This window comes from Hylobates moloch, unplaced genomic scaffold (genome assembly GCF_009828535.3).
Source record: "Hylobates moloch isolate HMO894 unplaced genomic scaffold, HMol_V3 SCAFFOLD_10, whole genome shotgun sequence".
In the NCBI taxonomy this organism is placed as follows: Eukaryota; Metazoa; Chordata; class Mammalia; order Primates; family Hylobatidae; genus Hylobates; species Hylobates moloch.
This window is the reverse complement of record NW_026652285.1, coordinates 32285771-32403173: the sequence shown is the minus strand read 5'-3', so window position 1 is coordinate 32403173 and position 117403 is coordinate 32285771. Positions and strand designations below refer to the sequence as shown.

The 117403-nt window shown below is 47.0% G+C and overlaps 7 protein-coding genes and 1 pseudogene across 27 annotated transcripts; 6 read left to right on the top strand and 2 right to left on the bottom strand.

The window, feature by feature from the left end:
* The first annotated feature begins 21093 nt into the window (after positions 1-21093).
* Positions 21094-21478, top strand: LOC116474167 (NADH dehydrogenase [ubiquinone] 1 alpha subcomplex subunit 5-like; annotated as a pseudogene).
* Positions 21479-29221: 7743 nt separating this feature from the next.
* On the top strand, positions 29222-30218 carry LOC116474166 (olfactory receptor 13J1-like). The gene is given in 3 exon segments (XM_032162634.2): positions 29222-29815; positions 29817-29899; positions 29902-30218. Coding segments are annotated over 3 exon segments (927 nt in total). The 5' UTR covers positions 29222-29288.
* Positions 30219-37081: 6863 nt separating this feature from the next.
* LOC116475384 (olfactory receptor 13C7-like) lies at positions 37082-40791 on the top strand. Its single transcript, XM_058445905.1, is given in 3 exon segments — positions 37082-37181; positions 37463-37559; positions 39803-40791. Coding segments are annotated over 3 exon segments (1179 nt in total). The 3' UTR covers positions 40785-40791.
* Positions 40792-45145: 4354 nt separating this feature from the next.
* Positions 45146-70891, bottom strand: TMEM8B (transmembrane protein 8B). 5 transcript variants are annotated; one of them, XM_058445145.1, is made up of 14 exons: positions 70724-70751; positions 70160-70238; positions 65511-65700; positions 64843-65050; positions 58875-59008; positions 58348-58616; positions 57419-57744; positions 54049-54142; positions 53735-53858; positions 53505-53647; positions 53121-53299; positions 46855-47001; positions 46566-46682; positions 45146-46314 (listed from the first exon to the last, which is right to left on the bottom strand). In XM_058445145.1, the coding sequence occupies exons 7-14, from the start codon at positions 57695-57697 to the stop codon at positions 45949-45951; spliced, it is 1449 nt and encodes a 482-aa protein (XP_058301128.1). In that variant the 5' UTR covers positions 57698-57744; positions 58348-58616; positions 58875-59008; positions 64843-65050; positions 65511-65700; positions 70160-70238; positions 70724-70751; the 3' UTR covers positions 45146-45948. The 5 variants fall into 5 exon arrangements, with proteins under 5 accessions (XP_058301128.1, XP_032020018.1, XP_032020019.1 ...); XM_032164127.2 differs by having other exon boundaries at positions 70160-70891; XM_032164128.2 differs by having other exon boundaries at positions 45146-46318; positions 70160-70890.
* A 116-nt stretch (positions 70892-71007) lies between these two features.
* FAM221B (family with sequence similarity 221 member B) lies at positions 71008-81263 on the top strand. 11 transcript variants are annotated; one of them, XR_009215168.1, is made up of 8 exons: positions 71008-71647; positions 73125-73270; positions 73903-74527; positions 74688-74831; positions 77846-78036; positions 79062-79330; positions 79486-79596; positions 80101-80126. XR_009215168.1 is itself a non-coding variant. In XM_058445149.1 (8 exons), the coding sequence occupies exons 3-8, from the start codon at positions 73903-73905 to the stop codon at positions 81024-81026; spliced, it is 1209 nt and encodes a 402-aa protein (XP_058301132.1). In that variant the 5' UTR covers positions 71008-71647; positions 73125-73270; the 3' UTR covers positions 81027-81263. The 11 variants fall into 11 exon arrangements, 8 of the variants coding, with proteins under 8 accessions (XP_058301132.1, XP_032020013.1, XP_058301133.1 ...); XM_058445149.1 differs by lacking the exons at positions 77846-78036; positions 79062-79330 and adding exons at positions 80486-80605; positions 80989-81263 and having other exon boundaries at positions 73903-74500; positions 80101-80298; XM_032164122.2 differs by lacking the exons at positions 77846-78036; positions 79062-79330 and adding exons at positions 80486-80605; positions 80989-81263 and having other exon boundaries at positions 80101-80120.
* A 2304-nt stretch (positions 81264-83567) lies between these two features.
* HINT2 (histidine triad nucleotide binding protein 2) lies at positions 83568-86542 on the top strand. 3 transcript variants are annotated; one of them, XM_032164126.2, is made up of 5 exons: positions 83568-84510; positions 85701-85841; positions 85936-86040; positions 86147-86219; positions 86340-86542. In XM_032164126.2, exons 1-5 carry the CDS (start codon positions 84262-84264, stop codon positions 86429-86431), a joined length of 660 nt encoding a protein of 219 aa, XP_032020017.1. In that variant the 5' UTR covers positions 83568-84261; the 3' UTR covers positions 86432-86542. The 3 variants fall into 3 exon arrangements, with proteins under 3 accessions (XP_032020017.1, XP_032020015.1, XP_032020014.1); XM_032164124.2 differs by having other exon boundaries at positions 83568-84618; positions 86329-86450; XM_032164123.2 differs by having other exon boundaries at positions 84110-84618; positions 86340-86540.
* Positions 86543-86760: 218 nt separating this feature from the next.
* Positions 86761-89650, top strand: SPAG8 (sperm associated antigen 8). The gene is made up of 7 exons (XM_058445631.1): positions 86761-87375; positions 87478-88285; positions 88411-88585; positions 88787-88832; positions 88916-89030; positions 89159-89221; positions 89336-89650. The coding sequence occupies exons 1-7, from the start codon at positions 87290-87292 to the stop codon at positions 89528-89530; spliced, it is 1488 nt and encodes a 495-aa protein (XP_058301614.1). The 5' UTR covers positions 86761-87289; the 3' UTR covers positions 89531-89650.
* Positions 89651-89736: 86 nt separating this feature from the next.
* On the bottom strand, positions 89737-107230 carry NPR2 (natriuretic peptide receptor 2). Of its 5 annotated transcripts, XM_032164106.2 has the most exons (22): positions 105740-107230; positions 104712-104917; positions 99113-99226; positions 98684-98819; positions 98357-98451; positions 97999-98131; positions 97694-97778; positions 97098-97218; positions 96861-96935; positions 96578-96655; positions 96242-96346; positions 96046-96117; positions 93796-93955; positions 93481-93636; positions 93233-93401; positions 92929-93075; positions 92321-92444; positions 92069-92137; positions 90785-90959; positions 90615-90713; positions 90221-90312; positions 89737-90088 (listed from the first exon to the last, which is right to left on the bottom strand). In XM_032164106.2, the coding sequence occupies exons 1-22, from the start codon at positions 106404-106406 to the stop codon at positions 90023-90025; spliced, it is 3144 nt and encodes a 1047-aa protein (XP_032019997.1). In that variant the 5' UTR covers positions 106407-107230; the 3' UTR covers positions 89737-90022. The 5 variants fall into 5 exon arrangements, with proteins under 5 accessions (XP_032019997.1, XP_032019995.1, XP_032019998.1 ...); XM_032164104.2 differs by having other exon boundaries at positions 89755-90088; positions 97999-98451; positions 105740-107202; XM_032164107.2 differs by lacking the exon at positions 96861-96935 and having other exon boundaries at positions 89755-90088; positions 105740-107161.
* Between the last annotated feature and the right edge of the window lie 10173 nt (positions 107231-117403).

Below are 117403 nucleotides of genomic sequence, written 5' to 3'. Positions count from 1 at the left end.
TCGCGCCACTGCGCTCCAGCCTGGGTGACAGAGCGAGACTCTGCCTCAAAAAAAAAAAAAAAAAAAGATGCCAACAAGTGGGAGAGGTGTCCTAGATTCACTGTCCCTGGGGATGTGTGGGAGCTGATTAATCCAAGGGGACTGCTTCTCCTGCCTTCCCTGGGCAGCATGCCCATGGGCTTTGATACATGCATATGCAATAAACATAGTGAACTTTCTTGAGCCTAAGTTTGCCCTCATGCACAACGAGGGAAGAACTGGAGACGGATTGAATCTGTGCAGTCTAAGATTTATTGCTCTCTGGATTTTCAAGTCTCTGTAATTCTCTGAAATCATTATCTAAAGATAATTGTGACACTTAGAATTATATTCATTGATATAACTAACATCTATTGAACTAGACTCTGTGCCTGGTGCTGAGGCTGGGTAGAAAAAAGACAATCCATGCCTTCCAAGAGCTTTTTACCTAAGACAGGAGATAGAAAGATAAATTATTACAACACACTGGGTAAATTCTGGGACCTAAGTGTTCACAAGGAAAGCACAAAAGGAGTCATTCATAAGCAATAATCTCCTTTCCTTTTCCTCCCCACCTATTTTAATAATTGCTAGAATAATTACACTTTGGCCAGGCGCGGTGGCTCACACGCTTGTAATCCCAGCACTTTGGGAGGCCGAGGCGGGCGGATCACGAGGTCAGGAGATAGAGACCACGGTGAAACCGTGTCTCTACTAAAAATACAAAAAAATTAGCCGGGCCCGGTGGCGGGCGCCTGTAGTCCCAGCTACTTGGAGAGGCTGAGGCGGGAGAATGGCGTGAACCCGGGAGGTGGAGCTTGCAGTGAGCCGAGATTGCGCCACTGCACTCCAGCCTGGGCGACAGAGCGAGACTCCGTCTCAAAAAAAAAAAAAAGAATAATTACACTTTACAAATGTATCTCATTTAAATCTCACAACAAACCTATTGTCCTCACATTACACAGGAGGCTTAGAGAGTTAAAGCTCTCACTGTTGCCGGGCACGGTGGCTCACCCCTGTAATCCCAGCACTTTGGGAGGCCAAGGTGGGTGGATTACCTAAGATCAGGAATTCGAGACCAGCCTCGTCAACATGGTGAAACCCCGTTATCTACTAAAAATACAAAAAATAGCCGGGTGTGTAATCCCAACTACTCAGGAGGCTGAGGCAGGAGAATCGCTTGAACCTGGGAGCGGAGGTTGCAGTGAGCCGAGATCGTGACACTGCACTCCAGCCTGGAGGATACAGTGAGACTCTGTCTCCAAAAATAAACAAATAAATAAATAAAGCACCCACTCTGGGTCACGCAGTAGTAAATGACAGAGCCAGAATCAAGTGCAGACCTGTCTGACCCCAAAGCCTACCTCTAACCCAGAACAATATTGTGCTAGGCTGAGAGATGTAACCGAACATGATGCTTCACTCAGAAAGCTTGCTCTCTGATGGGAAAGAGAAGTCATGCCACTGAGAATCTACAGGAGAGGAAAATCAGGACACAGGCATAAGAGGATAATAAAGAGGAAAAGGAGAGAAGCTTTCAAGTTCTTTTGCCCTGAAATTTGAAAAATCTCCTGATTAAGCTTTTGTAGAACAATGTTCAAAGAGATAATAATTTCCTGCATAAATGTCTTCTTTTTTATTTATTTATTTATTATTATTATTTTTTTTATTGTTATACTTTAGGTTTTAGGGTACATGTGCACAATGTGCAGGTTTGTTACATATGTATCCATGTGCCATGTTGCTTTGCTGCACCCATTAACTCGTCATTTAGCATTAGGTGTATCTCCTAATGCTGTCCCTCCCCCTCCCCCCACCCCACAACAGTCCCCGGAGTGTGATGTTCCCCTTCCTGTGTCCATGAGTTCTCATTGTTCAATTCCCACCTATGAGTGAGAACATGTGGTGTTTGGTTTTTTGTCCTTGCGATAGTTTACTAAGAATGATGTTTTCCAGTTTCATCCATGTCTCTACAAAGGATATGAACTCATCATTTTTTATGGCTGCATAGTATTCCATGGTGTATATGTGGCACATTTTCTTAATCCAGTCTATCGTTGTTGGATGTCTTCTTTTGAGAAGTGTCTGTTCATGTCCTTTGCCTGCTTTTCGATGGGGTTGTTTGTTTTTTTCTTGTAAATTTGTTTGAGTTCATTCAACATGGCATATGGATACATATGTAACAAACCTGCACATTGTGCACATGTACCCTAAAAACCTAAAGTATAATTAAAAAATAAATAAATAAATAAATAAAATAATTTCCTGAGTGGGTTTTCAACCTATCCTACACACACATAAAAAGAAACACTTCTAAAAAGCAGACAATAATAAAAAAATGTTATGGAGAGATGGTTGGATAGACAAATTGATATCTGATAACTGTAGCAAGTAGTTAACAATTATAGAGACTAGTGTTAAGTATATGGCTATTCAACTGTACAATTATTTTGACCTTTCTGTGTGTTTGAAATATGTTTGAACTTTTCTCTATGTTTCAACCTTTCTATATGTTTGAAATATGAAGAAAACATGCAAAAAATGTTGGGAGAAAAAGGTAGGCAATAGTTGTGGGAGAAAGTAAGTGAATAGAGCTTTCCTAGTGCTGTCCAATATGGTACCCACTAGCCACATGGCTATTGGGCATTTGAAATATGGCTAGTCTGAGTTAAGATTTCTGTAAGTATAATATACACTCCAGGTTTCAAAGACTTAGTACACAAAAGAATGTAAAATATGTCATCAGTAACTTTTAAATCTTGTCTACATGTTAAAATAATCGTATTTTTTATATAGTGAGTGAAATAAAATGTTATTGAAATTCATTTCACCTGTTTCGTTTTACTTTTCTAGTGTGGCTACTAGAAAACTTTAAGTTCTGTTGCTTGCATTGTATTTCTATTGAACAGTGGCACACCTCACCCCTAGATGAATCAAACATAGTCACTGATCTCAGAGAGCAGAAGGTCTAGGTCCTGTGGACAAAACAAGCCTAAAAATCATCAGATGATTTTAGCACACTGTAATCTCAGTGACTTTCTTGCTTGTGCATGTCCACTAGGTGCATTTGGATTAGGCTTAGGGCATAACTACCTTCCTAGAGACTATTTGGAAATATGTGGGGGTATTTGGCATTATCAGGATGACTGGGTAAGTATTTAGTGTTCAGGATCCAAGCATGACAAATATCCTGCAATGAGTGTGATGGTCCCATCGGAGGAAGACTTGTCCTGCCCAAAACATCAGTAGTGCATCTGCTGAGAAACCCAAAAGTAGAGGAAAAGTAACACTCCCCCTTCTTTCCTCTGGTTGAGGACTCTGAGGTCTGTTCTCCACCCCACATTAGGGCAATATTATTATTTCTTTTTTGGGGGACGGGGGTGGAGTCTCACTCTGTCCTCCAGGCTGGAGTGCAGTGGCACGATCTCGGCTCACTGCAACCTCCTCCTCCCGGGTTCAAGTGATTCTCGTGCCTCAGCCTCCCAAGTAGCTGGGATTACAGGCACCCGCCACCACACCCGGCTGATTTTTTGTATTTTTAGTAGAGATGGGGTTTCACTATGGTCGGCCCGGCTGGTCTCGGTCTCCTGACCTCAGGTGATCCACCCACCACTCCCAAAGTGCTAGTATCACAGGCGTGAGCCACCGCACCTGGCCAGCAATATCATTATTTCTGTGGAGTCAAGAACAAGGAACTTCTTGGGATACTGAGTCACATAATCTAATTCCATGCCTCCTTAAGGGTAGGAAAAACACCTGGGACAGTCAGGGACACCCAAGGGATTGACTCCCAGCAGGAAACCTGTCTGATTATGGAGACTGCCAATAGCAAGTTTCAATTAACCAGACTAATTGGGCTTCTGGGAGGCTGTCCCCACAGCTCAGCATACCAGCCCCCAGCATCAGACCCTAAAGTGCCATGGTGGCAGAGCATTTCTAGGGACGGTACCCAGGGAAAATGAATCACTTCTCTGGCCCAATCTCAGGAGCTGGAGCTATGGGAGTTGGAGTGTGTGTGGGTGTCTCGTGTAACTCAAGTTGAAGGACTTGGAGTTCCCAAACCTCAGCAAATCCCAGAAAGCTTTGGTTGGGGAACAGGTAAGGGTGGGAGGACTCCAAGAGGAGAAGAGGATCACTGTCAGCTTGTGAAAGGATCAGAAATCCATTCCCAGGAGGAAGTTCAGAGGTCTGGGCAAGAGATGATGGGTACCCATGTCACAGCAGTGGCAGAGACAGCAGCAGGTGGAACAGATTTCAAATCCATATCTATTTTCGAGATGGAATTAAAAAGACTTTCTGAGTCATTTGATGAGGAGAACTGAGGGGAAGCAGGAGCCAAGCATAATTCCTATGTATCTGGATTGGGCAACTGAGTGGTAAAACAGGCTGGAGTAACTTTTTGAGAAACTTGCCAGTGCAGGCGAAGAGAGAGATGAGGCAGCAGCTGAAGGAGAGAATTATGCCAAAGATTTTTACTTTAAAGGTGCAAGAAGATTGAGCTTTATATTCTCAGTAGAGTCAGCAGAGGAGAGGGTCAGGACTCACAGAATGAGGTCCCTACAGAAGGGAGAGGGATTAGAGTCAGGGAGAGGTGGAGTAGGATGTTTTGAGGTTGATGTTTTCTCTCAGTACCCAATGTCATGAGTCTCCCAGTCTCTAGAACCTTGACATGACCCTCCTTGGGCCTCACTTCTCTCTCTCTTTATACCCATAGTAAAAAAAAAATTTTTTTTCTTGAGACAGGGTCTTGCTGTGTCGCCCAAGCTAAGTGCAGGGGCATGATCACGGCTCACTGCAGCCTCGACCTCCCAGGCTCGAGCAATCCTCCCACCTCAGTCCCCCAAATAGCTGGGACTGCAGGTGTGTGCCACCATGCCTGGATGTGTGTGTGTGTGTGTGTGTGTGTGTTTGTGTAGATAGGGTTTCACCATGTTGTCCAGGCTGGTCTCAAACTCCTGGGCTCAATTGATCTGCCTGCCTCGACCTCCCAAGGTGCTGGGATTACAGGCGTGAGCCACTGCACCTGGCCAAAAAAAAAATTTTAAGCCTATGTGCTATGTACTAGAAAAATCTAAAACACGGCCGGGCGCGATGGCTCACGCCTGTAATCCCAGCACTTTGGGAGGCCAAGGTGGGCGGATCACCTGAGGTCGGGAGTTTGAGACCAGCCTGACCAAAATGGAGAAACCCTGTCTCTACTAAAAATACAAAATTAGCAGGGCATGGTGGTGCATGCCTGTAATCCCAGCTACTCAGGAGGCTGAGGCAGGAGAAGTGCTTGAACCCGGGAGGTGGAGGTTGCAGTGAGCCGAGATCGCACCACTGCACTCCAGCCTGGGCAACAAGAGTGAACTCCGTCTCAAAAAAAAAAAATAGAAAAGAAAAAAGAAAAGTCTAAAACACAAGACTAGTTACAGAAAAGTGGAAAGCAAAAGGATACAAAAGATATATAATGTAGGCTGAGTGCAGTGGCTCATGCCTGTAATCCCAGCACTTTGGGAATCTGAGACAGGAAGATCACTTGAGGCCAGGAGTTTGAGACCAGCCTGGGCAACATGCCAAGACCCTGTCTCTACAAAAAAAAAAAATTTTTTTAATTAGCCAGGCATAATGGCATATGCCTGTAGTCCCAGCTACTCAGGGGGCTGAGGTGGGAAGGTTGCTTGAACCCAGGAGGTCAAGGCTGCATGCCACTATACTCCAGTCTGGGTGACAGAGCAAGACTCTGTCTCAAAAGGAAAAAAAAAGAAAAGAAAAGAAAGAAAGAAAAAGAAAAAAGAAATATAAGGCAAATACTAATGAAAAGAAAACTGGTATAATTATATTAATAATAAACAAAGTAAATTTTAAGGCCAAATGAGATAAAGAGAGTCTGTATGTAAATATAAAAGATAATTTTCACCAGGAAGATATACCAGTTCTAGTCTCATATGCACCTGCAACATAGTCTTAAAATATGTAAAGCAAACACTTATAGAACTATCAGGAGAATTTGACAAATTCACAATGAATAAAAAAATTATAGCACATATCTTTAAGTAATTCAGAGCCAAAAAGTCAGTAGATATTTAGATTTAAGCAAATTAATTATAAAGTTTGACAAAATGAACATATACAGGAATATTACTCTCAACGAACAAGACACATGATTTTGAAGCACACAGAATATGTTTATGAAAAATGACCAGACAGCAAGTCATAAAGCAAGAATAAAAATGTTTTTTCCTATTGCTGCTGTAACCAATAACAAAAAGAAAAAAAACTTTTTAAGCATGGATGTCATACAAACCACATTCTCTGACCACAAGGAAATTACATTAGAAATTCAGCTAAAATAAATTTTAAAAATTAAAAGGTTTACACAAAAATATTATTCGTTGAGAAGTTAAGAAATATACTTCTGAAATAATTAAAAGAAGTAATAATGGAAATTACAAATTACTTGGAACCTGACAGAAACAAAATACTATATATCAAAGCTCATAAAATTAAAATTAAATGAAAAGACATTTATATTGGGAAAAAAGAAAGCCTGGGATTTAACGAGTTTAAAAATTGAAAAAAGACCAACAGAATAAATACAGGAAAATAAAAGAAAGGAAATAATTAAAATAAGAGCAGTTAACAAAACCAAAAATTGATTCTTTGAAAAGACTAATAGAATTAAGAAAGTTTGGGAAATATTTATTAAGAAACAAAAAGAAACCAAGCACAGTGGTTCACACTGATAATACCAGCATCTTGGGAGATAGAGGTGGGAGAATCACCTGAGCCCAAGAGTTCAAGACCAGCCTAGGCAACATAGTGAGACCCCATCTTCACAAAAAATTAAAAAAAAATTTTTTTTTAATTAGTCAGGCATTGTGGCACCTGCCTGCTGTCTCAACTACTAGGGAGGCGGGGGCAGGAGGATCATTTAAGCCCAGGAGTTTGAGTTTGCAGTGAACTGTGATCATGCCACTGCACTACAGCCTGGGTGAGAGAGCAAGACCCTGTCTCACAAGGAAGAAAATAAAATAAAATAAAGAAGGAAAGAAAAGAAACAAAAAGAGTGAAAGCACAAATAAAATTTTTTAAAAAGGATATCACAGATACTTCATATATTTTAAAACAAATGAAAAGATATAGCAAGAGGAAGGAAGGAAATAACAAATATTGGAGTAGAAACTAATGAAATAGAGAACAGAAAAACAATAGAGAAAATTAACAAAACCACAAGTTGGATTTTTTTTCTTTTCTTTCTTTCTTTTTTTTTTTTTTTTTTTTTGAGACAGGGTCTCACTCTGTCACCCAGGCTGGAGCGCAGTGGCACAATCTCAGTTTACTGTAACCTCCACCTCCCAGGCTCAAGTAATCCTCCCACCTCAGCCTCCCAAGGAGCTGGGACTATAGGCCTACACCACCATGCCCAGCTAATTTTTGTATTTTTAGTAGAGATGGGGTTTCACCATATTGGCCAGGCTGCTCTCGAACTCCTGACCTCAGGTGATCCAGCCACCTCAGCCTCCCAAAGTGCTGGGGTTACAGGCGTGAGTCACCGTGCCCGGCCAAGTTGGATATTTTTAAAAGTCAACTAAATTTCAAATCTTTAGCTAGATTAACCAAGAAAAAAAAGAGAAGAGACTCAAACTACTAGAACCAGAAATGAGAGACATCACTACCAATCTTACAGATATAAAAAAAAATTATAAAAAACACTATAACAATTGTGTGCCAAAAAAATATAGATAACTTAGATGAAATGGACAACTTTCTAGGAAGGCAGAAATTACCAAAACCCACTCAAGAATAAATTAAAAATCTGAATAGACCTATAAAGAGATTAGATTAGTAATTTTTAAAACTACCCTACAAAGAAAAGCACAGGCCTACATAGCTTCACTGGTGAATTTTACGAAACATTTAAAGCATTAATACGAATGTTTTACAAACTCTGCAAAAAATTAGAAGCAGATACCAAGAACATTTAACGCAAAAAGAATAGTGTTTTCAACAAATGGTGCTTGGACACCTGGATATCCAAATGCAAAGAATAAAGTTGGACACTTACCATATGCCAAATACAAAAATAGATTGAAGATCTAAATGCAATAGCTAAAACTATAAAATTCTGGGAATAAAACATAAGCATAAGTCTTTATGATCTTGACTTTGGCAATGGAATCTTAAATATGATACCAAATACACAAGCAATAAAAGAAAAACTAGATAAATTGGACTTCATTAAAAATAAAGTTTTGGCAGGGCGGGGTGGCTCACGCCTGTAATCCCAGCACTTTGGGAGGCCAGGGCGGACGGATCACGAGGTCAGGAGATCGAGACCATCCTGGCTAACACGATGAAACCCCGTCTCTACTTAAAATACAAAAAATTAGCCAGGCGTGGTGGCGGGCGCCTGTAGTCCCAGCTACTCGGGAGGCTGAGGCAGGAGAATGGCGTGAGCCCAGGAGGCGGAGCTTGCAGTGAGCCGAGATCGTGCCACTGCACTCCGGCCTGGGCGAAAGAGCGAGACGCCGTCTCAAAAAATAAATAAGTAAATAAAAATAAAAATAAATAAAGTTCTATGCTCCAAATACACCAGTAACAAGTGAGAAGAGGCCGAGCCTGGTGGCTCACGTCTGTAATCCCAGGAAGAGATATTTTGGGAGGCCGAGGCAGGTGCATCAACTGAGGTCAGGAGTTCAAGACCAGTCTGGGCAACATGGCGAAACCCCATCTCTACTAAAAATACAAAAATTAGACAGGCGAGGTGGCATGTGCCTGTAATCCCAGCTACTCGGGAGGCTGAGGCACAAGAATCGCTTGAACCCGGGAGGTGGAGATTGCAGTAAGCCAAGATCGTGCCACTGCACTCCAGCCTGGGCAACAGAGCAAGACTCTGTCTAAAAAAAAAAAAAAAGTGAGAAGAGAATCCAAAGAATGGAAGAAAATATTTGCAAATAATATATCTGATAAAGGACTTATATGTAGAATATATAACTCTTACAACTCATTAATAAGAATACAAACAACCCAACTTAAAAATAGGCAAAGGATTTGAATAGATATTTCTTCAAAGAAGATATAAAAATGACCAATAAGCACATGATAAGATGTTCAATGTCATTAAGCATCAGGATGCAAATCAAAACCACAATGAGATACCACTTCACACCCATTAGGGTGACTGAAATCAAAAAGTCAGGTAATAGTTAAGTATTGACAAGGATGTGGACAAGTCAGAAACCTCATACTCTCCTGGTGGGAATGTAAAATTGTGCAGCTGCTTTGGAAAACAGCCTGGCAGTTTCTCAAAAGCTTAAACATAGAGTTACCACACAGCCCAACAATTCCACTCCTAGATGTACACCCAAGAGAAATGAGAAATGAAAATCTATGTTCACACAAAAACTTGTACACAAATATTTATAGCAGCACTCTTGTAATCGCTAAAAGGTGGAGACAACCCAAATATCTATCAACTGATAAATACATAAAATGTAGTATAGCCAGACAATGAAATATTATTCAGCCATAAAAGGAATGAAGTATTGATACATGCTAGAACATAGATGAACCTTAAAAACAGCATGCTAAGTAGAAAATCAGTTACAAAAAATCATATGATTACATTTATATGAAAAGTGAAGAATAGGCAAATTTGTAGGGTCAGAAAGTAGGTTAGTGGTTGCTTGGAGGACGAGGGCACAGGAGGATAGCTACAGGGTACCAGATTTCTTTTTGAGGTGATGAAAATGTTCTAAAATTGCTTGTGGTGATGGCAGTTCGACTCTGTGAATATGCTAAAAGCCTTTGAATTATACTCTTTATTTATTTATTTATTTATTTATTTGTTTGTTTGTTTGTTTGTTTGTTTTTGAGAAGGGGTCTTACTCTGTTGCCCAGGCTGGAGTGCAATGGCACAATCTTGGCTCACTGCAACCTCCGCCTCCCGGATTCGAGCGATTTTCCCACCTCAGCCTTCTGAGCTGGGATTACAGACCACCATGCCTGGCCAATTTTTGTGTTTTTCATAGAGACAGGGTTTCACCATGTTGGCCAGGCTGGTCTCGAACTCGTGATCTCAGGTGATCTGCCCACCTCAGCCGCCCAAAGTGCTGGGATTACAGGTATGACCCACTGCGACCAGCCCTGAATTGTACACTTAAATGGCTGAATTATATGGTATATCTAATAAAGCTGTTCCCAAAAAAAAACAAAAAAGAAAATATAACAAATTAACTTGAAAACCTAGATGAAGTAGAAAAAGTCCTAAAAATACGTAATTTGCCTAAACTGATTTGTGATATGATAGAAAACTTATAACCATTTAAAAAATTGTCAGTAGTTAAAATCCTCCCACAAGGTGAACACTAGTTGCAAATAGGTCCAACTTGCACAAACTATCCCAGTATAGAAAAATATTATAAGCTACCATAACCTTGAAACCAAAACCTGACCAGACCCTACAGGAAAGGAAAATTATGACACAACAACCTTTATGAATATATATGTAAATCCTGAAAACATATTAACAAATTAAATCCAGGAGTGTATGGAAAACCTTATAAATCATGACAAAGCCAGATTTCTTCCGGTAATACAAGGGTGACTTAACCATTAGAAAATCAATTGACATAATTCATCATATTAAAAAAATTAAGAAGAAAGATTATATTATCATCCCAATAGATGTGAAAACTATTGGACAAAATTTAACATTCATTTTTGATTTTAAAACTCTTAGAGAAAAAATATCAAATAAAGAACAGTAATATATTATGTCTTCATTTGGGTGAAAAATAAAGGGGGAATGTGTGTGTGTGTGTGTGTGTGTGTGTGTGTGCGCGATGACTGTCGTTACAGTATCCAGAGCAGAGAACTAGGTTATGAGGTGACATGAGTGGAAGGGAGAGTTTGTCTACATATCCTTTTCTGCCTTTTGAATATTATGCCGCAAAAATGAACAGACTATTAAAAATAAATTTTAACTTAACAATTAAATTACATTTGTAAAAAATGCTTAGCAAATTAGGAATAGAAAGAAACTTTCTTAATCTGATAAAGAATATCTAAAATCAAACATCATTCTTAATATTAATATTTGCAGCTGGGCATGCTGGCTCATGCCTGCCATCCCAGCACTTTGGGAGGCTGAGATGGAAGGATCCCTCAAGCCCAGGAGTTCAAGACCAGCCTGGACAACATCATGAGACCCTGTCTCTACCAAAAACAATTTTTTTTTAATTATTGGGGCTTGATAGTGTGTGTCTGTAGTCCCTGCTGCTACTCAGGAAGCTGAGACAGGAGGATCACTTGAGCCAGGGAAATCAAAGCTGCAATGAACCATGATCATGCCACTGTACTCCAGCCGGGGTGACAGAGCAAGACCCTGTGTCAAATAAATAAATAAATAAATAAATAAATAAATAAAAGATACTTGAAAGCATTAAAGATCAAGAGCAAGACAAACCTGTAATCCCAGCACTTTGGGAGGCCGAGGCAGGTGGATCACCTGAGGTCAAGAGTTTGAGACCACCCTGGCCAACATGGTGAAACCTGGCTCCACTAAAAATACAAAAATTAGCCATGTATGATGGCACATGCCTGTAGTCCCAGCCACTCAGGAGGCTGAGGCAGGAGAATCACTTGAACATGGGAGGTGGAGGTTGCATTGAGCCGAGATCACACCATTGCACTCCAGCCTGGGTGACAGAGACTCCCGTCACAAAAAAAGGCAAGACAAAGGTGGCTGCTCTTACTACTTCTTTTCAACATTATTCTCAAAGATCTTAGCCAGCACAGAAGCATAATAAAATACGTAAAAAGGAATAAGGATTGAAAAAGAAGAAACAAAACTGTCATTATTTGCAGATGATGTTTGTCTACAAGAATATCCAAAATAAACTATAGATAAATTACTACAATTAATGAGATAGTGGAGCAATATTCCAGGCCTTAAAATCAATAAACAAAAATAACAAAAATTAATTGCATTCCAGTATAACAACAATAAACACTGAAAATGTTATTTCTAAAATTGATTCCATTTATAATAACATTAAAATATATAAAACAGCTGTTCCAAAAATAACAAATGTGAGCTAGACTGGAAGACTCAATATAATAAAGATACAAGTTATCTCAAAATTGCTTTATAGATTCAATGAAATTCCAATCAAATTTCTGAAAAGTTTTTTTAGAATTTGTCAAGCTAATTTAAAAATTTGTATGAAATCATCAAAGCGTTCATGTAAAGAGAATACCAAAGTGGGGATACTTGCCTTACCAGATAACAAGAATTATTCTAAAGCTCTTGTAATCAAGATAGTACAACATTGCTGCAATGACAGACAAATCTCCCACAAATAAGAACTCAAGGGCCAGGCCCTATTCTTTTCATTCTATCCACCTGGAATTTCTATTATCTGGATTGGAAATGATGAATATATCTTTCACATTATCTAATATTTCTTTCCATATATTTGCCCTTTTGTATAACATTTGGGAGTATTCTTCAACTTGACCTTCTGGCTTGATAATCTGCTCCTCAAATGAACACATTTGTCATATACACATATATGAATATATATATATATAAATGAACACATTTGAGGAGCATATTATCATTAGAGGAACTAATTCACTGACGTTTTTTGTTTGTTTGTTTTTTCTTTATTTCAACAATCAACAGAATCTCTAATTGGTTTTTGTTTTCACATGAACTTGTTATTGTTCCATGGATGAAAAATCCTTTCTTGTCCTTCCAATGGTATAAATCACACTTCTTTCAAAGTCTCATTTACTTTATTCATGGTTTTCTTCAATGTTAGTTTCTCTTCGTTGGGTTTGGTTTCTCACTTTTATGATGTTAGTTTTCCTTCAGCGTGTGCTTATTCTTATTGTCAGGCTTATCTTTTTATTTAAGATTCCATATTGGCCTGTCTGTGGATGTGGTTTTCATTGACTATTTCCAGAAATTATAATGGGAGGATATTGTCTGTGCTCCTCATTCCTTCAGAGATTTCTCTGAGTTTCAAGTTCAAGCATTGGCAATGACTGACTCCACTTAAAGGTCAATATCTCTGATGCTCACTGCTTCAACCTGCCCACTTGCTGCCAGTTACAGCCCCTAACCAGTCATCATGATGGTTGCCTCAGTTCCCTCCTTCTTTTCCTTGTAACTGTTGCCTCTGAACTAAGAACGCCTCCAGAACCACTCCCCTTATTGCAGTAATCCCTTCCTTACTTTGTTTGGCTGTGGTTTCTTCCAACAATTCAACCTCATCTGTTACCATTTTTCAGGAATTCCTGAACATTTCTTGTTGGCTGGTAGCACTTTTTCTTGCTTTTCAGTACCGTTAAGAATTTATTTTCTAAAACACCTAGGAATAAATTTAGCCAAGAAGATAAAAAGATCTCTGCAAGGAAAACTATTAAACATTGATGAAATAAATTGAAGAGGACACACAAAAAATAGAAAAAAAACTCATGTTCATGGAAGGAAAGAATATTGTGAAAATGACCATAGTACCAAAGCGACTTATATATTAAATGCAATCCCTATCAAAATACCAGAGATGCAAGATTTTACTTTCTGGACCATATTTGGGACATAGTTTCTGATTTATAAGTTCACTGATATGAAAAGACATCCACATTCATAAAAGTGAAACTATATTTGAGGGTTTCCCTTCATTGAAAATGACATAAAGGTAATTACAAAGCTTAGAGAAAGGGACAGGTCAGTGAATGGACTGTTGGATTCTGAGAGAGCAGATTCTTTTAACACAGATATGGTCTCTTTCCTCAGGGTCTCCTAGCAAAGAGAAACTAACAGAACCCAAGGAGGCAAAACAGATGGTTACATAACTCGGGCACACAGATTTCATGTCTACCAGATTCCTAGATCTGTGATCCTGCTGCCTGAGTCCTGGAGTCCAGGATTTCACAGCCATTCCAAACCCCATCCCCAAAGGTCACAGAGAAGGGCCTGATGGCCACCAGGGGGAGCCCAGGAGCCGAAGCAGATCAGCTCACCTGAAATCAATCCAGCATCCATGCGTGGCAAGGATAAAACGTAAGGAAGAAGGGTTTATCTCGGAAATACAAAGATAATTCAACATTAGGAAAAAAACACATTAATATAAATCACTTTATTAACATATTAAAAGCAGAGGAGCCATATAGTCATGACAAAGTAAAAGACCTGAATTGATGGAAAGACAAAAAGCAATGTTCTTGGATGAGAAAACTTGATTTTGTAGTGATGTCAATTCTATCCCAAACTAGGCAATAAATTAAAAGCAAAATCCCAGGAGAATTTTTGTGAAATGTGACAAGCTGATTGCAAAATTTTTCTGGAAAAGAAAATGTGCAAGAATAGCCAAGAAATGATTGAAAAAGGCTGGTAAGAGAGGATTTGGCCTAGCAGATACCATAAAGCTACAAATCACTATAAAGCTATAGTAATTAAAACGGTGTGACATGAGGACAGAAAAAGACAATAAAATTTCTTTAGAACGTAACACTGGGTCCAGAAAGAGACTAATAAATTTGTGAGAAATTCGTTTATGAAAAAGGTGGCATTTTTAAATCAATGAGAAAAGAATGACCTTCATAATAAATTTTATTGTGGCAAGTAAATAAGCTTACTTATCCTGCCTCACTCACTCAATAAGTAAATTCCAGATAAAATAAAAGTTAAATCGAAAAGTAAAACTTTTAAATCATTAGAAGAAAATACAGAAAGGAGAATGTACTTAAAACCTTGGGGATGTTACACAAGAGACAAAAACGAAAAAGAAATTTGCTACCCCAAATAATTAAACTTCTATATAACAAAAGATATCGTACACAAATAAAAAAGGCAACTGACATAAAATGTTTGCCACATATATAATACACAAAGAAATACTGTAGAGAATATATAAAGAACTTCTAGAAATCATTATTTTCAAAATTAGAAAATGAGCATAAAATATGAAGAGATAATCAACAGAAAAAAATTTTAATGGCAAAAAATGACAAATAGAATTATTCTTAACATTTTTAGTGATCAGGGAAATGTAAAATAAAACAGCAAGATATCCTTTTCACCCACTGTAATGCAAAATTTAAAAGACTGAGGCCAGGTGAGGTGGCTCAAGCCTGTAATCCCAGCACTTTGGGAGGCTGAGGGGGGAGGATCACTTGAGACCAGGCATTCAAGACCAGCCTAGGCAAATAACAAGACTCTGTCTCTACAAAAAAAATTAAAATAACCATCAGGGTGCGCTGGCATGCTCCTGTAGTCCTACTTACTCGGGAAGCTGAGACAAGAGGATCACTTGCACCCAAGGGTTCAAGGTTACAGTGAGCTGTGATTGCACCACTGTGCTACAGCCTGGGCAACAAAGCAAAATTCCGCCTCTTTAAGAGTTTAATTTAATTTAATTTAATTTAAATTTAAAAAATAAAAGACTGACAACACCCAGTATCAGTCAGGATATGGAAAAATGGGTACTGTTATATTCTTGGTGGAGATTTAAATTAAGACAACATTTCTGAGGGCGATTTAGGGCATCGTTCAACAATTTAAATAAACATACCTTTGATCCAATAACTTCCTGTCAAAATATTTATCCTAGAGAAGTATTTGTACATGTGCCAAAGAGTCAGGTAAAATGATATGAGTTGCAGCATTGTTTGCATGGCCAAAGAAAAACATTAGATATAACCTAAATGTCTAACAACAGGAAATACTCAAATAAGCTATAATATATTCACACAATAGAATATTACATATAACTTTCAAAGAAACAATTACATAAAAATATCTACAGTCGGGCGCGGTGACCCACACCTGTAATCCCAGCACTTTGGGAGGCCAAGGCAGGTGGATCACCTGAGGTCAGGAGTTTGAGACCAGCCTGACCAGCATGGTGAAACCCCGTCTCTACTAAAAATACAAAAATTAGCCGGGTGTGGTGGTGCATGCCTGTGGTTCCAGCTACTTGGGAGGCTGAGGAGAATCGCTTGAACCTGGGAGCCAGAGGTTGCAGAGAGCCGAGATCACGCCACTGCCCTCCAGCCTGGGCAACAAGAGCAAAACTCCATTTCTCTCTCTCTCTCTCTCTATATATATATATATATATGTGTGTATATATATATGTATATGTATGTATGTATATATGTGTGTATATATGTGTGTGTATATATAGAGAGTGATATATATGTATATGTGTGTATATTATATATATATATATACACAAGACTTGGTATATTGTTAAAAGCAAGCTCACATATTAAAGAAAGACACAGAAGATTTTTAAAGACCCAAATAAAACTTTTAAAAATAAAAAAATACAATTTTCAGATTAAAAAATCAAATGGATGAATGCAACATGATATCCTGGATTGGATCCAGGAACAGAAAATGATATTTGTGGGAAAACTGGGAAAATTTGAATAAAGCCTGTAGTTTAATTAATAGTGCCAATTATGTTTAGTTGTGTCACTGCTAATTTCTGAGTTTTGATGAACATTTCATGGCCATATAAGATGTTCACATTAGGAGAAGCTGGTTGAAAGTTATACAGGAAATCTATATCCTATCTTTAGAACTCTTCTGCCAATCTAAAATTATTTCAAAATTTAAAACAAATTTCAGATACATTAGATGGAATTAATAGCAGACTAGAACCTGCAGCAGAAAATATTAGTAAACTTGATATCATAGCAATATACATTAACCAAAATAAAATAGAAAAAAAAATAAATAAATGAACAAAGTATCAGTGAGCTTTGGGACTTCAAGTAGCCTAATATGTGTACAACTAGAATCTCAGGAAAAGAAGCAATGGACAGAAAAAAAAATGGAAAAAAAAAGATTGAAATTTTTCTACACTTAAAAAAAACCTACAAAATCATAGATCCAAGAATCTCAACAAAGCCCAAGCAGAAGAACATGAAGACAGCTACACCAAGGCATATTATAACACGATTGCTTTAATCAGTGGTAAAGAGAACATCTTAAAAGCAATCATAGAGAAAGACACGTCATATACAGAGGAACAAACAAGAACGACAGCAGTCATTCTCAGAAACAATGCAAGCCAGAAGACAGTAGCGCAATATCTTCAAAATGGTAAAAGGAAAATTAAACTGTCAGAATTCTATACTAAGCAAAAGACCTCTCAAAACCGAAGTTAAATAAAAATATTTTCAGACATACAAAATTTGAGAGACTTTATTACCAACAGACCAGATCTATAAGAATGTTAAAAGAAGTCCTTCAGGTGGAAGAAAAATGTTATCAGAAGAAAATACCTAGCTATACCAGGCAATAAAGAGCCCTAGAAATGGTAAATATGTGAATAAGTATAAAATACTTTTACTCTAATTTTTAAACCTTTTAAAACATAGCTTGGATGTGGCCAATAGGAAGCTAATTTTTTTTTTAAAAGGAAGGAATATATAACATAGTTGACTATTGGAAGCAAAAGTAATAGAATTTTAACAGATGTGGAATTACAATATATAACAACAATAGCTCAAAACCCAGAAGAGGGGAAGTGAAAGTGCATTGTTGCAACACTTATATACTATAGGTGAGGTGGTATTATATTAATTAAAGGTAGATTAAAAGAGGAACAACAGATGGAACAATAGAAAACAAACAGCCAGATGAAATATTTAAATCCAACTATGTCCCTGGTCATTTTTAATGTAATTGGTCTAAGCATCTAAATTAAAGAGCAGAGATTGTCTGATTAAATTTTTAAAGATCCGGCAGGGCACGGTGGCTCACGCCTGTAATCCCAGCACTTTGGGAGGCTGAGGCAGGCAGATCACAAGGTCAGGAGATCGAGACCATCCTGGCAAACATGGTGAAACCCTGTCTCTACTAAAAATACAAAAACTAGCTGGGCCTGGTGGCGCGTGCCTGTAATCCCAGCTACTCGGGAGGCTGAGGCGGGAGAATGGCGTGAACCCCGGGGGCAGAGCTTGCAGTGAGCCGAGATCACACCACTGCACTCCAGCCTGGCGACATAGCAAGACTCCATCTCAAAAAAAAAAAAAAAAAATTAAAGCTCCAACTCTATATTAATAGCAGACAAAGTAGATATTAGAGCAAAAATATTAACAGGGATAAAGAGGGTCGTTTGAAAATGACAAAGATGTCAATTCATCAAGATAACATAACAGTCCTGAAAGCTTATATATCTAATGACAGAGCCTCAAAATACATAAAGTAAGACCTGACAGAACTGAAGGGAGGAATAGACAAATCTGTAATTGCAGCCAAAGATTTCAACATCCCTGTCTCTGTGGTTGAAAAATAAGTAGACAGAAAATTAGTAAGAATATAGGAGATGTGAATAATACTTTCATCCAACTTAATTGATATTTATAAAACCCTTCACCCAATAACAGCAGAATACCATGGAAAAAGACAGCTAAGAAGAATCCTCCTGGGGTCAAAACAAACCTCAAAGACTGGCCTCAAAAATACTCCTCCCCAAATTTAATTGGATCAGACTGTGGCGCAGTGTATTCCCCAGGACATGATCAAAAACAGTAAAGCAATCAGATTACAATTTGTGGAGTCTAACACTGGCTGTGATACCAGCAGAAGTAGATACTTTTATAAATAGATCAGGAAAAGCAACAGTCAAATGGCTCTGCTAAAACCACTGTTATCCCAGGGTGAATGTGCACATATCCAAGGCTACATACAGCCTCTGAGGAAAGACAGAGGCTTCATGCTGTGGGATAATAAACTAAATAAAATAGTCTAGCCAAGTCAGTAATAAAGAAGTAAAAAATAACAAAAGCAAGCTACAAAGTGGCTACCATATATTACCAAAAATATACAGTTTCAACAAAATATTATGAGTCACGCAAAGGAACAGGAAAGTATGCATACATGAAGGGGGAACAGAACGCAGGCAAGAGAAACTGCCTGCAAAAGGCCTCAAGTCATATTTAGCCAATGAAGATTTCAAGCATCCACCGTAACTATGTTCAAAGAATTAAAGGAATTCATGCTTAAAGAATTAAAGGACCTACATATTTAGTGCAATCCCTATCAAAATCCCAATGATGTTTTTGTAGAAATAGAAACATCCATCCTAAGATTCATATGGAATCTAAAGGGACCTTGAGCAGTCAAAACAACTTTAAAAAATAACAAAGCTGAAGGACTCACACTTCCAGATTTCAAAACTTACTACAAAGCTACAGCAATCAAAACAGTGTGGTACTGGCATAAAGACAGACACATAGACCAATGGAATAGAATGAAAAGCCCAGAAATAAACCCTCATATCAAGTGATTTTTGTCAAGAGCAATGAGACTATCTATTTAGGAAGGGACAGTTTTTTTCAATAAATCGTGCTGGGAAAATTAGATATCCACATGCAAAAGAGACTCTTATGCAGTGCCAAATACCAAAAAAAAAAAAAAATTCAAAATGGACCAAAGACCTCTCAAAAACTATCGAACTTTTAGAAGAAATCACAGGGCAAAAGCTTCATGAATTTGAATTTGGCAATAATTTCTTGGATATGACTCCAAAGGCAGAGTCAAAAAAAGAAAACAATCAACAAATTAGACTTCATGAAAATATTAAAATTTTGTGCATCACAAGACTATGTCAACAGAGTAAGAAGGCAACACACAGAATGGGAGAAAATATTTATAAATTATATATCTGATAAGGGATTAACATCCATAATATAGAGAGAACTCTAAAGACCCAAAACAAAAAAAAAAAAAACGGTGCCATTAATAAAAGGGCAAATAACTTAAACAGACATTTCTCCAAAAATCTATACAAATGGACAATAGGCACATGAACTAATGTTTACCACTAAATCATTAAGGCAATGCAATCAAAACTACAATGAGATAGTCCATCTCACCCGTTAGAATGGCTGCTATTAAAAAAAAAAAAAAAAAACAGAAAAAAATAACAAGTGTTGGTGAGACTATGGAGTAATTGGAACCTTTGTGCACTGTTGGTGGAAATATAAAATGGAAAACAGTATGGTAGTTTCTCAAAAAAGTTAAAAATAAATTACCATATGATCCAGCAATTCTACCTCTGGTGAGGGGTGGGGGAGTAAAGGAAGCTATGATGACAATTTTTCATCAAATAGAGAATATTAATAAAGAGAAACTATTTTGAATGGAAATTCCAAAATTAAATGTACAATAACCAAAATGAAAAATTCACTTAGAGGTGTTCAACAGTAGATTTGAATTGGCAAAAGAATCATCAAACTTGAAGATAGATTGATAGAGATTATAAAATCTGAAGAACAGAAAGAAAAAGGGATAAAGAAAAATGAACATAGCCTCAGGGAAATGTGAAACACCCTTAAGTGTACTAACATATGAGTGAGATAGGATTACCAGGAGAGGAGAGAAAGAAATGAACAGAAAAAGTATTAGAAGATATAATGATTGAAAACTTCCCAAATTTGTTGAAAAACATTACACATCCAAGAAGCCCAACAAACTCAAAGAAACTCACCCCAGACATATAATAGCAAAAGTGCTTGAAAGACAAAGAGAAAACATTGACAGCAGTGAGAGACAAATAACTCACCACACACAAGGGAATGATAATAAGATTAGCAGCTAATTTCCTGTCAGAAACAGTGGAAGTCAAAAGGCAGCAGGCCGACATATTCAAAGTGCTGAAAGAAAAGCCTGCCAACCTAAAATATTAAAAACAGAAAAACTATCTTTCAAAAACCAAGGCAAAATAAAGACACACCTACTACATAAACAAAAACTAAGAGAATTCACTGCTAGCAGATCCACTTTACAAGAAATACTAAAAGAAATCCTCTAGGCTGAAAGCAAGCAAATACAGATGGAAATTCAAATCCACATGATAGAACAAAAAGCACTGATAAAGGTAATTATATAATTATAAAAGGCAGTTTTAAGTGCATATTTCTTATTTCTTCTCCTATTTTTCAAAGAAATCATATAAAACAATATGTGTATAATTATATTCTTGGAAAAAATGCATACTCTAAAAATTACAAAATATTGTGGAAAGAAATTAAAGAAGATCAGATTAGCTCATTGGTGCTGTCATGGCAGGTGTGCTGAAGAAGACCACTGGCTTCATGGGATTGGCTGTATGCAAGAGTCCGCACAAGACAAGCAACTAAAATCAGTCTGCTAAAATGTAAAAGGCTAAGAATATTGTACACAAAGATCCTTGATGTTCTTAAGCAAACCCCTTAAAAAGCAGCATATAGAAAGTATACAGAACAGATTGCCAATGAGAAGCTGGCTATGGTTAAAGCAGAACCAGATGTTAAAAAATTAGAAGACCAACTTTAAGGTGTTCAAATAAAAGAGGTGATTCTTCAGGCTGAAAATGAACTAAGTCTGGCAAGAAAAATGATGCAGTGGAAACGATAGGAGGTGTTCATGGAAGAGCCTCCTGCCAATCAATGGAAACGGCCAATGTAATTAATAAATGACTGGTGGGTTGATGGGAAACTGATATAATTAAATATGCTGTTATATTAAGAGCATGCCCATATTATTGACATTTTATAATCAAGAAAAGTAATATAGAAAATATTTAAGAGACTGTTAAAATTGGTGATTATGGTAATACAGTCTTGTGAATCAATTTTTGATTTGTAAAGTATTCACACAAATTATTACAAAGATGATATTTCTTAGAACAGAGAGGTCATGGAAAGATTTGAAAATTAATTTTAAAAAATCCTACAGATCTTCAATGCAGAGGCCATAATCCAAAAGTAAAATTTCTTTAGTAGTATCTTCAATACATCATTAATTTTTTTTATCATCCTGAAGAAGAAAAGGTCCTTAATTATTATTGTCTAAACAAATTTATAGATCACTGTTTAAAGTAAATAGTAAGAGTGAATATTTTCAAATGTGATAAAATAGCACAAGTGGCTGGTAATACAATTTGAAATTATAGTTAACCTCCTTGGCTGTGATCTTACGTATGTAAGGTAAACTTTAAATATATAATTAGGTCAGGTGCAGTGGCTCACACCTGTAATCCTAGCACTTTGGGAGGCCAAGGCAGTTGGAACATTTGAGATCAGAAGTTTGAGACCAGCCTGGCCAACATGGTGAAACCTCATCTCTACCAAAAATACACAAAAATTACCTGGGTATGATGGCGTGTGCTTGTGATCCCAGCAACTCGGGAGGCTGAGGTGGGAGGATCACTTGAGCCCAAAAGGCAGAGGTTGCAGTGAGCCCAGGTCACACTACTGCACCCCAGCCTGGGTATCAGAGCGAAACCCCATCTCAAAGAAAAAAAATTAAAATTAAAATAGGCTAAAGAGCCTATTTTTTTCTCCAAAGAAGATATACAAATAGCCAATGAGCACTTGAAAATATGTTCAATGTCATTAGCCATTAGAGAAATGCAAATCAAAATCACAATTAGATACCACTTCACTCTTACTATGATGGTTATATATACACACATTTTTTTTTTTTTTGAGACAGGGTCTCACTCTGTCACCCAGGCTGGAGTAGGGTGGTGTGAACATGGCTCACTGCAGCCCTCAACCTTCTGGGCTCAAGCTATTCTCCTGCCTCAGTCTCCCAAGTAGCAGGGACTACAGGCACATGCCACCATGCCTGGCTAATTTTTGTATTTTTTGTAGAGATGAGGTTTCACCGTGTTGCCCAGGCTGGTCTCAAACTCCTGGTCTAAAGTGATCTGCCCACCTCGGCCTCCCAAAGTGCTGAGATTACAGGCGTGAGCCACCACACCCGGCCAAGATGGCTATAATTTAAAAAGCGGATAATAACAATTGTTGGTGAGGATGTGGAGAAATTGGAACCCTCATATACTGGGGAAATGTAAAATGGGAAAGTAAAATGATACTTTCCATTTTGGAAAATGGCAGTTCCCCAAAAATATACACATAGAGTTTCTATATGACCCAGAAATTCCACTCTGAAGAAAATATCCAAGAAAAACGAAAATATACATCCACACAAAAACTTGTACACAAATGTTCATAGCAGCACTATTCATAATAGTCAAAAAGTGGAATCAACTCAAATGTCTATCAACTGATGAATGGGCAAATAAAATGTGGTATATCCATACAATTAAATATTACTTAGCAATAAAAAGAAATTAAGTCCTGATACATGCTACAATATAGATGAACCTTGAAAACATTAAGCTAAGAGAAACCAGTCACAAAGAGAAACATATTTTATAATTTCATTTATGTAAAATGTCCAGAATAGGCAGCTCAATAGAGACAAAAAGTAGATTAATGGTTTCCTAAGGCTGGAGGAGGCTGAAGAGAAAAGAGGAGTGACTGCTAAAGGGTATGGGCTTTCTTTTGGAAGTGATAAACACGTTGTAAAATCAACTGTGGTGATACTCAAAACTATTGCATCGTACACTTTAAATTCACCCATTGTACACTTTAAACTCGCCCATTTAAAGTGTACAATGCAATAGTTTTGTATTTGAATTGTACATTTTAAATGGGTGAATTTAAATGGGCGGCTGCATGGTGTTTGAATTATAGCTCAATAAAGATGCTATTTTTAAAAAGAACTAACCATTGATTCGCACAACATGGATGACTCTCAAAATAATCACGCTGAGTGAAAGAAGCCAGATTTTGAAAAGAGTACATTCTGCATAATTCCCTTTATGTAAAATGCTAGAAAATGAAAGTAATCCACAGTTACAGAGAGCAAATCAGTGACTGCCTGGTTGGGGAAGAAAGGAATGGATTACCAAGGGGCATGAGAAAAATTGTGGGTATATTAGATAAGTTCATTATCTTGATGGTGGTCATGGTTTCATGACTGTATATGTTAAAACTAATCAAATTATATGATTTAAATATAGTTGTACATCAATCATCCTTCAATAAAGCTGCAACAAAAAAGCATACTAAAAAGTCACAAGACCTATTTCTATGTATAGATATACATATGCAAATGGCCAGAAAAGTATCTGGATAGATATACACAAAACTAATAACAATAGTTACTTTTGGAAAAGTAAAAGCATAAATTTATTTTGTGTAAATAAGTAAAATTCTAATAAGGTTACTTTTAATTTTAAAACAGTGAAATAAAAATCTAACAATGCCTAGTTCCAAAATAAAATGACCCTAATCTTTAAAGAGACCCTTGGCTGGGCGCAGTGGCTGATGCCTGTAATCCCAACACTTTAGGAGACCGAGGTGGGAAGATCACTCGAGGTCAGGAGTTTGAGACCAGCCTGGCCAACATGGTGAAACTCTGTCTCCACTAAAAATACAAAACTTAGCCAGGCGTGGTGGCGCATGCCCACATGCCTGTGATCCCAGCTACTTGAGAGGTTGAGGCAGGAGAATCACTTGAACCCGGGAGGCAGAGGTTGCAGTGAGCCGAGAATGTGCCACTGCACTCCAGCCTAGGCAACAGAGCAAGGCTCTGTCTCAAAAAAAAAATAAAAAAATAAATATAAATAATTAAATAAAGAGACTGTTAAGCCTGCAGAGACATGGACTCTGAAAATTGTCGAGAACCTCACGGAAGAACCATCAAGATGGATGCTCTGAGCACAGGGAAGAAGGACCAAGTGGAGACAAGAGAAACCCAGTCACTGGCTACCTGGGCAGACAGGCTTTGCATTGACTGAGGGAGACAGGATTCAAGGGTGGACAAATCAGTGTCAGAGTCAACCCAGGGCCATGCTCCTGCCTCATTAAGTGGGGCTGAGCTAGCTCCTTCACTTCTCTAGGGCGGTTCTCCCACCTGGACAGTGAGCATGGGTTAAGATGGCCTTTAAGCACTTTCCTGCTCCGATAGTCTGTAATTCTGCTGCGCTTCTTCATCCAGTTCAGTTCACACCCCTATTCACTTTCCTAGATTTTGCACTTTTGTAAGATCCCTGTGAGAGTTGAGCCAAGACCTCTAGCTCCTCACCTGGAAAGCAAGTCTGCCTATCATTTGTTCACTCATTCATTCATTTATTTTTACATTTATTTATTCATTGAAAATTGCTTATGTGTTCATTTAATTGCTCATCATCCATTCACTTATTCATTCTGTAAACATTCCTGGATCAGCACTGGCTGGGGCCTGGCCTAAGAGGATGGTTCCTGCCCCTTAGCCACTTTCTCCAACTTTTCCACACTAATTAAGATTTCTAAATAGATTCTGTGTAATTGGGTCTTTGGGACATTATCCCTGAAGCACCCCAAAGTTTCTAAGCTGGGCACATTTCCTCTCTTCCCTCTAAATTTCCTCAGGGATCGCACAGTCCCTCGCTGCACGGAGCACTTTGAAAGGTGCTACCTCCATATGACCTACCTTCTCCCCCGGAGACTGTCGGCTGAGATGGAGCTGGGTGCTGCCAGGTCAGGGGGGTCCCTGGCTGCTCACAGTAAACTACTGGCCTCTCCGTTTCCTAATTTTACCAAACCTGACACGTTGCCAAGAAACCCACTGAATTCTAAGCAGTTTGTATAATTCTGCCAAAGTCCAAAAGCTCCATTTAATTCTATCAAGTTGCAAACCCTTTGCTGAATTCTATGAAAGTTCAGGCATGTTTTCAGAGTTTGGAAAGCTGGGCTGGTGTGAAACCCCGTGTCCCGTCCACCAGGATTCTCTATGTTTAGGAGGCTCGGGCCTGCTTCTTTCAACTGTGTCCCCCTGGCTCCAGACAGAAAAGGTCCCCGGTCTCAAACCCTCTAAAACATCCTCCAGTGAGCCAAGGAAATGGATCCAGAGAGCCTGAAGGTGAGTGAGAAATGGGGATATGAAGGCAGAGGAGGGAGCGAAGAGCCTGAGAAGAACGGAGGCCTTGGCTTCCCCCTCCGATCGACTATGCAAAACTGGGCAAGTCTCTTCTCCTCGCTGGGCCTCAGTTTCCCTGTGTATAATAGGGGGGCAGTCCAGCTGATCTGTGAGACCCCTCCCAGCTCTGCCAAGGTGCAACCTAGGCGGGGACCAGCCCGTGGTTGGCATCCAGCGGCTCACTCCCAGTTTGCCTTAGCCACAGGACGTCACAGCAAGACAGGAGGAAGTCAGCAGTGGCCAGGCTGGCGGTCTCAGCTTGGCCTTCAGAACCTGGGAGAGGAGAGGAAGGGTGACATCCCTGCAGGCTGGCTGGGATAGGAAGCAGATAAGAAGTGAGAGAGAGAGGTGGGCATTACCCAAGAGGTCCAAACACAGGGCCATGGAGTGAAAAGGAAAGAGGGCTCAGCGCAGCCTTGGGGTGGATACAGGAAGGCCCCCTGTGGAGGTACCATTTGAACTGATTTTTCCGTAGCATTCTGCCAGGAGGGAGGTGGGAGCAGAAAGAACATCATGGGCTCTGCAGACAAAGCTTTCTGGCCCTGCTTTGGGAACCAGAGTCCACAGCATGGGTCACGTTCCTCCTCCTCTCGCAGGTCCCATCCCCCAGCTGAAGGGCAGAAGGAAGAGCCAGGGGCCCCAGGTCCTTTTGCAGCTTGCCCCTGCTCCGGGGCTGCCGTGTCCTTCTGGGTCATTGTAGGCAGAGTTTGCTGCCTTCCCTCAGAGCTGCTCCTTCCTAGCGATGCCCCTGCTGCCCCTCCTTGCCGTGGTTTCCACACGCCTCCTCCCAGGGAATAAGGCATCTGCCCAGCCCTCTGAAGCACCCTGGCCCCAGGTTCAAGGGGATGCACTGCCAGAGCTGAGCATATATGTGCACACGTATGTGTAAGAGAGACTGAGTGGTACCTAATGTGTGTACGCTCATGTGAATGACAGCACAGGTACACACATGAGCCTATGTGTGGCTTATGCTCACAGGCACACATTTTTGCACCTGTATGTCACATGGGTATTCGTGCATTCTCCTGTAGGTGAGTGCACATGTGGTGGCCTGTATGTATATTCCAACAGGTAGCCAACGCTGCAGATGCTTCCTTGTGACTTTTGGGAATAAGCTGTAGTACGTGGAACCACGCAAAGAGGAGACGGTGCCTGGGCCAGTCACTGGAGCCGCATGATGCCATCTCTGTGTCTCACCCTAGCCGTGGCACAGTCCTTGTTTCTGTTCGTGCTCTGTTAAGTGGTGGTCCCTCTCCAGGAACCCAGCCTCAGAGTTTCCCGGCTGGGAACTCCACAGTCTTGAAAGAAACTTCCTGCTCACATGCACCTGGGCCCATGGTGAGTCTGGACACAGTCAAGTGAAACAAGACTTTTTCTCTCAGGCCCTAGCACTGGATCAGAGATCTTGCTGCAAGGCGCCCCCGAACTCCCTGAAGGAGGGCCTCCGTGTGTGGGGCTAGGCTCTGAACCCTGCACTTACACTCTGGGAGAAGAAGGAGTCATAGGGGCCACCCACCTGGAAACCTCATGAGTGGTGAAGGCCCCGTGAGACCTAGAGAGACTCCACTTGTGACCCTTCAAGTAGCCTGACAGCAGGAAGAAAGGAAGAAAAATATGTACAGGAGCAATGAGCTTCCTGTCACTAAAGGCAAGCACACAGAAGCAGGATGCGACTGGGTATGGAAAAATGGGAGGAGGGTGAGGCTGGGTACGGGAGAGTGGGAGGAGGACAAGGCTGGGTATGGGAGAGTCGGGGGAGGGGGAGGCTGGGTATGGGAGAGTGGGAAGGGTGGGTGAGGCTGGGTATGGAAGAGTCGGGGGAGGGGGAGGCTGGGTATGGGAGAGTGGGAGGGGTGGGTGAGGCTGGGTACGGAAGCAGGGGGGACAGTGAGGCTGGGTATGGAAGAGTTGGGGGTCCTCTCTGCCTAGGAAGGGTTTGCACTCAGCAGCCTGGGAGCACACCTGTCATCGGTGCTCCCTTGCATCTGGCACCACCTGGCATGTAGCAGGTCCTCAGTTACTTCTAGGTTCTGGAAGGAGTAAGTGAAGGTGGAATGAAAGACGGAAATGGTCTCCTGCAAGGAAGGCACTGAGAGGAACTGTGCTCCGCCCAGGCCCAGGATTTGGCATCGTGTCCCATGGGATTAATGACACCGTGCCAGATACTCTGGAACACTAAAGAGAGGTGACTCATGTTCTTTTGCTGGTGAGAGGATTGTGGCAGCCCCCAGGGCACAGATATCCATCTAGAATGGTAAAAGAACAAGCATTGTTTGAAACCTAAAAGAAGCATACACCTGCTCTGAGCACGGTGTAAGTGTCACACTGTTGGGAGGGCTGGATTCTAGCTTCACCTCACCAGAGACCTGTTGTGTGACCTCAGCATCCCCATCTATACAATGGGAGATCCAACAAGTTGGCCTCTGGTCATGTTCCATGCTAATACCCTAGGAGTTCATGAAGTCAAAGCAGCCCTCGCTCTGGCCCACAGAACATAGGGGTTTGGATCTGGGCCAAGAGCTCCATCAGATTTTAGCTGGGAAACCCACAGGAAGGCAGATTGTGAAGGTCCAATCCACACAGGGTAGCTAACGAAACAGGCCCTGGGCAGGGGACAGGGGAACATGCCCAGCGATAGGCTTCAAGGTCAGCAGCCCTCCAACACACAGCACCGTGTATGCTTTGTTCATGGATACTAGAATAGGCCTGAAGAGACAGGTGAGACCACTGCAGGCCGAGGACATTCCAGACAGAGGGAATAGCAAATGTGATGGCTCAGAGGCTTCCTTAAAGCCAGGAGAATCTCCACCTGCTCAGAGACCATCTAGCCCAATAGTTCCTCAAAGTGTGGTGTGGTACCTGCATCAGCAGCAGAAGCATCACCCAGACCCACCGACTCAGAAACTGGGTTTGGGGCCCAACAATCTGTTTTAACAAACTTTCTGGGTGATTCTGGTGCATGTTAAAGTTTGAGAACTGTTGATCTAGCCCACTGTTTCCCAGACTATGTTCATAGAACACTTACCTGCAGTAGGTTAATGGGTGTTCTGTAAAAGGGGATCCATGATCAAATAAGTTTGGGGTACACATGTTCTACATTGATTTGCAGGAGTCATAGATCACATTAGCATATTAAAGGCTCTGAGAAGTCCTGCAGTAAAGAGCTTTATTTTTGATTAATCCAATGTTGTCTCAAATTGATTTTTCAGATTGCTTACTAATGTTCTCTTTAACATTTTCTCAGGGAATGCTGATCTAAATCAATCCTCATTTTTCACATGGATAAACTGAGGCCTAGAGAGGATGAAGGGATTGCCTGACGTCACAGAGCGTGAGTGTGGCAGTGCTGGAAAAGATCCTGACAGTCCACCTCATCCCAGAAAGGGCTCTGTGAGCTTCCCCATGCCCTGTACCCTCTCTCCTTCCATCCCAACTGTGGATCATCCCTTCAGAACTCTACAGCATGGAGCCGCTCAACAGAACAGAGGTGTCCGAGTTCTTTCTGAAAGGATTTTCTGGCTACCCAGCCCTAGAGCACCTGCTCTTCCCTCTGTGCTCAGCCATGTACCTGGTGACCCTGCTGGGGAACACAGCCATCGTGGCGGTGAGCGTTCTAGATGTCCACCTACACACGCCCATGTACTTCTTCCTGGGCAACCTCTCCACCCTGGACATCTGCTACATGTCCACCTTTGTGCCCCTGATGCTGGTCCACCTTCTGTCATCCCGGAAGACCATCTCCTTTACTGGCTGTGCCATCCAGATGTGTCTGAGCCTGCCCACAGGCTCTACGGAGTGCCTGCTGCTGGCCAACATGGCCTATGACCGCTACCTGGCCATCTGCCAGCCACTCAGTTACCGCGTGCTCATGAGCTACCGGCTCTGCGTGCTGCTGGTGGGAGCTGCCTGGGTCCTCTGCCTCCTCAAGTCGGTGAATGAGACAGTCATCTCCATAAGGCTGCCCTTCTGTGGCCACCACGTGGTCAGTCACCTGCGAGATCCTGGCGGTGCTGAAGCTGGCGTGCGGCAACACGTCCGTCAGCGAAGGCTTCCTGCTGGTGGGCTCCATCCTGCTGCTGTATCCCTGGCATTCATCTGCCTGTCCTACCTGCTCATCCTGGCCACCATCCTGAGGGTGCCCTCGGCCACCAGGTGCCGCAAAGCCTTCTCCACCTGCTCGGCATACCTGGCTGTGGTGCTGCTTTGCTATGGCACCATCATCTTCATGTACATGAAGCCCAAGAGCAAGGAAGCCCACATCTCTGATGAGGTCTTCGCGGTCCTCTACGCCATGGTCACGCCCATGCTGAACCCCATCATCTACAGCCTGAGGAACAAGGAGGTGAAGGAGGCTGCCAGGAAGGTGTGGGGCAGGAGTCGGGCCTCCAGGTGAGGGAGGGTGGGGCTCTGTACAGACACAGGTCTCAGATTAGTAGCTGAGGCCATCGTATGCCAATGCCAGTGAGGACATGGCAGGGCTAGGGCTACAGGTCTGGTATCTTCATCCCAGCAAGGCAGCACCAAGTCCCGCTGATCCTGCCAGAGAACAGCCCCCAAATCACCCTCTGCTCTCAGCATCACCTTGGCCTTCATGCCAGCCTCCTGGCTGGTCCCAAGACTTCAGTCCTGTTCCTCCCTCCAATCTCTCCTTCACGGGGCATCTTTTTGAAATGCACATGTGATCACATCACTTTTCTCACTGAAATCCCTAGGTGGCTCCCCAGTGTTCTCAGAACAAAGTGGAAGCTCTTCGGTGGGGCATTTGAGGCCCTCACAAGCTGGCCCTGCCTGACTGGCTCCCCAGCCTTCCTCCCCTCCCACCCCATCTCCCTCCTCACAGCCACACACACCAGCCAGATGTGACCCCCACATGCCCTGCACTGCCCAGCTCTGTGCTCTCCTTGTTTCTCCCCACGAGGCAGCACCCCTCACCCATCCCCAGCACACTTCTCCATATGTAAAAGGACTGACTGCCTGACCCTTCAGGCCCAGCTCAAACACCACCTCCACCAGGAAGCCACCCCGCCTTGCTCCTCTTGCTGTGCCCCTCTGTGTTTTCAGCATACTCCAAGAGCAGGGAGTGTCAGATTCTATTCTCTCCCAAGGTCCAGCCTTGCCCAACCCTAGGCCCCGCACAAGTTTCTTAAATAGAGATATTAACATGTCAATGTAGGGGTGACAATGGCAGAGCCTAGAGTTCTTCCCAAATCTGAGCAGAGCTGAGACGGAGTCCACAGATGACGGGAATGGCCCAGCTTCCCTGGTAGGTGACAGTAGAGGCAGTGATGAGACCTGTATTAGTCAGGGTTCTCTTAGAGGGACAGAACTGATAGGATATAGATATATATAGATAGATATAGATATAGATATAGATATAGATATAGATATAGATATAGATATCCAGGGGAGTTTATTAAGTATTAACTTACACGATCACAAGGTTCCACAATAGGCCGTCTGCAAGCTGAGGAGCAAGGAAAGCCAGTCCGAGTCCCCAGACTGAAGAACTTGGAGTCCAATGCTCAAGGGAAGGAAACATCCAGCACGGGAGAAAGATGTAGGCTTGGAGGCTAGGCCCGTCTCTCCTTTTCACGTTTTTCTGCCTGCTTTATATTCACTGGAAACTGATTAGATCATGCCCACCAGATTGGGGTGGATCTGCCTTCTCCAGCCCACTGACTCAAATGTGAATCTCTTTTGGCAACACCCACACAGAACACACCCAGGATTCATACTTTGTGTCTCATGATCCAATTAAGTTGACACTCAGTATTAACCATCACAAGGCCCAAAAGTTCAAGATTCCCAGACCTGTCAGGCCCTGGGACACCAATCACCCAGCCCAAAGCCTGAAGCCTCCCCATTCCTCCCACCTCACCCCGCCCAGCAGCAACAGCAGCAGCAGCAGCTTCCAGTGCCCCCTTTCCTGGGATCCAGGCCTCACCTGGCTTGAGGAGGCTTGTTTTACCCATCCTCACCTCATGCCCTGGGACCCCGCCATACCTGCCCCTGCCTGATGCTCAGCCTCTTCCAGCTTTTCTTTCTGATAACTCAGTGCACAGGCAGTGGACACTGACCTAGATTCACGGAGCATTTCCATTCCCTGCCTTGCCCTGGCCTCCATGGTACCATCTGTACGATGGGAGCACTGGGCTTGCCCTGCAAGCAGCAGTCCACCTTTCCTGCCCCCGGCCACAGGTAAGCACAGCCCCTGCATGAGGCCTGAATTCCCCTCCCAGGGCTTTCTCCCTGCTTCCTCTGCTGGCCAGAACAGAGGCACAGAGAAGCATGGCTGGAGGAGTGAGAGACACCCAAGCCTCTCTGACCACACCTGAGAGAAGGCTGTCAGTAGCCATGCCAGTGGCCATGCCATTCTGCTGGGCCTTGGATACATGACAGGAGTTTGGGTTTTATTCTGTGGGCTCTGGGGGTTTACAATCAGATTGACTTTTAGCAAGGTCACTGATTAGATACCATTCTCTCTTGTTTAACACAATGTCCACTGTTAGGTACCGTGCGGTGAAGTAGGCAGTGTCATACACTGCTGGTGGAGATGGGGATAATTTAATATGAACTTCCTAGAAAGTAAGTTGGAAATATGAATCAAGGGCCTTCAAAACTTCCAGACCCCTTAACCCAACACCTCTACTTCTAGGAATCTAGTCTAAGTAAATAATAAAAGGCACAAAGATTTGGACATAAGGATATTAATAACAGCATCATTTGTAGTAACAAAAAAACCGTAATAAGCTAAAAGTTCAACCATAGAAGAATATTTAAACAAATCCTGGTGGAGTCCAATGAGAGTATGTGATACAGCCGTTAAGAATTTTTTTTTTTTTCAAGACAGGGTCTCACTCTGTTACCCAGGCTGGAATGTAGTGGTACAATCTTGGCTCACTGCAGCCTCAACTTCCCGGGCCCAAGCAATTCTCCCACCTCAGCGGTCTGAGGAGCTGGGACGACATGCATGTGCCACCACGCCCAGCTAATTTATTTTTAATAGAGACGAGGTCTCGCTATGTTGCCCAGGCCGGTCTTGAACTCCTGGACTCAACTGATCCTCCCGACTCGGTCTTCCAAAGTGCTGGTATTACAGGCGTAAGCCACCATGCCTGGCCAGGAATCTTATTTTTTGAAGGGTATATGATAATGGGCAATGCTCATAATGTAACTAGAAAAAAAAGCAGAACACATAACACTGTATTTCAGTATGATCTCAATTTTAACTTTTTAAGTATTTTTCTTACATATCTATAAATAAGTGGGTATCTAGGAAGTACTGGAAAACGATGACCAAATATTAACTAACAGTTGTTTCCTCTGGGTGACAGGGTTGTAGATAAGTACTGTTTTTTAAATTATTATTTTCAATATTATCCAGTATTTCTATGATAACCATGACTTTGAACTTAAAAAATAGTGGCATGTGGAAGACCACCTTGCCCACAGTAGAGGACAGATGAGAAAGGCTTCCTCCTGAGGGCAGGGAAGGGAGTAAGCTGCTGCAGTCACCCAGGCCCTCAGTGAGGCATGAGCCAGCTGGGTAGCAAAGGACAGGGTGTCCCCAAGAAATATTGGGGAGATAGAGATGCGAAACAACATTTGGGAGCTAGAGATACAATATTTGGGATTACAGTTAACCCCTGAACAACACAGGGGTGAGGGGTGCCAACTCTCCTCACAGTAAAAAAATCCATGTATAACTTTCAACTCCCCCAAATCTTAACTACTAATAGCTTACTGTTGACTGGAAGCCTTATCAATAACATAGAAAGTCGATTAACACATAATTTGTATGTTATATGGTTTATATACTGTATTCTTACAATAAAGCTAGAGAAAAGAGAATGTTATTAAGAAAATCATAAGGAAGAGAAATAGACTTCCTATCTATTAAATGGAAGTGGATCATCATAAAAGTCTTCATCATTGTCAACATCATGTTGAGTAAGCGGAGGAGGAGGAAGAGGAGGTGCTAGTCTTGCTCTCTCAGGGGTGGCGGTTCACCTGCAAGTTTTTTCAAACTGTAGCAAATCTCAAAAAAAATTCCCAACATTTTATTTGAAAAATACAAGTATAAGTGAACTCGTGTAGTTCAAATCCATGTTATTCAAGGGTCAACTGTATATATATGTAAAATAATATTTGGGAGAGATATTTGGGATTATAGAGGTGGAGGAGGGAGAGTGAGGACCGTGGGTTGGTCCCAGGTTTCTGGTTTATTTGGGGTGGACTGAGACACTGAGTGAGGAGGATGAGCACAGTAGATGGGGGAAGTGGGGAGATGGTGAGTTTGACTTCGACCTGCTGAGTTCAGGGTATCTGTGGGGCAGCAAGAGGACAATACGCTATGAGCAGATAGAAAATAAACAGTAACTTCCTTTCCATTTTATACTTCAACCTATGTTCTTGATAAAAAACTCCAGAAGACAAACCATAGCATCATAAGAAACTTTGCAACTTCTGCTGCTTTATTGAAGGATGATTTTTAGTCTCTAAGCTGTGTCAAGTTGTTATTCTTTATTGTGAAAGGACAGGAAAGGGAGGGGAGGGAACAGGAATAAAGAAATCTGTAAAAACTCAGATGCCTGATTAAATCCCTGACCTAATAAAGTCCCTCGCCTGTACTTGGTGTCTCCCACCTTACAAAGCAATTTACTTTAAGCTTTGATGAATCCAGGTCCTTATAGCAATCCTGGAAGGAGATACCCCATTTCACAACCCAGGCACCCAGGCCTAGTGAAGCCGGGCTCATGGGCCTGCAGCCTATGGCATCCAAGGAGCAGAACTGCAACGTGACCCAGTCTTCAGATTCTCTGTCCACTCTCTCTCCTATGCCCACTTCATCTCAGCAGGGCCCTCCTGGGGGAGGCCGAGGAACCTGGAGTCTCTGAAGCCCAGGTCCCACAGCTGCCAAGCCTGCAACTTTGTGTAGTTCAAAGTTTGAACTTTAAATTGGGCAGGGACCATGAGGTCCCTGACAGCAGGGAGCAAGCAGACTGTCTACGTGGCAGGGGAGCAAGAGGCAGGTCCTGGGAGGCAGTGGCGGGGCGAGGTGGGGGGACCTAGCCCACCCCAGCACCATGCACTTGCTCGTAATGAACTCGGCACTTCCCAAACCTCAGCTCCCCTTACCTGGCTCCAGCTCCCTGCAGACATTTAGACCATGGCCAGTAGGTGGGAGGTAAGGAGAATTAATCTGACCCATTGCTTATTGTCATGAAATCATTTAAAACATTTAAAAGCCAAAATATTTGCTGGGGGACAGGGACAGGCTGGTAATAATATCATCTACCGCTCACTGACTATTTACCAGTGCCAGGCTCTGTTCTAAGAGCTTCGCATCCTTCCTCTCACTGGATCCTTAAAACAAGCCCACAAGGAAATACTGCCGTCTCCATGGTACAGGTAAGGAAGCTGAGGCTGAGAACATTGTTAACAAGTGGAAGAGCTGGGGCTTGGACTCTGGTCCCGTCTGACTCCAGGGCCATCCTCATCTTCTCTGCCACACAGCCAGGAAGCGGTGAAGCAGGAATCCCAGATCCAGGCATTTCGAGGAAATTGTAACTGAAGCTTTCTTCTTGTTATGCCCCTTTCTTTTCTTTTAAAATAATTTGTGAAGCCTAAAATAAGTATTAAGTGGTTAAAATTAGATGTACCAGACAATGAGACTGATATGTCAGTTAGCTTGCCAAGTAACCCTGGGTCTATCAGACCTCAGGTTGGAAGTTGCTAGAAACATGTGAGGAAATGTTTCAGAGATGACAGCATACCGGAGATCGCTTAATTGGCTCCACTTCTCAGGAGGAGAAATCTGACCAAAGTCATACAGCAGAAGAGGAACAAAGGCCCCGATTCAAACCTGGGACAGGCCCTCCCAGTCCAGGGCTCATTCTAGGCATCACTCTGCCTCTCAAGAGATGTAAAACCGGGGAGTGAAAGCAGGCAGTTATTTTCAGAGACACTCCAGGTCCTATCCCTCTGTGACTCTGATCTTCCAGGCCATGACTGAGCATGACACTGCATGACACTGGTAGATGGCCGCTAGAGTAGCTTTCTGAGAGTCATAAGACGCCATTGCATCCACATGCAGAGGGGCTGCTCAGCAGTCATTCTGGTTCTCTTCCTTCTGGGCAGGTGGTAGGATGCCGCAGGGCCAGTGGGCTGTGGGCAGATAGGACAAATGTCCCCTGTGGCTCAGAGCAGCAAGAGGCTCCAGTGTGTCCTTCCCCAGCCGTAACAACTGGTGATGTCCCACAGGGTGAAGCCTCCATCTGCCAGGGGCTCTGAGAACTCTGAGCCAGCTGGAAAGCCACAGTAGACATGTAGCATGAGAAATAAAACTTTGTCATGCTAGCCACTAAAATGACGAGGTTGTATGTTACTGCAACATAACTTAGCCCATCCCAACCCCACCACCATGGGAACCAGCTCCTCTCTGATGTCCCAGCCTGTGCCCATGTTACAGGCAAAGCTGTTGGCAACCTGGTAACATGGCATTTTCTGGACACAGAGTTATTTCTTTAGGGCCATAAGCCAATGGTTTCGTGTGCTGGTTCTAGTTTCCATGAATGTGTTACGATCAGACTTTTAAGTTGTGAGGAAAACCCACCACGTTACTGATGTAGCTCTTCAGAAAGAGCAGGTGTTACTGCAAATAGGAGACTGGCACACCCCAAAGCCCTTCTCCTAGCAATCACAATAGCTGCATCATTCTGTTGCGGTGTATGTGTTGGAGGGGGAAGGGGGGATTGATTTTGAGGCAAGACCTTGGGTTCAGCGTTCTTCGTTTGCTTTTTTAGAGAAAGGGTCTCACTCTGTTGCCCAGGCTGGAGTGCAGTGGCACAATCATAGTTCACTGCAACCTCAAACTCCTGGGCTCAAGTGCTCCTCCCACCTCAGCCTTCTGAGTAGCTGGGACCACAGGTGCAAACCACCGTGCCTAGGATCAGGATTTTTGGCAGAACAACACTGGATGTCAATAAACAGTTCAACTCAAATGGCAATCACTGACAGCTCCTGGCTGCGGGTCACTAGAGGGTGACAGTGATGAAGGACACAGCCCTTTCACTGCAATAGCTCATAGTCTAGTCAGAGAGAGATATACAAGAAAAAGGAACTATAATGAAGGCAGAATGAACTTAACCTCCGCTAATGGCTGTGTGACCATCCTGTTGTCCGGGTGGTCAGTTTTATGAAGCCATCTGAGAGAAGGCTGCACGAGACAGTGGTGTGTGAACTGAGCCTTGAAGGATGAGTAGAAAAGAAAGGCACTCCAGCCTGAAGAAACTGCCCAAGAAGAGGGACGGGACTGGAGCACACAGGCTTTGTCCAAAAGACAGGGAGTGGTCTGGTGAGGCTGCAGCAGGTGTGCGTGAGGGATGCGGCGGAGGCGAGGCAGGAGGACAGGCCAGAGCCTGTCCACACAAAAGCCCTCCAACGCCTCCGCCATGCCCACTTGGTCTTACTGTTAGAGGTGTGAGTGATGAAGAAAAATGCAGTCAGGTGGTTTCCCACCCTTCACCTGCTTGAAACCCCCACACCTGTGTCCAGTGTCAGAATTTGAGATGAACATAGTTCTTTCTGCAACAACACCCCCATCGAAAACAAAGCTCTTATAGTTCTGCTTTCCAGATTTCAGGTTTTACTTCGTCTTTACATCCCAGACTCAGAGAGAATCTCAGAGATCTAAAGCCAGGAGAGAGGAGGGGGAGGTGTCCAAAGTCACCGAGTGAGTGAATGAACGACCGCAAATTCCATGAGGGCAGGAGCCAGGTCTGCCTCTGCTGTATTCCCAGCACCTGGCCCAGGGCCTAACACATAGTAGGTGCTCAATAACTATTTGCTGAATAAGTGAATGAATGAGGCTTCACACTTGGGGAATTCTTTACTTTTTGCCAAACCTCGCCAAGAAAAACCCTAACTGTAGATGTTCACATGGATGATAGTTAAAGGTCAGTTACTGACCAAGATTGCCCGAGTGCCCCTATATGTTCCTGAAACTGTCCTTTAAGAATCACCCTGATTCAGGGTAGGGGAAGGAAACCCTGCACAGGCTCTGGAGAAAGCTGGTGTCATGGAGGACACTGGAGCCCTTGTCCAGGAGGTGGCTAGTATAGATGGATCAGGCAACTGTAGATAGAGCAGGCACCTGTAGCTGATGATGGATGCCGTCCTCCATCCAGCCTCAGTAACAGGTCATTGCACCCCCCAGGGCAGCACCTTCAGGTGTATGTTTCCTCTGAGCTACACAGCATCCCAGTCTTCAAGGAGGAAGCTGAGTCTGAGAGAGGTCAAGTGTCTTGGTCAGTATCACACAACTAGTCTGAACTACAGCCAGGAGGCAAAGCTGCGTTTTGGAGTCGTGCATTCGCTATCTGCTGGGTGCCTGCCATTGGCAGCACTTGCTGTATGAGGTGCTGGTAGGAAGGAGGCAGAGTCCTGCTCTTAAGGTGTAGTAGGGAAGACAGGTGCACCACACAGCGCACAATGACACAGAGGGATGGCCAAGGGCGGTGGGAGCACAAGAAGGGAGGAGGTAACAGCAAGGGGAAGGAGAGGGAGGAAAAGAGACGGAGCAGTGCTGGGCTCTGGAGAATGGGCAGAACACCCCCCACTGGGGATGGGAGGGAGGACACGCCTCTATCTCAGACAAAGGTGCAGAGCTGGGAAAAGAGATGGTTTCTTCAGGAAAGGGTGAGCCCTGCAACTCGACAAATGGTGGATACAACAAAACAGGAGGAATAAGAGAAGAAGAAATCTAGCCCGGAAGGACAGACAGGGCTCCATCGCTGTCACAAAGCACTGTCCTCACAACCAATCCAGGAGCAAAGGGTGGGAGGGGAGAGGTGCATTATATCTTCTGAGTGATAAAAGTTCACACTCAGCTCCTATTTTTCCTTCAGACCAGGGGCCACCTGGCCATAAGACAGTTTTCCAGTCCTAACAAGACTACTGTTCTCTGGGCACACCTGGGCTTCCTCCTATGAATACCTGACGCTGGCCTTTCCCGAGGAGAAGTGAGAGCAGCTCTGCATGGCAATGGAGGTCACCTGGGAGAGACCACAGCCTCGCCCACTGCCCCCTTTGCAAAGCTGGTCACAACTGACCGCACCTCCACCAGATTCGTGCCTGGCTTCCCTCCTCATGTGACATGATTGTCAGTATCATTTCTCCTACAAAGCAATATGGAGGCCAGAAAGTAAGTCACTGGCTTTCATGACCACAGTTCAATCCTGTGACCAGTAACTCTATTGAGACATGTATGTTCTTCTGTGTCCTTTTAAAAAAAAAAAATGAATGGTCCATGATTCCTTAAGGAGAGATGACCAGAAATCAAGCTTACACATCCTGTGGGGCTGAAATATTTGATCTTCATGGCCCAAAGGAACACTAGGTGAGCATCATCCATTACCCACCTGCCTTCCGGAGCTCATCTCACCTGACTCAGGGAGTGGGGCAGCACCTGTGACAGGTGTGGAATCCTTTTGTCCACTGATTTTCCTTACTGCTGTAGCCCCAGCACCTGCATAGAATAGGTACTTAATAAATACTTAGTGGATGAATAAATCTGAAATACTATGGCCATAATTTGGTCACATGAAGTCGTAATGTAGAAAAGATGCTTCCTGTTAATGACCAAAAACACTTTGGATTCCAAAGGATCATTTTAAACATGAATTCTTCTCTGTTGTCTCCTCTGATCCCATCCTGGGGAGAGCAGAGAGGAGCCTAGGGGACTAGAATGTGCCCCATCCTCCCCTCAGTGACGTCCACAGAACTGCAGCGCTGAGAAGGCCAGCTTGCAGATCTGAAGTCCAACTCCCTCGTTATACAGATGGTGAAACTAAATTCCAGAGAGGGAGGCTGACCTGCTGCAGCTCAGACATCAGGTCACTGGGCTCCCAGGCCAGTTGGAGCTTTTTCCAAAAAGCTGGGGGGTCCAGATGGAAAAGGAGAGAGAATGAAATGAAGGGGGGCAAACCAGACAGCTGTGACGGAATACGTCCTGATCGGGCTACATGAGCACTGTAACCTGGAGGTGGTCCTGTTTGTGTTCTACCTGGACATCTACTCCGTGAATGTGCTGGGGAACGCCCTCCTCATAGGGCTGAACGTGCTGCACCCTCGCCTGCACAACCCCACGTACTTCTTTCTCAGCAACCTCTCCCTCATGGACATCTGTGGCACCTCCTCCTTTGTGCCTCTCATGCTAGTCAATTTCCTGGAAGCCCAGAGGACCATCTCCTTCCCTGGCTGTGCCCTGCAGATGTACCTGACCCTGGCGCTGGGATCAACGGAGTGCCTGCTGCTGGCTGTGATGGCATATGACCGTTATGTGGCTATCTGCCAGCCACTTAGGTATCCAGAGCTCATGAGTGGGCAGACCTGTATGCAGATGGCAGCACTGAGCTGGGGGACAGGCTTTGCCAACTCACTGCTACAGTCCATCCTTGTCTGGCGCCTCCCTTTCTGTGGCCACAACGTCATCAACCACTTTTTCTGTGAGATCTTGGCAGTGCTAAAACTGGCCTGTGGGGACATCTCCCTCAATGCGCTGGCATTAATGGTGGCCACAGCTGTCCTGACACTGGCCCCCCTCTTGCTCATCTGCCTGTCTTACCTTTTCATCTTGTCTGCCATCCTTAGGGTACCCTCTGCTGCAGGCCGGCGCAAAGCCTTCTCCACCTGCTCAGCCCACCTCACAGTGGTGGTGGTTTTTTAAGGGACAATCTCCTTCATGTACTTCAAACCCAAGGCCAAGGACCCCAACGTGGATAAGATTGTTGCATTGTTCTATGGGGTTGTGACACCCTCGCTGAACCCCATCATTTACAGCCTGAGGAATGCAGAGGTGAAAGCTGCTGTCCTAGCTCTGCTGAGAGGAGGTTTGCTCTCCAGGAAAGCATCCCACTGCTACTGCTGCCCTCTGCCCCTGTCAGCCGGCATAGGCTAGGTTGTGCTGTGGTCACGACCTCAAACCTTCAGAGGCTTAAAGCCATTAAGGTTTGTTTCTTGCTCCTGATGCAGGTCCACCAGAGGCTGGTGGGGCTTCTGCTCCGCATCATGGTCTTCACCCCTCTGGGACTCAGGATGACAAAGCAGCTACCATTGGGAACATTGCTGGTCACCATGACAAAAAGAAAAGGGAAAGTAACAAAGCCTACACTGACTCTTAAAGCTTCTACTCAGAAGTGGCTGTGTTGCCTCCACCTACATTTCAGTGGCCAACACAATGGTAACAGGAAGGCACAGGACCACACCTATCGTTAAGGGGGAAAAGCACGCTGTTGTGTATCTGGATGGCAAACGAGAGGGACAGAGAGATTTGTGAATGGCCTAATGACTACCACACCAGCTGACAGTGTCAACCCAAGAGCTATTGGAGGTTTGGCTTTCTTCATCCTGACCATCTATTCTTCACAGGCTGCTGCCAGGTTAATCGTCCCAAGAAAGCTCTGGTTAGCTCACTTGTGGTAGCTTTATACTGAGTCAACCAAACTAGGTTAGAGGGTCTGGGTTAGTGTTGGCCACAGAGAATTTTGCATGTGATTTGCAAGGCAAAAGTGGGCCAGGTGTGGTGGCTCATACCTGTAATTCCAGCACTTTGGGAGACCGAGGTGGGCAGATCACCTGAGACCAGGAGTTCAAGACCAGCCTGGGCAACATGATGAAACCCTGCCTCTACTAAAAACACAAAAAATTAGCCGGGTGTGGTGGTGCACCTGTAGTCCCAGCTACTAGGGAGGATTGCTTGAACTTGGGAGGTGGAGGCTGCAGTGAACTGAGATGGCGCCACTGCACTCCAGCCTGGGTGACAGAGTGAGACTCTGTCTCAAAAAAAAAAAAAAAAAAAGGAAGAAAAAAATGGAACAGCACCAGACACAGTGACGGCACTCACATTTTGCTAATCTGATGACTCCTCATTAGCACAGCCTGTCCAGTCCCCACCAGGTCACCTCCTTCCACTGTGCTGAGTGCTGGGCCAAGTGCAAGCTCCATGGCAAAGGTCACAGCTTCCCCTGCAGGTCACCAGACACTGAGATTGAAGGCACAAGAGCCAGGCGCAAGTTCCAGTTTGTCCTTCTGGATTCTAGTGTGCCCTTACTGCCCCTCACTTCACACTCAGCCTTCTTTCCTAACTGCTGGCCCAGCTGAGCTGTGACAGCTTCAGGCCCAACACCAAATGCAGAGGTAACAGTTTTGCACAGATTTCTCCAACTGCTCCCATGACTGGAAAGGTCTAATCTTTTTATCACTCATAGTGGTTCTGTTACTTTGGCGAAACCTGGATTGATTCATCACTCTTTTGATCAAGGACTTTTGACAGCTCCCATTACCATTAAGTCCAAATTCTTCAGTTGAGTCCTCAAGGCCCTCCACAATATGCCCCCATCTGCTTCTTCAGCCTGATTTTCCACTACACCCTTCACACGGCTGTCCCCTCGCTACATTGTCTGGACTGCTGCACCCCCATGTCTTTGCACCCTTGTATGTATTGTGCTGTTCTCTGATAATACCTGGGACTAGTTTTCAAAGCTAGGTTAGACACCATCTCTTTCATGCACCCTTTCCCATTGCACTTTGAGATCACTCTCTTTACATCCTACAGCACTTTGTCAGGATCTTCCACTTCACACTTGTCCCATCTAAGTCGCATTCATGACACTTCACCACCGTGTGAGCTCCTTCAGGGCAGGATTCAGTCAGGTCTGGCTCATCTCTGTAGCTCCCACAGCATGTTCCCTATGGAAGGTTTGCAGGACTGAATTGTCACTCAGAGGCCTTCAGAACATCACCCTGTGGGGATTGAGCCCTGTGCTGCTGAACACGCCCCAGGCAGCTGCAAGTGCTCAGGGGTCTCAGTCCAGTCATATGTACAGATACGTGCAAGGGTGCAGCAATATCTGCCAGCCACAGCCCTGTATTCAAGGCAAGGAAGGGCTGTTTGAATCTTGGGATCTCCCCAGCTGAGACAAGTCAGGAGACAACCAAGGATCCCCATTTTGGGAGCCTGGAGACAGGCCTGGTTCAGCGGCTATGTCCAGCACTGTCATATTGCTGGCTCCCTTCCCTCCAGGAATCCCACATGCACCTCAAACTGTCCAAAGTGGAGCTCATGTTCCCCCCACCCAAAGTGGTGTCACCATCTCAGGGAATGACACCACCACCCCCAAATCAGAATATCACCATCATCCTAGGCTCTCTCATACCTCACCACCCCACACACCCAATCAGTCACCAAGTCCTAAAGAGTTCACTCCTAACAGCTCTTAAATTGGTCCCCTCCTTTCCACCGACATTGCATTAAGAAGGCTTCACCATTTCTCTCTCAAATGTTCCAACAGCTGTGGTCACTGCACTTTGTCCTCCAAGGTCCCCCAAAGTCCATCCTCTACCCCAGCCATCAAAACCCCAATCTGATGTCCCTCTCCTGCTTAAATCTCTCCAACGGCTCCTCATTTCCCATAGAATAAAGACCCAACCTCCACTTATCTATCCAATCATATCATTGGCTGCTTACCTCCACCACCCCACTCCACACACAAAAGCATGCGCACATGCCCTGGCCCAGGTACACTGAACTATTCAGTGCCCGGAGTAAATATCAGTCTTTCCTGCCTCTGCATTCCCCCTTGCTGTTCCCTCTCCATGTCCAAACACTTGGTGACCTTAAGCTAACATATATTGGACCACATCACACACCAGACTAGGCACTATACAAGTGTTCTAAGAACTTTACTGACTGAAGACCACATGGAATGATGAAAATCTCAGGGGAGGGATGCCATATGGACACTGGTGACCACAAAGAACACTCTCCCATTATCCTGGCATCATGGCAACTCAGCTAATCCTAGTTCAAATGTCCTTCTTCCCGGACACCCCTTATGACCCCTCCTCACTGGGTGGGATGCACCCCAGCTCCGTCTCCCACTTCAGAGCCTTCTGTACTCTGCTGACTCTGTCCAGAATCCCAGTGACCTGGCTCTATACATCTTAATGTGGTATTTCTGATGTAGGAACAGTATTTTCTAAAATAGGAACAGACACCTAGTTCACACCCCCTCACTGCTTCTTACTACTCACTTGGCCATACCATTCTCTGCTCAGTGCCCCATGGAAGAGACGTGATTGCAGAAAGCAGATAACAAAGGCATGTTTTCCTGGCTTTTGGGCTTCAAAAGTCTAGGTCCTGAAGGGAACAGAAAAGGCTTAAGGCATGGATAAAAGATTCAGGAGAGGTCGGGCGCGGTGGCTCACGACTGTAATCCCAGCACTTTGGGAGGCCGAGGCGGGTGGATCACCTGAGGTCAGGAGTTCAAGAGCAGCCTGACCAACATGGAGAAACCCCATCTCTACTAAAAATACAAAAATTAGCTGGGCATGGTGGTGCACGCCTCTAATCCCAGCTACTCGGGAGGCTGAGGCAGGAGAATCGCTTGAACCTGGGAGGCAGAGGTTGCGGTGAGCTGAGATCGCACCATTGCATTCCAGCCTGGGCAACAAGAGCAAAACTCCATCTCAAAAAAAAAAAAAAAAAAAAAGATTCAGGAGAAAACATTAAGTAAGGCTTCCTCACCTCCAATATTAACAAAAAGGGGAAAGAAGAGAGAGGAGGAGAGAATGTATTGAGAATACTGACACAGAAGGTCCCAAAAGGAAGAGTCCCTGAGCCCCACACCCCAGGCCAAGATAGATCTGCAGGTTTTAAAAGATGCAGCAACTCATGCCTTGTCTGTCAAAACCCACAGCAGAAACAACTTCAAGGTGTGTCTGCATAGCCAAGGCCTTAGACAACTTCACAGGTCTCCACATAGCCCAGAAGTGGCAGAGAGAACCTTAGGACTGACAGAGTTATGCAAATGGGAACAAGAAATCTCTCTGCATCCCAGATGAACTGTCTGGACCTCTGACTGGGGACCAGATGGAATGATGGAAATCCCGGGGATGGATGAAGTATGGACACTGGTGATCAGTGAGAATGCTCTCCCAACTTCTTGGCATTATGTAAGACCTCAGAACTCAGCTATGACCCTCATGGAAAGAGAAGGAATCCCGAATGGACAAACGATCTTTTCTGGCACTCAGAAAAAATGAGGGCTCAAAACAGAAGTTACATTCTTGATTCTTGTGATATTTCTTGCACATCTGAGATGTGTACCTGCTATTCCAATTTCCTGGGACCTCGGCTTCCTTCTGTGTTGGGTGTGGGCATCATAAGGAAAGTCTGTCTCACTGATTTAAATCATCTCAGCGTACATACACACACACACACACACACACACACACACACACACACACACACACCACACACACACACACACACCACACACACACACACCTTTCAGCTACTGCAAACTGGGCTGAATAGCAATTGGGGAATAGGCATTAGAAAGTGTTTAGAAATGAACGCAGGGCCCAGATGAGCGGGATCAGACGGTGTATATGGCGTGACAAAAGCCTCCGGCAGTAGCTCCCATCAGCCCTGCTGATTCCCTGAGGGGCCCTCTTTCCCCCCTTTCCCACACCCCTGACCCCAGGGGGAAAAAAGGCAGCACAGAACCATTCTGAACCAATCATTGGAGACACACAGACTCCACCTGTATCAGACGAGGATACCAGCCAACCAGACAGCCCCAGTCCCAGCTCCATCCATCCTGCAATCCCTCCTCTGCAGCACAGCACAGCCCAGACGCTGCTTCTGGGAAGGAAGCCTGAGGCCACAGTTGCTAAGCCTCTGGGAAAATCTGGAAATTTGGTTTCCCCAAGATAGACTCCACCTCCTCTGGAATGATGCTGTGCTCCTGACAGGGCTTTGTCTCCCTGGAAAGGAATCCATATCTTGGGAAGGCTCTGCATCCCAGGAAAGGCTCCACACCTGCAGGAGGGACTCCTTGGTCCTGAGGGTCTCTGTGCCTGCATAGGCTCCAGTCCTTAAGAAGGACTCCATGATGCAGGGGGACTCCAGGCCCTCGGGAAGTTCTCCATGTCCTGGGAAGGGCTCCAGGTCCCTGGAAGAGTTCTGTGTCCTTGAGAAAGACTCCATGTCCTCAAGAAATACAGCCTGTCTCCTTCTAAGAGGGCTCCACGCCCCCAGAAAGAACTCTATGAAGCGTTCATATCCCCCCAGGGCCAGGCCCAAAGCCCCTCTCAGCTGGCACAGATGCTGCTGACAGTGGCCCCTCCTGGGCCCACGAGGCCCAGCTCCTCCTGCTCGTTGATGCATAGCTGGTAACCACAGCCCCGGGCCCGGGCTCCAGATGGGACCCGGTGGTCAGTCTTGGCACGAGGGGGCAGCAGGAAGCCCACACTGCCCGCAATGAGCATATGCCAAATGCTGTGAATGTAGAAGTAGTTGTCCCGGGTCTCCACAAAAGCATAAAGCAGGACGGCACTGCCTGCAATAAGGCTGCCAGGACACAAGTAGAAAAGCCAGCGGCGCCACGTGGGTGGGTAGCAGTGCCGGCGGCGGACGCTGCGTACTGTCTGGGGGAGACAGAGAAGTGGGGCTCAGGAATGCCAAGCCCTGGAACCCAAGCCAGAGCTGGTCACTCTCAGGCTTCCTCTGAGCCCTGGTTGTGACCTAAAGACATCTGCCAAGACTGGAGCGGACACTGCCAGCAGCAGGTGATGACGACAGAGCCAAGCCCACCTTAAACTGGGGACCAGATACCTGGGGCCCAGCAACCAAGTCCTGCTGGGACCCTCCCCCCACATCCCTCCCCACCCTTACCCAGGCTGTGGCCAAGATCCCCAGGGCGAAGAGACTGGGTCCAAGCAGGTTCCAGAGTCCATGTCGGTCAAGCTGCAGAGCCATGGACAGCAGCATAGCTCCCAGCAAATACAGCACCTAGAGAAAGAGACTCCAGGGCTGGGCTAGGGCTAGGGCCAGATGACAGACAGCACTCCAGGGGCTGGGTCAGAATCATGAGAGGTACTTGGAAATGCCCCCAGGGAAAGGTCAGGAGTGGATTTCAAGGAGACTTGGCATGGTTGTTCCCCAGGGCCCACTCCGGACTGACCTGCTTGACCACGGGCTGTAAACGAGCCATGGCAATGACAGTGACCCACACGGACATTAAGGAGCCCAGGAAATCACAGAACTGCAGCACATCGTAGTCCATGATGCAGAAAACCACGATGCCTGGCTGGTCACAGGCATGATAGAACTGAAGGAAGACATGACAGGCATTGAGAGAACTTGAGGCAGAGGTCCAAGTCTATGGAGGGGGTGGGCCCAGGGGTGGTGTGCTGCTGTCAGAGCAGCAGAGGTGAGAGGTCACAGATGAGAAGATCTGGGAAATGCCTGACTCCCCAAATCCTGAGAAGAATGTGGTAAGGAGGTCCAGTCTGCTACATAACTAATATGTATCTGGCAGCCCTGACCCTGGTCCTGAGCTTCCTAATCTTCCTGCTTCTGGAAGGTGCTGTGGAAAGTGCCCTGCCAGGGGGTTCTGATATCCTCAAGCTGAGGCCAATCCTGTCCCTGTCTCCTCATGCTCACCATGGATCCCACCTATAATCCCCATCCCTGGCCCAAGCTCTGGGCTACTCAGAACCCAAATCTCCCCGCTATGTCCCAGTTTCCCCTGCTAGCTCAGACTCTGAACTGGGCTTCACTCTCAGGGCTTCCACCAACTGACCCTCTTCATCTCTTCCCAACAAATGCGGGGAGTGTGTGGCAGGTAAGAAAAAAGGCAGTCCCTAAGGCCATGGAGAGAGGCATGGCACTTCACACCATGGGGAAGAACATGGAGAGGGGACAGCGTCCACCCATCCTATACTCTGGAGAACATAGTGAAGAGTGGACTATTGAGGAGGTTCAAAGGGGATGCAGGGAACAGAAGTGGAATCGGATCAGGCTCAACTGGACATCCTGATTAAGGAACGAAGCAAAGTCTGCCATTAGCTCCCTTGTCTGTAGTTCCAACCCATGTCCAGATTGTCTCTCTGGACAATGCCATGGCTTCCAGCATCCTGTGTTCCCTTATTTGTGAAAAAAGTTTTCTAGGGATAACTCTTTAGTGGCAGAGATGCCACCAAAAGAACTGGAAAACATACTCTAAAGTCAGTCTCTAGAGACAAAAGATGAAAAAGAAATCGCTAATGTTTCCTTTGACCCTACTGAAGATGTCATCCAGTCATTTAAATTGCAAAAATTACAACTTCAACAGACAAATTTGGAAAGGAAGAAGCTAGGATCTTAGAAAAAGAAAACAAAATGAAGACGAAAACCTGGGATGTGAATTGGCATCAGGAAACTTTGGGTTTGATTCCTTTAAATTTTAAGCTGCAAGACTCAAGCTTGTATATCTATCTTCTTTCTTTTCCTTCACTTTGGAGGTAAAGAATTTTGCTCCTGCAAGAAGAGACTGCCTAAGGATGAACATGTTTTAAGTGGGTGTTCCAGGCTTTCGAAAGGGCTTGTTATTTTGGGGACATGGTTCCCTCTTACTATACTGTTAAATTGAAAAAGTGAGTTCTTACTGGGAAATTTTCAGACTTTTCATGTAGGTCCATATCAACATTAGAATGAATTTTTTTAGGTTGGGTGCAGTGGCTCACACCTGTTAATCCCAGCACTTTGGGAGGATGAAGTGGGCGGATCACTTGAGCCCAGGAGTTCAAGACCAGCCTGGGCGACAGGGTGAAACCCCCATCTCTACAAAACATACAAAAATTAGCTGGGTGTGGTGGTGTGTGCCTATAGTCCCAGCTACTTGGTGGGGAACAGGGAATTGGTGGGGGCGGGGGGGCAGAAGGGGCTGAGGTGGGAGGATTGCTTGAACCCAGAAGGTCAAGACTGCACTGAGCTGTGATCATGCCACTGCACTCCACCCTGGGTGACAGAACGAGACCCTCAAAAATAAATAAATAAAAATGGTTAAGTAATTAATGTTTGAATATGTCTAAGAGACTGGTTTATTTTTCAACTATTTATATATGCTGATTCATTGGCAGTTAATTTAAACAAATCAATATATTGGTCTTTTTCTATTTTAGCTATGGGACATTGATTATTCTCTGCCTCCAAGACCAGACATAAGTACTACAGGCCACTAAATTACCCAATACTGTTTTATGACTTGGATTTTATCTTAAAGCACTAATTTTACATTCAGCCTTAACCAAGCACTGGCTCCACATGCTTCACTTTCAAGTATATAGAAAGAAATGCACAGAAGTTTCTGGAAAAGGGATTTGTACTATATTTCAGACAACGGAAGATATATATCAGCAGAAAAAAGGCAAAGCTGAATCACTAAACATTGAAGACACATCTGGGGGAATAATTGAGGGCTGACTTTCTCCTAGAAATTTGCACTAAAAGAAGAATAAAGAAAAATGGAGATATTATCTCGAGTGGAGAGGATTTGAAGAAATCATTTCACTAATATTTTACCACTGATTATTTCCAGGTATACTAAAAGGTCAAAGAGATTGTTTAAGGTTGTGAAAAATCCACAGGGGTAGAGTTAAATTAAAATTCTAGTGTGAGGGAATTAGTCCACTAAAAATTGTGGACTAATTTTTAGATTGGCATTCCTTTTGTCAACAACAATAAAAAGAAGTGACATCGAAAAATCAGGGAATTTAAGAAAAAAATTAGACTACAAACTGACTTCTATTAATATAATTCTAATCTAAGTTGATAACTTTCTCAGCTTTGGACATTATTTATGAAGCAATGCAGGGAAATTATCCTGAAAGTTTTTTCTGTGGAATTTTACATTTTTATAACAGTGCATCTAATGCTCCAAAATGGGCTATCCAGGCACTGAAGAATGTGGACTATAAATGCAAACATAGTTAATCCATGCCCAGATTGGAATATAATGGAACTTGCTGTTACTCCCTTATTTCCTGTTTTCTGCTTTCATTTTCTCTTGGAAACAGTTACAGGATTTTGCCAAGGGACACTGAGAATAACCTGGGATGGTCTGAGGGATATAAGGGGTAACGAGAAGGTGGGCTTGTAGCCAGGATGCCGGCAATCAGCAAGGACACCTGCACAGCCCCAGAATGCCAGCTCTGTCTGGGTCTTCTGAGATCTAATTATAAGGATTCAAGGAGCACTATAACGGATACACAGTTTGAACAGTATGGGTTCAAGTTGCACAATTAAAATGTTTGATCTCTTTGCCCTGATGGTTTCTTATCTTTATTTGGCTTAGTTGTATTTTCAGATCTCTTGATCGGCTCTTAAGAATTTGGTGAGAACAACTAAACTGAGGCCATGCCTTTTTCTACATACTCCAGGACTTAGGAGAAACTGAAGTCACGTTAAAAGCATATCAATGCATGCTCACTGCCCTGGTGCAAAGGGAGCAATACAGCTCATCTGTTACATGTGAGGGATCTGGAGTGAGGCTCACCCAGATTCTAAAGTAGATACTCACCTTCTACCTCAGGCAAAATATTTAACTTTCCCTTATCTACAAAAAAAGGATGACAAGAATGAAAGCATGTTTCAACTATTACAGTACTATTGTGAAGATTAAATTAGCAGTGTCTGAAACAGCACATATTCAGTATATGTCATTTTGTTGTAATCATTATCTGAATTGTTTGCCTATATACAAAAATCAAATGCTAAGTTTGTGGCCTGTTTTCGTTTTTTCTTTTTTCTTTTTTTTTTTTTTGAGACGGAGTCTCGCTCTGTCGCCCAGGCTGGAGTGCAGTGGCGCAATCTCGGCTCACTGCAAGCTCCGCCTCCCGGGTTCACGCCATTCTCCTGCCTCAGCCTCCAAGTAGCTGGGACTACCAGCGCCCGCCACCACGCCCGGCTATTTTTTTTTGTATTTTTAGTAGAGACGGGGTTTCACCGTGGTCTCGATCTCCTGACCTCGTGATCCGCCCGCCTCGGCCTCCCAAAGTGCTGGGATTACAAGCGTGAGCCACCGCGCCCGGCCCGTTTTTTCAAAACATATTTTACACTGTAAACTCCTGATCTATAAACCTACTGTCTGCTCCTATGCCCCAGATAAGAATGGATTCCTACTCCCAAGTGTAGACTGTCCTGGATTACTTGAAGACAAGGAAGATGACTGTCATCTCCTGTCCTAGTACTGACAACTGCAATTTGACCAATGGGTCCTTAAATGGACACTGCTGCAGAATGAAATAAGTCTAAGAATGGCAAGGAGGGACCACAGAGAACCTGCAGGGAAAAGAGAAAACATAGCTTTATGTTCTGGCCCATGTGGAAAAGAACAGGAGTTAGAGCAGGACTTTAGGCAACACCTCAAAGCCAGTAGCTTTTCCTTATTGCCTTATTCAAGAAAATATGAGATTTTGGCCTGGTGCAGTGGCTCACGCCTGTAATCCCAGCACTTTGGGAGGCCAAGGCGGGTGGTTCATGAGGTCAGGAGATCGAGACCAACTTGGCCAACATGGTGAAATCCTGTCTCTACTAAAAATACAAAAATTAGCTATGTGTGGTGGCGTGCACCTGTAGTCCCAGCTACTCAGGAGGCTGAGGCAGGAGAATCGCTTGAACCTGGGAGGCAGAGGTTGCAGTGAGCTAAGATTGTGCCACTGCAATCCAGCCTGGGCGACAGGGCGAGACTCTGTCTCAAAAAAAAAAAAAAAAAAAGAAAAAGAAAAAGAAAAAAGAAAGAAAGAAAGAAAGCGGGAGCTTTTTATGTGGTGCCAGACACTTGAGGCTCTCCCAGTGCTCCTGCTACAGGGAAGGTCTTTTCAGGCTGATAGCCACTGTATCCAGATAAGGAAGAGTCATCTAGCACTGAACACTCTGGAGCCAATCAGGATGCTTGTGTCAAGTCCAAAGAGTGAATATGCTCTCCCTACATGCTTCAGGCTCCTGACACACTTAGGTACTCCTACTAATTATGAATCACATTCAATCTGCATGTAGCCAAGAGTGGGCTGGTAGAACAGCTGTTGCTGGAGGATTTGGTGAGCCACAGTAGAAAGGGCATCTGGCAATACGAAAGAGAAACAGTGTCTAACATAAAAATAGAATGAGGCACTGTGGGGGCAGGCCTAAAAAGGGGCCAATCAAGCAAAACTGGGGTATGTGCTTCTCATCCAGCTTAAAGGGCCAAGATCTCTCTCTGCAGCATGGTTGCAGCCTCTTCTTCATCATCTCCGGATGAATCTCCAGGAGGACCCAGGCCCCTCAGTTTCAGCACATTTGCCCCTGCTTTCTCCCGGATGAGAGGTATGATTTTTCTAATTTAGACATATGTCTGACCTAGTAATGCAGGACACCAGGAAGGCCTGTCTTGCTTTCTGTGATATCCTGGCTGCCAAGGCCTGAGCAGAGTCTGAAACCATCTTAAGAGTTTTTGCAGTGCTCACGTGCATGTCACATGGTGCCAAGAGCCTAGAGATGAGTTGAAAAGATTCCCAGATGCGACACTTCAGGGGTAAAAAGTCTACTTGGGGGTTAAGCCACATTAGCAGGCTCACTTCTCTAGCTTTCCTTATAGTTTCTGGATGCTTGCTTATAACGAACTTTTCTGATTATGGAGGAGTGAGGAAAACGCAGGAAAGAGATTGTGGTGATTCTGCAATGGGAATGGAAGGGTTTTAAACTATATTAATCTTCATCAAAATGCACTCCTTTGAGCTGGGATGTGATATGATACTGCCACTTCCGACAATGCCTCAGGACATAGTTGAGTCTGTAAAGCTTCTCAGGACTCTGAGAGTCAGATTGTCCTATAATCCCCCAAAAAAGAGATCCCCTCTATCTTTCCAAAGTTCCCATGAGAAATCAAGGTGACATGGTGACTGAATGGGGACACCATTTCAGACCACAGGAACGAACGTGCTAACGATGTAGAAGTCCCCAGTGCGACGGAGAAGGGGAGCTCAGAGTAGCTAGCTCTCGTATCATGGAAGAATGTGGTGAAGATGAAGACACTCCGTGCAGAGGTGTGGGGGAAAGCATAGATTTCCTGCCCCATACAGAGAACATGGTGACTGTGTAGACACAAATCCATACTGTAGGCCAGTTTCTTGGCCCATGATTTGAGTAAAGGTCCCCTCAGCCCTCAGGGTGGACAGAGTGTGGAACAGCCGGAGGCCCAAACTTACTTTATTAAGTTGCAAACAGTTTTGTTCATTTACTCCAATGTGCCTTACAAAAATGACCATTTTCTATGCATGATAGGTTGGGAAGCACTGCTGTCTCTGTCTATAGAAGACACAGTGAAGGCACAGACATTCCCAAACCCTCGGAGAACGTGGTGGAAATACAGACTGTGACCCACGACCATGCACAAGCACCCAGTGATAAGACGCAGACACCACTGCATACCGTGGAGAAGAACATGGTGAAGGTGTAGACTGCAGCTTCCAGCACATATCGACTCCGAATGGCCAGGACCACAGGTGGCAGAAACATGAGGTTGCTCAGACACAGCAGGAGTGTGGACAGCAGCTGGAATCCATAGGTGAGCGCATCTGCACTGTCGGTGCAGCCCCAGCCTCTCCACCCTGCGGGTGGGGAAGGCATAGAATGGAAGAGAACAGACGGCAGCTATGGGCCTACGCCACAGCCCCTAGAGGGTGGTCTCACCCCAGCTCTGCCAAACCCGTCCCCAATTCAGGCTGAACACTCCCCTACTCCCACCGCCTGCCCACAGGCCCAGCAGGTCCACCTCCAGTCCACCGCAGCCCGCTCCCTCGCCAGCCCGCTCACCGGCCTTGCACTCGCAGGCTGCGTACAGATAGTTATGTGTGCGCAGCAGCTTGCACTGGCCGTAGGGCCCGCAGTCGTCCACGCATGGGGACAGGAAAGTGCGCATCCGCACCTCGGCCGTCGCGTTGTGGCACCGCACGAACCTGCGCACACACTCGCAGTCACCTGGGGCCGCGGGCCACCCCCGCCAAGTCCCAGTCCCAGCCCTGGCCCTGCCCCGCACCGCTCACCGAGGCCCCACCCCACACAGGGAGCGGAGGGCCAGGAACCAAGTCCCCGTCTGCGGGAATGGGATTCGCAGCCTGGCAACCCTGGTGGTGGCACTGACGGAGAGGAGGAAGCCGGCCAGGGACTCTGAAGGGAGAAGGAAGGGGTCAGTGAGAGGGAGGAGGGGTCAGGACCCAAGAACCCTCACCCACCTGCTCCCACTTCCCGGAACCCTAGCCTATCATTCCTCCATTCCATCCCTCCCCACCTTCACCTCTGCCCGCCACCACCACCCCCACACTGCAGCTTCCTCTCCTCCCCCCATTCCTCACCCCACCTTTGGAACAGGTCACTGCTGCATCCCCCAGGCTCAAGGGCACCTCGTGAGTCAAGCATCCAAACACTGTCACGTTTTCCTGGCGCACGGAGCTCTGGGGAGGGCAGGTATGGAGGTGAGGCCGCCACATCCTCCAGCTCCACCCACCACCACCCTCAGACTCCCACCCCTGTTAACCCACACCTTCCAAGGACAGCCCATTCCTCCCGGCGCTTTCCATGCCAAAAGTGCTCTCTCACCTCCATTCTCAGAACAGAAAAACTTAAAAACAACAGATCCTCCACAGCAGAAATCTTTCAAGGACTGATGAGACGGCAAGGCCCAATTCTGAATCTGTTCTTTGGGCAGAAGTGTTTCAATTCTGTCCAAGCAAGAGAGAACACCCTCTTTTTCAGTCCTATCTAGCTCATTGAGGGGAAGGAGGGCTGTTGCCAGTTACAGAAACTAATTGTGGACAAAGGCAATTGTAAGGTTTTCCATCATCTTCACCTGGACCCCAAGACAGGTGGAGCATGAAGACACTCACTCCAACTCAGGTGAAATGATCCTAGGTACTGAACGGTGGTAACAAAATGCCCAAGAGATTAAATGTAGCAACCTGGCTGGGATTAAAAGAAACCAGATATCCGCAAGAGTAAATGTAAGGGGTTGTCTACAAGAATAAAGGTAACAGGATGCCATAAGCTCACCTCATTCAAGAAGGATTTGAGGCAGCTTACATAAAATAGAATACAATAAATGCCTGAGGGAAACTTAAAAATCAGGACAGGAAAATAAAGTCTGTCCCTAACGTAGGCCATATATTTGATACTGACTTCCAAGCAACCAAAGCAAAGGAAGTATCATGAGTTACCAGATTTGCAACTACATAATATAAAAGCTAATCAGAGTCTCTGGAGAATCACAGCATCCAAAGGGGAAGTTCTGAGATAAATTCTCATCAAAGCAGCACTGTGTGTTGTCATGCATCCTGTCCTCAGCCACAAGAGTGAGTTTCATACAACTTGCTTATATAACTTCCTTCAATGCAAGCCTGGGGCAATATGCCAAAGTATTACTCAGGGAAAGTCTTTCTAGGAGGGAGCCAAAGAAAAAAGTATATACAGTTCTCTGATCCAAATGTCCAGTTCTTGATCCAAGGGGAGAAAAAAAAATCAAAATATTTGGAGGAAATACCTTTCAGAATAAACAGAACAGGCTGAGGTGCGTAGCACGCGTCATAGAATGCAGATGGATGGAATGTAAACAGATGCTCATTAAAGTGAATGGATGGGAATGCAGAGAGGGAAAGGGTGAGGGGCTGCAGGAGGGCTAGGCTTCTATTCTCAGGGTACTGAGGAAGAAAGAACAAGTCTGGGCGAGGCTGTCCTCTAATTCAGGGTCTACACTTTCAAGGTCGAATCAAGATCTCACTGTCATTGCCCAGAGGCATGGCAATAAGCAAACACAAAATACATACAGTCTTAGCTAGAACAAAGAGAGAATTTGATTATGTAAATAAGAAATATCTTCAGGTTGAATAAATGGCTCTAACGGGACCACTAGACAGTTCTAAGCCATGTCCCATAAAAGGCCACATGAAGCCACAGACCAGGCCTCAGGTTGGCTGATGGGAAAGTGGTCCCTGCTGTCAGGGCTGGAGGACAGTAGAGTTAAAAGGATCCCTGGCTCAGGGAACAGTATGTAAGTTATTGGATCAAAGCTAAGCTGAAGATATTCTCTAATGGGCCAACATAAGGTTCCGCCCTCATCTCAGTCTTAATGCTGACAGTAATGACCAAGAAGTACAAAAAGTTGGCTTTGCAAGTGTGTGAATTACACAAAGTGGAGAAGGCCCGAGTCCCAAACCAGTATTAGGCAATGCCTCCAGGAGGGACATAAATTCTTCCATTCAGGTTCAAAAATTCACTGCAAAAATACAAGATGCGAACTGGCACCAAAATGTATATGCCCCTTGATTACAACTAGATAAACAAAGTAATTAATGTGGAAAAGAAATGGGAGGACATAAACCAAAAACAGCCGTGGGCCAGGCACAGTGGCTCACACTTGTAATCCCAACATGTTGGGCAGCCGAGGCAGGCGGATCAGTTGAGTCCAGGAGTTTGAGACCAGCCTGGGCAACATGGTGAAACCCAGTCTCTACTAAAAATACAAAAAATTAGCTGGGTGTGGTGGTGCACTCCTGTAATCCCAGCTACTGTGGAGGCTGAGGCACAAGAATTGCTTGAACCCAGGAAGTGAAGGTTGCAGTGAGCCGAGATCACACCCCTACACTCCAGCCTGGGCAACAGAATGAGACTCTGTCTCAAAAAAAAAAAAAAAAGTTGAACAGTTGCATTAGGGAGATATTTTTTCCCTATTTTCCAAAGTTTTTATGTGATCCTATTACTCTTATAATAAAAAAGTAAATGTATACAACTGGTTTGAAGCAAACACAAAGGAAGTAAAGGAAAAAGACCCAGGTATCTCAGTTCACCACAAGCCCTAGGTGATCCCACAGTGTAATGCAGCCGCTGAAAAAGGTAACTCAATCTCAGGCAGCACAAATGCAAGTCTTGTTACCTGATACCTCAGTCCAACCACCTCAGATCACTTATTTCAGAGACACAGTGACCACTAGAAGTATGACCAGGTGAGATAGTGAAGGAAGGGGAGAGATCCAAATACTAAGACCCCTAAGACACTGAGGTTCTTCAGCTTTTGGGTGGTTGGAGGTAACATCTGTAAAAATAGGACTGGGATGTAATAAATGTATCATATTAATGTAAGATATTAATAATAGGGGAAACGTGACAGAGTGGGTATATGAGAACTTTGTGCTTTCTGCTCAACCTAAAACTGCTCTAAAAAAAATTAAGTCTATTGCTTTAAAAAAGATCAGGACAGAGACAGATTTACTGGAAATGGCTTCTGGATATGGCTTTTACCCACTGAATCAAAGATGAGTGAGTAAAAAATTCATGGAGACAGATTTTGATGGGATGTCAGGAATGCCTTTGGCAATCAGCACTATCCAAACATGAACTGTGTGGCCTCAAGAGGTGGTCAACTCCCCATCAAAGGAGATTTGCAAGAAAAGGTTAACAACTACCAGAGTGAAAGGCCAGTAATGAGCAGGAGGTGAACTTACAAAACCGGGAAACCCCAGACACTGAGTGGACCTGGTTGACCCGCCCATCTGTAGCAGAGCGAGTATTCAGGACATGTTTGTTGAACAGAATTGGGCTGAGCCATGGTCCCTAATCGTCAGGATGGGTGGGAGCAACCTGGACAGGCTTCCTGGAGGAGGTAAAGACCCCAACACCCCTGACACCTTCCCCTTCAAGCTCCCCGGCAGGGCAACTTTCCCACTCTCCATAAAGAGTACCGCATTGAGCTGGAGCTCCAGGCTGAGGACGCCTCCACTGTCCAGCACTGGCAACAGCCTCATGGCGAACACGGCTGGGCGCTCAGGGGGAAGGGCCACACTCGGGCCAAAGAAGATGTAGAAGTGGACAGAGAACGTGTCCAGCTCGTTGCGCAGAGTCGGGCGCACTGGCCAGCAGTGCTCAGGTGGGGACGTGGTCCCAGGCCCCTCCGCAGGGGTTCCAAGGGATGGAGGCTCTGGGGGCAGTGGCTGGTTGCCCAGTGACTGGGGCATGTTCATGGCAGCTCCAGGGACCAGGGCTCGGAGCAGGCTGGGCTGTGGGCACTCTGTGGGGCAGAGGAAACCAGAGCTTGGGCCTGCAGCCTTTACAGTCCTGAACTTACTCATAAACAGATCTGAGCTAGACAGGATTTCACAAAGAGTGGGGAAGGATGAGAACTAGAATGCAATGTCCCTTGGGAGTGTGGGGCATCCAGGGTCATAGGGGTTTCCTAATGGTGACAGCTAATGCAATACCACACTGGAGGCAACCGAGGTCATCTATCCCTCCCTAAAGGCAGTGAAGACGCTATTGAAACAGATACTAAGTATGACAGGCTGTCTCACTGACTTGCAAGGGCTTTGGCAAGGACAGTGTCCCAGAGGTCCTGGATGTCCCTGCCTACCCCAGGAAACTGAGAGATTAAATCAAAGAAAGGAATGAGGTCCTTTAGTTGTCTCAAGTCAGATGCAAAAAAAAAAAAAAAATCATCTAAAGGCCTTCCAATAACTTGGAGCTCCAAGTGGGATGGCTTCAGAGAGCATGAAGGAGCCCGGGTTGGGGAGGGGAGGTTGTAGTGATGTGGCAGAGGGCCACTGAACACAGCCACCCAAGTCACTTCCCAACCACGGATGTCTGCACAGACTGGGGCAAATGCAGGGGTTCTGACCTTGCAACCGCACACACAGCTGGAAGCGGATGGTCCTACCAGGGCCCCGGGATGATGTTTCCACACGCACGTAGACCCAGTGCCCCCAGGGGGGCAGTGCCAGCTCCAGCTGGCATCCTGAGGCACCTCCACAGGCCACAGAGCTTGAGTTGTGCAGGGGTGGGGCTTTGGGACGCAGACGCAGTGACAGGGGGCAGGCAGATACCCCACGGCCCCCCACACACGCCAGCTGTGCTGAAACCCTGTAAGTGAAGCTGGGCACAAAGACCCTGGGCAGAGGAGAGGTTGGGGGTAAGAAGGCACAAACAGAGGCGAGCGGAACACAGGGCAAGGGAAGCACTAGGAAGGAGGGGGCGTAGGGTGGGAAGGAGGCCTGTTCAGGTCTCCCGCTCTGTGCTGGGAGGGAGGGAGGCAGGGATCCCACCCAGAGACCAGGCAGGTAGGCGGAGAAGCTAAGAGAGAACCCTGCAGCCTGTTTGAGGCCAGAGAAGAGGGAAAGGACCAGGTGTGGGGAGTCTTTGACTTACTTGTACAGGGCTGAGCGATTGTGTGGGGAGAGGGTTTGCTCTGAAGGCCGGCCAGGAACCAGCACAGCGACGTCCAGCAAACGCCGGACAATCAGCTGCGGCTGAAGGAGGTACTGACACTCATCCTGGAGACCCTGGGACAAAAGCAGGGGTGGCAGGAGAGGGAGAGACAGCAGGGGTGTGACTAAACCAAGGCAAACAGAACCTGCTGGGCGGGCTGGGGAGAAACCCATTTCTGGTCATCTCTGTCCCACCTCAGTCTGCAAGGTCTGCTGGGATCCTCAGCACTGGCTGAGGTTTTGGGATTCAAACCCAGACCCTCCTGATAATCAGGCCTGGCTTGTCCCTTCTCCCAATCTAACCCCTCCCCCTGAGCATTCTGGGCCAGCCCAGCAGCACTGTGATCTCCAACCAGCCCATTCCCCGAGCAGGCTCAGGAACTTAGAACCCTGGCTCTTTTAGGCAAAGTGGGGTGGGGTGGAAAGCTCCTTCAAGGCCTCCAATCCAGCCCCCTCACTCTCCCCGCCACCAATCTCAACCTTTAATTTCCTTTAGTCCTCACCGTGCCCTGCTCCCATGTGCTTGTCCAGCCTCTGCTTTCACACTCATTACACACAGGTAATGAGTGCAGGGCCACTCATTACCTCCCAGGCAACCTCCAGACTATAAGCAGCTTGAGAACAGGAACCCTGTCCTATTTGATTTTTGTTCCTCCAGACACAGGGCCTCACATAGAGCACATACCTCACAGATGAATGTTTGCCGAATTAATGAATCAATAAATGGATCATCCCACCTGGGGGAAGTGCTGACCTTGCTAAAGCCAAATCCTGTCATCTTTGATGCCCCTGCCCCAACTCTGCCTTCAGGGGACCCACTGACCCGTCTGGTCCCTCAGCCTCAGACTGTGTTTCTTCTGCTGCTAAAGGAGATCAACCACATCTCCCCCTGCTTCTCTTCTGGAGAAAAGCCCCAGCTCCTTCTCTGTTGACACCCCCTGGCTCGCACAGCCTCATCACTCTCCAGTGAGCTCAGTCCCATTTGTCGCAGTTCCTCTTCTGCAGCACATGCAGCTATATGAGCCCTACAGACCTCACAGTTAAGGGGAGGTGGGGGCTCCTAATTAGGACATACCTTCAAACTCTGTTCTGGGACAAAAGTTCCAGGCCCTGACATCCCACTGAGTTCCATGGCTCAGAACAAGCCAGCCAAGGCACTGACTTCCAGCAAAGCTCCAAAAGGCTGGAAGGTCTGTGCCTTTTGCATCCCCAGTGTCTAGCACACCATCTGGCACATACTAGGTGCTAAAATAGCTGTTAAAGAATGAGTGTCAAAAAGGAGGTCCCTTCAGAGAGCTCCTGAACCAACCTAGATGCTCAGGTTTGGTGTCAAACCCTAAGAACCAAAAGACTCTCACAAGTCACTGCATTGACCCCACCTCCTATGGCAAGAATCACCACCACAATAATCTTTTAGTGAATGAGTCCCAAGGGTGGGGGCTCATGCTCCAGTAGTGGCCCATTTCCTTGCTAGACAGTCCAGGGAAGGAACACTTTGCTCCACATTTTGGAGTTTTACTTGTGTTTGATTCAATGAAAGATCAGTGGACATGACCTGTTTGGTTCAGATGTGCTCCTTCCTTCAACTGTGTAACATGCACAGCCAGTCCCCCCTCTTCATGCGGACGGACTGTTTAGTCAGTGGAGACCAGGGAAGATGCAGGGAACCGTCACCCAGTGATGGGGCCAGAGAAAGAGCACCGGAAGGCAGGTCCTCAAGAGCTGCCAGGGCAGACGCCAGGTGAGAGAGTCCCAACTGAGCCAAGAGGCCAGAAGAACATCAGCAGTCGGGGAGGCCCAGGGCACAGGCAAGGAAGCTCAAGAAACTAGGAGAGGCAAAAGTGAGACGTGGATGGGCTACAGGCTGAAAGATCCTGGAGTCGAAGGCATGGTAGGTAGATTCCTAGAATGTCCTCATATGTATGGGCTGGGTTTCTTCAGAAAGGCCTGAGCGGGGTGGCCAGTGCCAGGCTCTGGGTGGGGCTTGCAGACTGAAGATGCCCAAAGACACTTAGCCTTCTCTGCGGGAATAGCGAGTGCACAGCTGAGCCCATGCCCAGAGGCAGAAAGCACCAATCAGTGTAGAAGCAAACGAGTGCTGGACAGACTTCAGGGGGCAAGGGTGAAAGCAGGAAGACCTCTTATGAGGCTACTGTGGTAGCCCTGGAGAAAGCAGAGAAGCTGTGCTAGAAGTGGAAATGAAGAGCTGTAGATGCATTCAGGGCATGCCTCAGAAGTAGCATCAACAAGACTTTTTCTTTACAGATTGGTTGTGAGGAATAAGGAGAAAAGAAAAATCAAGGATTTGGGCCATTTAATTTGGGGCTTGAGCAATGGGTGGATGACAGTGCAATTTCCTGAGGAAGATCACAATGACTAGAGAAAGAAGCAGCATGGACTGGGAGCAGTGAAATGGAAATTACAGAGTTTTAGACTTTTAGCTTCACTTTGATTTGATTTTACTAAATACTCTTTGAGACATTTCTTAGACATCCAATTGGAGATGTCAAGTAAGCAGCGGGATATAAAGTCTGAGATTCAAAGAAATTAGGACTGGTTGAATACTCTTGGAAGCATTAACATATAGATGGTATTTTAAACTATTGTGCTGGAACACCAAGCAAGAGAATAGAAAAGTAAAAAAGGAGTTGTTCCAGGACCAAGCACTGGGCCACTACAACATGGAGATCAGGCAGAAGAGAGGCCAGGAAAGGAGACAGAGGAGTGGGCAGTGGGAAAACCAGGACAGTTCTGTAAAGTCACAGAGGCCAAGAAGGGAAGGTGTTTCAAAAAGGAAAGAGTAATATAGGGAACTAATTAACAGCTAGTTACTAGTTAACTCTGGGGAGGGGAATTGGAGACTGGAAGAAGGGAAGAGGAAAACTTACTTTCCACTGTATATCTTTTGTACCTTTTGAATGTTGTACCAGGTGCACAGATTGCCTATTCAAAAAATGAATAAAATAATTTAGGAGGAGGACAAGCAGCTGCACTATTAGCAGATTCTAACCACCTCAACTGAGACATTGAGTCACATGTGGTCCTAGTTGGTGGATTCAACAGAATCCTTTCTCCTGTACAGTCGACTTCTTCACTTTCCTCGTAGTTGCTTTCAATATTTTACCTACTTTTTCAAATCTTAGACACAGGAAGAGGAAGGATTAGAAGAGAACCTGTGCTCTGGACATTTGGGAGTACTTTCCCCTCATGAACCATTTGGGTGCCAAATGGTATCTACAACCCAAAGGCCAGCCCCTCAGAGCAGACTGGCAACTGGGCACCTTAGAATGAACACATGATCCAAAACAGGAAAGGCAAGGAGATGGAGGCCGGGGACAAGACAGAAGTGGCTGGTAGGAAGAAGGGGACAAGGAAAGGAGGTGAAAAGGCATCATGTGCCAGACTCTGCACTGGAGGCTAGGAATACGTAGTAAATAACACAGACACAGGGTCTGGCAGAAGTGTGGGACTAGAGCTCACGAGGGTGGCCCGGACCAGGTAAGTTGCTTCTTTTTTACAACCTTTCAGGGCTCCCTATCGCTCAGGATACAGTTCAAATGTCAAGGCCCTTCGTGATCTGGCCTCTGCTCACCCCTCTACCTTCCTCACCACCCCAACACCAGCCCACACTGAACCACTTCAGTTCGTTCTAAACTTTGGGCCATGCTACTCCCACCACGTGGAATGCCTTTCCCTGCCTTCTCAACCTCAGACCTCACCGCTTAACAGTTTCCAATACCACCTCCACCACGCTAGCAAGCTGAGTTAGCCATCTCTCCTTTATCCTCCTAAAACATTTCCTGTATCTAACATGCATCTTATTTTTCTGTGTCCCCAGCACACAACCCAACGCCTGGCACAAAGCAGGTACTAAAGGACTAAGGCTAAAGGGAGATCTGAGCTCATCCCCAAAGCTGAGAAGGGCCCTAGAAACAGCACTGCCTTCTTATCGCTGGGACTCTTCAGTTCCCACCAAAGGATATCCCTAAACCCACATAATTCCTGTGTTCAAGCCTCACAGGAAGCATGCCATAGTAGGGGGAGGAAACAAGTTGAGAAGATGGAGGAATGCTCTAGACAATGAACCCACAGGCTGGAATCCTGGAAATTAACCAGGATCTGGAGAGCTGAAGAACCCTTTGAGGACCATATAAGACTACAGAAGTTAATCTAATTCTTAGAAGGACCAGACACAAGATCCTTGCCCCATCAACCTCTCAAACAGGGCTGACGGAAGCACTACATCTCTCATGGCATCCAGACCCACTGCCACTCGTGGGCACGGTGGGATGGTCCTCTTCTGTCTAGCCTCACCACACACCTGGGGAAGCTCTGACCAGGGTTCCAGTTTGGTACCAAGTTCCCCAGGCCCCACTTCCCATGTCTAGATGCAAATGCACATGTCAGACCTAGTTATTTGCTCACTGCCCAGCTCCCCCTTGGTCTGGACACTTGAATCACCCTTTAGGGTCTGAGCAGCTCTTCTCTGCACTACTACCATTGTAGCCCATATGGCTACCATTGTCCCAATCTGGTAGCCATAAGCAATCCTGACCACTTCTAACTGGGCCTCAGCTCCCACAATCCCAGCCCAGGCCTAGGCCCTAGGTTCCTGCTCACCTAGAAAGGTTTTTGGATAACTAGAGCCAGGCTTCAGGAGGATTTTCCCTGTCAGTTCTTACAAAGTGGGTCAAGGATCAGAGTTGGGATAAGGAACATCGCTGTTGGGATTTTGCCAAAGACCTAAGAAGACATTCCTTCTAACAGAAGAACGCTCAGTTCTGATGAGAGTCAAGGCCTACCTAGAACCTAGGGCCCTTTCCAAGCCAGCTCCCAACATGCTGTCCTTCAGCAGGCTCACAGGCCTTGATGGGGAGTTCTCTTGCACATCGACGTCACTCTCAGGAAAAATGGCCCTGTCACTGAGGCCTAGAGACACTACCTCAGCCCTACTTCCCATCTCTGACAATAGCAGTGCCAGCACCCTCGTCCTTATGTGAGTCTCAGCTCATTCAAAGGCACTATTCACCCCATTTCTGAGTGCTAGAGTCCTGTTCTTTAAATCCTTGCTCTGTTCTTGCTCGTTTCTTCACCCTCACCACAGGCCCCATGCACATGGCCATCCCACTCTGACAACAGCCAGCTCAGTACACCCCTTGCTTCTCCTCCAGTGAACAGGAGTAGGAGACCTGTCTGGCCTAATCCATGAGAGTGGCAGGAAAACACTGCGGCATTTCCTTCCACTCCAAACCAGAGAGACATCTGACCTTTGAACCTGCCCTTCAGTCTTTAACAACCTCTGTGAAATAAGTGCTTGGCTGATATTTGGAGAAAAGTGAGGCAACGGCCAGGATGGACACCAGCTGCCCAAAGTCTCCTTTTAGCAGGAAAGAGCTTCTCTTGTGGTCTTCTGAAGGATGTAGGAAGCTGTCTGAAATTATGATGCAAGAGGAACGCATTCTCCCAGATGGATTAAATACTGGGCCGTGGCCTAACAGAGTCTTCAGGACTATTGTCAATCAACATGTAGAATAAAACCAGTCCTGGGTGTGTGCAGCAGATTGGACCAGCCCATAGTTGGCTTCTGTTCACCTTGATTAACACTTGTGCCTTCCACTAGGAAGTGGCGCTACTCCCCCGTGCCAAAGCCTCTGACTCCAGATTCTCAACTTTCCCTTCAGCTTACCTGGACCCAGCATGTCCTCCTGGGGCTCCCAAGTTGCCTCCTCCAGATCATGGCCTCTGACCCACTGGGTGACCTGCTAGCCTTTAGCCATGCCCCACCCCAGCCACCCTTGTGCTGCTGCCCACCCTGACACAAGGCTGGCGTGCCAGGGAGCCTGTGGGGGGAATTCAGCAGAGATGCAAGTGCAGTTCTGGACCCCCGAGCCTGGGGAACATCAACCCACCTTGACAGAGATGTGGCCGTGGGCCTGGGGAAGGTGGGCAGCCAAGAACCAGTCCCCAGGTAAGGGGCTGCTGACGTTAAAGATGCCTGAGGTGCGGTTGGGCAGTGTCCAGCTGAGGGTCAGTGAGAAAACCCCAGGCACAGCTGTGTCCCCTGGGAAGTGTGTATGCAGGGGATTGATGACAGGGGGTGCCCCGGACCGGAAATACCTGGGGGACCAGAATTAGGAGAGGAGAAAAGCAGGCAATGGGGTGGGAGGCAGGAAATGAAAGAAAAGAAAGAAAGAAAGAAAGAAAGAAAGAAAGAAAGAAAGAAAGAAAGAAAGAAAGAAAGAAAGAAAGAAAGAAAGAAAGAAAGAAAGAAAGAAAGAAAGAAAGAAAGAAAGAACTGTCACTCATCACCAGTAAAACAAATAGATTCCCTATACTGACACATTCAACAAAGTGGTTCCAGGTCAGGGTCCACGGGTGAGAGATCAGCTCAAGCACTTGCACAGTCATACAGTAGTCTGGAAGTGGTCATGTGACAGAGGTCATGGCCCTCACTCAGTTACACTTCAATCTGGACGTGGGTTGGGGTCAGGGTCGGGAGGTCAGTTAAAGTCACACTTGAGTCTGGAAAGTGGTCAGGGGTTGGAAGTGGGGTTGGGAAATTAACTCAGACACTCACACAGTCACACTTTGGTCTGGGCAGTGGTCCCCAAAGGTTCCCCCTTGCTCCTTGAAGATGATGAGGTTCCAAACAGCCAGGAATGTGTCCTCAGGAACATGGAAGTGGAAGAGCTCGGTGCTGGCAAAGGAGCGGAAAGGACTCAGCTTGCGGGGTGAGCAGGTGGAGTAATCAGTCAGGAAAAGGCCTCCTGGGAAGCAGGAGAGAGAGAAAGGAGCAGGGCAGGACAGAGGGCATTTCCATTAAGCAACAGGCATGCCAGTCTTCCTCACCAATAGCACCAACTCCACAAATGCTCTCCTCTGAGCCAGGAACTGGGTTTCAGGCTGCAGATCTGAAACCTAGCCATCATCTGGTTTAATCCTTATGTTAATCTTATTTAAAAGAAAAAAAAAACCCTCCTTTTACAGATAAGGAAATTGAGGCTCAAACCTAGACCAAACTGAGGCTGGAAACCTAGCTCTAAGTCCAAAACTAAGACCCTTTCTTTGACTTCACGGCTGCCCCCTCACATAGGAGCCATTTTCTCCACTTACCAAACCTAAAAAAAAACAGATGTGTGGAAGGTGTGTGTGTGTGTGTGTGTGTGTGTGTGTATTTTGGCATGGGGTCTTAAGCCACTGAGCAGGCTGGAACTCCACCTGTGGGGCTTGGGAGTCAGCATGGAACTGTGTAACTTCCTTGTTGATTTTCTTCCCCTTTCTGTTCCCCTGTGGTTAGAAGCAGTAAAAACCCTCAGCAGCCTCACAAGCGCTGCCTGTATACTGGCTCAGGGCAAGAGAGGGGAGGGGAAAGTGTGGTACGGCCGCCAGGGGCCTGCTTGGGTGGCAACAGCAAGGACAGGAGCTGGCAGGCCACCATGAGAGTCCCCAGGAAAGGAGAGTCATCAGGCCTCCCAGGTCAGAATGCACAGCTAGTAGGTGGGGGCCAGGGGAATGCTCCCCCAAAGGGAGGCCCAGTGAGGCAGTGAGTTAGTGACCCAGTGGATTTCAAGCCCCTTGGGAATATTCAGAGCAGGCCGAGTTGGGAGGTGGGGAGGAAGTGGTCATCCCTCATTAAAATGCCAAGATACTTGATCATGGTTGTCAGGAGCAGAGCCAAGGTGAGCAGAAGTTGTGTCAGCAGCTAGCCAGGCAAGGGACTAGAACAGCTGTCACAGTGGAGGCAACCAGTAGCGGACAGGGGAAGAGCGTCCCAAACGACAGGCAAGGTCTCTCAAAGTAAATCTCTGGAGAATCTGACTGCTCTGGAGACTTCGGACCAACCAGAAAAGAAGCCCAAGATGACACCTCCAGGACAGGTGAGAAGGTGGGGAACTCGGCAGCTTCAGGACAGACCCGGGGCTGGGATAAGGACTACTCTGGAGGGGCATTTTCAGCCAAGCAGGAAATACCCTCAGGGCTAACCTAGTCCAATCATCTCCCTCTCTGGAGATGGGAGAGATTAACTCCAAAAATGAGGTGTTTTTGAAATAACAAAGAAAGGGAAGAGTAGGCTGCTGAAGGAGGAACACTGAACCAGAGCAACCCCAGGAGTCACCCCAGAGAGCTGCCCTACATAGGTGGGGGCCATTGGAGGCCATGGTTACACTCAAGGACTAGTCTGTCCAGTTCAGACCACATGATCAGTCTCATCTGTCAGGAAGGAAAACCTGTCATCTTGCAAGCTGAGCACTGCCCAGGAACCCAGAGAGGCTACCAGTGCAGCATTCAGAGAGTGATAGAGATGCAGCTGAGAGGGATAAAGGGAAATGGAACCGACTGATGGGGGAGACAGGTTTCCTAGGAACCCTAGCGTGCTAAGTAGGAGGCAGAAGGCTAAGAGGTGAACAGCCTGGATACTATTGTTAGAAGAAATCAGAACTCTAGTGCACCTTCTGCTGGGGTTAGGGAAGGGCTGATCCTCCTCAAAGCTGGCACCAGGGATGGGTCATCTGATCAACCATTGCTACTGTTAGGAGAAATGTTGGTCAGTCCCTTGGTGCAGACCCTCAGATGAGGGCTAGTGGTGAAAAGCAGCTTAATGACCTCTGGGAAACATGGACAGACAAGCACAAAGATCCTTGTAATTCAAAGGACCACAGTATAGCCTGGAGAACTGGAGAACTAGCTAAGCCATCCCCACAGTGGCCAGGGGCTACAGAGGTCACAGAATAGGCCGGTGAGATAAAGGAGTGAGCAGCAGCTGGGAATGCTAGGAGGAACTTGGAAGAAGTTCTGAGGGCAGATGCTTGAGAAAGGGTCCACAGCCCCATTCACTCCAAACTTTGGTTTGCGGTTTGAACAGGGCCTACCAGAGCTGTGTCCAGAGGAAGCATGAGTAAGGCCCTTACCGAGTTCAGATGAACTTATTCTGGATTCCCCAATATTTCTATGATGAAGCTAGGGTAATTCCAACCATCACCCACCCCATACATACACACACACACACACACACACACACACACACACACACACACACACACACAGACACAGGCTGAGGCTGGCCCTGCTAGTAACAGCACTAGGTAGAATAAAAGCCCATCTTTTTGAATAGCAAGGCATGGTGGGTCCTCAACTAAGCCCAAGGAAAAGATCCAAGGATCAGGAGTGGGACCACTAGACCCAAGAGACAACTTCCATTCCTGAAATGAAACCGAAGCAACCGATAAGCACTGTGCAGCCCTGTGCCATGATGGTCCTATGACAATGCCAGCCTCTCCTCAGACAAAACCCATCACCACCATTAGGTCACAGAGCACCCTGTACTTTGGTCCAAAATTGCCAAGGCATTCACTATTAACAGCACTAAAGGCAGCCCTGCCTCCATTTGGGCGTATTGGTACTCTTTTCCAACTTCATTACAATTCTCCCCAAAGCACCTGAACCCGCTTCTGGGCAACAGTGTTTTTATCCACAACTTTCAGCTGTATATGCTCTGTGGCTGTCAGTCACCCTGCTCCCCTCAACAGCCCAATGCTTGCTCAACGGGCGCACGAAGAAGCCATGATGGCAGAGGATGGAAGCTAGGAACTTGGCCCAACAGCATAAACTCCCCCTTACCAAAACTGAAAACCTGACTGGCTACTGCCTCTACCCAGTGCCCAACTTGCCAGCAGCAGTAATCAACACAGAGTGCCTCTACGGCTCCTTCCTTCAAAGGCACTGGTTGGGGGTGGATGGATAACTTACGTTCATTATGGGAGACACCCAACATTGCCCTCACCCTTGGAACTGCTGAGAATTCACAGCTTCAGTGATCTGTCCATATGAGGATCAGGCAGAGCTGAAGAGGAATGTACATGGGCCACAACATGTCCACTCCCCTTCATACCATAACACAGGCGCTCAGAAGATACACTGGCTCACATGCACCCCACACACATGGATGTGTCTACACTCTCCAACACACAAGCATGTACACATGCTGCCAGCCTCCCCACAATCCCTCAGTTACACACATAGACACATAAATGACCAGACATCTCTGCAGGGGCTGTGACCTTTCACGTGCATTCATCTCCTTAAGTCTGTACACTGAATCAGGCCCCCAGAGCTCACTGATACCCACTCTCCACCCCCAGCTGCTCTGTTGGCTGTTATTTCCAAAGACTCCATCGGGCACATCTCCATCCTATCTAGAGTGACACCCACCAGAGGTGGCTACAGACTTGGGCCATGAAGACTACAGTCACTTCATGATGGAGCCATCTTCATGACACATCCCCTAGACCAGGACACCCCCTCCTCCTCCCACATTCCACCCATTAAAAAATTGCATCTCTCACTCTTCTGTCCAAGTCACTTCCCCACCGGAGGGTGGCCCTTGGCTGACGCCTGGCAAATAAGGAACAGTTTGTGGATAAAGCCCCCTTGTGGGCAGACCGGGGAGAAGGGAGGTTATGCTTTGAGCCTTTCCCCACTTGGGTCTGTTTTTCTATTAAGTATACATTGCAGTGGATTAAAAAAAAAAAAAAACACTAGTATGAGATAGGAATTAGGAAACCTTTTTTCTAGCCCCAGCACACTGCCATTCACAAGCTGTCTGACCTTGGACAAATTGCTCCCTCCCTGAGCCTCAGTTTCCCCATCTGTAAAATAGCCTCCGAGTTTCAGCCCTGCTCTAAAAGTATCAGGAATTATTCCTAGGCAAATCAATCTTCTTTGGAACAAGAATCACTACAAGAAGAAAACTCATTATAATGGCAACTAATCCATATTCATCTATTTGCTACATATTTAAAACTCTTCTTCATGCCGTTTGAATGCATGCCCAATATCTCAAAGGTTTAGGCTATATATTCCCACACTGCTCTAGGGGCTTCTGGAGTGGGACTGTCTCTCCCCCATCAAACTTTGTGAGCAGGAGCAAAGCCCCCAGCATTTCCCTGGAAAAGCAAGAGTCAAAGTGGGGTCAGGACAGACACCAGAAAAAATCTTGGAGTCTCTGTGCTAGAAACTATAAGCCACCTGCTGAGCCTCAAACCCAATTAATTACCACTCTTTTGACCCCGCCAATCCCTGTTGGGTAAGACCTCTCTACTCTCTATTTCTCCCACTTGCTCCACAATGATCTAATTCCCCAGGTCCCACCTCTCCTGAATCTCTCCAGCCCACCCCTCCCTGCCGGAACCCCATTCCTGCCTCAATCTTCCCTGCTTCTGCACTCACCAGCCCCTGGGCCAAGGGCAGAGAACAGCAACAGCAGCAATAGGGCTGGAGGCAGCTGAAACCCAGACTTGAGTACAGGCTGGGAGAGGGGCAGAGTATGAGAGATGGGGGGGACTAGAGGCAGAGACTTGGGTAAACACAGAGATGAGGGCAAAGGCTGAGATAATGGGTTGGGCTGGGCTGGACACTGGGGCTTGAACAAGGGCAGGGAGTGGGATGGAAGAAGGGGCTGTGATGGGGACTGCAGCAAGGGACGGGGTTGAGCCAGGGCCTTAAGCAAACACTGGGAACGGGGTTGGGACAGGGCCTGGGCTGGGATTTGTGACAGGGGGTGGAACGAGGGCCGAGGCCGGGATGGGGGCCAGGCCAAGGGCAGGGACTGAAAGGGGGTCCTGGATGGGGACCCAGGCAGGGGCTGGGGCCGATTTGGGAAGCGGGGCGAGGGCGGGGCTGGGGGCCAAGGCGGGGATTGGGATAGGACGAGGGGCCGGGACAAGGGCTGGGCCATGGCCCGGGGCGGGGGCGGGGCCGGACAGGCCAGCGCGGGGCGCTCGCAGAGCTGACCCGCGACTCCGCTCCCCACCCCCGGGGGGTGGCCTCCGGTGTCCTCGCGGGCCCGGGGCGGGGGCCGGGGACCTGGGTGGGAGTTCAGGCCTGGGCGACTCCGGGCTGCGCTGAACCGGCGATAACCAGGCCCCGCGGCGGCGGCCTCGGCTTGACGTCAGCGTGGCGCCCCGCCCCCCAGCCGGCTCGATTGGTCCCTGTCAGTAAAGCCCGCCTCCGCCCTACTCTATTGGTCCCCAACTTAGTCCTGCTGGGCTTCGAGGACACACAGACTCCGCCCCCGCCCCAGCTACCCGAGACCCTGCCTTTCTCACCCCAAGCACAGAGCCCGAGGTCCCCTCAGATCCTCACAGCCCCCAACGACCGCCCCACAGATGTCTCAAAGGAGCCCTATCCTCACAATCCCAGACTCCCCCGGATGTATGCACAGATCTCCGCAGATCCTACCTAGACACTCACAGAGATCCCGCAACACACACCCCACTTTTCAGAAGTAAACCCTCTGGGCTCGCCCCTTCGAGGCCCAATGCAAGCCCCTCAGGAGACCTCACCCACCGGGGAGGTGACCAGACCGCCGTTGCCACGGAAACTACTAGGCGTTCCGGTTGCCCTGGTGACCGGCGCCTACTCTCCTGGCCCGGGTTCCGTAGGCTTCAGTCAAGACCCTCCCTCATCTGCCCTAGACCCCTTGTCCCTACCCACTTCCCCAGGTCATGCCAGAGCTCCTTTGCGAAGTTCTGCAGATGTCCAACTCCCCTCCCCAGATAGCAGACTTTCAGGCAAGGCATTTCAACACTCAGCGCCTGCAGCTGGGGCACATCCACAACCAAGAGCCTTTCCTCCCTGAGGATCAACACCTCCCCCTGCCATCCTAAGTCAAGGTCTTGACCTAAGGACTTGTAACAACCAAGCCAAAGCCCAGAGGTAGGTAGTTTCTCCAACGGCCCTTCCCCTCTTCCCCCAAGACCTCTGTCTTTCTCCCACCCCTCAGTCCCTTCACATTCTGTACTTCTTGTTGTTGTTGTTGTTGTTGTTGTTGTTGTTGTTGTTGTTGTTGTTTGAGACAGAGTCTCTCTCTGTCCCCCAGGCTGGAGTGCAGTGGTGTGATCTGGGCTCACTGCAACCTCCACCTCCCAGGTTCAAGTGATTTGTTTGCTTCAGCCTCCCTAGTAGCTGGGACTACAGGCACCTGCCACCATGCCCAGCTAATTTTTGTATTTTTAGTAGAGACTGGGTTTCACTATGTTGGCCAGGCTGGTCTCGAACTTCTGACCTCAAGTGATCCACCCACCTTGGCCTCCCAAATTCTGGGATTACTGGCATGAGCCACCCATGCCTGGCCCACATTCTGTACTTTTCATCCTTACTCTCCTCCTCCACCCAATTTCCTCCTCTTTCCCCTTCCTCACCTCCCATCCTCTGGTTCTCCACCCTTAGGCCCCTTTTCTCTCTAGCTGGCTCTGGTCATCTTCCTCCCTGTAATCCTACCTCTGCCCCTAATTCCCTTCCCAAACGTCCCCTTCAAAAAGGCTCTGATGAGTTTAAGGAGTGATATATCTAGTGTCTCTGGAACATGGGGGGAAAGTAGGGAGCACAGAAAGTTAAGGCAGGAATCCTCAGGCTGTGTTGAAAATGATGACAGGCCTTGAATGCCGGGGCCAAGAAATTTGGACTTAATCCTTTAGATTGAGTCATGGAATGTTTTTAAGCCACAAAGTGCCAGTGTTGGGTTTGCACTTTAGAAAGATCCTGATTGGGTCAGGAAGGAGGACTACATCCTTGCGGGATAAATTAGGTATATCCCTCTCCCCACAGTATCCTAGACTCACCCCAGAACAACATCAATTTATTTGTATTGCCATTGTTGGTTAATCCATCTCTCTCCCAGACTCAACTCAATCTAGAGCTTAGCACAGCAGCTCAGTAAAAGCATCAGATTAGGCTCTTTGTAAAAGTGTAAGTTACATAAATCCATGAAAGAATGGGTGAATGGATTAAAATGCTGTGGATGGAAGTAGAGGGGCAAAGTTATTACACAAAGGCTGAAGATGATGAGAACTTGAATAAAATTGGAAGGGAGAGAATGCATTTGGGGAATATTTAGAAGATAGGAAATAGAGTTATTGGTGCCTATTTGAAGAGGGAGTCTAAGGGAAAGGTAGAAGACTAGGATAATTCCCAAAGTTCAGTTTTGCTGCCTGTGGAAACACTCAGTTAGAAATGACCAGCAGGGGCCAAGCACGGTGGCTCACTCCTATAATCTCAGCACTTTGGGAGGCCAAGCGGGGCAGATCACCTGAGGTCAGGAGTTCAAGACCAGCGTGACCAACATGGTGAAACCCCGTCTCTACTAAAAATACAAAAATTAGCCGGGCATGGTGGCATACGCCTGTAATTCCAGCTACTCGGGAGGCTGAGGCAGGAGAATCACTTGAACCCATGAGGCAGAGGTTGCGGTGAACCGAGACTGCGCCACTGCACTCCAGTCTGGGCAACAGAGCGAGACTCCATCACAAAAAGAGAAGAGAAGAGAAGGCCAGCAGGCAGGTGGGTATAAGTGTGAAGCACAGAGGTTGAAAAAGGTCTGAGCTAGAAATATGAATTTAGGAGTCATGGATACACAACTGGAAGTAGTTGAAGCTTTGAACATGAATGACATCATTAAGGGAGGAGGATGTGTGTGGTGCCTAGACAAAACCAGGCTGCATGCAGTGTTTTGCCTTATGTGACATAGCATTCCCCTGCACTCTCAGGAGCCAACCCCAACTTTGGCTTGGTATTGCCAGTCTCTAGAACTCCATGGTCTGACCTCCAGGGTTTTAAGATATGCCAAGGACCCTGCTCTTGGACTGGCCAAATGGTGGTGTTCAGACTCCCTACTGGGACATGGTTCTCTGCTACCATCTACTGATGGGATTCTAACTACTTCAGTCTTTCAATCTTTAAGTTCCAGCTCCCTAACAAGCCACAGCAGCATGCCATATGAGGTCTGGACACATGGGTGAACCTCTTGGCATCACACTCTAGGACCCAGAGTTCATGTTGTTTTCCTCTTACATCTCAGCTGTACTGATAACCTTATCCAAATTCCATAATGCACTGCAAACCCTGGGCTCTGCCCTGACTTGCAGGCCCTCTATTTCCAACCTAATGAAGCCTGTACCCTGTTCTACCACTAGATGGAAGCAGATGAGATCATAGAAGAGCCTCATACCACCATGGATGCAGAGGAGCACCCCCCTTCAAAGGACCCCTCTGCTGAGGACTTACAGGAGAACCATATCTCTGAAAGCTTCTTGGAGCCTTCCACCTCTGAGACCCCCTTAGAGCCCCATACCTCTGCATCCCCTTTGGTGCCATCCCCTTCCCAGATCCCCTTAGAGGCCCATTCCCCTGAAACCCGTCAGGAGCCTTCCATCTCTGATACTCCTTCAGAGACCCCTACCTATGAGGCTTCATTGTATAGTCCCACCTCAGTGGTGCCAGAGAAACACCTTACTCTTCCTCCCCAATCACGAGACTATGTCTCTCTGTCTTCTTCTGATACTCTGAAGGAAGACCTCCCCTCTGAGTCTTCTTCCAATGAGGTCCCATGGACAAGGAGGTCTACCCATCTCTCTGAATCTGAGAGCCTTCCAGAACACTCTTTTTCAGGCCCTTCAGCCCAGGTCCAAGTGGACACATCCGAAAAGCAGGAGGAAGAAGCAGGAGAGGTTGAAAATGGAGTAGATGCCAGTGACAGCACTGCTCACACAGCCCAACCTGGACACCAACTAGGCAAGAAGAAGAAGAAAGGAGTTAGCTGTAATTGCACCTGTCCTCTCCCCTGTCCTGTTCTCACTACTATTCACTGTCCTTGACTTGCCCCAGGAGGAGGAGACTGGGTTACTCTTGGACATGGCCCCTTCTCTCAGTTTGAGGGCCTTCTCACTTCCCCCTGGTTACTCATCCCCTCCCATCCTAGGTAACACAGCCCGCCCAGTGTTCCCTGCTAAGCAGACAGAGCTGGTGGAAGTGGCTAAGGCAATGCATAGAGAGGGGTTTGGTGCTCAGGTGAACAATCTTTTCCAGTGGGAGAAGGATGCAGCCCTGAATGCCATCCAGACAGGTAAGACCATGTGGCCTTTCAGAGGCCTGTGACAGGCCCGTGGGCATCCTCTAATCCAAAAGATCTGGGAACCTGAACATTCAGCAGATAGCTTCCCCTTTTGGAAATGGCTATACCACCTGCCTGGAAAAGGAGCAGGCAAGTGGGCCAAGGAATACAAGGGTGGATGTAGACAAAAAGTGGGGAGATTCATATAAAGCCCAGGTAGAGACAGGTAGCTGAACTAAAATTATTAAAAACAGAAGGGTCATGGCCCACCCCAGATATAGGGCCCAGAGAGCCTACAGACCCTAAAGCAGAGATGGCCCAGGACCCTGGACAGTCCCCAGGAGACTTGCTGTTCTGACATGATAAAGGCCTTAGTCCCTTTGGTGGAACTCCATTAAAAGGCTGTCACCCCTGCATGCTAGGCCCATGTTGAGTACCCAAAAGCTTTGAGTTCTGTTACCAAAGGGGAGACCTGTGTCCTCTGGCCCTGCTGATTCCAAGCCTCAGCCTTGACAGTCCTGTTAGTGGCATGCTGCGCACAGATGAACTTGTAAAAACATGCCATCCTGTGCATGAGCATGTCTACCTGTGTTATGGAAATTCATATCTATAAGAGGGCCACCCTGACCTGCTATAAGGATTCTGGTCTTTCTAGACTGAATTCAATAGATGTTATGACATTTATTTTGGTCCTTCATACTTCCTTTCCCTTTATGATGGGAATAGAGCTATGATGACACGCCTAATACATAAAGACAGCCAGGTAATTCTAAATGCTTATCCGTCCTCCATGAAATTTACTTTCCCCTTTCCCATGCAGGGAACTCCACCTCCCCACCTTTGCCATCCCACCCCACCGCCAACTTTGTTTGCTTATATTAACATATTCGGTTACTCTTATTTTCTTGCAAATTCTGGCTGGCAAGGTGGCTCACATCTGTAATCCCAAAACTTTGGGAGGCTGAGGCAGGAGGATCACTTAATTGCCCAGGAGTTAGAGACCAGCCAGGACAAGACAGTGAGACCCTATCTCTACAAAAATAAAATAAAATAATCCAGACATAGTGGTGCACACCTGTAGCCCCAGCTACTTAGTAGGCTGAGGTGGGCAGATTACTTGAGCCCAGGAGGTCAAGGCTGCAGTGAGCCGTGATTGTGCCAGTATATTCCAGCCTGGGTGACAGAATGTCTCAAAAAAAAAAAAATGCAGGATGTGTTCAGTCCTTTTATTCCCCTTCTCAGAACCTCCTGGCTACTCCCCACTCCTCAAGGCCACTGTATTTCTTTTTCTTCTTCAAATTGAACTTCTTCATCTTCCTATTTAAACAGGAAGTTTTATAAAGAAATTCGTGTCATTCAACCCTGAACAATTATATTTGAGGTCCCCTCCTAACAGTGGGGATGTTGAATCCTGGGTAGTCCATAACAGTATATGTGATGTGTACAGAAATATCAAGTGTAACCTTTGTTTTTATTCATTCAACAAACATTTATTGAGCACCAACTATGTGCCAGGCATTGAGCTAGCTATGGAAGTGGTAATGCTGGTGGGGGTTCAAAGACAAAATACTTCGCACTCTAATGAGAGATACCAATAAGTACAAGGTCAATTATAATTCACTCTAATAATTGCTATAATCAAGGTTATCCTAGACTGCTGCATGAGCAGAAAAAAAAGGGGGCATCTTATCTGGAGTGCTTGAGGAATAATAAGCCTTGGAGGGAATGACTTCTCAGCTGATATCTGTAAGATGAGTAAGAAGAGGTGGCCAAGTAAAGAGTGCTGTAAGATGAGACATGACAGGGCAAGGCACAGCAGGAATCTATAGCAATGCACTATGCCTGATGCATAGAGTGGTGGGGAGAAGAGCCAGCTCTGCTCTAGAAGGGCAGAATTGTGCAGGAATTTCTGTGCCAAGCTAAAAGCTAGAATTATATCCCGAGGGCAACTGAGAGTCACTAGAAGGTTTTAAGTAGGACAATAACATGAATAGATTTCTGTTTCTGCAAGATCACTCTGGCAATAGGATAGACCGGAGAAAGGATCTCTACTAAAAATACAAAAAATTAGCCAGGTGTGGTGGTGGGCACCTGTAATCCCAGCTACTTGGGAGGCTGAGGCAGGAGAATTGCTTGAACCCAGGAGGTGGAGGTTGCAGTGAGCCGAGGTTGCACCACTGCACTCCAGCCTGGGCGACAGAGCGAGACTGTCAAAAAAGAAAGAAAAGAAAAAAGAAAAGAGAAGAGAAGAGAAAAGAAAGGAAAAGAAAAGAAAAGCTAACAAAGCGAAACTGACCATTGGAACAGTGGATGTATAGGATAAGAGAGAGGGAAATGCCTGGAATGCCACCTAAGTTTTTGGCATAAGTAAGTGGTAAGATGATGGTGCCATTAACTGAATGCCTAGGAAAGGGTAGATGCTTGGTAGGCATGTGTCGGATGAACAGAGGACAAAGGATGAGAGCCAGGTTTGGAGGGAATAATTGGGCATAAGACATTTGAAGTGCTTATGAAACATGCTGGCCCAAGAGTCTAGTAGACAGCTGGCTATATGGGTCTGAAGCTCAGGAGAGAGGGCTAGGCTGGAGACATTGTTCCTGTAAAGACAGCTGTGTGTTTTATGGGGACATACTATGCATAAAGAGATGTCATCATGCAAATGTGATTATGTGATTGTGGAACTGGACTGTGTTAGACAGAATCAAAATGGCATCCCAAATAATGTCTCCTCCCCTGCCAGGCCTCATCCACCCACAACAGGAAGGGAGTTTGGAATCAGGACAGAGAGTAGAGGGTCCCACTGGAATCCACAGCCACTTTCCAATTGTCCCACTTTAAGAGCACTACACTTGTAACAGAATCTGAAGTATAGTTGCCAGTCTCCCTGTTCAAACTCCAGTCTTCATCTGAATGCTGGGCACTGATTCCTACACTAGTGGTTGGACTTGACTCCCCCCCAGCTCTCTGAGCAGGCCTTGATCTACGGGCCTCACCTCCTGCTTTTTTAATGTATCCTGCTACTCCAGACAGAATTCAGAACTCCTCTAGTGGAATCCTGGCTCCCGCCCACCTGCATTGTGACTGCCTATACCCTGCTCTCTCAACAAAGCCTCCCCGGTGTAAGAGGGCGCTGGCACTACAGGCAATCAGCATCAAGACAGAAGCAGCAAAGCCAAAAGCCACATCTAGACAGGCTTTAGATCCTGACAGACTATGGGTAAGACAAGAAAACTTAATCGGAGGAACGGAATTGTGAATTGTGGCCCTGACCACAGTCAAAGACCAGATGATGCCACTCTCCTTATTCATGTTATGGAACCTCAGGGTTATGCCTGAATACTGGCTCTCTCTTCCTCTTGAAGGAATGAGCTCATTTGTCTAATCAGGCAATCTACGTTCTCTCAGCCACCATTTTGTGCCAGGCCTTGTGCTAGGATGAGAGATGTGGGTGAAAAGACAGCTCCCTTGAAGAACTCATGGACTAATAGGAATACAAGGGAATGGTCTATTATAATGCACTGTACTGCGACAGAAGTAGCACAAGGAGCTATGGATGGCAATAGGAGGGACCCAGACAGACAGGGGAAGTCAGGGACCCCTTTTTGGTGGAGGTGACATTTCAGTTGAGCCTTTAATTGGGACTAAGAATCCTACACCTGGAGGTCCCACTCCATGGGGCCTCATACAGGATTCTTAGCTAGAAGTTGGGGTACTCTCAGCTCTCCTGGAGAATGAGAAAATCTGAATTGGAGGTGCCATCTGGTTATCCTCCCTCAGTTGCACAGCACCACCCTCACCTCAAGACTGGTCACGAAGCCAGGGATTCAGACCTCACTGGTGAACACCAGCTCTCGAGGGTTGTGACCTCTTGCTGGTGCCTACTCTCAGGGACACTTCTTAGCCTCACTTTCCTTTCCAAGCCTCCTTGCTTAGCTTCACAATGTATAATTTTTGGTCTTCACCGCTCATGACTGCTACCTACCCCTTTCTCCTGACCCTTGAAGAACCTTTGGCAGCCCTTCTTAGGTACAGAGAGAGCATTGGTACAATAGCACCATGAACACAGCGGGAGGTATTAAGGTACCAACCTGGAGACGTGAGAGGAAGCCCTCCTCCTACCTTCCAGCACCAGAGCAATCCAACCTCCTCCTCCTCTTCAGGACCTTCAATAACTACGCTCCTTAGGAGCCAATCCCATGGTCTGTACATCTGGCCAATCATCTTCCCTTTCCTTCACCTTAGACACTTCAAGAAAACAAATCAAAGTTGGGCTTTAGTGGGATGAGGAGAGGAGATGAGAATCCCCATGGTCACGGAGAACTCAGTGAGATTCATGTTTCATCTTCAAACAAAATTTCATCTATAATCTTCCTGCTCAGAAACCAAAGACTCTCTTGAGTCATCTCTGGCAGGCTGACAGAGATGGAGTAGATCCTGGGTAGGAAGAGAACTGAAGACACTTGTGGGGTAATGAGAAAACCCTGAGGAAAAAGAAAATCTAAGGGGTAGAGGTGAGGACTTCCTGGTGGAGATAAAGATACCTGGGGGTGGGGAGAGGTAAGTTCCCCCCACCCCCTCACCTCCCTCAAGGGATAGGTAAGAACACTTCGGGGGAGCTTAGAATTTTTTTACTTCTCACTTTTCCTTTTTAATCCTGCACACCTAGGTCTCTACATTGGCTGGCGCTGCCCCCATTACCTGTGGGACTGTTTCCGGATTGGGGATGAGTCCAGATGCTTTTGTGGACACTTGTTGAGAGAGCACCGGATCATCTCAGGTAGGGGAGAACTGACCAGCCCCTCTCGAGTGTGGAGGAATAACTGTACTCTGTCATGTCTTGGGAAGTATGAGAGAGAGCATGTGGCCAGGCACGGTGGCTCACCCCTGTAATCCCAGCACTTTGGGAGGCGGAGGTGGGTGGATCAAAAGGTCAGGAGATCGAGACCATCCTGGCTAACACAGTGAAACCCCGTCTCTACTAAAAAAATAAATAAATAAATACAAAAAATTAGTTGGGCATGGTGGCACGTGCCTGTAGTCCCAGCTACTCAGGAGGCTGAGGCAGGAGAGTCACTTGAAACCGGGAGGCAGAAGTTGCAGTGAACTGAGATCATGCCACTGCACTCCAGCCTGGGCGACAGAGCAAAACTCCATCTCAAAAAAAAAAAAAAAAAAAAAAGCATGTCTGCTTTTTAGGGGGTGGTGGGGATGGAGGATGGGGTTGGCATGAGAAGGCAAGGTCCTATCAGATTAACCCTACCATCCATCCCCAATCCCACAGACATATCGGTGCCCTGCAAGGTAAGCCAGTGCCGCTGCTTCATGTTCTGCTTTATCCCATCACGCCCAGAGGAGGTGGGTGAGTTCTGGCTCAAGAGACGGGCCACCTTTGACCCCAAGGCCTGGAGGGCCCAATGTCGCTGCAAACACAGCCACGAAGAACATGCAGCCACTGGGCCCCATCCCTGCAGGCATCATGGTAACTTCTAGGGCAAGAGGCGTACTGGGAGCAGGGTAGGTGAGGATAGGAGGTAGTCTGGGGATAATGATGGGGAGCGGGTATGAGAGCCTTGGGCATGCGGTCACCGAGGAAGAGATGACAATGTGGTCAGCTCCTGGGGATACCACCATTTCCTAAACTCTTCTTGGCTGCACTTTTGCCCCAGGCTGTTGCTGCAGCTGCTTTGAGTCTAATTTCCTCTGTGCGGCCTGTGACCGGCGCTGGGAGGAACACGAGACTTTCTTTGAGACCCAGAAGACCCGGCGACGAGGAGGGAGGCCTCACGGTGAGGCAGAAACCTGGGACAGGGGGCCATTCCAGGGTCTGTAGTCAGAAGGCCAGGCAGGAAGGCACTCCCATCCTCAACCATCCCCTCCAGGACTAGCGCACTCCCTCAGCCCACCTCCCCACCACCCACCTACCTGCGTCCCACATCTGCACTGGTTTTCACCCCCAAGAGCAGACTATGTACCTTTTGCAGAGATGCCTGTGCTCCGAGAAGCCATCCTCAGCAACTCTGACTTCGAGGCCCTGCAGATACAGGGGCCCTCTGGCCTTCCCAGCTCCCACCCTAGTCCCCCAGGGCTCCCTGGCTCACGCAGTCTCCAGCCTGGCCTCCCTTCTGACCCCCATACCTGACCCTTCCACCTCTGCTCTTCCCTCCTCCAGGGACAGACACTGTCAGCAACTGGCACAGGCCTTTGTGAGTCTGGCCCAGATCAGCAATAAAAGAGGAGTCATTGGAACCTGACTTGGCTCTATATGGGGCAGATAGATCCCAGCCCAGGGAGAGACTGCCTGATAACTTAGAGTTGACACCTATTAGGCACAGCAGAAAGCCCGGATCTGGCCATCTGCCTCCATCACACCCACATTCAAGCTGCCTGCTTGAAGAAAAGTGGTTTCAAGGAAGCCAGGAAGGGAGGAAGTTTCAAGAAGGATAGAGTGGGAAGTGATGTTAGATGCAGTTGGGGCACCAATAAGATAAAGACTGAAAAGTGTCCATTGGGTTTTGCAATTAGAAGATCTTTGGGAACATCGGAGAGTGCAGTTTCACACTGGTGCAGTGGAGGCAGGAGTCAAACAGCAGTGAGTTTCAAGGAGTCTCTTAAAGAAGCTTGGATATAAAGTACAAAAGAAAAGTCAGACAAGATCCAGAGGGAGTTGTGGAGTCAAGGAAGCACTTTTGTAGGAAGGAAAAGAGAAAGAGGCCAGTAGACTAAAGGACCTTGAAGGACCCAGAAGAGAGAGAAGAGATGCCTGGTGAGACAAGATCCCAGATATGGAGGAAAGGGATGAGGTCAAAGTGGAGGTGAAGGGATTTGCTCTGGACAGGAGAAACACCACTTCCTATGAACAAGAGGAAGGAAGAGGATGGAGCCTTCCTAGAGTTTCAGGGAACAAGAACCTGTGGAAGTTCCCCTCTGATGGCTTCTATATGCCCTGTGAAGTAGGAGATAAGGCCAATGGCTGGGGTCCAGTGGGAGAGGGATAAAAGTAGGGAGCAGGAGACAAGAAGAGGAAGGGGAAGGTTTGGGAAGGCTAATATAGGGAACTGGAGAAAAACCTGATCAGTGGGTAGTTCAGGATTCGGGCACGGTTGGAAGTGAGAACCTAGTTAGAGAAGCATAGAAGCCAAATATTTAATGGGTTGATGATGTGAGGGTGTCAGGGAGGAAGATCAGGAAAACTAAGCAAAAGAAGGCATGAGGATGTGAAGGGAGCATACGGTACCAATAGGGAAAGAAAGTGATGCCAGGAGGCAAATGACAGATTGAAAAAGGGAGCAGTCAAAGGAAGAGAAGTCTCTAATGAGGTACAGTAGCAGACGCAGGGGCAGGGGTTGGAGTACAAGAGACAGTGTTCAGAGGCTGCAGAGCATAACATCTTTCAGATGAGGACAAGTGAAGGTGATAAGTGCTTGAAGTAGAGAAGACTGTAGGCCAACGATCAAAATCAGTGAATGTGGAAAGTGACTAGGAAGTCCATAGGTTCTTATGGGATTAGGAGATTCTAACACTAATGGGCTCTGTGACCCCAGGCAAGTCACTGTCCCTCTTTAGGCTGAGTTTCTGGACCTGTAAAACAGGAATAACCTCTGTGTTGCCTGCTTTCTATGAGAACCAAAGAAATAACTAATTTCAAAGTGCTTTGTATCCACCTACCCTCCAGACTGGCTTCCTTCCTCTTCCTAGATCCCAGATCCACTTATCTCTCGCCCTTCTCCAGGGCAACTCTAGGGTCTCCCAGTGTCCCAGAGGCACCACAGAGAACTGTAACCTCTGGGGCCCAGAGAAGAGGCCATTCTACATTTCCTCACAATTAGGGGGGCCATCTGTTCCTTCAAGGGAAGGAATGCAATCTGGACTGCTAGGATCCCTGGGGAAAATCACAGAATCAAATGTCTGCCCTTTAGAGGAGAAAGGATTTTCTAACAATAATATAGCTATACAAAAGAGATTGTACTATCTCTAGAAGCAGAGTTCCCCGACAGTGGTTATACGCCCCATGATAACCATTCACCTAAAACTAATTCAACTAATAGTCAACAATAGAGTTAGGATTACTATGATAAACTCATTGAAGGAAATAATAAGCGGCCAATACAAATTATATTTACATAGACTGTAAAAATATGAAAAACTGATTACACATGGGTTAGTATCATATGCAATACATATTATTACATATCATGAAAAAAATGACAGGAAACGCCAAATGTTATTCATTCAACAATTACTGACCACCTATATGTATCATGCCATGTGTTTAAAAAAACAGAGAAAAAGAAAAACCAAAGAAACAGTGGTAACTTGTCCCATGTGGTATCAGACTAAAATTTACCTAGTGTCTGAGAATATTAGTATTTTGTGACCCCACGTTTCTTATGTCAAAAATATATATTCCAGCAGTGCAAATCTGACTTATTGAAAACGTCAGGCACTGGCTAGGCGCGGTGGCTCATACCTGTAATCCCAGCACCTTGGGAGGCCAAGGCAGGAGGATCACGAGGTCAGGAGATCGAGACCATCCTGGCTAACACGGTGAAACCCCGTCTCTACTAAAAATACAAAAAATTAGCCGGGCGTGGTGGCGGGCGCCTGTAGTCCCAGCTACTCGGGAGGCTGAGGCAGGAGAATGGCGTGAACCCCGGAGGCAGAGCTTGCAGTGAGCCGAGATTGCGCCACTGCACTCCAGCCTGGGCGACAGAGCGAGACTCCGTCTCAAAAAAAAAAAAAAAAAAGAAAGAAAGAAAAGAAAACGCCAGGCACCGAGCTAACTGTATCACACACCTTTTCCGATTAGAAAAGAACAATGAATACATACTCCTTTGCTTATTATAATAGTTGTGCGGCAAAGACAGGACACTCCTATCTCCGCCTGCTCAAAAAAAAACAAATGCAAAAACCACAGAATTTTTAACCTATGGAGTGAATGCGTTAACAAGAACACAGAATTAAGGAAGAATTTCCCTTAGATAAGTACATTAAAATCTCCAAAATGCTCAAGGGACTGAAACTGCCCTTGTGAAGAAAATGCTGCGCATCAGCCCCGCCAGTTAAAACAAAAAAACAAAAACAAACAAAAAACACACCTCATCCCCGTTCACCTTTAGCCCCACCCCGGGTGGTTCTTGGAGCCAACAAGCGCCGGATGCCCTCAGAGCCCCGCCCTCCTCCTGGCCAAAGCGGTGAGAGGGTCTAAAACAGCCCTTTCTGCAGCAGGTGACGGAGCCCCGCCCCCTTCCTCCCCGCGCACCAATAGGAACCAGACCTGAAGAGGATGACCCAAGAACGAAAAGCCCCACCCACTCGGGAGCCGCAACCTAGAAGCTAGGGTTGTGTATCAGATTCAACTAGGAGAAAATCCCACCTCCAGGCTCCATTAATCCTTCCAATGGAGTGGAAGTTTCTCTCACAGCGAAACTAGTTAGGGGATCCAATGGGAAAAGAACATTCACACGGACTAGAAGAGGAAACCAATGGAATGGAAAATTGTCCTCGCGTTGGTAGAAGCAGCCAATCAGATGAAAAGATCCCGCCTCCAAAGTGGCTGCAGAGGCAATGGGGTGAATCGTGCCCAGGGGCGCGCTCCAATGGGGTAGCAGGGCTCGCCCGGCCGTCACTACGCCGCTTCCCCGCGCCCGGACTCCCCACCCACGGCCGGCCGCGGAGCCGAGTGCTGACCCGGGTGAGAGGTTCCCGCGGCTCAGGGAAGATGGCGGCAGCCGCGGTGCTGGCCGCCAGGTTGCGCGCGGCGCGCAGAGCCGTGGCGGCCACGGGGGTGCGCGGGGGGCAGGTGAGAAGTGGCGCGGGAGCGAGTAGGGGGTCCTGCGGGCTCCGAAGGCGCGCACAGCCGCGCAGAGCTCCTGCCTGTGGCCTCTGCTCCGCCGAGGCACAAGCTCCGGGGCTATGCGGTGAGGTCAGACTGGTGGCTCCAGAGGAAGAGCTAGTGCTAATCCCCGCCCTGCGCAGGCCCGGGCGCCGAGGTCGGGACAGGGTCACTGCAGCGGCTGCCGCCTTCTTTCCACTGCCTGCAGCCCAGCTGGCCCGGTGCCCCCTGCAGGAAATGAGCTTTCTCTTCTTGGAGCCAGTGCTCTGCCCGCCTCAGGCTTCTGGCCTCCTAATGAGCACTAGTGTTAACCTCTCTTCTGCACTTGCCAGAGCGGCTCGGAGGTCAGAGAATTCATTCCGTCCCATTCTCCCCCAGCGTGATGTACTGACGTCAGCCTTCTCAGAATCGCTTACCCGCAGTCCCCTAGGGCTAGGGGAGCAGAGGTCACTTAGCTGAATTCTTACCTCCACTCATTCAAGGGACAAGAGTTAAAATTCACAGAGTCACATGTGACACCCAGATGAGGGGTCGACTAGTGTCATACAGGGCGATTGCATTGAAACTTAAACAGGCGACAAGGCTTAAAGATCAGAAAACAAGTAACGGAACTAAGTGGAAATGTACTAACAAGGTGAGAGTGGAAAGAGATTCAAGCCATCGTAAGAGATTATGGAAACCACCCCTTTATTTTGTATTAGAAGCTGAGAGAAGGAATTTATCTGAGGTAATTCAGTGGTATGGTAAGGTAGGAACTGAGACCAAAATCCCCAGTCTCTCATTTTAGATCCTTTCCCTAACCAGTGCTATATTTCGTAGACACATGAGCAGGAATCAATTGCACTGCTGAATCCTGAGAATAATACTGCTTGTTATCTAACCAGATCCAGCACCTTCTGGCCCTACCCTTTGCTGCTGGTGCTCTGAAATTCAGGAACTTCCCTCCTGGGTGGGAACCATGAATAGGTTATTAGAAGGATGAAATTAACAACTATCAGAGCCCAGCTTCTGCCAGCTCCCTCCTTTGAATATGGTCGATCCACCTTCAGGTCCGAGGAGCTGCAGGTGTGACTGATGGGAATGAAGTGGCTAAGGCCCAGCAGGCAACTCCTGGGGGAGCAGCCCCAACCATCTTCTCGCGGATCCTGGACAGGAGCCTCCCAGCTGACATTCTCTATGAGGACCAGCAGGTGGGGTGCTCTTAGGACCTATCCCCTTAGGAATGTTGTAGATACCATCCAGCCTGTTGAAGTAACGTGGCCTCTGGCCTGTCACTGCCCCCAGTGTCTTGTGTTCCGTGATGTGGCCCCTCAGGCTCCTGTGCACTTCCTGGTCATTCCTAAGAAGCCCATTCCTCGGATTAGCCAGGCTGAAGAAGACGACCAGCAGGTGGGAAGAACAGGGCCAGGGTTTGGCTGGGAGGAGCCCCTGGACCCAGCTAGAGGTCTTGCTCCCTGTGAATGAAGCCACCTATGTCCCTCCGCTCTCCCTATAGCTTCTAGGACACCTACTCCTTGTGGCCAAGAAGACAGCAAAGGCTGAGGGCCTGGGAGATGGATACCGACTTGGTGAGTGACTCTTGGCCCTTGGTCCCTCACCTATGAATTCTCATTCCTACTTCTCAATATGATCTTCATTCTTTGACCTCTGCCATGATCCTGACTCCCTAACCCCAAGCTCAATTTCAGTGATCAACGATGGGAAGCTGGGTGCACAATCTGTGTATCATCTGCACATTCATGTACTTGGGGGCCGGCAGCTCCAGTGGCCTCCAGGTTGAACCTGCCAACTGACTAAAGGACACCAGTTTCTGGATGCTTTGATGCAAAGGGAAAAATGGACACTGTGATGCTAATAAAACTGTTCTCCCTTAATTATGTTCTCCTGTCTTTAATATAAAGTTTTATACCACAAAGGGGAAAGAAAACAGATCAAGGCTATGATGCCCCTTGACTGGTCTGAGTGAAAGACACTGAGAAGGTCCAACCTGTGGTTAAAGGTTGCCTGCAGATATGTAAGTCTGTTTGACAAGTGGCCCACCCTAGGTCAAGCTTCTGGAAAAGTAACAGTAGGAATGAGCCTAAATGAGTAGGAAGAAACTGAAAGCCAATCCTGGCCCTTCTTCAGAGGTCAAACCAGGTTCTAAGGGGGCTTAGGAGGAGGGTGGTCAATATGAGGGTCTTTTATTAGAGGAGGAGTGATCACACTCAAACAGAAGCGGCTGCCTTTTCACTATTCCATGTCTCACCATTTTGCTCCAGCTAGTTTGTTTATTTTCATCCTTAACATTTGTTAAAGACCCCACTCACTTTTCAGAATGAACTAAGAAACTAAGGGGAAGCTACTGTTGCCTCTCAGCGAACACCAAGTAGGCTGTAATCTAATGCCACAGCTCTGTGCCTGTTTCTGACATATCCCCATAAAGCATCATCTTAGAAAACCACACGCAAAGACTGTTTGGGCGTGGAGGGCGAAGTCTTAAGCCAGCGGAACCCTAAAACCCCCTCTGAGGCGGAATGCCACCGGGACCGGAAAGCGGACTTTCCTGACAGCACCAGGCTGAAGACTTCCGCCCCGCAGAGGACTTGCCTCCACCCTCACCTTCAAGTCCGCCCAGCTGTACTTCTGCGCAGGCTCCATGAGTTGTTTGCTGTCTCTATGGCAACCCAGTAGCTGGAGTCTGAAGATGGAGACCAAGGAGTCTACAGAGGGATCGCGGTCGCGGTGAGAGCCGCAGCTCTGGCTGCAGGCATAAGGGGACGAGGAAGGTTAGCGGACATCCTCTGCTGCGTTTTTGACAGCCATGTCATGTTTGCTTTCTTTCAGATCTTTAGACATACAGCCCAGCTCCGAAAGACTAGGGCCCACTTCGGAACCGTTTCCTTCTTCAGATGACAGTCCTAGGTCGGCCCTGGCAGCTGCAACCGCAGCAGCTGCAGCGGCTGCATCAGCTGCTGCAGCTACTGCAGCCTTCACCACCGCCAAAGCAGCTGCATTATCTACAAAGGCCCCAGCGCCCTGTTCTGAGTTCATGGAGCCGTCCTCTGACCCCAGCCTTCTTGGGGAGCCCTGTTCAGGACCCAGCTTTACCCACAATATAGCCCATGGGAGTCTTGGCTTTGAGCCCGTCTATGTTTCCTGTATTGCTCAGGACCCTTGCACTACAACTGACCATAGTTCTAACCCTGGCCCTGTTTCAGGCTCTAGCTCTGGGCCTGTTCTTGGCTCCAGCTCAGGTGCTGGCCATGGCTCTGGTTCTGGCTCTGGTCCTGGCTGTGGCTCTGTCCCTGGCTCTGGCTCTGGTCCTAGTCCTGGCTCTGGTCCTGGTCATGGCTCTGGCTCTCATCCTGGTCCTGCCTCTGGGCCTGGTCCAGACACTGGCCCTGACTCTGAGCTCAGCCCCTGTATTCCTCCAGGGTTCAGAAACCTGGTGGCAGATGGGGTCCCTAACTATACCTCCTGGAGTCAGCACTGCCCCTGGGAGCCCCAGAAACAACCACCTTGGGAATTTTTGCAAGTCTTAGAACCGGGTGCCCGAGGACTATGGAAACCCCCAGACATTAAAGGGAAGCCTATGGTTCACTATGAAACATTGCCACGGGGCCAGTGCCTCCTCTACAACTGGGAGGAAGAGGTATTAAAGTTTTGGCCTGCTCCCTTTTCTTGAAGGCTGCCCTCAGTTTCTTTGGGGGAGGCAGTAGTTTACATGAGGGTGGGTACCAGAAGGGATATTATAGTCATTCAACTTGGGATCCACAGAGAGCCACCAACCACCTGGATCAAGTCCCAAGCATGCAGGATGGCTCTGAGAGTTTTTTCTTCCGACACGGACACCGGGGACTGCTGACTATGCAACTAAAGTCACCCATGCCCCCCAGCACCACCCAGAAAGACTCGTACCAGCCACCAGGAAACGTCTGTTGGCCACTTCGAGGTGTGAAATGTGAGAGAGAGTAGGCCAGAACGAGTCCATTAGTCAGAGGGAAGAAGAGGAAGGAATTTCTGGTGGGGCTGCGGATTGTCCAATGGATATAAGGGCGGAACCCCAAGGTTTTTCTTCCTTTTCTCAAGTTAGTTTCTTCTGGGCCTCCTTCTTAACCAGACCCCACCCTGCCCACCCCCCGCCCTCTCACAGGGAAGCGTGAAGCCATGCTGGAGATGCTCCTGCAGCATCAGATCTGGTAAGGGATTGGGTAAAGGGGAAGAAGGAGGGGGAGGAGAAAAATTGGGTGAGAATGGCCTTGACATCCCTCGGGCTACATAGTAAAGAGGTGCAGGCAGAACAGGAACCCACAAGGAAGCTCTTCGAGGTTGAGTCTGTGACACACCATGATTACCAAATGGAGCTGGCACAAGCAGGGACTCCTGCCCCAACAAAGGTGAGAACCCACCCCCCATCGCCCGCCACTGGCACAGCTGGGCTCTGACAGGCTGTGGCCAAGTACCAGGCCCAGAGGTTGAGAGAGAGGGCTGAAGGCCAGGAGTTACTCAGTACCCTCCCTCACAGCCTCACGACTACCGCCAGGAGCAGCCTGAGACCTTCTGGATGCAGAGGGCACCACAGCTACCGGTGTGTGAGGGTGACTAGGTGTTGGGGGCAGAGCGGGGCAGGAAAGGTAGGGCAGAGTTGGTTTGTTCTGGCTTGGGGAGAGCGGGATCCATCCTCATCCTGGCACTCCTCCAGGGTGTCAGTAACATCAGGACATTGGACACACCATTCCGGAAGAACTGCAGCTTCTCAACACCAGTACCCTTGTCTCTGGGGCAACTTTTGCCCTATGAACTTGAGAATTATCCCTACCAATTGGGAGAAATCTCTTCCCTTCCCTGTCCTGGAGGAAGGCTGGGTGGTGGAGGGGGGAGAATGACTCCTGTCTGAGGGGTGAGGAGGGAAGTGGGGTATGGAATATGGAATCTATTTCTGTCTGCACTAGAGACGTCGGGAGGAAGTTAATTCTCGCTGTACTTGAAGAGGCTTTACATAAAGGGTTCTCTCTCATCCTGAGACTGCTAATTTAGTGATTCTGTGGGTCACTGTGTGCATACCCCATAACCTTTCCTTGGGATTGCCCCTATCCCACACTATGACATCAGAACTTTTTTTATTATTGTTTTATATTTGACCAAAATATTCTGGTTTAGATACAGATATTTACACAAAGTAGGGAGGAAGGGGACCAAGCCAGAGAGGGACAGGTATATGTACAGGGCTGAGCTGCAGAGGGCTACAACTTCCATATAAGGTAGGTTTTTTTGTGGCTGTTTTCCATTGCATATGAAAATGTCCATTTCTGGTGTGTGCAGACATGGTGGCCATTGCCCACCCAGGTACCAGCAGCAGAAGACTGTCTGACTTGGGAAGAATGGGGGTTTACAGGAGTCCAGGAGGTCCTTTCTGCTCTCCTAAGAGCCAGTATGTTCGCATCTTTCCTTTCCCCTGGAAGTGGGAGAGTGGACATGATTCAGATGCCTCAATGTTAGTCCCTTTGTCTCCCTCTCTTTCCCCATGATTCCCATAATCACTTTCACCCTCCCTTTCCATGCCCCCCTCCCCATGGCCTGCCATCACCTTCATTTCCACATCCCCCCGAAGCTCTAGCTGGAAGCATCCTAGCTCATCTAGGGCATCCTTGGTGGTAGAGGAGACATGGATCTTCAGCGCTGGGGTGGGTGGGATGGGGAGGATGGTGGAAAGAGGAATCAAGGAAAAGGCAATCAAAGAATTGGTGATATGGTATAGCACTGTGCCCAACCAACCATCCCTGGGAAGCTCCCAATGCATATCTATTAGAACCAAAATATGTCCAACCTCCCAATGCATATCTATTAGAAACAAAATATGCCCAAAGATGTGACACTAAGGAACTGTGGTCTCTCAGATTAAGAGATTGGAGGAATTATGAAAAGAAGAAAAGGGCAAGATAAATTGAGGCCAACAATGGGGTTGAGGGCTAATGTCTTACCTTGACCATTAGACTCCATTCGAGAAGCAGTGTTCACTGTGTCTCCAAAAAGACAATAACGGGGCATCTTCAGGCCAACAACCCCAGCGCAGACTGGCCCTATGAGAAGAAACAGGTTGGGAGAGTCTGGGAAAGGTGGAGACTAGGGCTGGAGTGAGAGTCAGCCTTACCAGTATGGACCCCTATGCGTAGCCTCAGCTGGTCATGGGGTCGGTGGCGGATGCGGAAGGAAGAAACTGCATCTAGTAATGCTAGGGCCATACGAGCAATTTCTGGTGCATGGCGTTGACCATTTCGGCCTGGGAGGCCAGATACCACCATGTAAGCATCCCCAATCGTCTCCACCTGATTGAGAGGGGGATTAAAAGGTCACCTCTATTTATATCCATGGGGATGGGAAAGAGTAGAGGGAGACAAGCTGGACACCATCATTAATCATCCTGACATCCTGGAGGCCAGAATATTGACTAGAAAATAAGTGTCATGGTCCTGAGTCTAGGGGAGAGATGTCAAGGGAACCTTTAAGTCTTCTTTCTCCACCCAGCACCTGGTGAATACTCAGTAAACATTTGCCGAATGAATGAACACCCTGTCCGCAGCAGGACATGGACCAATAGGCTCTGCCATCAGGAAATGGGAAGCAAGAAAACAGGCTAAACTCAAGAGGACAGAGGCTGGTGAGGAGGTAAAGCAGGCCCAGTGAAATGACCAGACAGCCCAAACTATCAGAGAGGAGGAAAGCAGGCATTTGATTTTGGTAATTGTGCCAAAGCTATGTAAGAGAATGAATGCCATTGTTTTAAGGAAATACACAGTGAAGTTTTTAGGAAATACACACTAAGTATTTAGGGATAAAGTAGTTATCCCTAAATTGTAGTCTGCCACATGCCAAACAATGTTAGGCACTTTCCATACGATAAATCTATTATTCCCATCTTACAGATAAAACAACTGAGGCTCAGGGAGATTCTGTTACTTACCTAAGTCCACACAGTTAGCAACAAGCCAATATTCAAATCCAGATGATTTTTACTCCCAAGGACAATAAATCCAACTCAATGACTTCAACAAAAAGTTTTACTTCTTAAAATGTATATTCCCTCATCCCACTAAATCAGTCTGGACCCACATCCTATATGATTCTTCCATGTCTGGAGAGGACTGGAGAGAAATGTTGGATAAGCTGTATTTATACTCCAGGGAGGTAGGAGCTAAATCTCATGATGGTTCTGATTAGAGAAGCCAAAGGATTCACAAGAAATTCGACTGGAATGTACAATTATAGTGCTGGAGCTACATCTGTCTACAAAGTACACTCCAGCACCAGGATGCTGGGTACCCTGGAGGGAAAACTGATCATGGGGTGGGTAAGGTGTGTGGGGTTCAGGGAGACTGGGTTTCAAAGGGGGTCTCTATTAAAGGGTCTTCTATTGAAGAGCAGTCCCAGCTCTCACCTTGTAGACATCAAAGTTGTCAATTATGGCATCAAAGCAGGTATACAGGTCATTAAGAAGTGTCACTACCTAAAAGGGATAGAAAAGCAGAGGCCCTGAGACTTGTGCCCAACTTTCTAAGAATTCTTAACCCACGAGCCATCAAAAGATGTGAGAACTCTAGAACAAACTCATCTTCCCTATTATCAATGAGGCTTCCCCAGGTCCCTACCCACCCAACCCCACCCGCCACCTCTCACCCATGGCTCTCACCTGCATGGGGGTGCTCTCTGCTGACAATGCTGTGAAGCCAACAATGTCACTGAAGTAGATGGTAACACTGTCAAAGGCCTCAGCCTGTACAGTCTCTCCCCGTTTCAATTGCTCTGCCACTGAACTAGGAAGCAAGGGTGCCGTGTGAGCCAAACTCCAAGAGAGTAGGAGCGGAAGAGAGGGGGAAGGTGTACGTGGCTGCAGCAGAGATGAGCTGTAACAAGAAAGCTGGGCTTTGCAGGTGGGAGGGAGAAAAGTGGCTGGGAAGACATTACAGTCTAATGCAAGGTAAGGCGCACAAGTGGCAGGGGGTTTTGAGGGGAATCCCTGTGCATGGGAGCTGTCTCAAGTTGAGACTGTTTTACATACACTTACTGAAGCAAGGGCGTGGTAGAGCAGGGTCTTAAGAAGAAGGGATGGGAAGCCAGTAAGAAGGCAGCATAGCTGATGTGGAGACAGAATGACAGCAAATAATCTATAACCAGGGGGGCTCCCTGTGGCCAGCAGGGTTCTGAGGATTGGGAGGTGAGTTCTCAGGCGCCTGATGAGGCAGAGCCCAACAGAGCAGAATCCCAAAAGAAAATTCAGGAAGGGGGAGAAAGTCTCACTGGGGTAGAATTTGGTAGAGCAGAGCTTCAGCCTTGCGTTTTTCCTCCAGATAGGCCTGTGTGCGTTCCTCCACCAGCTTCTCCAGGTTATTGGCATACTGTTCCATGCGTAGCAGGAGGTTGTCCAATATGCTGGTGCCACCCTCCCTAGGGGGAGGCAGGATATGGCACTTGCTCTAAGATTCTGAAGACTCCCAGGACTTCCTATCCAACCCACCCTCTGGTCCCACCTGCCCCACTTCACGCACCAGGACTAATGAGTCTTCTATCCCTGGGAAGCCCCTGCCCCATAATGCCCTCTCACTTGTTAAAGCGTCGAATGAAGCCCTTAATCTGTCCAAAGTCTGGCCGCTCAGCTGGGTCCTGAGCCCAACATCGCTCCATCAGCAAAACTAGCTCTTCATTCAGTTGGGCCCGGTCAATGCTTGGCCGGAAATATGGACGCTGACCATTTCGTACCTTCTGGACAATCTCTGAGGGTGATCAAAGGTTTGGATGAAGAACAGAGTTCTCCCAGGAAGAAGAGGCTGTGGGTAGTGGATTGACTCTTACCTTTGGGGCTGAGGTCCAGGCCGTCCAAGTAGAAAGGACCACTGCGAAGTGCTATCTCCTGCAGGATGATCCCAAAGCTATAGACGTCAGCCTTCTGCATGCCTGTGGTTGGCAAGGGGTTCCCACTGAGCAGTTCTGGGGCAGTCCACAACTTCTCTGAAAAGAAGAAACCAGCTGGCCAGGTCGCCCAAAATGGGGCACCCCCAAGCCCACCTGGACTCATCCCTGTATTACTGTCACTCCACCTCCCTCTCCCGCCATCCCTAGGTGGAAAGAGGAGCAATATAAAAAGTGGGTTGTGGGGGTGGGCCTCACTGGCATAGAGGGCATGGCTGTCATCAGGTTCAGCAGTTGATCGGAAGCTGGCCAGGCCATAGTCTGTGATTTTGAGCACAAAACGACTATCCACCACACAGTTGGAGGACTTGAGACTCCCATGCGATGAAATAATGCTGTTGTGGAGAAAGGCCATGCCCTGCAGGGTACAGATCAAGTCATGGGACTGGATCATATCTGGCTTAGAATACCCTCTCTCCATGAGATGGACACTGGCTAGCTGTCTACAGATCTTGGGTCCACAAAAATAATAAGCTGATTTTGGAAGGCATCCTTTGCAGTTTCCACCCAAGGAAGCAGGAAGAACAGAAGAGTCATCTCTTCCTGGTATCATAAGCAGGACACAGGCACCCAGCCACCAGGGACAGGGAAAATGCTTAAAAGGAGGGATAAGTGGAGCTACCCATGACTACCCTGGAGAGGGCAGTCAATCTTCTGATTAGTGAAGAGAACAGAACTTGGGTGAAGACCAAAATGATATAACACCCATGATGATCTCAGATACCTGGCAACTAATTAGGAAGACATGACTTGAGACCCAGGTATCAAGAGTAGCTGGATATACCAAGGAAGACCAGTTGTAAACTTTAATGCATAACCATGTATAGGTGGGCAAGTCCGGGTAGAGGAAGAATAAGATCTACTAGAGGGAGGTGGGCAAGTCGGGGTAGAGGAGGAATAAGATCTACTAGAGGGAATGCTGGATCAGAGAGAAAATGCAGAACATCGTAAACCTGGAAAATGGACAAAATCTGCTAAGCCAGTGCAGAAGCCTAAAACTGCTGGCTCTGTGGGTCCAGAGGGGGAAAAACCTTTGCCTCCGAGGAGCTGAAAGACAGTCTTAAAGGCCGGGCTCAGTGGCTCATGCCTGTAATCCCAGCACTTTGGGAGGCCAAGGCTGGCAGATTGCTTGAACCCAGCAGTTCAAGACCAGCCTGGGCAACATGGCAAAACCCCATCTCTACCAAAAATACAAAAATGAGCTGGGCACGGCAGCACATGCTGTGGTCCCAGCTACTCAGGAGGCGAAGATGGGAGAATCACTTGAGCCCAGGAGGTCGAAGCTGCAGTGAGCAGTGATCTAGCCACTACGCTCTAGCCTGGATGACAGAATAAAACCCTGTCTCAGGGGGAAAAAAAAGTCTAAATTATGCTCCCCAAAAATGAAACCCTAGGAGCCACCCAAATCAGTTCAGGTGAGACAGAAAGAGGATACAAGTTTCAATATGCTAACAAAAAAACATTTCTGTCTAAATGTTTAGCTCTGGACTTAATTCATAACTCTAATCTCTATGAACTCTTCCTTTTTATTTCTTTGGTATCAACAAAACTTTTGGGAATCTCTGAAGTTGTGAATTTACTTGTGTGGAAACTGTGCAAAGGACGCCTTCAAAAATCACAGGATTAGGCTTCTGGCTTTGTTGTAAATCACTTTTCCACCAAATCACTGTTCTCTCAAGAGTTGTGTTTTTCTTATATTTATCATCACACCTCTAGTTGAGCATGATATTGGCTTTACTAATATTTTTATCTCTCATTTGATAGCAAATTTTCACACACAAAAAAATACTTTTTAAATAACTTCATGAGAATTTAGCAGAAAACCAAAGCTAGCTTCAAATACAGTGTGGGGTGATCCACTGGGATGCTCATTGGCTATGAGACTTATTTCAGAAAATCTGCCCAACTCATGCAAGAGTCTATTTTATGCTCCACAAATCTGTGGGCCTCTGAGTCATTTGAACATAGCTGAAACCTAGTATAACACAAGAGTACCAAAGGTTTTTAGTACAATCTTCCTTGGTTTCTCTTAGTTCTACTAGTAAATGTTCCTTTTATAAACTTCAGTTTTCTGAACAAAAGGGCAGACATGCCAAATATTGGTCAGAGAGTAAAATAATGAGAGGAAAAACAGGAGATAAATAAGTTCAGAGACCTGACTCATTTTATGAGTTCCTGGAGGTAAAAGAGATGACGGAAAGAGATCTGAGATATTTAAGACAGAAAGACAGAAACTCTCTACAGGCACAGGATTCCTTGTGGCAGGTAAAACTCACTCTCCCAGTTATAAGCCCCAGATTCCTTGTTTACCCATTATTACCCGACCATGGGAATAAGGGGAGATGAGAGAACAGGACTTTCAGAGGACTGGAAGGAGAAAAACCACAATCAAAGAACAGTGGAAGTGATTTAAAGTGGATGAACTTTTAAGGAGTGGGGAAGACTCACCTTAACAAGGTCATTAATGAGTGAATAACGAAACATCCAGTCCAAGTTGATGCTGTCATTTTCTAGAATATCCTGGTAAGTGACATGGAATAGATTGTCTGTCCTGGTCCCACCAGCTATCACCTGGCATAGAGTCAGTATAACTTTGGGTCTATCCTCCCCACCCCTGCCATAATCTCCTACACCTATCCCTCACCTGTAAACTCCCACGAGGACAATATTCAGTGACAATGCAAATGTTGGGAGGGTCTATGCAGGCGCCAATGAAGCGAGTGAGATGGTTGAACTGAACATCTCTCATCTGGCAGAAAAAAACAATGGGAAGGATAAGAAAATTGAAAGAGTTAAAAATCAGATACAGAAACTTACAACTACATAAGAGGATGTTTCTCTTAGTTGTATCTACATTTTTAAAATCATTTATAAATCAACCGCTTGCCCATCTAGCCAATTTTACTATTTCATAGTTTTCCCCACTCCTCTGCCCCATCCCTGTTTACCCCTCACCCTCAGTCCATCCTCCATTACATACATGTTTGAGTTCAAACAGAACCTGCCGGGTCAGCTCAATGCGCTTCTTATTCACATGTTTGATGGCGACAACATTTCCCTGATGGTGGGAGTGAAAGGGGAAAGGAAAATGAGTATCAGAAGTTCTGGGTGTAAGGAAATGCTAGAGAGCAGTGGAAGCATCCAGGAGCTCAGCTGGGCACAGAGAGGAGGGTATGAGGGACAGAGGTTTAGGGGCAGAGATGGCAGATGGGGATGAGACAGGATGAAATGGTGGGGACCAGAACAAGCAAATTACTGTTCACCTTGAAGTGACCGGTGTTGGCAAAGATCTGGTATTTCCCATGGGCTGTCATGAGCGAGCCGTAACTGGATCCCCGCTGGGGCCAAGGGCAACATGGAGGCGGAAGGATGAAAGGAACATTAGATGATGGTGGTAGTGCAGGGGCTATCATTACAAGCCAATGTGCTGGGAGAGATCCAGGGTAAGAAGGGACAGGAACTCAGAGGGAGGCAGAGGGACAGCTGAGACAAGGGCTCACCAGCGACAGTGTGAGGCGACTGCCTGCACCTTTGTGATAACGCTCTGAGTTGCCAAACTGCAGTTCTTCCCAGCGAATGCGCCACAACATGCTAGCCAGCTCCTTCTCCAGCATCAGCTTTCTGTAAGGACTGCACACCTCAGTTGACTGGCAAGCCGAATCCTGCCACCCCCAAGCCAACATCAGGGTTGCAGGAGCTTCCCTGCAGCTCCTGAAGCTGCAAGTGTTACACCTGAGAGACAGGGCTGGAAGATAAGGCTGCATTCTCGGCATATCTGGCACATGCCCTATGTTCACTAACAAACACAGAGATTGGAGTGAAAGTTCTTTCCTAAAAAAAGACCAATGGAAAATTCACCTTTGATCTTAACCACTAGCTAGTATATCCAGTCTACAACAAAACGTGGAACAAACACCTAGGCTAAAAGACAACTAAAGAGAAAGGCTAGAGAGGAAGACGCTGTTGGATCTAAGAGACAACCAGCAAATTAAGAAACCTACTACCCTATCCCACGTTATAGGGACCACCTGGCTTCAGCCAGAGGCTATGTGGCAATGGGGGCAGGGAGTAGGTCAGCAGGAAACCCAGAACTCACCGGAAAATTAGGAAGCTGGAAACACCAAACATGATGAAGGTGATTCCTGTGCCCAGAGCCACAATTGCCAGAGTTGAAAGTGGAGCTGAAGGGGAAATTGAGACCCTGAGGAAGACTGTGTGTGGACTTGGCAGAATGGAGAACGGAATGCATAGACAGATTCCTTGGGAGTAGGAAGAAATGAGGAGGGAGGGATGCAGACGTAAAGGCAGAAGCACAGTTAAGAGTGGAGGGTCAGTGAGGGTGGAGGCCACGAATGGAAAGCAAAGGGAGGAAAGCTGCTCCCAGTCCCTGCACACACCCACTTTTATCACAGGATGGGTCGTCCAAGTCAAAGGCACAGGGGGGATTGTCCGAGGGAGGAGCCCCCTTCACCCAGGGAATAGGCCGTCCTGTCCACCAAATCTGCTTCTCAGCTCCCGAGTAGTGGGCTGCAGGCTGTAAGGAAGCAAAAAGCTGGGCCCACAGGCCTGCTCCCACCAGCCTCCTCCCCAGACCCCAGCTGTTTCGCTGCTTTTCTCCCCAACCTACCACCCAGCCAGGATGCAGTGCCAGCAGAGAAAACAAGTCCCTCCTCCAGTAGTTTTGGCTCTGCCCCCACTGAACCCTTGAAAGCTGGATTTTGCAGGGCCACACTCTCTTCCCTGCCTCCTCCCCCATCACCTGAAAGTCCCCAGAATCCAGGTCTCCCATGGCCCACAGGACAAAGTCAGTCTCCCGGTCATTGTTCTTGTCCATGACAACCAGTCCAGTTACACCTAAGATAGAAAAGAGTGCCCTTACTTTGAGGTCTACCCTGGGGTCCTCTCCCACTCACCCATGCCTACGGCTCCCTCAGAGTCTACCCTTCCCCGATCTTGAGGTGTGGGCACCTCTGCCATATTCACTAACCCCCCACTAAAGCTGTGGTGATCCTGACATCTGTTTCTTCTTCAGCCCACTCTATTCCTGACATCAGCCCTCAGACCCCCATCGACCCCTCTTCATTACCGTGGTATCTTCGTCCCTGCATCTTCTCCACAATTCGAAGTCCATCCTCCCGGGTGCCTCCTTCCTGTATTGTCTCATTCAGGACTTCAGCATATAGCAGGATCCCATCATAGAAGCAGCCAGCGATGAGGTTCATCTGGGGGTGGCAACTTCAGCAGTACTCTCCAAATGTCCTGGAAGGCCCCTTCCCTACTCTCTGGGGTCTCCCTTCTACCTATTCTCTCTTCTGGTTTGCTTTTTTCCCTCCTCTTATTCCTAAAGTGCCATCCATTCCTAACTACTCCCTAGCGCAGAAGGAAAAATCCTGGATGGAAGCGGATACCCCCCAAAGTTGGGCTTGCTCCACAGCCAAGACTTGATGCTGAGTTTGGGAGAGAAGCCCTTCCCCAAAGCCTGACCTGCCTCTCAGGAAGGGAGAGATCTACTTACCAGGGAAGGGCCCAGCTCCACACCAAAGTCTTCCCGGGCTCTTATCAGCAGACGATTCTGGAATTCCTGATACTCAGGATTTGGGGGTTCTCGGTACGTGATCACCAATACAGTCTGTACCAGCAGCATATGGGGAAGAGTGAACAGGATTCAAGAAAGGCATTAGGGGAAGAGAAGATGCAGGACAGGGAAACTTGGTAAAATATACATGATATAAAATACACACAGGTGAGTCTGAAGCCTTTGAAAGGGCTACTAACCTCTGTGCGTGTGTGTGTGTGTGTGTGTGTGTGTGTGTGTGTGTGTGTGTGTGTGTTGTGTTTCATACATCTAGGAAGAGGGAGTGGCACTCCTCCTGAAAGGTAGATAGGACTGGTTCTGGGAAGGTGGAAACTGGCAAATAATAGTCAACCCCATCCCCAAAGCCCAGCCCAACATCTTCCAGAGCTCCCTTCCAGCATCCAGGTTCCTGCCAGGCCACCACAGCTCACACAGCTCCTCTGTCCCATGCTTTCTGGGTATCTGCTCATGACCAAGGACAACACCCACCAACAGCTCCTCTCTGAGGTGTTAATCACTGTTAATGCCATCAGTAAAATACTGACATTTTCATTTCAGCCACTTGAACACAGTGTCTCTGCCCAGTGAATTAGAGAGATTTCAGGCCCTATGACAACTGAGGGAAATACTTTGAGACAGTGATTCCACCTGTGAAAAGCTGTGTGCTCATCCATTTAACGTGTGGAACACCTACCACAAACAGCACTGTCCTGCTTACTGAGTAACAGATGTGTCACAGGGACAAACACACAGTCACATGCCTACACACATTTCACAGGTAAGCAAATGACACATGTGATTTCAGACATGCACACATCTCACTGGCACATGAGTCAGCATCTCTGTCTCTCACCAAAGTGCCTGCTTAGCTCCCATTAGTCTCACACGTTTCCCCTTCCTGGGCTGCTGGACCTCCCAGCCTCAGGCCCTGCCTCACGCCACATAGTCACTGAGACCAACCTCTGCTCCAACAGGAAACTGGCATCACAACTTCAAGGAAAGACTTCAGTTCAATACATTTTGTGAAATATGACTTTGTGAAATGATAATTTAAAATCTGGTCATTTCTCCTAGTTTTGTTTATTCTTGTTATAGAAAGTACGTGTGGACCATAGAGATACGCTGCACCAGACACATCACATATGGCCTATTATGTATCAATTCATTACAGATAGGAAATAATAAAGTCGATTTATAATATGCATTCATTATATTAGACTGCAGCTTGCCTCAAGATATCATTATTCTTACTAGAGCATTTGGCTGCCTGATTACACACTTCTAATATTCTCCCAGTCTCAGGTAAAATTTTTTTAAAAAGAGAAGGGAACTAAGGAAAGGGTTGGAACAGTTCATTCAGTAGCACCTGTTCCAAGAATAAAATAAAGAAGTAGAATATTGTTGACAAGCAATGTAAAAAGTCAGGAAAATGGCAAGAAAAGATCAGGTTCGACACAATTTATATTTCAATAAAGGCTGATGGTAGGTTTTTAACACATTTTTAACACTAATTCTCAACACTAAGCTTGGCTGATTTGCTAGGTTAGCAGTTATCAAACTTTTTTGGTCTCACAATCGCTTTACACTCTTAAAAATTATTAAGGACTCCAAATAAAGTTTATGTGGACTATATCTATCAATATTGACCATCTTAGAAATTAAAACTAATAAATTTTGAAAATGCAAGAACACACAAGCACACCTTCCACAGCTGTCCAAGTGATGACATCATCATGCCATGTAACCTCTGGAAAACTTCACTACACAATCACAAAAGAACAAGCGTGACAAAGCAGATAAGATCTTAGTATTATTTTTAAATAGTTTTGACCCCATGGTCCCCCTAAACTGCTATGCTAGAACTGTTTTTGCTGTAGTTACTAGTTGTAGTTGTAGTACCAAAAAACAAAAATGAAAAACCAAACAAAAAAAAAACCCAACCTCAAACAGTTTCTGTGCTTGCTCAGGGGCTTGAGAGAAGGTGAAGGAGGATAATTGTGTCCCATTTCACGGTGGACCCTAGGTGGAAAAAACAAGTGAAGGCCGCCACAAATGGGTGCAGTGGTGGGTGGGTGCCAGGAGCACACCTAGGAAATGTGCACCCTCAGGGGGCACCTGCCTCTACCTGTGGACCTGCCCACTGAGACCTGCCCTGGCCAACTGGAGGGTGGTCAACAGTGGCCTAACGAGACAAGTGATCTCCAAGCCCTTGGTTTAGTGCTTTCTTCCATTCTTGCCGCTGGTGCTCCCTGCGTGTAACCCAATCTCATGCTGGTCATGTAGGTTGTGACCTCTGCCTGGGTTTCTAACCCTGTAGTCCTCCATTGACCAGCCTGGGCCTCTGGATCCTCAGAGCTTGGTCATTGCTTATTTAGTTCCACTCAATCTTTTCTTCCCTATCCTGGTTGATCACCTAGTTTACATTACTTGCCAGCTCTACTCCTGTCTAGATGAATTCCTCATCCTATCCCCCTCTCCCCAACACACTCCTAATTCAATTCAGCAAATATGTGTTAAACACCTACTACATGCTAGACATATGGAATATGAAGATGAGCATGATCCCTGCCCTGGAGCAGCTAGTGGCTAAATGGGAGAGAAAAATCATATCAACATACTTGATTTCAGAGCTCTCTCCCCAGTAGCCAGTACCGATACAGCATGAGCTAGGGCCTTTCCTTGAGCATGATGGGCATCTGTGTCAAGGCCTCCTTTCCTCTATTGCCACTTTTTCCAGGCTGGCCTGGTCTGGGACCTCAGAGGGCCAGTGTCTCTGGGAGAAGGGCTCTGTGCTCTTTCATCCTTGCTTGGCTGGAGCTAACTGCCCAACTTCCCTCAGCCCCTCCCCTGCTTCTGCATTGGAAGGTGGGGGGGCGGGGCACCTCATCACCCCTCAGCCCCACCTACCCAAAGCCTTGACCTTCCCGTCAGCATATTCCTGGCTGCCTAGTTCCCTTCTCTTGTGTTGCAGCAAAGGCTCCCTCTTTATTTCTCTGTCTGAATAATGCCCACAGTGAGGGAGAGAACTGAGAGTTAATTGATATAACTGATTATTGGATGACTAGATCCCTCCTCTCTCTACCCTTAATGCTGGGGACCCTTGGCTGGGCAATAATGCTCACAGAAGAAAGTGAGGCTTTTCTTCCACAAATAGAATACAGCCAGCAAGGCACAGTGGCTCGTGCCTGTAATCCCAGCACTTCGAGAGGCCAAGGCAAGAAGATCATTTGAGCCCAGGAATTCGAGACCAGCCTGGGCAACATGACAAGACCCCATCTCTACAAAAAATAAAAAATTAGCTGGGCATGGAGGCATATGCCTGTAGTCCCAGCAACTCGGGAGGCTGAGGTGGGAGGATTGCTTCAGCCTGGGAGGTCAAGACTGCAGTGAGCAGCTGTGATCACACCACTGCACTCCAACCTGGGCAACAGAGCTGTCTCAAAAAGAAAAAGGATATAACCAGGGAGGTTATGGAGTGCTCCCATCTGAGAGGGTCACAGATCTTCTGAAGTCCACACCAGCTGAATTACAATCCCCTTGTTCTTCTCTTCTCATAGCACTCTATTCCTTTCCTCTTTATGTTTTAGTAACACATCACAATATGTCCCTACATTTGTATTTATTTCCTTACTTATTTATTGCCTGCCCATCCTACCAAATGTAAACTCCAAAAAGGCAGGAACAAAGTCTGTTATGCTCTCCCTTGTATACAAGTACCTAGCACAGTGACTGGACATGAGAGGTGCTCAGTAAATACTAATGAAATGAGTCAGCCTTCAAATAAATCAAACACAGACTGAATAATATGGTTAGTTATATGGTAGATGGAGTTAAGCAAAAGAGTAGGAAATTCAGTCCCACTTAGGGATTCTGGGATCATTTCCTAGAAGGGAAAATAGCTGGTATGAGTCTTAAAGAATATGGAAGCATTACCCAGACAAAGGTGAGAAGATTGTTTTAGGAAAACATTATAGCATAAACAAAACCTGTCCTGCCACGGCCCATATTCAAGTGTGACAGTCACAGACTCATTCTCAGGCATGCAAACAGCTATGTCATTCTCAGTCAGACACACACTCGTCAGTCGCAACCAAATATATAATCACAGCCACATAAAACCTTACTCACTGGAGAAGAATGGCCACCCAGGTCCAGCCCTTATACACAGCTACTTAGAACCAAATAATCCCAGAGTTTAAAGGACTTTAAGGTTATCCCATAAGCCACCTCCAATCCTTCTTGGAAAAAAGGAGGGATATGGATAAATACATGGGAAACACTTATATGCACGGTTAGTAAAAAAGTGGCGGGGGAATCAGGGGAAGATTCATGGGTATGATTTTTCAGAGGCAGATATTTGGGATGAGGGAAGGAAGAGCATTCTAGACAAAAGGAAAAAGAACATAAAGGCACAGGGGCAGGAAGGCCCCGGGGTTGGGGGAACTCAGAGGCCTGGTAGGCTGCAGTTCTCAGCATGAGGGTACCAGGAAGTAAGACTGAAAAAGTGGTTTGAGAACAGACTGCAAAGGGTCTTAAATGTCATAATAAGGAGTCAGGATTTTATTCTCTAGAACACAAGTCACTGGAAGTTTTGAGCAGGAGTGAAATGAACAGAGTCATGCCAACATTCCCCACAAATTTTCTGAAATCTGAAATGTGTTTCTTTCCATTCCTGCTATCATCACACTAGTTCAAGCCATATCACCTCACCCTCTTCTAATCTGTTACAGTTGGTCTCACTGCCCCAGGTCTCCCTCTCTGCTAATCCTGAATTCTGTCACTACTGTATATTTATCTCCACACACACAAAAAAAGTCAAGGACCCCAAATTCAAGTCCTAGTGCCTTAAGACTTAGAGCTCTCCTTAATCTGATTAGACCTTTGCAACTTTATTTCCTGTATCTCCCTTAAGTGAACCCCTCACTCTTGTCGGGTCAGTATCTTCTTGGTCTCTCAAACACGCCCATTCCTATCTTTTTCTCTTTGCTCAGGATGTTTGGATCTCCTCTCCCACTCTGACTATGAATATGACATCTATCATTAAAGTCACAACAGGGTCTCACTTCCTGTATAAAAGCCTTCCCTAAACACAGCCCACACTGACTCTTCCTCCTCTGAGCCACTAAAGTTCTTAGTGTCTGTTCCAGGACACATAATCCTATCCTTTCTCAAACTTTGTCTGACTGTACCAGAACGATGCCTCACCTCTCCACAAAGGGTGGAAGCCCACCCAAGGGCTAGGATCAGATCTTTCCCTGAACTTTTCTCCCCCACAATATAGCCTACTACTGGCACTTAGGAAAGTCAGTGTTTTAGGATTTTGGAGGCAGCCAAAGTCAGTCTTGGCAGCAAGCACACTGAGTCACAAAAGTAGAGAAGTAAGAAAAGGTGACACTAGACTCAGAAGGCCTCTGTTCATTTTACTCCTGTGGCTCACAATTCCTGCCTGGTTCCTAGGGTTTCTTTGGGGTCTTGTGAGAGAGAATTTCCAGCGAAGCACCTCTTCCCCCTCCTCCTTCAGATTTGGCTCAAATGATACCTGAAAGGCCTCTCTGAGGGCCTGGGCCTGTTCCCGGGTGCGATTGTCCTGCCAGGGCCGGCCTGTAGCACGTGTGGGGCCTGCACGGAGACTCTCCCCAAAGACATCCAGGTAAAAGAAGACATAATCCCCATTGGTCAGATTCTCCCTCTGGGCCTGAAGCAGGATCTCATGCAGCATCTCCAGAGGGCCGCAGATATACACAACTGGGAGCAGGTACATGACAGAGGAGCACCCTGAGAAGGTATCCAGGTCCACCACACAGCCCCTTCTCTGAATCACTGGGATGTCCCTCTTCAGCAAGAAAGAGAGTGCCCTAACCTATCAAGCCCAAAGCAGATGCTCCCCAGCCCGCCCCACTTGGAGTCCACCATAAGTACCCTGGGGCCATATGGACCATCTGGCAGAAGTCAGAGCCTGTCCAGACCCCAGAGGAAGGGAGCTGTCACTCTCAAGCCCCTCCCTTTCCCAGAGCCTCCCTTGCTGCTCTCCACCCAACCCGCCTGCTCCCTGACTCTTCCCTGCCCTTCCCTGGGCTCAAAGGCACTGACAGCACAGATTTCTCAGTATGAGCTTTACCTGTCTTTCCCAAATCTGCTGAGCCTTGAGCCCGTTCATGGAGCCCTCATTATTTTTACACCACCAAGAGGTCTTGGCGCCCAGTCTGGGTGGTAGCTCTGATCACAGACAGGGCACATTTCAGAGTGGCTGTCAATCACATTCACTACTCTAGGGCACACACATTGCTCCCAAAACTTAGTATCCCCTCATTTTCACATTCCACCTTGATACAAGGCTTCACCCCTCATGCTCTCTTCTTCCTTGTTTGCGTCTGCCTAGGGTGTTCACAAGCTCCCATGATGAAGCCTTGGCCCTCTCACAGGTGCTCTGTCCACGTGTGCTTCTTGATCCCAACCACCACATACGGCTGCTCAATGCCTATCTCCATCTACAGTTCCCCAGTGCTGAGCTTTAGGGACACAGCGACCCTCCTCCCCTGACCCTAAAATAGCCCGGGCCACACTCACTGCGCCCGTTGGCCCGGATGAAGTGGGTGGCCTGCTCGGGGCCCCCTGGCTCTCGGGCATACACCTGGTGCTGCACACTGAGGTTGCTGCCCTGCAGGGCCTCAAAGACGCCCTCGATGGTGAAGTAGTGAGGCCGGTCATCTGTGCGAGCATCCAGGTACAGCAAGGCAGCACGGGCAGTCCAATTGAAGTGCCCGTGTAGTGTCACCACAAACTCACCCAGCTTGGGAGCAGAGGGGCCAGTGCGAACCAGGGTACGATAATGGTCATTCTTAGCCGAAAAACCAGAGGCCACAGCACCCGCAGTCAGCAGGGGAAGGCGCCAGTGGGAGGCAAAGCGGGCCACAGAGGCAGCAGGGTACACGCAACCGGGACCTAACAGCAGGTCGGGGTCATGGTACAGCTTGAGGTCTACAGCGCTCAGCGGTGCCAGGTACTCAGAGCAGGCGCCTTCCAGTTCGGAGCTGACAAACCGCAGGTCCACGGGCAGTGCACGGCCCAGTGCCTCCACAGCTAGTGCCACAGCGGGTCCCACCCGTGGCCAGGCCCAGGCATAGCTCAGGTTGTGTTCTGGCAGCACCACCGCCAGCGTCAGGTTCCGCGCCCCGGGAGGACGCACCCCACCTGCCAGGGCTGCCACCAACAGCAGGAGTGATGGCAGCGCCATGGGGATAAAGCAGCAGCCCCACTGCCCCCAGAACCTGGGGCTGCTCTGGCCTACAGGGGAGACGCGAGCACCCCCCAGCCTGGAGCCTGGTGAAGAGGGCCAGGAAGAGAAGGAAGAGTAAGCTAGGTAGGCTGGGATGCAGAAGGTGCTGGGGGCCAGGGAGAGGAGGGGGAGATGGGAGGAAGGCGGGGGGCGGGCAAGGAGTGGGCTACCAGCCTAGGGCAAGGACTTAGGACTGAGAGGGGGGTGGCAGGGGAAGGGAGGGACCGAGGGGGCCTGCGGCCGGGATGGGGACAGTGCGAGGTGAAGAAGCCTGATGAATCCAAAGCTGAGAAGGAAAAGGGGATCTGGGACTGGGATGGGGTGGGGGTGGGGGGGGCGAGTGGTACAAAGAAACGGCCTGGGGGAACCTCACAGCTGAAAGGGCCGGGAGGGCAGGAGGGCGCTGCGACACATAGGACCAAGGGGGTAAGGTGGGAGGGTGCCCGCGCCGCGGAAGGACTGGGATCATGGGCAGGCGGGGAGCAAAGCGAGGCCTGGGCCGGAGGGCAGGGGAAGGCAGGGGTAAATCTCCCTGTGAAGGCTTCTCCCGAAGCTCCTGCTTGGACTAACGGGCCCGGGCGCTGGTCCCATCCGGAGCTACGGCGGCCCCGCCCGTGTCCCCGCTCCTCTCTGCTCCGCTTCTCCTGGGCCCCGGCGGCCGGCACTGCCCGGCGCTTCCTCCCGCCCCCCGCCTGGGCCCCGCGCGCGCCGCTCGTCCGGGTCAGGTCGCCTCGGCCCGGCCAGTCTCCGCTCGCTGCGCCGGCGGCCGAGTGCGACTCCCCCGGGCAGGCCGCCCGCCCCCGCCCCTCCCCCGCCGCCCCTCCTCCTCCCTCCCGGCCCCACCCTCCGGCGCCGGCTGCCTTCCCCCACCCCCCACCCGAGCGCCCGGGACCGCCAAGTCCCAAACCCACCCCGGTGAGCACTTGGGGGCTCCGCACCAAGGTCTCGCCGGCCAGCAGGGTTTCCGGGCGCTCCCTCACTCTCAGGGCCTACCCCGGTCTCCCCCACGCCCCTGGTCCCCCCGCCGCCTCTCCTTCCATTTCCATCTCACACACGCCGGCGACCCCAGGGTTTGTCCTCTCCCCTTCGCTTAGCCCGCTCTTCTTGGGTCTTCCCTCTGAACTCCCTGAGTCCCTCAGTGGCTCCAGTCTCCAGGAAGCAGTCGAGGATCCCCAAACGTGTGGTATCCTCACCAGCCCCCCCACCTAGCAAACCATAGCGCCCTCCCGACAGCAGTGCGCTTACCCCACCGGGGACCATGCCCGCTCCCTGGACGGGCCCCTCCAGCAGCCAGGGGCCCCTGCGCTACACTTCCCACCAGTCCTTAGAAAGTCCACGAGGCTCCTTCTTGCTTGGGACTCAACCCTCGGCCCCCCGCTGTCTCCATGCCCCCTGCCCTCCTCGTGTCCTCAGAGGCCCACTGCAGCCCGCCCGGCTTCCTCCACACCATCTGCTCAGTCAGGGCCTCGATTTTCTTTTGTCTCCTGCACAGCGCAGGCTGGCGCCTGGGCAAAGTCTGTAACGGACCGGTGGGACACTCCCCGCAGTGGAAGCCCATCCACCCTCTCCTGGGGTTCCACCTTGCTCCCAGCTTCCCTTAGGAAGTTCTCCCCAGGGCCCCCATATCTGGAGTGCCAATCTGACCCCAAGAACAGCTTGTGAGGGATGATCTCATGGTGGCTGAGAGGAACTGCTATGGGACCTTGGGGATTTTTCTCCAACTGTCATAAAGGACATGCACATAAGCCCATTCTCTGCCCGCGCTAAGAGCCACGGTTTCTCTCCCACTTCAACCTATTTCTCCAGAAATCACAAGCTAAGAGCGCTCCTGGAGCCCTGGAGTCGGGTGGGAGTGTATAGGGCGAGGACGGGCATGGTTTCCCTGAGATGAAGGCGACACCTAGTGGTTTGCTGGGGGAAATTAAGGACAATGGCACTTTACCCTTAGGCACGATATTTATTGAACACGGGCTGCCCAGCACAAGTTGTACCTGTGAATACAAAGAAAGCCGAATGATACAGCCCTTACCTTTGAGGAACATACATTTGCAATCCCTGGGGCACAGAGGCCAAGAACAGGCCGCCCCGACAATGTTCTTGCCTCAAGCCCAGTAGAGATGGAAGCCTCAGGACAGCTCCTTCTTTAACGCAGAGGGGTGGTAACTCTAGTTCCAGGATCCCAATACTGTAGTGAAAAGGAATTTTGTCCTATCTGGCCAAGGCAAAAAAAAAAAAAAAAAAAGGAACAGTCAAAAGAACGACGAGACAACATGAGAAATGCTTTAGACCAAGTCAACCAAATAGAATAGTTGATTTTTAAGCAACTACACACTGTTTTATGAGACAAGCAAATCCAAAATGACAAAATTTCTGAAAGAATTACAGAATGGCAGGGCTAAGAGGAATCATAGAAATATATTGTTTAACCGTCTCATTTAAAGATAATTGAAAACCAAATCCCAGAGAGGAAAGTCTCAGTGTCCTTACTTGCTCCTCTCCCCCAATCCCACATGGCTTTTCAGTTGCAAAAGAGAGATTAAAATGCAGGTTTCATGGTCTCCAAGGAGAGGCTCTTTACAGATATTTTGCTGACTCGTGGAACTTACTGTAGAAAGCTGTGCTTACAATCTAATAGCTACCAAACCCAGGCGAGTCTTTCTGGAACACCTGCAGCCCTCAGTGAGGATCAGCCACCACTACCACTGTCACCCAGACTCCTAAGCAAGTACAAGCGCATCGTATGTCATTATTCTGAACATTAAGGGCAATTCTTCATTATGTTAGGGATTAAACATTCAAGCATCTTGCCTTTCCCTCTTCCTCCCAATTGGCCACTTAACTAGAAAGTAGGAAGGGGCCAAGCACGGTGGCTCTTGCCTGTAATGCCTATAATCTCCATTAAAAACCAAACAAATCAATCGGATATGGTGGCATGAACCTGTGGTCCCAGCTACTTGGGAGGCTGAGGTGGGGGGATCGCTTGAGCCCGGAGGATAGAGGCAGCCTGGGTGACAGCAAGACCCTGTCTCAAAAAAAAAAAAAAAAAAGGAAGTGGAAGGAGTCTGATGCAGTGGCTCACGCCTGTAATCCCAGCACTTTAGGAGGCCAAGGTGGGAGGATTGTTTGAGGTCAGGAGTTCGAGACTAGGCTGGCCAGCAAGGTGAAATCTCGTCTCTACTAAAAATACAAAAATTAGCTGGGCGTGGTGGTGGGCACCTGTAATCCCAGCTACTTGGGAGGCTGGGACAGGAGAACCACTTGAATCCGGGAGGCGGAGGTTGCAGTGAGCAGAGATCGCAGCACTGTGCGACAGAGCAAGACTCCATCTCCAAAGGAAAAAAAAAAAAAGAAAGAAAAAGAAAACATAAGTAAAAACTAAAAATAAATTTCAAAAGACAAAAGGGAAGTGGGAAGGAGTGGGGAGATAAAAGATAAATCCCCTAATGAGGTTTTTTATTAACACACAGTGAAAGGCTTTTGGTGTTTATTTTTTCATGTTTGAGGGGAAGCTGAAAATATTAGATAAATGAGACCTTCGGTTATGTATATATCCCACTATCCAAGCTTTCACTGCTCTCATTGATATGGGCAATAATATTTTGGCTGTATTTGGTGACCATGCCGCAATACATAGAAAACCTAGGAAATCTAGATTCTACTGGCCTAAGCAGCAACCAACTAGGGTCCAACTTTCTCTTTGTAGCACTGTCATGGCCTTCTTCTAATCCACAGACAGATACCAGCTACAATTTCTTCTGGATAGGGTCAGCCAACACCTTATTTCTTTTTTTTTTTTTTCTTTATTTGAGATGGAGTCTCACTCTGTTACCTAGGCTGGAATGCAGTGGCGCAATCTTGGCTCACTGCAACCTCCATCTCCCAGGTTCAAGTGATTCTCCTGCCTCAGCCTCCCAAATAGCTGGGATTACAGGCGCCCGCCACCATGCCCAGCTAATTTTTGTTTTTAGTAGAGACAGGGTTTCACCATGTTGGCCGGCTGGTCTCGAACTCCTGACCTCAAGTGATCCACTTGCCTCAGATTCCCAAAGTGCTGGGATTACAGGCGTAAGCCACCACACCCGGCCCCAAACACTTTATTTCTGATCCAGAACTAAACTGCAGAGCATCAAATTGGCCAGCTGCTAGAATCTCCTATGGTTTCCAAGCTGCCCTGTCCCTTCTTCAAAAGAAATCCTAATCCTGTTTACACTCAGGCCAAAGGTGCCTCAAGACCCTAGCTGAGCTCTGCAACCACCATGGGATTCGGGCTGGTGCTAATTTTCATGATAGGCTCTGATGCCCCAAACTGACAGCATTAAACGTTTTATAACAAACCTATTTGTACAGCTGAATCTGGATCCTCAGGTTTGTTCTACACCAGATCATGCTTCCCAGGCCTACAGAATTCCAGAAAACAAAATATCTTCTCTGTTGACCTGACTAGCAGAAACGGGCTTTGACTCCATGCAATTGTCCCCTGCACACAGACGGACAGGTCCAAGAGAACCTGCCAACAGGGGGCAGAGAACAGCCATAGAAAGGTAGATCAAATAAGGCAGGAAAGATACACTTCACAACACATCTCAATAGGAAAAGGAGAAAGTAATGTAGAAAAAGAAATGTAGTAAAGTATACAGAAAGCAAATAGAGACTTTATTCAAATTCTGCATTCTTTATTTTAGCCCCATAAGAGAGAGACAGAATCCTGAAATCAGGTCAAACCTCCAGTTCCCCTCCAACTCCTACTTCCCTCTCAGCCACGCAGCAGTGCACAGTATGGTTGTAGATCTAAGATCCAGTTCATCTTCTCACAGATATTCAACAGCCTCAAAGGGCTGCTGTGGGCCAGGCATAGTGGCTCATGCCTGTAATCCCAGCACTTTGGGAGGCCAAGGCAGGCAGATCACCTGAGGTAAGGAGTTCAAGATCAGCCTGGCCAACATGGCAAAACCCCGTCTCTACTAAAAATACAAAAATTATCTGGGCGTGGTGGCAGGCACCTGTAATCCCAGCTACTCAGGAGGCTGAGGCAGGAGAATCGCTTGAACCTGGGAGGTGGAGGTTGCAGTGAGCCGAGATCGCACCTTTGCACTCCAGCCTGGGGGAAAGAGCAGGTCTCTGTCTCAAAAAAAATGGGGGCAGGGGTGGGAGCTGCTGTGATTGTTTAAAGGGTCAAGGGTTTTTACTTTGAATTCATACATGTCTTTGTAAGTTCAAAATGTTTTCAAATCAGATCTCAGCTTCCAACTTACCTGAATAGATATATGTTTTAAAAGACAAACAGGTATCATATTCTAAAGGCCAGAAATATCAGCTTTGTGAAAATACAGTCCAAACAATTCATTTTCCCATGGAAATTGTTTCATAGACAGCCAAAGACTGCTAAGAGAGGAATTTAAGAATTGTCAGGAGAAGCAACCACATACCTTGATTTCCTTGATGATTCAAGCTCCAGGTGAACCATGTTTCACCTGTCTGCTCCATCCGGGCCTGGACCAGCACCTCTGTGAGTGTCCAGGAAGGCCCCAGGTCTTCTCTGCCCTCTCACACTTGGCCCATCTTCCTAGGTACATAGATTGTTTCCGTATTTTCCTATTACCACCCTTCAACATTATTACCAACCTCAGTAGTTATTTACCACCCCTTGGGAGCATCCGATAGCATGAAGTCTCAAATATAATATTCCCTGAAATAATCTCTTGCCCACTCAGTTTGAAATTCCACTTCTTCACAAAATTTTTCACTGAGGAAAAAGTGGCACGAGGCAAGTGGCAACAGGGAAAGGTGTCCCCTTGCCTTTTAAGTCCTGCTAACTCTACAAATATCTGGCATAAAAAGAGTCAAAGGAAACATGGTTGTCACCGCTTCTAGAGACTGGAAATGCACTAGTCACTATTTTAATCTTCTGCTCTGCTTAGAATTTTCTACAGAAGCCAAAGACTGGGAAGAAGAGGAGAAATCTGAAGCAAAAATGGACAAAACTGTACTGCAGTGTGTCATGAAGAACAAAGAGAAGCTAAGCAGTGGCGACGTAAGATTGGTGGGCAGACAGGCTGAAAGCAAGAAGAACCATGAAGAGGTTCCTGGGGAAACCCAAGCCTGAAGTGTCTAATCTAGGATGGTGGGATAGTAATGGAGAGAGGAACAAATCTGAGGTAATTTGAGGGAAGAAACAACAGGATTTGGTGGCTGACTGGATATCCAAGACGAAAAACAGTCAAAGGCAGGGGTCGCAAAGGCAAAGGTGGTCATGGGCCAGGCAGGAAATGCGAATGGGAGAAGCAGCTGGGTGGAGACTGGCAAGCCATGAACCCTGGCTCCATCTAAAGTGGATGCTGACCCTGGGATGGAGCCCAGAGTGGCCAGTTCTTACTCTGCGTTCTCTCTGGTTCTCTCCAGTCTCACTTCCCTCCAGTCCAGCCTCCACGATGTGTTCAGGTGCCAAAGTGACCTTTTGAAACAAAAACCTAATTATGTCACATCACTGCTTAAAATCTTTAAATGGTCCCCCTTGGAGGCTATGTTTTTCACACTGTTATTTTTAGCAGCAAAACCATTCCTTCAAATGAAAATGTACACGTAAAACAGAAAAAAAAAAAAAAGAGCCCAGCTGCTCCAGATGAAACAGTGGGGGTGGGCCCAGAAACCCCTTGCCTTCACCTCATTCTCAAACAGAACCCCTGAGGCACCTTCGGGGAACCTCTGGGCAGCAGCCTTCAAAGAGTAGTAGCATAAAAAGGCTTTCCAAGGACTATGTTTGTGCAGATGGCTTTAAGGGAATCCATCTCCAGACCCTGAACTTCCTTATGTACTCAGTCCCAAAACTGATCTGCCTGAGAATGACCTGTGCCCACAACAGTTGTGCTGACAACAACCCTCCCAGTTTACAACAGAAAGGCATGTCCCTCCCCCAAGCCAAATTTTATTATGATGAATTATTCTAGGGTGTAAAAACCTTTGGAGCACCAAGAAAAAGGGTATATAAATCAACTATTGGTCTAGGGAAACTTGTGAAGATGAATCAAAGTGCCTTAAATGAATGGGGCTTCCTGTCTTTCCCCACCATATCCATATTCTGTGAAGAGTAAAGCTTAGCATTAGAAATGGGGTGTTTTCAGCTGAGCGGGGTGGTGTGTGCCTATAGTTTCAGCTACGCGGAAGGCTAAGGCAGGAGGATCTGATGAGACTGGGAGTTCAAGTTCAGCCTGGGCAACATAGTGAGACCCTGTCTTCTATTTTAAAAACATATAGAGATAGGGCAGGGCACGGTGGCTCACACCTGTAATCCCAGCACTTTGGGAGGCCGAAGCGGGTGGATCAAGAGATCAGGAGTTCAAGACCAGCTTGGCCAAGAGACCAGCCTGGCCAATATGGTGAAACCCCATCTCTACTAAAAATACAAAAATTACCCAGGTGTGGTGTCAGGCGCCTGTAATCCCAGCTACTTGAGAGGCTGAGGGAGGAGGAGAATCACTTGAACCCAACAGGCGGAGGTTGCAGTGAGCCAAAATAGTGTCATTGCACTCCAGCCTGGGCGACAAGAGCAAAACTCTGTCTCTAAATAAATAAATAAACACCCCTATCTCTTACCACTTACAAAAGTCAACTCAAAATGGATTAAAGACTTAAATGTAAGGACTGGAAACCATGAAAGCATTAGAAAAAAATTCAGGAAAAACCCTTTATGACATTGGACTGGGCACAGGCAACCAAAGCAAAAATAGACAAATGGGATTGCATCAAATTAAAAAGCTTCTTCACAGCAAAGGAGACAGTCAACAAAATGAAGAGGCAAGCTACAGAATGGAAAACAATATTTGCAAACTATACATCTAAGGGGTTAATACCTAGACTATATAAGGAACTCAACAATTCAATAGCAAAAAAAATCCCAAATAATATGATTTTTAAAATGGGCAAAATAGACATTTCTCAAAAGAAGACATACAAATGGCCAACAGGTATATGAAAAAATGCTCAAATCATCAGGGAAATGCAAATCAAAACCTCAATGAAATACCATCTCATCCCGGTTGGAATGGCTATTATCAAAAAGACAAAAAATAACAAATGCTCATGAGGATGTGAAGAAAGGAGAACTTTTATACTAGTGGGAACATAAATTAGTATAGCCATAATGAAAAACAGTATAGAGGTTTCTCAAAAAATTAAAAACAGAACTACCATCTTATCCAGTAATCCCACTAGTGGGTATTTATGCAAAGGAAATGAAATCAGTATGTTGAAGAAATGTCTGCACTCCCATGTTTATTGCAGCTTTATTCACAGTAGCCAAGATACAGAATCAACCCAAGTGTCCATCAACAGATGAATGGATAAAGATAATGTGGTATATCTACACACTGGAATACTATTCAGCCATAAAAAAGAATGAATTCCTGTCATTTGCAGCAACATAGATGAGCCTGGAGGACATTATACCACCACAGGATCTCACTCATATGTGGAATCCAAAAAAAAAAACAAAAAAACAAAAACTGATCTCTTAGAAGTACAGAGTAGAATAATCATTACCAGAGGTTGGGAAGCATAGGCAGGAGGGGTAGATGGGGTGAGGTGGGCCAACAAAGTTACAGATAGACAGGAGGAATAAGTTCCAATGTTCCCTTGCACAGTAGGGTGACTTTGGTTAACAATATTATTGTATTTTTCAAAATAGCTAGAAGAGAGGATTTTGAATGTTCTTACCACAAAGAAATGATAAATTTTTGAGATACTAATTGCCTTAATTTGATAATTACACACTATACATGTATCAAAACATCACATTGTATTTCATAAGTATGTATAATTATTGTCAATTAAAAATAAAATAAAAAGAGAAAATTAAACTGAAAAGTTTTACAAGCCACAAAAATACTTCAGCTACGTTGAATAAAATCCATGAATAAAAACATTAAGGGCTGGGCGGGGTGGCTAACGCCTGTAATCCCAGCACTTTGGGAGGCTGAGGTGGGCGGATCACGAGGTCAGGAGATCGAGACCATCCTGGCTAACACGGTGAAACCACGTCTCTGCTAAAAATACAGAAAATTAGCGGGGCGTGGTGGCCAGCGCCTGTAGTCCCAGCTACTCAGGAGGCTGAGGCAGGAGAATGGCGTGAATCCGGGAGGCGGAGCTTGCAGTGAGCCGAGATTGAGCCACTGCACTCCAACCTGGGGGACAGAGTGAGACTCCGTCTCAAAAAAAAAAAAAAAAAAAGTAACTAGCCGGGCGTGGTGGCTCACGCCTGTAATCCCAGCACTTTGGGAGGCCAAGGTGGGTGGATTACCTGATGTCGGGAGTTAGAGACCAGCCTGACCAACATGGAGAAACCCCGTCTCTACTAATAATACAAAAATTAGCCAGGCGTGGTGGCGCATGCCTGTAATCCCAGCTACACGGGAGGCTGAGACACGAGAATCGCTTGAACCCGGGAGGGGGAGGTTGCAGTGAGCCGAGATCATACCATTGCACTCCAGCCTGGGCAACAGGAGTAAAACTCCGTCTCAAAAAAAAAAAAAAAAAATTAAGTAACTTATTTCATAGTTGGTGTACTTTATTCAATAAAATAGTTAAAAGTCTGCTTTATCTGGCCCGGCGCGGTGGTTCACACCTGTAATTCCAGCACTTTGGCAGGTCTAGGAGGGTGGATCACCTGAGGTCAGGAGTTTGAGACCAGCCTGACCAACATGGAGAAACCCCGTCTCTACTAAAACTACGAAAATTAGCCAGGCGTAGTGGCACGCGCCTGTGATCCCAGCTACTCGGGAGGCTGAGGCAGGAGAATCACTTGATTCCAGGAGGCGGAGATTGCAGTGAGCCGAGGTCATGCCACTGCACTCCAGCCTGGGCAACAGAGCGAGACTCCGTCTCAAAAAACAAAAACAAAAACAAAAAACCTTGTAATAATAAAGTTAGATTTCAATTTAAAATTGTGTGAGTGGGTTATTATTTTAAGGAGCTCATGAACAAAAATGTTTGAGCGCTGCAACTCAAAATAACACTTTGGAAATCAGTGACGAAACACTGACTCTTGATGCTACCAAACCTAAATCTTCCTTCTAACAATTATTTTCTAATGGCACCTTTACTAACTTAAAATAAAATGCATAGATAATACAACCTCTCTCTACACATAATTTCAAAACATCAATAAAATGTCCTAACTGTAATATAGAAGAGAAATAATAGCCGGGCCTGTTGGCAGGTGCCTGTAATCTCAGCTACTCAGGAGGCTGAGGCACAAGAATCCCTTGAACCTGGGAGGCGGAGGTTGCAGTGAGCCGAGATCACGCCACTGCACTCCAGCCTGGGCAACAGAGTGAGATGCTATCTCAAAAAAAATAAAACCAGAGAAATAAAAGACAATAACTTATTTTAAAAACAGGTATTCCAACATGTAAATGGTTGGATATAACTGTGATAGAACACCAAAGGAGGCACTCAGCTAATTGTAATTAGATGCTTCCCTCTAATTACAAGGAATGAATAAATTTTGATTTAAAGATCAGAAGCCACTCCATAAAGAAAGATACTGGATTAAACACCAGTGTTAGGATAAGCAATAACAGACCAGATGTATTTATATATAACACCCTACACAACTGTTTGGTGGAGTATTTGAAGACTGTGCAGAACTCAGGATATCTAAATCATGCCGAATTCAGGACATTTATTTGACACCTAAAAGGTATTGCCAGTGTCAAGGTACAAGGATTAACAACCAAAACAAAGTAAAATTTCTTCTCTCATGGAATACATTCTGAATTATGTGGAACTGTCCTCACATTGCAGAGTCTAACATCTGTGGCCTCCAACTATTACAGTGCATGTAGCACCCACTCTCATCACTACAGCAACCAAGAAAATGCCCCCTTCCCCCCACCCCTCCCACCTGCCCTCCACCCCCTCCCCCCCACCCCCACTACCTCCTGCGCACCCACCATCTGCCA

Excerpts from the sequence above, each read along its gene's own strand:
- FAM221B (XM_058445151.1), top strand. The coding sequence starts at position 73,903 with ATGGAAGCAGATGAGATCATAGAAGAGCCTCATACCACCATGGATGCA. Across the intron at positions 74,832-79,485 it reads CCTGAATGCCATCCAGACAG|GTCTCTACATTGGCTGGCGC; the intron begins GTAAGACCATGT and ends CTGCACACCTAG. Across the intron at positions 79,597-80,100 it reads AGAGCACCGGATCATCTCAG|ACATATCGGTGCCCTGCAAG; the intron begins GTAGGGGAGAAC and ends CCAATCCCACAG.
- HINT2 (XM_032164123.2), top strand. The coding sequence starts at position 84,262 with ATGGGAAAAGAACATTCACACGGACTAGAAGAGGAAACCAATGGAATG. Across the intron at positions 84,619-85,700 it reads CGGGGGTGCGCGGGGGGCAG|GTCCGAGGAGCTGCAGGTGT; the intron begins GTGAGAAGTGGC and ends ATCCACCTTCAG. Across the intron at positions 86,220-86,339 it reads GGGAGATGGATACCGACTTG|TGATCAACGATGGGAAGCTG; the intron begins GTGAGTGACTCT and ends GCTCAATTTCAG.
- TMEM8B (XM_032164127.2), bottom strand. The coding sequence starts at position 70,667 with ATGGCCCAGCCCTTGTCCCGGCCCCTCGTCCTATCCCAATCCCCGCCT. Across the intron at positions 65,701-70,159 it reads TGCCCTTGGCCCAGGGGCTG|GAGGCCTTTTCCTGACTGAT; the intron begins GTGAGTGCAGAA and ends CCTGCTTCCCAG. Across the intron at positions 46,683-46,854 it reads TACAGCCCGTGGTCAAGCAG|GTGCTGTATTTGCTGGGAGC; the intron begins GTCAGTCCGGAG and ends CTCTTTCTCTAG.
- SPAG8 (XM_058445631.1), top strand. The coding sequence starts at position 87,290 with ATGAGTTGTTTGCTGTCTCTATGGCAACCCAGTAGCTGGAGTCTGAAG. Across the intron at positions 87,376-87,477 it reads ACAGAGGGATCGCGGTCGCG|ATCTTTAGACATACAGCCCA; the intron begins GTGAGAGCCGCA and ends GCTTTCTTTCAG. Across the intron at positions 88,586-88,786 it reads CGTCTGTTGGCCACTTCGAG|GGAAGCGTGAAGCCATGCTG; the intron begins GTGTGAAATGTG and ends GCCCTCTCACAG.
- NPR2 (XM_032164104.2), bottom strand. The coding sequence starts at position 106,406 with ATGGCGCTGCCATCACTCCTGCTGTTGGTGGCAGCCCTGGCAGGTGGG. Across the intron at positions 98,452-98,683 it reads GCAGGGACGAAGATACCACG|GTGTAACTGGACTGGTTGTC; the intron begins GTAATGAAGAGG and ends TTTCTATCTTAG. Across the intron at positions 97,219-97,693 it reads TCCAGCTTCCTAATTTTCCG|AAAGCTGATGCTGGAGAAGG; the intron begins GTGAGTTCTGGG and ends CAGTCCTTACAG.